The sequence below is a fragment of the Pongo pygmaeus genome, chromosome 6, assembly GCF_028885625.2.
Source record: "Pongo pygmaeus isolate AG05252 chromosome 6, NHGRI_mPonPyg2-v2.0_pri, whole genome shotgun sequence".
NCBI classification, from domain to species: domain Eukaryota; kingdom Metazoa; phylum Chordata; class Mammalia; order Primates; family Hominidae; genus Pongo; species Pongo pygmaeus.
This window is the reverse complement of record NC_072379.2, coordinates 80,844,457-80,988,635: the sequence shown is the minus strand read 5'-3', so window position 1 is coordinate 80,988,635 and position 144,179 is coordinate 80,844,457. Positions and strand designations below refer to the sequence as shown.

The following is a 144,179-nucleotide window of genomic DNA, read 5'->3' as shown; positions in this document are numbered from 1 at the left end:
AAGACCCATATGCAACTTTCAATAACTCCAGTTGAAATTATATCACAGAAACAGAGCTTAAAGTATGCAGAGGAAGGAAGAGTTAACATATCTTTTTCGATATCTGTTTTGTGAATTGGCTTTTAGGAGGTGCTGGACAACATGCATTCAAAGTTTTAACTTCCCAGTGAAGACCTGAAGTGGTGAAATTGAGATTTTGTCTGAGAAGCTTGTATGTGTGCCCTAAAAGGGAGCAGAGGTGACCTTCAGAGGTATCAATGTGTAGGGTCAAATGTCCTTCTGTCTCTATCTGGATATAGTGCAGCAAACACTCTAGGTATTTCCAGTAGAAAGAGATTTAATGCAGGAAACTAAGTGATTACACACTCAGCAGAAGAGCTGGAAAAGCCTAAGTCAGGGGATTGCAACATGTCTTTTGGCTTCAAGGTCTGCTGTGCACCAGATTTCAGAAAATTACTGCTACTGCTAATACTACTGCTGCCGTGAACATGGCTGCCTTCCACTCATGATGCTGCTGACTAGACCGAGAAACGTGGAGTCCAGACCTTGGTTGTCAGCTGCCACTGTTGCAGGAAGACAGCCTTCAACTTTCTTCCACTTTTCAAATCTCTTCCAAGTGCCTATCACAATATATCCAGAATCTTAGTTGCAAAGGAATCTGAGAAATGCAAATTTTATCTTTCCAGGCTTTCAGTACAGGGGAGGGAGAGAGAGAGCAAGATATAAATGGATGCCAAATGCCCAAAGACAGTATATAGCATACCCCTCCAAAGAGATTAAATTATGCTCATGTTTTTGGACAGATCTTCAATTGAGACCTTTAAGTTCTGTGTCACAGAATATGAAATATGTTATTTTGTCTAGAAAATGTTAAGTGCTATGTATTGTCACCTCTTCAGTTCCTGAATCAATCCTGCTAGAAGTGGAAAGTACTTGAGCTACTCCAGCCCTCACCATCTTTCTTCTTAAGAGAGAAGGAGGAAGATGACTGCAGTGAGTAAGGATGGGTCAGCGTAGTTCAGAATGAAGGATAGAACCCTTGGGAGTCTCTGTGGTTCCTGAGCTGACCTTGCTGTCTCCTTGGCCCAGAAGACAAGATCCCTGGAACCAGCAGACCCAGTTCCAGCCTCTCTTGTCAATTCTGTTGTGCTGCAAGGGAGTTGTGTCACGCTTTAGGGATGAATCTTAATATATAGAAACAATTACTTGAATGAATTCATTTAATTGCTTGGTGAATAATATTGGCTAAATAGTAATTTATTTTAATAGAGCCAATATTAAACTATTATTTTTTAGAATAAAGGCCAAAAAGTTAAAGCCATTCCTGAGATGGCATAGATCTGCATCCTATGTTTGTTATAGTAGAGAGGAATTATTTCTGAATTGAGTAAGTTTATTTAGATTTGTTTAAAGAAATCACCTGTAGGAGAGGAGCCAAGATGGCCGAATAGGAACAGCTCCGGTCTACAGCTCCCAGCGCGAGCGACGCAGAAGACGGGTGATTTCTGCATTTCCATCTGAGGTACCGTGTTCATCTCAGTAGGGAGTGCCAGACAGTGGGCGCAGGTCAGTGGGTGAGTGCACCGTGCGCCAGCCGAAGCAGGGGCGAGGCATTGCCTCACTCGGGAAGCGCAAGGGGTCAGGGAGTTCCCCTTCCAGGGGTGACAGACGGCACCTGGAAAATCGGGCCACTCCTACCCGAATACTGTGCTTTTCCGACGGGCTTAGGAAACGGTGCCCCAGGAGAGTATAGCCCGCACCTGGCTCAGAGGGTCCTACGCCCACGGAGTCTCGCTGATTGCTAGCACAGCAGTCTGAGATCAAACAGCAAGTCGGCAGCGAGGCTGGGGGAGGGGCGCCCGCCATTGCCCGGGCTCGCTTAGGTAAACAAAGCAGCCTGGAAGCTTGAACTGGGTGGAGCCCACCACAGCTCAAGGAGGCCTGCCTGCCTCTGTAGGCTCCACCTCTAGGGGCAGGGCACAGACAAACAAAAAGACAGCAGTAACCTCTGCAGACTTAAATGTCCCTGTCTGACAGCTTTGAGGAGAGCAGTGGTTCTCCCAGCACGCAGCTGGAGATCTGAGAACGGGCTGACTGCCTCCTCAAGTGGGTCCCTGACCCCTGACCCCCGAGCAGCCTAACTGGGAGGAACCCCACAGCAGGGGCAGACTGACACCTCACATGGCCGGCCAGGTACTCCAACAGACCTGCAGCTGAGGGTCCTGTCTGTTAGAAGGAAAACTAACAGAAAGGACATCCACACCAAAAACCCATCTGTACATCACCATCATCGAAGACCAAAAGTAGATAAAACCACAAAGATGGGGGAAAAAACAGAGCAGAAAAACTGGAAACTCTAAAAAGCAGAGTACCTCTCCTTCTCCAAAGGAACGCAGTTCCTCACCAGCAACGGAACAAAGCTGGACGGAGAATGACTTTGACGAGCTGAGAGAAGAAGGCTTCAGACAATCAAATTACTCCGAGCTACGGGAGGATATTCAAACCAAAGGCAAAGAAGTTGAAAACTTTGAAAAAAATTTAGAAGAATGTATAACTAGAATAACCAATACAGAGAAGTGCTTAAAGGAGCTGATGGTGCAGAAAACCAAGGCTTGAGAACTACGTGAAGAATGCAGAAGCCTCAGGAGCCGATGCGATCAAATGGAAGAAAGGGTATCAGCCCTGGAAGATGAAATGAATGAAATGAAGTGAGAAGGGAAGTTTAGAGAAAAAAGAATAAAAAGAAATGAGCAAAGCCTCCAAGAAATGTGGGACTATGTGAAAAGACCAAATCTACGTCTGATTGGTGTACCTGAAAGTGACGGGGAGAATGGAACCAAGTTGGAAAACACTCTGCAGGATATTATCCAGGAGAACTTCCCCAATCTAGCAAGGCAGGCCAACATTCAGATTCAGGAAATACAGAGAACACCACAAAGATACTCCTCGAGAAGAGCAACTCCAAGACACATAATTGTCAGATTCACCAAAGTTGAAATGAAGGAAAAAATGTTAAGGGCAGCCAGAGAGAAAGGTCGGGTTACCATCAAAGGGAAGCCCATCAGACTAACAGCGGATCTCTCGGCAGAAACCCTACAAGCCAGAAGAGAGTGGGGGCCAATATTCAACATTCTTAAAGAAAAGAATTTTCAACCCAGAATTTCATATCCAGCCAAACTAAGCTTCATAAGTGAAGGATAAATAAAATACTTTACAGACAAGCAAATGCTGAGAGATTTTGTCACCAGCAGGCCTGCCCTAAAAGAGCTCCTGAAGGAAGCACTAAACATGGAAAGGCACAACCGGTACCAGCCACTGCAAAATCATACCGAAATGTAAAGACCATCGAGACTAGGAAGAGACTGCATCAACTAACGAGCAAAATAACCAGCTAACATCATAATGACAGGATCAGATTCACACATAACAATATTAACTTTAAATGTAAATGGACTAAATGCTCCAATTAAAAGACACAGACTGGCAAATTGGATAAAGACTCAAGACCCATCAGTGTGCTGTATTCAGGAAACCCATCTCACGTGCAGAGACACACATAGGCTCAAAATAAAAGGATGGAGGAAGATCTACCAAGCAAATGGAAAACAAAAAAAGGCAGGGGTTGCAATCCTAGTCTCTGATAAAACAGACTTTAAACCAACAAAGATCAAAAGAGACAAGGCCATTACATAATGGTAAAGGGATTAATTCAACAAGAAGAGCTAACTATCCTAAATATATATGCACCCAATACAGGAGCACCCAGATTCATAAAGCAAGTCCTGAGTGACCTACAAAGAGACTTAGACTCCCACACAATAATAATGGGAGACTTTAACACCCCACTGTCAACATTAGACAGATCAACGAGACAGAAAGTCAACAAGGATACCCAGGAATTGAACTCAGCTCTGCACCAAGCGGACCTAATAAACATCTACAGAACTCTCCACCCCAAATCAACAGAATATACATTTTTTTCAGCACCACACCACACCTATTCCAAAATTGACCATATACTTGGAAGTAAAGCTCTCCTCAATAAATGTAAAAGAACAGAAATTATAACAAACTATCTCTCAGATCACAGTGCAATCAAGCTAGAACTCAGGATTAAGAATCTCACTCAAAACCGCTCAACTACATGGAAACTGAACAACCTGCTCCTGAATGACTACTGGGTACATAACGAAATGAAGGCAGAAATAAAGATGTTCTTTGAAACCAACGAGAACCAAGACACAACATACCAGAATCTCTGGGATGCATTCAAAGCAGTGTGTAGAGGGAAATTTATAGCACTAAATGCCCACAAGAGAAAGCAGGAAAGATCCAAAATTGACACCCTAACATCACAATTAAAAGAACTAGGAAAGCAAGAGCAAACACATTCAAAAGCTAGCAGAAGGCAAGAAATAACTAAAATCAGAGCAGAACTGAAGGAAATAGAGACACAAAAAACCCTTCAAAAAATCAATGAATCCAGGAGCTGGTTTTTTGAAAGGATCAACAAAATTGATAGACCGCTAGCAAGATTAATAAAGAAAAAAAGAGAGAAGAATCAAATAGATGCAATAAAAAATGATAAAGGGGATATCACCACCGATCCCACAGAAATACAAACTATCATCAGAGAATATTACAAACACCTCTACGCAAATAAACTAGAACATCTAGAAGAAATGGATAAATTCCTCACCACATACACCCTCCCAAGACTAAACCAGGAAGAAGTTGAATCTCTGAATAGACCAATAACAGGAGCTGAAATTGTGGCAATAATCAATAGCTTACCAACCAAAAAAAGTCCAGGACCAGATGGGTTCACAGCTGAATTCTACCAGAGGTACAAGGAGGAGCTGGTACCATTCCTTCTGAAACTATTCCAATCAATAGAAAAAGAGGGAATCCTCCCTAACTCATTTTATGAGGCCAGCATCATCCTGATACCAAAGCCTGGCAGAGACACAACAAAAAAAGAATTTTAGACCAATATCCTTGATGAACATTGATGCAAAAATCCTCAATAAAATACTGGCAAACCGAATCCAACAGCACATCAAAAAGCTTATCCACCATGATCAAGTGGGCTTCATCCCTGGGATGCAAGGCTGATTCAATATACGCAAATCAATAAATGTAATCCAGCATATAAACAGAACCAAAGACAAAAACCACATGATTATCTCAATAGATGCAGAAAAGGCCTTTGACAAAATTCAACAACCCTTCATGCTAAAAACTCTCAATAAATTAGGTATTGATGGGATGTATCTCAAAATCATAAGAGCTATTTATGACAAACCCACAGCCAATATCATACTGAATGGGCAAAAACTGGAAGCATTCCCTTTGAAAACTGGCACAAGACAGGGATGCCCTCTCTCACCACTTCTATTCAACATAGTGTTGGAAGTTCTGGCCAGGGCAATTAGGCAGGAGAAGGAAATCAAGGGTATTCAAGTAGGAAAAGAGGAAGTCAAATTGTCCCTGTTTGCAGATGACATGATAGTATATCTAGAAAACCCCATTGTCTCAGCCCAAAATCTCCTTAAGCTGATAAGCAACTTCAGCAAAGTCTCAGGATACAAAATCAATGTACAAAAATCACAAGCATTCTTATACATCAATAACAGACAAACAGAGAGCCAAATCATGAGTGAACTCCCATTCACAATTGCTTCAAAGAGAATAAAATACCTAGGAATCCAACTTACAAGGGATGTGAAGGACCTCTTCAAGGAGAACTACAAACCACTGCTCAAGGAAATAAAAGAGGATACAAACAAGTGGAAGAACATTCCATGCTCATGGGTAGGAAGAATCAATATCATGAAAATGGCCATCCTTCCCAAGGTAATTTACAGATTCAATGCCATCCCCATCAAGCTACCAATGACTTTCTTCACAGAATTGGAAAAAACTACTTTAAAGTTCATATGGAACCAAAAAAGAGCCCGCATCGCCAAGTCAATCCTAAGCCAAAAGAACAAAGCTGGAGGCATCACACTACCTGACTTCAAACTATACTACAAGGCTACAGTAACCAAAACAGCATGGTACTGGTACCAACACAGAGATATAGATCAATGGAACAGAACAGAGCCGTCAGAAATAATGCCACATATCTACAACTATCTGATCTTTGACAAACCTGACAAAAACAAGACATGGGGAAAGGATTCCCTATTTAATAAATGGTGCTGGGAAAACTGGCTAGCCATATGTAGAAAGCTGAAACTGGATCCCTTCCTTACACCTTATACAAAAATCAATTCAAGATGGATTAAAGACTTAAATGTTAGACCTAAAACCCTAAAAACCCTAGAAGAAAACCTAGGCATTACCACTCAGGACATAGGCATGGGGAAGGACTTCACGTCTAAAACACCAAAAGCAATGGCAACAAAAGCCAAAATTGACAAATGGGATCTAATTAAACTAAAGAGCTTCTGCACAGCAAAGGAAACTACCATCAGAGTGAACAGGCAACCTACAAAATGGGAGAAAATTTTTGCAACCTACTTATCTGACAAAGGGCTAATATCCAGAATCTACAATGAACTCCAACAAATTTACAAGAAAAAAACAAACAACCCCATCAAAAAGTGGGCGAAGGACATGAACAGACACTTCTCAAAAGAAGACATTTATGCAGCCAAAAAACACATGAAAAAATGCTCACCATCACTGGCCATCAGAGAAATGCAAATCAAAACCACAATGAGATACCATCTCACACCAGTTAGAATGGCAATCATTAAAAAGTCAGGAAACAACAGGTGCTGGAGAGGATGTGGAGAAATAGGAACACTTTTACACTGTTGGTGGGACTGTAAACTAGTTCAACCCTTGTGGAAGTCAGTGTGGCGATTCCTCAGGGATCTAGAACTAGAAATTCCATTTGACCCAGCCATCCCATTACTGGGTATATACCCAAAGGACTATAAATCATGCTGCTATAAAGACACATGCACACGTATGTTTATTGCAGCATTATTCACAATAGCAAAGACTTGGAACCAACCCAAATGTCCAACAATGATTGACTGGATTAAGAAAATGTGGCACATATACACCATGGAATACTATGCAGCCATAAAAAATGATGAGTTCATGTCCTTTGTAGGGACATGGATGAAATTGGAAATCATCATTCTCAGTAAACTATCGCAAGAACAAAAAACCAAACACTGCATATTCTCACTCATAGGTGGGAATTGAACAATGAGAACACATGGACACAGGAAGGGGAACATCACACTTCGGGGACTGTTGTGGGGTGGGGGGAGGGGAGAGGGATAGCATTGGGAGATATACCTAATGCTAGATGACGAGTTGGTGGGTGCAGCGCACCAGCATGGCACATGTATACATATGTAACTTACCTGCACGTTGCGCACATGTACCATAGAGCCTAAAGTATAATAATAATAATAATAATAAAAAGAAAAAAAAAAAAAAGAAATGACCTGTAGACCAAGCCTTCTTTTCCATTATATACAGTTGGTATTTGATTAGTCAGGGAGTCATTTTTGCCTCTTTGGTTCTGACAGTAGAATTTGAAAAAGGATTTGAAGATGATTTAATAGTTTAGACAGCTTGGACTCCATAATTGTTCCTGTCTATAATAAAATAGAATGCAAATCTATTCTGCATGATCTAAAACCACAAATGTAAACATCCACATCAGAGAGATGGCTGACAACACAAGGGTAAGCTTCATGTTGGCAAAAGTCAGATTTACCATGTTGATGAAAATCAGACTAGGCTTCAAATTGTTACTGACAAAAATGCTTCTTGGAAGAATTTGTCATTTTGAAAAGCAAGGAACAACTATGTTTTATTAATTTTATTTATTTCCTAATTTAACATGTTTAGGCTTTAGGAATACTTTCTCATCAAATAAAATGATTGCTAAGTTGTAAAAGTTATTAGTCACACTATTAGGTCTTTAGTGTAAGGTAACAAACACCTGTCTCTGTAAATAATCTCCAAAGTGGGATGTGCTAATCCCATGGAGTACTTTGGATTTCTTTTTCTTGTATTGTACTTTCCCAATTTATTTTCTGTGTCTCTTTTATAATGTATGTATAAATCTGACCATATATGTATATAACTTATAAATAAGTATGCATATATTAGTAGTTTGTGCTCAATTTTTTAATAATGGAGGTGCAAAGTCAATAATTTTGAAGATTACCATTGTATACAAATGTTGGCCTGCAAAGCCTGCAGTAATCCATCCTTTTCCCAAACTTCATTCAATCAAGAGCTCAGTAAGCATCTTTTCTTGAATTTTTAATATTTTAATGGATATTGGAAGGTGGTCCTTGAAGTCAGAGAATCAGAACCTTATTTCTGAAAGGGTACTAGAGATAATATTATCCAACTTTCTCATTTTTTTTCTGATGAGGAAAATGAAACCAGGGAAAGTTGACAATGTGACCTCCTTTTACCTATAGAGGAGGAAAACATGGTGCTTTTCCTGTAGCCATCAAATCTGCTTATGCTCATCCAAATCATAACATGAGTGCTGCTGATGTCAATGCCTGTAATCAGCCATGCATGTTATGGGCAGTGATATAGACTTCCATTCAACTGTTACTGCATGTGTCTGCTTCAGTCCATGGTAGTTGCATCATCACTGTCATTCTGTTAGTGCAGGAAAGGTCAAGTAATGCTTCTTGGGCTAACAGCACATAATTTTCATTCATCATTAACATTTTTATTCACTATTCTTTCAAACTGAAGTCTTTGAGCCTATACTCTCCGTCCCTAAATCTTACATTCATGCAAATTTACATAACTGCCTTTGCTGAATCTTGGAATGTGTTGATTTGTAGGATTAAAATACACAGATAAAAATCATAACACTAACTATGTGTGGTTAACTTTATATTATAAGGCCATTATGATTTCTCTTTTGGTTCCAACTTTTGTGCTCTTTATTTTGCTTAGTGGTGAAAGACTACTAACCTTACAGAATTGGGGGCTTTCTGTCTCGATTTTATAATGAGATGGCCATGTTTGCCAGCCCGTTTACCACATGATACCCCACTCTTCATGGCCGCCCATGCTAGTCTCAGCTTTATACTAGGGTAGCATTCTAAGCTCTTGTTCTCCCACTACCCCTGTTAGAGCCAATTCCTCCAGGACACCAACATAAACAATGTAGAACCTTTCTTTCAAGTATTCTCCCTGGCTGATCAGTACTTTCCCCATCGTTAGATACAATGGTCCTTCTCATGCTCGAGTTTTCTGAAGTTCTTGATAGCTGACCATCTGTTTTTTCCTTTGGATTCTCTTACAAAGCCTTCATCTGGTTCTCCTGTTTTATTTCTCATAAGCTGAACTATCTCCTTTCAGGGCTCCTGTCCTCTTTCCATCCCTTTGTGTGAGCATGCCACAAGGCTCCATCCTGTCTTCTCCTTTTAGTTGCAATCTCTTTCATTCACAGAACTTCAGCAATCACCACTCTATCCCCACACCTGCCTCTTTCATGCGTCTGCTGTAAAGCAACAGATTCCTGCTATACTTACCTGAAAAGTCCCATTGATATCCCAAGGTCAATATATTTCATCCCAAAATAAGTCCTCCTGCTTACTTCTCTCATCTTATTATAGGTAGCACCATTTCTATAATCTCTTAAGCTCAAAACCTTTCTACAGTCTTCTACTGCCATCTAATTAGTTACAGTATCCTAAGTTTTCATTTAAAATGCTCCTTACTTTCAGCTTTTTCTTTCCATTTTAGATGCTGACACCCCTCTTCAGACCTGCACTGCCCCATCATGGTCAACATCATAGAATGAAATATCTAAGAGCATGTCTGCTGCAAGACAGTAGAGGAAATGTCTAACAGAGAAAAAGGGCTGGATCAGTGGCTTGAAGTCAAACGTGTGAGAAAATGTGTTCCATCCAATCATGGTATCCTTGATTGGACCATACCAGGTTAAATTGTTAGGCAACTTCACCTCTAAACAGCCTAGAATAGCAGAGCCCAAAAGAAACTCATAAGTGGAAAATCTAATCCAAAGCCACATGGATTTACAAGAAGAAAGTCACAGTAGCTAGAGCCAAAGAATGGCTAGCTGAATTGATGCATATTGCTCTTGTCATGAAGGAAGACTTATAAAGGGCAGAAGTTCTATTCCACATTCAAAAGACAGCTCTTTGGAAATACATATCTGCCTTTTTTTTAATCTCCAATCATTATCCCAGAATGGCCTCTTAATCATTTTTCCTGACCTGGTTCTCTCTCCATCAGTCTCCCTTAACTATCTTCTCTGGACAACCAGAGAAATATTTTATGTTATTTCTTTGCCATTTTGATTCCCTAACAGATATTACTTTTACTTCCCCAGGAAATAGGGTTATCTCTAAGCCCTCTTCTATTCACTCTTGGCTCCTGAGCCAATAAACCTCCCCATTTGTTAAACTAGATCTTGAAAAATATCTCCTTTCCAAAATGCTGTTGATTTCTGTAACTTATTATATCACTTTTAAAAACTACCTTCAACAGCTACTGCAAAAAGCATCATTAAATAATCACTCAACTAATAATGTAGTTGCTAGCACATGTTCTCTGGTGTGACGAGACAATTCTAGTCTTGTTAATTTAGTTGGTTTGAGCAGGTTTTGATAAAAGCAAAATCTACAGATACTGATTTTAAGAAAAACCAGTAAATGTCAATGAGCTTTAAAGAATCAGCCAACCAACCAAGCCCAAATATGTAAGTATCCTCTGAAAAATGTATAACAAAATTACAAAGGAATTTTTACCCAACCTACAGGAAACCTATGGAAAAATTTTATTATGCAAAATGTTTCTAATGAGTGCCTCTTTAAAAACCTCTCAGGAAAAAAGCAGGTGTTGTATTTTATTTCTAAGAATTATTAACTATGACAGAATACTTATATATAATCTCTTTCACTCAAGAATAATTCTTTGGGGTCAGTGAATGTGCTCTTCATGTATTTAAATAAATGCAGTTAATAAACTCACATAATTAATGGACCTTATTGAAAAAGCTGACTCCAACACTTGCTAGCCCTGTTATCTTCAATTAGTTACTTGGTCCCTCTAGAACTTGCTTTCTTCATCAGTTAAATTAGAATGATAAAGTTCTTGAGAGGATTGAATAAAGTTTTGTATGTGAAATACCCAGCTCAGCATCTGGTCCATGATAAATATGTATTGAGTTCATTCTCTATGTCAATCTCTGTGTTTGGTGCTGAGGGTATAGCTATGAAATAGATGGTCATGTGGCCCCTTTTCTCAGGGAGCACAAGGTCTAGTGGGATTCATGCTCTGAAGGGCAAAGGACAAAGTGTTGCAGGACTGGTCAGGAGGTTTCCTAATGTGGACCTGTGGGTCTGGGCGGGCTTCAGAGACTGGAAGGATGAGAAAAACTAGGTTAGATGACGAATATGATATGAGTGTGTGTGAGTCTGTGGCTGTGTTGTGTGTAATCTGCTCTAGTTATACATGTAAAATTCAGGGCTGTTCACCAGAAAGGTTTAATTCCTCTGTGGATGGTAAATGTTTTATAACAACTTAAACATTCAAATGTGGCATAACTAAATACCCTTTCCCAAAGTGTTTTTCTAGTTTAGCTCCTCCCACATTTTCCAGGGCTCTTCTGACTCAAAAAAATTAATTTGACCAATCTGGAATTAGAAAATAGTACCTTATTTCAGTAAAGAACATATTGATCCCAGAAGTAAATGAATGTATTTATTATTAATTTACAATGAAATATGCTGACGGCCAACCCCTTTACCTCTAAAAGAAAAACATATTGCTCCGCAACCTGCCCCAGGCCTGTCCAACTTATAGAAATATCTGAAGTGATAATAATTGTTGCTGGTTTTAAGTTAGATAGCCCTAATGAGAGAGATTTTTATTATTTTATTAATATTTCATATGACAACCAATAAAGTTCCTTTTGATTTGGATTTAGCACAAAATATCTTAAAATGTCTGAACGCAAAGGCAAGTTGGAAATTCGCCAGTTGGGTGTGCTGGGGTTCCCCAACTAGCTGCAGCCCCCAATTCCCATCAGCACAGGTGGCTGGAGCCCACCATTGAGATAAAAAAAGTAAACATCAGCCACTGGCCTCTCCTCTGGTGACTGTCAGAACCCACTCTCCCACCCAAGGGCAACTTCCTGGCAGACCTTTGTTTTTCTGCCCCTCACAGTGACCTTGACACCTCTCAGAAATAAAATGTTATTTCTTCTCATAGGCTTTCAGCTTATCAAAAAACAAACAAAAAAAACCCCACATTTTATTGAGGCATAATCAACATATAAAAGGCTGTACATATTTAATATATACAACTTGCTGAGTTTGGAGACAAGTATATACTCCATGAAACTCTTACCACAATCTATGCCATAAACATATCCATCACTTCAAAAAGTTTCCTCCCACCCTCTTCATTTATTATCAGTAATTTTTTTGTGATAGAAACAGAATGTAGGATCGACCCTCTTAGCAAAATTTTAAGTACACAGTGCAATATTGTTAATTATAGGCATTATGCTGTACAGTAGATCTCCAGGACTTATTTATTTGTATAACTGAAACTTTGTACCATTTGACTAATACTTCCATTTCCTTCTCACCCCTGCACCTGGCAACCACTATTCTATTCTCTGTCTCTACGAGTTTGAATTTTTTAGATTCCTCACATACATGGTACATTAGCAGAATGAAGGATACAAATCACATGATTATCTCAATAGATTGGAGAAAAAGCATTTGACAAAATTCAACACCCTTTTATGGTAAAAACTCTCAACAAATTAGGTACAAAAGGAACTTACCTCAACATAATAAAAGCCAAGTAAATAAAAATAAAGCTCGGCCGGGCACAGTGGCTCATGTCTGTAATCCCAGCACTTTGGGAGGCTGAGGTGGGTGAATCACCTGAGGTCAGGAGTTCGAGACCAGCCTGACAAACATGGAGAAACCCGATCTCTACTAAAAATACAAAATTAGCAGGGCATGGTGGCTCATGCCTGTAATCCCAGCTACTCGGGAGGCTGAGGCAGGAGAATCACTTCAACCCAGGAGACAGAGGTTGCGGTGAGCCAAGATCGTGCCATTGCACTCCAGCCTGGGCAACGAGAGCAAAAGTCCATCTCAATACATATATACATACATACATACATACATACATACATACATACATACATACATCTCACAGCTAACATCACACTCAATGGTGAAAAACTGAAAACTTTTCCTTTAAGATCTGGAACACTGCAAGGATGCTCACTCTCACCCCTTCTATTCAACACAGGACTCTAAGTCTTAGCAATTAGGTAAGAAAAGGAAACAAAAGTCATCTAAATCAGAAAAGGGGAAGTAAAATGATCTCTGTTTGTAGATGACTTGATCTTACATGAAGAAAATCCTAAAGACACCACCAAAAAAACTTTTAGAACTAAAAAATGAATTCAGTCAAGTTGCAGAATACAAAATCAACATTAATAATCAGTTGTATTTTTGTACACTAATAACAAACAACCCGAAAATAAAGTAACAGAACAATCGCATTTACAACAGCATCAAAATAATAAAATACTTAGGAACAAACTTAACTAGGAGGTGAAAGACCTGTACACTGAACACTATAAAGCATTGATGAAAAGAACTTTTAGCTTCCCTTAAACTCATTATGTACAAGAGGAAGCCCTGAGAAGTTAGGAAACCGACTTCAGGTTATACAACTATAGTTAGTGGGGCAGTCAGGATTAAAACCCATGGTTCCTGAAGTCTGGTCCTGGGTGACTCTGTCATGTCACACTGCCTTCCACCCAGCTTGAGTCTACAAGGAGCAGCCCTGGTCAGCCCCAAAGGGGTCAGGCTTGGATAGTGGTTCCATGTAGGAATGCCTTCCTAGTATTTCTTGGGAAATTGTTGTGTTTTTCAAAATCCCAAGAAGAAAACTCCCAAGAAATTTTAAAGACTGGAAAAATCTTTAAAATTTGCCTGCAAGAATTAAAACATTGATTGCTAAAACACAGCAATCAATGTAGAGATGTTGCTGATTTGAAGGGCTCCACTGACATCAGGTGGAAAGCAACAGAAGGAAATCTGAACACACAAAGTGGAGGTTAAGGTTGACCAGCATGTCTAGGAATTGAGACAGGAGCACAGAAAAGAGAAGTGATCAATATATTATGGGTCAATCTTGTCTATAGCTGTTGCAATGTTATAAGTGAGCATTCATAGCCATAGCTGGTACTAACAGTAAGTCAAGCTTGCAAATAAAATAATTATTAGTATGTCTATACAAATAGAATATTTTAAACAAATCCTACGAGTGGTATTCCAAGAAATAAGAAGTTTTAGAAGCAATACAAGTTTTTTAATTGGCAATTTTGAGACATGATTCTGCATAGTGCCAAGAGATCTGAACTGTTGTATTAATCAAATACTACCCAATAATCTCTGCTGACATTTTACAGCATTTGAATATTTGCTATGGGAAAAAAATTATAAACACGAGTACAAGTAATATTTATTTGTTAAAAAATAAAACCCTTTTTAGATATCTATGGTTATGATTTCTTTTTTTTTGAGATGGAGTCTCGCTCTGTCACCCAGGCTGGAGTGCAGTGGCGCGATCTTGGCTCACTGCAAGCTCGGCCTCCCCGGTTCACGCCATTCTTCTGCCTCAGCCTCCGGAGTAGCTGGGACTACAGGCTCCCGCCACCACACATGGCTAATTTTTTGTATTTTTAGTACAGACGGGGTTTCACTGTGTTAGCCAGGATGGTCTCGATCTCCTGACCCTATGATCCGCCCGCCTCGGCCTCCTGAAGTGCTGGGATTACAAGGCATGAGCCACTGCACCTGGCCCAATCTGTGGCTATGATTTCAATGTTTGTTTTCTCTCAAACTTATGTTAAAATTTAGTTACCATTGTAATAGTATTAAGAGGTGAAACCTTGAAGAGGTGATTAAGCTCTACCTTCATGAATGAATTGATGCCGCCATTATACAGGATTGGGTTTCTTAAGAGAGAATTCCTATAAAAGGATGAGTTTGGCCCCCTCTTGCTTTCTCTCACCCTCTCTTTGCCCATAGAATGATGCAGCAAGAAAGTGCTCACCAGATGCTAGCCCCTTGAACATGGATTTCCCAAACTTCAGAATCATAAGCCAATAAATTTCTGTCCATTAAAAATTACCCAGTCTGTGGTATTCTGTAGCACAAAACAAACTAAGCCATACAAAATAATATTTAAAGAATATGAAAAGTGTTGGAAGTATTTTAAAGACAAAAACAGCTTATGATTTGAGAAATTATCGAGATTTCCTGGGAATATGGCTCTCTTACTTTCATATCCTATAGATTATGATCTGATAGAAATTTAGAAATACTGGGCTTAGGTCATGAGTGAGACATAGTCCCAACCAGCATGGATTATTGTTCTAATTTAGAAACTTTCATGAAGAGAAAAAAGTAAAAGTTTTTCGTGTATTAAGTGAAGTACTTAATACTGGTTTGAAATTTTGCATAAAATATTTTGAAGAACAAAAAGTAGAATTCACTAAGAATTCAACCAAATATTCTGCAGAAAAATAGCTGGTTAAGTATCACCTCCCCCCAAATCATTCCATGCATTTTCTCTCTGTTCATTGTGATAACTACCATTTTTGACACAAGTTTTATTGGAGGTTCTATTTCCAAAATGTTGTCGTAGAATATCAGCGTTTCCTCCAGGTTGAAAAAACAAAACTGCCTATCCTTGGTGGTTTCCTTTGGGACTTCAGATGTTGCTCAGACACAGTAGGCCTTCTATAATTCTAACCCAAATGTGAACGATGGGAAAGTTTAACTTTTTAAAGGTCAAAACATGCAATATATCCCTACCAATAACTATTCTTACTGAAATCACATTCAATCTGGTAATAATTTTATTTAACTGAACGATTGTTCACATCCAGAAAACAAAGAAGTAGGATGGAGGAGAATATTTATTACTTTAAACAAATTCATATGAATAACAAAAAGATTGAGATGAAATATTTCATTTGGATGAAAAGTAACAGAGAAAAATCTGCTATCTCAAAGCCTGATGGGGAAGATTGTGCCCTATAACCATCTCTTCTTATCTACAGAAAGGGCCCATTATTCTCCCTGGGTTATAGTACTACTTGGGTATGCATTCTTTTTTTTTTTTTTTTTTTTTTTTGAGACGGAGATTCGCTCTGTCTCCCAGGCTGGAGTGCAGTGGCGCGATCTCGGCTCACTGCAAGCTCCGCCTCCCAGGTTCACGCCATTCTCCTGCCTCAGCCTCTCAAATAGCTGGGACTACAGGCGCCTGCCACCACGCCCAGCTAATGTTGTTGTATTTTTAGTAGAGATGGGGCTTCACCGTGTTAGCCACAATGGTCTCCATCTCCTGACCTCATGATCCGCCCGCCTCGGCCTTCCAAAGTGCTGAGATTACAGGCGTGAGCCACCGCGCCCGGCCCTACTTGGGTATGCATTCTTAATCCAGAGCTGCAAATAAATGGTTCTTTCCAAACCTATTAATTATTTATCATAACAATTTGTTTCTTAAAAATCCAACAAACTCTGGAACTGTGAGAATATACCCTTGTCATGTAGACATTTATTTTTTAAAAAATATTTTTACATGATGCCACATGGTACCAAAAGCAGGTATAGGGGTAAAAATAAAGTCCTTTAGTTAGAAAAGGAGCAGAGTCACATTGCTTTTTGGTATTCTACATCCAGATCTTCAGTTTGATAAATCCTTTTTATGGCTCTCAATGTACACATTTTCAGAAGACTCAGAAGCCTTCAGAAAAAAACCAAAGCAACATTATATTTCATGAAAGTTCTCCTCTGCTAAACAAGAAATGGAAGAAGTGAAAAACAATAAACAAAAGGAAAAGTTAACATCTCATGAATATCTTTACTATATAGTGTGGTTAATATTTTTAATATATAATGAATTTTTACAAATCAATAAGAAAAAAATAACTCAAGTTTTTTAAATAAGGCAAAAACTGTATAGGCAATTCATGAAAGAAGAAACAAATGTACAACAAACACAAAGTCATGTTCAACACAACTAACAAGTCAATAAAAAAAAAAACCTAAAATAATGTGTTATTTTTTACATATCAGATTAGCAAAACTTATAAAGAATGGTAATACTTTATAAATAAAAAAGTATGGGTGGGGTGGGAGAGGCAATCCAAAGAGTGATACTATGTTTCTGGGCAAAAATTACCCAAAAATACCAAAGCCTTTTAAAGTTGCAATTTTTTGCTAGGATTTTAAAAAAATTTTTTTCTAAGGAAACAATTAGACAAGGAGACAAAGAAATAGTTACAGAACGTTTCTTGCAGCCTTGTTTATAATAGCAAAATATTAGAAACAGCCAAAGTATCTAATAATAATGAATTTTTTAAAATAAATCATGGTAATCCATATAACAAATTGGCTAAAAAGAAGTGTGCAAGCCACAGTACAATAAAGATATTCTGATTTCATTCCTGTAAACACATATGTGTGGATATGGGTATCTAGATGCAATGAAAGATGCAGGAAATAAAACCTATATACCAACAAATATTTCTTGAGTGAATGAGTCAATGAATATGGTAACAGTGATTATCTCCAGGTATCAGTATTATGGATGATTGTGTATGTTTTGCTGATTTACGTTTTCTTTCCTTCTTTCCTTCCTTCCTTCCTTCCTTTCCTCTCTTTCTTCCTTCCTTTCTTCCTTTTCTTTCTTTCTTTTCTTTTCTTTCTCTTTCTTTCTTTCTTTCTCTCTCTCTTTTCTCTCCTTTTTGATCCCATTCTTCCTTGTTTTCAACCTACACTGGCTTTCTCAGCCATGTATGAACTTCTCTCTCCCTTCACCTACATGGTAAAATGTAAAAAGCCTTATATTCTACTCAAAAGGAAGATATTGCTGACTTGAGTACAACTTTTTTGAAGCAATATAGATGCCTTGCATTCACCCTTAGGTTGTATGATAACAGGAAAACCAAACGAAGCCAAAAATCCAGAGCATGTGTTAAAAATCAGATTTCATCATTAACAAATATCATCATAACTAAAATCCAGATAACTAAAGGTTTCCACCACATGGCTAGAGCAAAGTTTATTCCATACCTATCACTGTGCAGAACCACAAAAAGCACTGAGAATACAGAAACGAACAAAAAACAGTTTCTAAACTCGAGAAAGTCACAATCCCAAGGGGTAATCAAATGTGCCAATGTTAGTCTTAATTTAAACAATGCTCCTCATGAGTAACCAGTTCTGCCTGAGGACACAGAAAAGGTAGGGAAGAACTTAAAGGTGGAATTTAGAAAGTGAGTATGCATTCCTCAGGTATAAAAAGACTGGAAGGGCATTTCAAGTAAACAGACTAGCCAGCAAAAAGATAAGGAAGCAGAAAAGTTCCTGCAATAGTAGGTGTGGCAAAAGTTCTAGCTCTGCAGAAGAATTTGGAAGTAAAGGTGGAAAGTGCATTTGGCCTGAATGACAATTAACAGTTACCTGGATAGTTCAGTTTGCATGTGGCTGAGTTTTACAGATTCAAAGACCCCTACATTTAAATGATAGTGTCTCAAACTATTAATAGGTCCTTGTTTAGCTATAGCAGCAGGCAATTGCCTTTGTTCATTAAAGTAGAATATTTTTGTTTCCCTTGCCAAGAAAGGAGGGATTTCACTTTTGTCTCTTTTCCCTTTCAGTTCTTCCCATTTATGTTTTTCAGACACAGAGACACACCCGTTAAGCCAGGGTTTCAATGAAAGAAAACTAGCCAATCCAGTTATGACATCGTCATTGGTGGTGTTAATATGGAGACAGTTGCCTTCTTGTTACTCAATAGGGTGAGACTTTGAAAAAGGCTTGGACATGTGCGTGGAGCCAGTGTGTCTGGCTTCAGTCACCTCCTTCTCTCGCATTGCCAAAGAAATAGAAGCAAAGAAACCATCTCTTTATTGTTCTCTTGCATAAATAGGCCAGCTGCCCATAGGGGGAGGGTAGCGTCTAGGCATTTTATGTGACCTGCTATGGAAGGGTGGGGTTACTGTCTCAAAATTCCTGCTCCTGAAAGTGGGGTAAAGGGCCACTTCCAACTAACTAAAGTAAAAGTACTGACCTGCAAGCCTGCTGACTTCTGTTAATAGGAAAGAATGCTAGAACATTTGCTGCTAGCAAGGACAACTGCGGAAAATGCAGTTCAGACCATCATAGGAGACTTGAAGATTGGCAGCTCCTCACCATGCTTTCAGCATCAAAAGGCCACTCTCTACCTTTTTTTTTTTCTTTTTTTTTTTTTTGACCAGATACACACAGTTGAGCCCTTCTGAATCTGGCATCACAGACGTTGAGACATACTTTTGCAGAGCAGTTTATGATGACATTTATGAGCTATGCCTCACAGTCATCTCTCAAGGTGAGTGAAGGCAATCCAACATACGGGGAAACTGAAGTGTTGGGAGCTCTGGTGCAGGCCCTGGCAAGTTGAAGCCTCAAGAGATGGAGTGACAAACCAACAAATTTAATTCTTGAATGGAGATTGTCTCTTTTTGAGTGGGAGAGGGGAAGTATAGTTAAGAAGACAAGCTGGAAAAAGATAAGTTTCAGGGGAATAAATACAGGGGGCAAATCTAAATTAAACCTATCTTTGGTATGCAAACAACTCAAAGCATGAATAAGGGGATCCTAGGAATATTACAAAGGAGCAATATCCTATTCCACTAAAAAGGAAACTGTTTCTCCCAAAACTGAAAGGCAAAAGTAATTTCAAAGATACTGGACACATAGACTAAATTCAATGTCAGCCAAAGAAACAGCAGAAGTTCAAGGTTAAATCATACCATGAAACAGCCAAATGTTTACCTGGGGGCTACATGGATGAGCTATACATTGTCCCGGTAGGTTTAAATGGCGGAATCTTTGTCAATGGCCTGACATCATGGAGTCTTCTGCATAACCCCTTGGCTCAGAAAGCATAGATACACAATTTACTCTCTTTAAAGTATCATATCTCATTACTACCATAGAAGATTCTAGGTAAAAATCTACTTTTCCATGAAAAACTTTTAAATATTTATTAAACTCCCCCAGTGAGGTGATTGTTTTTAAACAAATTATTTTCAGAGGCAGAATAAGCAAACCTCTGAAGCAAAGGTTAAGAGGCTTCATTTTACTTTTTTTATAAGGACATTTTTAACAGCAACTTTTTTTGTTTTTAAAAATCTTAGTTCAATCTTATTTGCCATCAGTGAGATATAAAAAGTTTGCACAGCATTGGGAAAAAAAAAAAAAAAAAAAAAAACATTGACTACCTTGTCAAAAATGAGGTCATATCTCACCATGCTAACTGCAGTCAAGATCTCATTTCAAGTGCTGGGATTCTACTTTTCGGATCTTAGCTCATGTTGTTTCTATTGTGAATGCAGCCTACTCAAAGCCATTTTCTTTCTGTTTAGCCTTATTAAGTTTCGCTTTTGTCCCGGGCATTGGAGGCATGGTCTGAGAAGTCGGGCTGACCTGAATTTGGATCCTAGCTCCCAAGTTACAAGCTGGAGAGCTGGAACTTTCCTCCTTTTCTCTCTTTGATCTCTCAGAGCTTTTCTATCTTTATTAAAAATGGCATAAGGGACCAGGCATGTTGGCTCATGCCTGTAATCCCAGTGCTTTGGGAGGCTGAGGTGAGAGAATCACTTGAGGCCAGTAGTTCGAGATTAGCCTGGGCAGCAAAGCAAGATCCTATCTCTACAAAAAATAAAAATTAAAAAATTACCTGGGCATGATGGCATGCCTGTAGTCCCAGCTACTCGGGAGGGTGAGGCAGGAGGATTGCTTGAGCCCAGGAGTTCGAGGCTACAATGAACTATGATCATGCCACTGCACTCCAGCTTGGTGACAGAGCAAGACCCTGCTCCTAAGTAGATAGACAGTTAGATAGATAGATGATAGATAGATAGATAGATAGATAGATAGATAGATAGATAGATAGATATCATAGATAAATAAATAAGGCATAAGGTTATTATAAGGCAAAACAAAGAACTATCTTAAAGCAAATAATAAATGATGAATTGCACCATGATTCATCCAGCTGCCAAAAAAGAAACTTGGATACCATCCTTGACTTCTCCTCCTTTCTCCTATACACAAACAACTGGTCATCAAGTCTCATCAACCCCTTCCTCTCTATTCTCATTTCCACTGCTTCATCTCAGATTATCAGGCTCCCATGTCTAGCCTCACCCTGTCCTAATGTGTTCCCTTTGCTGCCACCATATCATGCTTTCTCAGCCACAAATATGATGCTGTCATTGCCTGCTTTGACTCCAGTATCTTCTGCTGCATCTGGGGAAAAAGTCAAGGCAACTTATTACCTGGTTCCAGCACACCTGCCTCTCCAGTCTCATGTCTGGCTCCTCCCCCTACCCCGACCCCTTTCTATCCTTTCTCTAGCTCTCTCTGCCCAACCATACTACACTATTTTGCAGCAGTAAGTATGAGAATCAGAATTATTTAAGATTTAGTTTAAGTGCCACCTCTTCTTGGAAATTTTCATAGAGTCACCCTCTCATCCCACCTAGTCTGAGTTGAGAGCTTCTTCCATAGTCTCCCAAGCACTTTTCATCATAGCACATGTTTGTCTGGGTAGTAATTGTCTGTGGGCTCCTTAAGGATAAGGACTGTCTTTTCGGTCTTTGTAACCTCAGCAGCTAGCAGAGTACTTTGCATGAAGGATGTGCTTCATGACTGAATGAATAAATGAATGAACTCATACACCTAGGATAGTATTAGTTGCATTGGAGGCATTCCATAAGAGCTAGTTGGGTTTCCTTTCCTTCTTTCTCAGATCAAGTCCAGAATCAAGAGATTTCTGAAATGGGGCTGGGCACGGTGGCTGGGATTACACCTGTAATCCCAGCACTTTGGGAGGCTGATGCAGGTGGATCACTTGAGGCCAGGAGTTTGAGACCAGCCTAGCCAACATGGTGAAACACCCACCTCTACTAAAACTATAAAAAGTAGTCAGGCATGGTGGCAGGCGCCTGTACTCCCAGCTACTTGGGAAGCTGAGGGAGGAGAATCACTTGAACCCAGGAGGCAGAGGCTGCAGTGAGCTTAGATCGCTCCATTGTACTCCAGCCTGGGCGACAGAGTGAGACTCTCAAAAAAAAAAAAGAAAAAAAAAAGAGAGAGAGAGAGAGATTTCTGAACTGGTAATTGTTTTGCAAGGACTTCTGTGAGGTGTGAGGTGAAGTTTTATCTTTCTTCTCTACATCCCAGGACATAACTGACTACTTTCCATTCTTTTTTCTTCTCACCTCCCTACACACACACACACACACACACACACACACACACACACACACACACACACCCCACATTCCCCCCTACATTCCACAGAAGTATCACTAGCATCTCAGAGGGGTCCCTTGAACTAATCTGCCCTTCCATGGCACCTCTAGACATTTGAACCCTTGGATTTACGTAGAGTCACTTGGGAGATTTTTAAGACACAGATATCTGTGCCTCACCCCTATCACCTAGCGAATATAGGGTGGAACACAATGGTTATAGTTTTCAAAAGCAATCCCCAGAGTAATCCAGCAGATCTTCCAGGGTTGGGAACTACTGCTCACAGGTCAAACTTTAAGTTCCAAAGGACAAAAAGAAATACTATTCAATCTGTGACCCCTTCCCAAGAGCCAGCTCAACAGTAAACCAAGCATGCTGTTGTTGCCAGGGAGAGAAACAAAAAAGAAAGTTTGTATTTTTATTTATATACTTATTTATACCTGTGTTGCTCCATAACAGTTTAGGGTGCCCTAGGGCAATAGTATTCTCTCTGTCAACAAATGGAAAACTATGAAACCTCACAAAATTTATATCCATCAGATAACCAGTCCTTCCTAATTTAAAGAATTTGTTTCCTGTGATTTTGAAGGGGGTCCTTCTGTAATATTGAGTCTCCCTTTCCTGACATTCCTCAGGAAGCTGTGCAACTTTGGGGCTCATGATCCTCCAAGGAAACTTGGGCATTTCTCTTGCTGTCAGTTTGCATTTCCAATGATATCCCTTATACTGATACAATGCCAGTCAGGCAAAAGTACTGTGGCAAGAAGAGGGAAAGGTACTAGAACTAATAGTTTTTTTTTGTTGGCTTTAGGCAGGTTTTTTGTTTTTGTTTTTGTTTTTGTTTTGTTTTGTTTGGGTTTTTTTGTGTGTGGGTTTTTTTTTTTAATGTCAGTTAGATTTGGCACCTGTTCTTTTTAGCTTACAGCAGCTCAAAATAAATTAGTATTTATTTTTTAAAATAACTAAAACAGTTTGGAATTTCTCCCACTTGCAGTCTGAAAATCATCTCTAATTTTCTGCCTGAACACTCAAGAAAGGGTTAAGTTTCCAGTATTTTTCATTTCTCCATTTATTTCACTTCCAGGGTCTTTCTTCAAGGGAGTAAAGGGAGAATGTAGTTTTACTTCAGTTGTATTACATTCAGAAATCCCAAACAATGTTGGCTCCTGCCCCATTATTTCTTTATTTTCTCTGGAGGGAACAATTTGGAAAAGGAAAAGATGAGAAATCTCCAAGAAATTAAGCTTCTTAGTTCTATTTTCTTCCTTTTGATGCTACCAGCTTGAGTTTGCCACTGTGATTTTCACAGTTCAGTAGGAAGACCTCCACTTATACCATCCTACCCTTGACTGTTTCTTGGAATTCCCAAGTCCATGGGCTTTTGGATTGTTCTTCTTGCAGAGTAACCAGGAATCCTAATCACACCACTCGGGAAAGGAGTTCATTTCCTCCATCGCTGTATATTAATAGAGAAGCAGGAGCTACATGATGTAGACCCTGGAAAGGCCTTCCTTGGCTTGGAAATCCTTTATTGTAAGTGGGTTCAGGGCTCTTTTATTTTTTCCCCATTCTGACAGTGACCAACAGCAATATGCATGACCCAATGGGACTTTTCTCAGAGCACACTATTCTTGGTATAACAAAGCCCTAACAAGAAAAGTAATATACCAGTTATTGAATCTTCCCCACACCAGTTACATAGCTGGTGGACTGTTCGATCTAAATCCTTCCACTCCTAACAATAACACTGTAGCCCTAGGGGAGAATCCTTGTACAACTGCACAAATCAATCCCCCGCAGCCCTCCTTAAGACACAGCTACCAGAAGAAATTCTTGGAGCCACTACTCTGCTATTTTCCTATGAGGCCATTTTTCCTTGATATGCCAATAGTTCCCAAACTGACGTGAGTGTGTAGGGAAATATCCTCCCCTGACAGCATCACACCCTATTATTAGGCCACAAAACAGTGCTGGCCTGTAACTTGGTTTTTTATTAGCCCTACTATTTTTCCAGCCCTATCTCCTAGAACACTTGCCTTGGTCCAAAGCGGGAGGGGTCAGAAGCAATAATGGTGCCAGCTTCCTTTGCTGCACTTGTTTTAGACATTTCTCCCCAAGATGAGTTACTTTGTCATTTAGAACACTGTAGCGAGGCTTGAGGGTAACCCTTAGCCCCTAGCAATTTAAGACTGGGAGGCTGAGGATCAGCTAGGTAGCTCTACCCAGCCATTTCTCCTCCCCATGAAAGTGTTTTGGGTCTTAGGAAGACTACTTATGGGAATATATACAGTCACATGCCACATAACAATGTTTTGGTCAATAACAGGCTGATATATGATGGTGGTCCCATAGGACTATAATGGAGCTGAAAAATTCTTGTCGCCTAGGGACGCGGTAGCTGTCGTAATGTCTCAGCGCAATGCATTACATGCATGTTTGTGGTGATGCTGGTGTAAATAAACCTACTGTGCTGCCAGTCATAGCACATGCAGTTATGTACACTACATAATACTTGATAACGATAATGACTATGCTATTGGTTAATGTATTTACCACACTGCCCTTTTTATTGTTATTTTAGAGTGTACTTCCTCTACTTATTAAGAAAGAAATCAACAGTAAAGTAGCCTCAGGCAGGCCCTTCAGGAGGTATTCCAGAAGAAGGCATTGTTATCTTAGGGACTGACAGCTACATGCATGTTATTGCCCCTGAATTCCTTCCGGTGGGACAAGATGTGGAGGTAGAAGACAGTGATATTTATAATCCGGACTCTATGCAGGCCTAGGCTAATGTGTGTGTATGTGTGTCTTCATTTTCAACAAAAAAGTTTGGAAAGTAAAAAAAAAAAATTAAAAATTTTAAAAATAAAAAAGTTTATGGAATAAAGATATAAAAAAAATTTTTGCACAGTTGTACAGTGTGTGTTTTAATCTGTGTTATTACAAAAGAGTCAAATGCTTAAGAATTGTTAAAGTTTATAAAGTAAAAATGTTATAGTAAGCTAAGGTTAATTTATTATTGAAGAAAGAAAATTTTATAAATAAATTTAGTGTAGCTTAAGTGTACAGTATTTACAAAGTCTATAGTAATGTATAATAATGTCTTAGGCCTTCACATTCACTCACCACTCATTCACCGACTCACCCAGAGCAACTTCCGGCCTGCAAGCTTCATTCATAGTAAGTACCCATATGGGTGTACCATTTTTTGTCTTTTGTACTGTATTTTTACTGTGCCTTTTCTATGTTTGGATACGCAAATACTTACCATTGTGTTACAGTTGCTTACAGTATTCAGTATAGTGGCATGCTATATAGGTTTGTAGCCTAGGAGCAATAGACTATATACCATCTAGCCTAGGTTTGTAGTTGGCTACCCCATCTATGTTTGTGTAAGTACAATCTATGATGTTTGCATAGCAATGAACTCACCAAAGGATGCGTTTCTCAGAACGTATCCTGGTCAATAAACAACATATGGCTGTATCTGAATTTGTGGTAGGCATACAGCTCAGGTCTTCATCCTGTGGTTTCCTTCATTCTACTCCCCACTTCACCATTTACAACAAAAATAATAACTTCATTCATTCATTCATTCATTCAACAAATATTTTGTGAGTCCTTAGTGTATGTCAGCCGCTGTACTAGGTGCTGGGGCTGTGTCAGAGAACCAAACATTAAAAATCTTTGCCCTCATAGAGCTTCATCCTAGTGAAATAAACAATAAAAAAAAGTGCAAAAGTAAATGACATAGTAGTTTAGAATGCATAGACCTGTTTGAGGGGAACCGGAGTGAGGGCAGATGTGGGGAGCTGGGTGCAATTTAAATAAAATGGTCACAGTAGACTTACTAAGAAGGTGGCATTCCAGCAGCACTAGAATGAAGTGAGTGAGTTAGCCTATGGGAGAAGAGCAAAATACTTAAGCCAGTGAAAAATACTTAAGGAGGCATGTTCTATAAATGGAAATGAGGCCAATATGTATGGAGTAAGAGTGGGGAAGGCAAAGAGGGAACGGGAGCCAGATTAGATGGGGCATTGGATGCCATTACCAGGTCCAGGGCATTTGTTGTTTGCAAAATATACTCCCATCCTCTAATTGCCTCAACCTTGTAAAATGAATTCCATAGTAGAAATAATGGGCTCATAGATGATCCAGAACTCTTTTTTAGCCAATGGTGTCAATGAAAGCTATGTCCAAACAGTGATGTATAAATAATGCTGATAAAGGTAATTTGACATTTATCTCTTTTTCCATTCTAACCCTCCTTTCAGAACCCTAAATGGCCCACTGGCAGAATGTCCACTCCATAGAGCTAATGTTTCACTCTAGTTCTGGAGAATTGGCTGCAATTCTGAGGCCATGCTGAGATGAAATTTCATGGGACAATTTTGATCATTTAAAAAATAAAGTTTTACATGTGTAGCCTTTTAGTTTGCGATAGAAGAATAATGCCTTCAGAGAAACAGAAGACCCTAGCTAGCAGTAGCTATTAACAGCACTTGACAACTTGGAGAAGCCAAGGAGATATAAAGCCAGAGCCTACAGCCAATCCTTCCTCAAGTCCTATCAGCATTTCCCTCAAATATATCCCCAGTGTAACCACTTTGCCCCACCTCAACACTACTAATCAAGCCTTCAATTCTCACCTTGACTACTACCACAGCCTCCTCATGGGCATCTTTCCATGCTCCTCTCACTCCCTCCTACAGATGAGCTGAGCATGGTGGTAGAAAGATAGGCAGGGGCTAGATGATCTTGGGTATCCTTGAAAGCCACATGAGGAGTCTGGACTTTTTTTAGGTGGGATGGGAAACTGCCGTAAAGCTGTGATCTGGGAAATAATCTGATCTAAGTTTTTTGAGTTTGTTTTTTTAAAGCCCTCTGGTTGCTGCTTAGGGAGTTGACCATAGTAAGAGGCAAAGCAAGGAGATCAGTTAGGAAGCTGCTATGGCAATAGAGGTGAACAAAAACCTTGAGAATCTCTTCCCTTTCCTCAAAAATTCAAAGGTGCTTTTCTACCTGAAGAACTTTGATGTTACTCTAGCCTTGGTCTTGAACACTGATCTTCAAATGTCTGTCTCTCTCTATTTATTCTAGTCTTGATCTAAATACCACTTGCATGGAGGCTTTCCCCAGCTACTCTATCAGAGTGAGACAAATCCCCATCTTTACCATCCTCTATCCTCACTTTTTCTCTGATCATTTATTATTTCCTTATATTATATATCTCTTTTTTGTTGTTTAGTCTGTCTCTTTCACAAGGGTTTACATTGTATGGGAGGCAAAACCTTTTCTGGCATCTTTGTAGTTGTAGCTCTAGCGCCAGGAACTATGCCTGACACAGAATAAACATAAGAGGGACTCAGTAAATATTTGTTGCATGGATGAATGTATTTATCTGTTCATAGCATGGTCTAAGACAATTTAAATGATACCAAGTTCAATTTCTCAGAAAACACTTATATTTCCAGAAAAAGGAGACAATGTATTAGAAGCACCAAATACATCTGACAAAGGTCTAATATCCAGAGTCCACAAGGAACACAAATAAATTTACAAGAAAAAAACAAACAACCCCATTAAAAAGTGAGAAAAGGACATAAGCAGACATTTCTTAAAATAAGACATTTATGCAGCCAACAAATGTATGAGAAAAAGCTCAACATCATTGATCATTAGAGAAATGCAAATCAAACCCACAATGAGATACCATCTCATGCCAGTCAGAATTGCAACTATTAAGTCTAGAAACAACAGATGCTGACAAGGTTGCGGAGAAAAAGGAATGCTTTTACACTGTTGGTGGAAGTGTAAATTAGTTCAACCGTTGTGGAAGACAGTGTGGTGATTCCTCAAAGATCTAGAGGCAGAAATACCATTTGACTCAGCAATCCCATTACTGGGTATATACCCAAAGGAATATAAATCATTCTGTTATAAAGATACATGCACATGTATGTTCATTGTAGCACTATTCACAATAGCAAAGACATGGAGTCAACCCAAATGCCCATCAATGATAGACTGAATAAAGAAAATGTGGTACATATACACCTTGGAATACTAGGCAGCCATAAAAAGGAATGAGATCATGTCCTTTGCAGGGACATGGATGGAGCTGGAAGCCATTATCCTCAGCAAACTAACACAGGAACAGAAAACCAGACTTTGCATGTTCTCTCTTCAACTGGGAGCTGAACGATGAGAACACATGGACACATGATGGGGAACAACACACACTGGGGACTGTAGGAGGGGGAGGGGGAGGGAAAGCCTCAGGAAGAATAGCTAATGGATGTTGGGCTTAATACCTAGGTGGTGGGTTGATCTGTGCAGCAAACCAGCATGGCACACATTTACCTATGTAACAAACCTGCACATCCTACACATGTACCCCAGAACTAAAAATAAAAGTTGAAGGAAAAGGTTTTTTAAAAAGCACCAAATATTCCTGGTACCTAATAATCACTTATTTTTATTGAAGGTCCACTATATCCTAGACAGTATTATGAGTTTTTCTTATCTGAATCCATCAGCAACCCTAAGAAGTAGATATTACTATCCTGATTTTACAAGCGAGGAAACTGAAACTTGAATACCTACCCACTGCGAACTCTTAGGAACACTTGAAAGTTCATTGCCTTCTAACGCTGAGAAGCCCTTGAAAAGCTGGTTTCAGCCTTGAGAAAGAAAAAGTTGCTGATAGGCTTGTTTAAAAGCCAAGAAGTTGTTATAGTTTTAAAGCCTAAATTGGGCCTCATGTCAGCTGATCCAATGACCTTCCCTTTTTTATCCCTAGTAATCCGGTAATCTCCCGTTGATGAGCAAAGCATGTGTACTCTATTAAATACTGGGTGCAGTTTAGGCAACGCTGCCTCCAGCCTCAGGTGCCCAGCAGGAAGTTGTAATTGACAATACAGAGCTGAGTAGGGCAGCATGGTGGCAGCCCAGGTCACCTTCCCCATCCATCCCTCCTCATGGAGCTTGCTGCACTCATTTACTGCTCAGCTCCTCTTTGACCAATGGCTAAGGCCCTGGACTGGACATTGCCAAGTCCAATTCTGTTCCTAACACAGATGATTGCTGCAGTGAGCCATAAACACCTCACTGAATCTCACCTGAAAAGTTAAATGGAATGCCCTCTTCATTCTTGACTCCCAGGATGTGCTAATACCCCACAAATATGTGAAGTTCCTCAAAGGAAGGACATGTATATCATTCAAAGTGATATTGTGAGTTCCAAACTCAAAATTTAAAAAGGCACTGGGAGAAGTAAATATTTGCAGAGAAGCTATATCCCTAACAATATAATCAAAACATAATAAACTTAATTTTAATCAAAACTATTTTTTGTTTCCAAGCATAGAGACAAGAAAGATGGGCCAGGCCTGGTGGCTCATGCCTGTAATCCCAGCACGTTGGGATGCCGAGGCGGGTAGATCACAAGGTCAGGAGTTCAAGACCAGCCTAGCCAACATGGTGAAACCCCATCTCTACTAAAAATACAAAAAAATTAGCTGGGTGTGGTATCACGCACCTATAATCCCAGCTACCCAGGAGGCTGAGACAGAGAATTGCTTGAACCAGGGAGGCAGAGGTTGCAGTGAGCTGAGATGGCGCCACTGCACTCCAGACTGGGCAACAGAGCGAGACTGTCTCAAAAAAAAAAAAAAAAGAAGGAAAAAAAAAAGAAAGACGGCCTTCCTGAAATATTGACTATACATAGCTATATTTTAGATTTTTCACAGTTGGAATTTGGTGTTTATGTTTATCCTTTTAAATATCAATGAGAAAGTTTATATTTGTGTCTACTGCCATGATAACATTAGCATGTCCCCTTTTTTGTGAGTGAGAAAGATCAGATGATTTACCTCTTCTCATCTTTAGGGCTTATTTTCTAAACATTTTATCATGAAGGAGTTATTTTTTGTAAAGATTTGACATGTCTTTTATTTTATTTTTGCTTTTCTTTATTTAGGAAAAAGCAAAACAACAATGGATTCTTTTCTGAGATGCACATTGACTTATAGGAAGGAAGTCTGAGAAGCAATTTGTCCACGAACAGAGATTGTGGTCTGTGCAGAAAAATGTACCAAGATATCTTTCCAGGGTAAGCTGTGGAGGATATGTGGGCCTGATCCTGCACAGTCGAATGGGCACAAGGCTTTCTTTTACATCAGAGCCTGAGGCTGTTTACAAATAAACACAGACCAACGTGACATTCTGCCCAAGATAGGCACCATGAGGGGAACTACGGAATCTTTCCATTAATGACCTATCTGAAATAATACACCACCCTTGATTCAGGGGAAGAAATTCCGCTGATGCAATGCCGAGTTGGGTGGGCCAGCACTGAGTACTATGATGAAAGCCCTTCACAATGGTTTCCAAAGAATGGGAGCCAGAAACACTAAAACAAAGTCATACTTTCACAGAGCAGCAAGAGAAAGGACTTCCAGCGATGAGCCCCTGTGGAAAAATCTGCCCTGGCTTCAAGGCCCCAAGCACAGCCCTGGGAACCATTAAAGAGAGGCTCTGGCAGATCTCAACTGACACATAGGCGAATGGCAGGAGGCAAGGGAAGGAAGCTGGGGCCCACCCCAAGTCAGACTTCAGAGATGCAAGATCATCACACACATACGTGCGCACACACAGATATTCACTGTCTTAGGAAGGCATATTTTACGTTTTAATGATAAGCAAACCTTGTAACAGTAAATTGCCTCCTCTTCTTCTAGAGATGGGAAAGATGAAAACTCTTTGGAAGGAACGAAGAATAGAGACCTGGATTCCCAGGTCTGAAGGTGCTCTGTGAATGATCAGGTGATGGCCACAGCTAGCTTTCCCAGCTTTAGGTTTCACTATATTTGTTGTGCTTCAAGAAGCTCTGAGCATGTTACTTAGCCTGCCTCTACAGGAAAAGGTATATCAGTACCTTAAAAATCACCCCTTCTCTACCCTACTCCCATCCCCACACACCCCCACCATCCCCTCAGCATCAGTCATCCTGGGTGGTCTCCTGCAACTCTCTGTCTGCTCAGTCACCTGTGGCTTCATTACATTTGCCCCTCACATGCCTGGTTTTCTATGTAACAGTACTCTTTCCCTGAATGCCTTTACGGCTGGATCTTTCCTGTCATCCAATAGGAGCTAAAATGTCACCTTCTAATAGAGACTCTTCCTGGCCACACTGTCTAAAGTATTGCTTGCCTCTCTTTTGTAGTCTGTACATTTTTTATTTCCCTCATTGCCCTTTTCCTAATCTGTAACTCTTTTTAATTGTCTAGTGTCTCTCTCCCTCATGTGAACACAAGCTTTTTTAGATTAGAAACCATATCTTCTTTATTACTATACTCCACTCAGCTCAATGACCAGTATATAGAAGGTAGTTGATAAATATTTGTTGAATGAATGAAAAACTTAGCTGAAGTTCACCTTTTCCATTTCAGTCCACAGTGATCTTTGCCTTTCTGGCTTGATAAAGCACTTGAAGTAAGTTCTACATTCACATGGCACAGCACTCTATTGTGTGGCCTTGATGCCTTCAGTCAGGTCATGCCATCTTAATTCATTAATATGCTACTAAAATTAGGGGTCAGATTTTCTACTCATTGTTTTATCCAAACTCTCAGCATAGATCTGGATTCACTTGTCTTAAAGCCAGTGTAACAGAAATATTAGCTTTGGGGAGAAGAGTCATTTTCCCCAGAGTGGTCTTTTCCCCATAAGCCCTCTACAAAGCTATAGACCTACTGTCGCGATTCTGTTCTTAGAACATGACATGAAATCCGGGGTCTTAGTTTCTGAGTGTTGGGAGCAAGCCATCACCTTCAGGAGAGCAGATTTGCTTGTAGAAGTCTTGAACGTCATATAAACATCGTTCATTTCAGGCATACTGTCAAAAATCTAAACAGTCCTAAATTAGGAGCTTATTATAAGTTATTACAGATTTCCTCCTGTTGCTTCCAGATTATTTGTTTAAAAGGACCTGGTAAATACCAGATCTTTAGTATGATGACTAATGTCCTGCCAAAATAAGAGGGGAAAAACCCCTTTCAAAGTTATTCTGGAAACGCAGGTGGCTCTGTCCAGTAGCACAGATCTGCAGCCCCCCACCACCCCACCCCCGCCCTTACCCCTCTTAGACAGCTTGTTACTTCCAAGCCTTGGATAGAGCTCTTTTAGATTGGGAGTTACTTTCACAATAGACTAAGAAGACAAAGCCTGTTGTCTTGCTAACATTTGCTCTGTGTGGTCAATCTTTGGTGGTCAGCAAAATGACTCCCAAATGCCAGAATTCAAATGAATAATTCAGGCACTGAACTTTAAAATAGATGCTTAATTCTTCAAGATAGGAACTCTTAACACCTGTCAGATGCTTGGAATGGGATGAGGCAGAAAGTAGACGGCAGTGTACAAAATGCAAGAAAAAAAAAATTGCATTTCGCTGAACATGGACTCCACATTTCCATTTCAGCCAAAATGGACACTCACAGTCTTGACTCAATTTTAATTAGTGGAAAAATAGTGAAAGAAAACAAAAGAAGCATTAGTTTTTTTAAAAGAGCCTTAATTATGCAAGATGTCTTAACGTTTTGATTCTAATCAGCGTTTTCCAGACTTAAGCTACTTCTATTTGCAGTGTGCTCTCTGGATAACATTCCCTCTCTCCACATACACACCACTACCACATGTCTCTAGGGATTAAATTAATATCACCCTCCACAAGGATCTCCGCTCAATACCTAAGCTACTTTTGCTCCGGAGATTCCCTCAAGGAATCTCAATTGAGCTTAACTTTGAAAACATTTACAAGGTTTTATATCCACATAAGATAAAGCAGTGTACTGAGTGGATATGCAATACAATGAAATAACTTTTAAATTTACTGTTTTTGAGCGTCATTATCTTCTGAATTTTGTCCCCCTCCTCCCTCAAATTCATATGTTGAAGCCCTAAACCCAAATGTGACTTGTATTTGGAGAGAGGGTCTGTAAGAAGGTAATAAAGATTAAGAGAGGTCATAAGGGTAGAGCCTTTATCCAACAGGATGGTGTCCTTATAAGAAGAAGAAGAGACACTGGAGAGCTCGCTCTCTCTCCAGGCGCACAGAGAGGAAAGGCCATGCGAGAACACAACAAGAAGACAGCCATCTTCAAGCCAGGAGGAGAAGCCTTGCCAGAAACCCACCCCAACAGCACCTTGATCTTGGACTTCTAGTCTCCAGAATGGTGATAAAATTACATTCTGTTATTTAAGCCACCCAGTCTGTGATATTCTGTTATTATGATAGCCCAAGCAGACTGATAAGTGCTTACTATTGCTTGCTGATCCCCAAGTGCTTCGTATACATTATCTCATTTAATCTTCACAACAACCCTATGAGGTAGACACTATTATTATTCGCATTTTAAATATGAGTAAACTGAGGCTTAGAAAGGATGAACAACTTTCTGAGAGTCACACACAGTGTCAGAGCCCTCTGATTCCAGATGGATACTATATTATGTAAATTAAAATAAGTTAAAATATCTTTAAGGTATGTCAAGGCTTAAAATTGTGGCTGGTGTGTGTCATTTATTCTTCCCATTCATATTCCTGAATTTTTGTTGCCAGTAGTACCAAATTAAACCTAACTTGAGTTAATCCCAATCTAAGTTAACTGATGTAATGAAACCATAATGCTCACATTTGATCAATATACACCAGGGAATGGTTACCTTATCATTTTTCTCATACTATTTGCCTTTAAAGGTTGGCATAATCTGTTCTTGAGTATAAAGTTGTAGGTGGATTTGAATCTTTTTATTAAGCAATGCTGTCAAGTACTGCAGTTGAAGCTGCAAATCATGGTTCATCTGGTGGGAAACATACTCTGGAATCTAAGAAGCCTGCTCCTTCCTCAGTGCATATAATTTAATGGGAGGAACAAGACAATCAAGAAAAATGTCTTGAAATATCTATTTTTATTTAGTGCACCATTTATTTGCCAAGAGCACTAATGGGATATGTAGAAGGTATATATGGACAGCCTATGGAAAATAGAAACTTTGAGGGTGTAAATCCATTGCCAGGACACTGAAATGATGGCAAATACACACCTGGAGTTAAACAAATACTGGTTTCATTCACAGCACTGCCACTTATTTCTGCTGCAGTCTAGACAAGTTACTCAACCCTGCTCTACCTCAGGTTCAATATGTATAAAATAGGAATAACATATCAACCTCCAAAGGTTATGGAAATTAAATGAAATTATGTCTATAGAAAGCTCAGCATCTTGTCTGGTGTATTAGTCATGGATCTTCAGAGAAACAGAACCAATAAGATGTATGTAAAGAGAGAGGGAGACAGAAATATTTATTATGCAGAATTGGCTCACATGACTATGGAGGCTGGGAAGTCCTATCTGCCGTCTGCAAGCTGGAGACCCAAGAAAGCAGGTGGTGGTGTTTGTGGTATAATTCAGTCCGAATCTGAAGGTCTGGGAGCTGGGGGAGCCTATGGTATAAGTCTCAGTCCAAGCGGAGGAGCAGCTCAAACAGTAAGGCAGGGTGGAAAGGAGCACATTCCTCCTTTTTCCATTTTTTGTTCTATTCCAATCCTCAGTCCATTGGATGATGTCCACCTACATGGGTGATGGCAATCTACTATACTGAGTCCACTGATTTAAATACTAATCTTATCCAGGAACACCCTCATGGACACATTCAGAAATAATGTTTAATCTGGGCACTTTGTGTCCCATTCAAATTGACACACATTCAATTTATTAGCCATTGTTATTGACATCTTCCACAGAGGTGAGTTTTTCTTCCATAACATATTTATCTAGCCACTCAACATCCTGGCAAAACTCCTTTTTGGCTCGTTGGTATCATCAAAGCAGACGCTTTAGGCACATTCAAGGTACCTTCCAGCCCTCAGAAGATATAATATGAAAGAAGAAGAAACAGAGCTCAAAGTAGAAAAAAAATCATTTTTCAAAATGAGGAACTGTTATTTTCCAGCTCCCAGGAGACTTTCCAACAATAAACAGCAAACAGTAGAAGATGATTATGCTTTACAGAAGAGAGAGCTATTTATAAAAGATTTTAAACAATGTACAACAAACACCACTGGGCCCACCAGCACAACACAGACAGGGATACAAGCCAGTGTGGAGTTGGTGGCAATGCCCTAGGAATTCCGCAGAATCACTGGAGTGAGTTTGAATCCCAGTTACATAGACCTAGGCATTAAATTAGCATCAGCTAAAGGCCTAAGAAAAGTCAGACTTAAACAACAGAAATTGATCAAGGAGCAAACACATGCACACCGTGACACTCAGTGTGGCTACTGTTGTTCAACAGAGCCCAGGTTTCTCTGACATCAAATCCTTGCCTTGATGACCTCAGTACGAGAGGACAGGACAAGTTAAAACCTCTAAAGGATAAGATCAGAAAAGCCTAACTATGACTTAGGCTATCAGGCAGTGACAGTTAACAGTTCCCAAAACTGTTTCCTGTTTATGGCACAAAGTTGGGTAAAGTAAGCTGTTCAGCCAGGACTGTAATTTCTAAGCCCCCCTGCACTTTAGCAATGCTGTAAACCTGAGTTCTAGCCAATGGGATAGGAGAAGTGATGGGTGCCACATCCAGACTCAGCTCATAGAACTTCCCAAATTTTCTTCACTACTCTATCCTCCTCCAGCCACCAAACAGAGATAATCATAGTGACCTTGGAAGCTAAATGCTGAAGACTGCAGAGACTCCACCAGCCTGCATCCCTGAATGGCTGGTACATCCCCTCCTTCCCACGCCCCCTTAAATGACTCAAGACATTTTACAGGTAAGAAATAAACATGGGCTGGGCGCGGTGGCTCATGCCAGTAATCCTAACACTTTGGGAGGCTGAGGCAGGCGGATCACAAGGTCAGAAGATCAAGACCATCCTGGCTAACACGGTGAAACTCCGTCTCTACTAAAAATACAAAATATTAGCTGGGTGTGGTGGCACGCACCTGTAGTCCCAGCTACTTGGAACACTGAAGCAGGAGAATCGCTTGAACCCGGGAGGCAGACGTTGCAGTGAGCCGAGATCGCACCACTGCACTCCAGCCTGGTGACAGAGAGAGACTCTGTCTCAAAAAAAAAAGAAAAAAAAAGAAAAAAAAGAAAGAAACTTATATTGTGTGTAAGGCCTTATGCGTTTTAGTACCTACTTAGAACAGTTAGCATTGCCCTCACTAATACAACTAGCATTATCCTAACTAGTAAAGTTATAAATATTCATCACATGAATATTGCTAGAGAAAGAGGGCCCAGGAACTTGAAGCATGTTTTCTGTTCTGTTTTCTTTTTCTACTTTTTCCTACTCTGATGTGTACTGGGCATATATCAGAAATGGTTTTTGAGTGCTGGATGAATGAATACCTGACCTGACTGACCTATGACAAATAATCTAACTTCTTTTTGCCTTCAGTACCTAAAGCCATAATTAACATCACAATGTTTGCCACTTTATTGAAATGTAATGAGGATTAATAAAATATCTGACATGCCATTCTGAGTTCCTTTGGGTAAGAAATACAATAAATTAAGTACAGAATAAGTACAATCAGTATAGGAAATTAAGTATAAATTAAGTACAGGATAAGTACAATGTGTACCCATTAAACACAAATCCAGTAGAAGTCAGGTTATATAAAATGTAAAGTTCTCTAAAATCCAATAATCTCAAATCACTACAATAATATATACAAGTGAGAGTGAGTAGTATTATCTAGTGTATTAATCAGGTAAAATAACTTCACTCCTCCTTAAAAGATGCCTTAATAACTAAGAAGAGTCATTAACTAATTACTCACAAATAATTTCTTTTATAGAAATGTGAACCTCTGGTTTTATTGTTAGCTGGACATACATAAATTGATGTGATCTTTCTGTTAAAGGTGGTGGCACCTAACAAGTACTGTTATGGGTGTTAGTCTGAGATGGATAGGAAATTCAGTCACCGATAGATTTAAAAGACTCACCTAAAAGGAGGTACCACTGATAGGGTCTCCAGCTTTCTGTGCTGATTGTGAAAATGAGAAATATATTTCTAAACATACTTTTTTTCTTTACTTTTTATTTAAGATATGGGGTCTCACTATGTCACCCAGACTGAGTGCAGTGGCTATTCACAGGCATAATTCCACATTTTATTAACATGGGAGTTTTGACCTGCTCTGTTTCCAACCTGGGCTGCTTCACCCCTCTTTAGGAAACTTATAGTCCTCTGTTCCAGGGAAGTCATCATATTGATGCCATACTTAGTGTGGATACCCTATTGGCATAGTGCAGTACAGCCCAGAACTCCTGGGCTCAAACAACACTCCCACCTCAGCCTCCAGAGTGGCTGGGGCCGCAGGCATGTGCCACCACACCCAGGTGAAAATAATTTTGACTAATTTGATTTTACATTAATATCTGTTAAGGGTGACCTTACATTACATATGATCCAGGTCCCATAAAGGAAGACAAACACATGATGGCTGTCTGAAGGCTTAAGTTAGCCAGAATTGGTGGGTGAATTATTTTTCACCTGATGATCTGGACTGAAGGAAATGCCCACCACTGGAACTTTGGTTAAGTTTAACACCATGTTATTCAAGATGCATCCCTCCCATGTCTACGATCTCTTCACAATACTATCATTCATTCATTCATTCACAAAATACCTACTGAGCACCTGGGCTAGAAGCTGGGGATTCGAAAATGCCTAAGATACAGTCCTTGTTTTCACACAGCCACAGCCTAATTTAAAAAACCACACAATATATGTAATACAGCTGTATTAGATATCTAAATGCATTCTAAGCTCCATCTTTGTGTCATAGACTGTTATGGAATAGGAACTAAAAAGAAATATTCCATGTTTCACCATCTATGCTGCAAATATAATCTAAGTTTCTAAGGTTTATGGGTTCACCTCAACTATTTATTGTTCTGTTTCAACCTAGCCAGCCAGCATAACACCACAGGCTTTTTTTGTGATGCAGAAATTTTAGATGCCCAAATTAAGAGGATTCCATCTTGAGTTGACCAAAATTGTTATCATTCTCATAAATGAAAAACCTTATTTACATGACTTTTAGCCTTTGATTTGCCCACTCTACTACAGTGTTAGAAGCCCAATGTCTCCTTCTAGTTTTCCTTTACATATTCCTGCTTGGGCCAGAAAACATTAGTAGGGATATAGAGGTGATGTAGTAAGTGGTAGCCATTTGGCCAGGAAAACTTTGAAACAAAAATCTTATAGTACAGCCTTCTTTGAATAACACCTGTGCCCCCAGGGAAAATGGGGTATTATTATGAGCAGAAAAAAAAAATGCCATCCTACCACTTGGGAGTAATTGTTAGCAGGCAAGTGATCATGTAATACACAGCAATTGTGGATTGTAAGGGCAAGATTCCAGACCATGATAAAAGCCCACTTGTCTGCCCAGGGTTAATGGGGTAATATCCTTGCTTACTCCAGCTCAGAGTCAAATTAACTTTATAAACTCTGAGAATAGGTTCTGTCTTTTGTCTGTAGAAGTTAAGATTTAATATTCTGAAGGGGACCAGATGATTTAGTGTTTCATGGAGTGTTTGTCCCTCTTTTCAACAGACTGCAAACACATCCCCTTTTCCAAGACGCCCTTCTGAAAAAAGACCCAGACAGGTGAGATTCTTTGCCAACTGCCTTTTTTACTTTGTTTGGGAAATCTGTCAGACATTGTGTGAAGAGAATACATGGACTGGTTACAGCTCTGCTTCACTGAGGACTACTGTGCATCATCCGATTTAAATTTTCGCTGAAGCTCTCTCTACAAACTGCCAAAATGGTTTCCAGTACTGTAAGAGGAAAGCCGTTTAAATGAGTTTGGTTTTATAGGGTAGGGAGGAAGAAGAATCCATCATGTATCAAAGGAGTGAATTGATTGATTGCATTTTTACTTTTCAGTTAATCGTTTTGGCAGCCTGAAAGAGAAGGTCAGAAGATCTGTCCCCAGTTGAATGCTATTGTTGTCAGAGTGAAGCGTGCCACTTTCAGTGACTGCTATGCTGTATTTAACATCTGGTTGTTTGGAAGCACAATGATTATTTCCTGGGAGTAGCAATTTTCAACTACTACTTTTGTATGATATTTACATAATATCCCTTGCTCTGTGGAGTTACTCACTGAAACAACAGTGGCACTCCAGGGTAAGTCTTAGGCAGAAGCAGCTCCAGAGAAGCAAGTGCACTGACAGATTGCCACTGCCCTGGGATTCAGAAATGTTCCATGCTCATCTTCTCAGATCACTGCCTTCAGGTTTACTGGTGAAAGCACCTGCTGCTGAAAAATGCTAAGTCAGCAGCCCAAAGTTGTGGGAAGCTTTTACCTATTTCACACACTTACCAAACACACTTCTAGGCCAGGCTCTCAACACCTGCAATCCTAACACTTTGGAAGGCCTAAGTGGGAAGTTTTCTTGAGCCCAGGAGAACCCCATCTCTACAGAAAAATAAAAAATAAAATATCTGGGCATGGTAGCTTGCGCCTGTAGTCCTAGCTACTCAGGAGGCTGAGGTGGAAGGATGGCTTGAGCCCAGGAGGTTGAGGCAGCAGTGAGCCATGATTACACACTGCACTCCAGCCTGGGTGACAGAGCAAGACCCTCTCTAAAAACTAGAATAGAATAAAATAAAATAAAATAAGCACTTCTAGTATGAGATATGTTAGCACTGTAACATGAAATGTAAATCAAAAGATAGCCTGAGGAACCGAGCACTTGAACAGCTATTGGTACAAGATTTGCCATCCACAGATGGTAAATATCAGATTTTGATATTATAAGAAAATCTGCTAAATCACTGGTGTGTGCCATTCTCCCTGCTAGAGAGCTCAGAGGCTAGTCATGAAGGCAGATGTGTAGTACACACATGATTTTGCCACTGTCTGCCAAAAGTTAGTAATGCCACCTGGGCATGGTGAACTTGTTTGAGGACGCTTTCATTTTGGCTGCACATCCTTGAAGATCTGTCTAAACAACCTTAAACTCAGGAGCAATATTTCGTCAATCCAGGATGAAATTCAGTTGTGATGATGGCTGCATAACTCTATAAACTTACTTTCAAAATACTGAATCATACACTTACAATGGAAGAAGCTTATTGCAAGTAAAATATGCCCCATAAACATTAACAATGTTTGCAATAAGCAATAAATATTGTTAAATAAAGAAAATATAAATAAATAGCCAATGTAATTTCTTCAGATATTTTGACAACTGCTTTGAATTAACTTCATGCCCAACACATAATATATTTATATTATGAATATATATGCCATTAATGTGGCTTCTCAACTTGTCATAAGAAATGATTTGTCAATATCCAATTTGGGCCAGGCACGGTAGCTCACACCTGTAATCCCAGCACTTTGGAAGTCTGAGCCAGGCAGATCACTCGAGGTCAGGAGTTCGAGACCAGCCGGGCCAACATGGTGAAACCCCGTCTCTACTAAAAATACAAAAATTAGCCGGGCATGGTGGTGGATGACTGCAATCCCAGCTACTCGAGAGGCTGAGACAGGAGAATCACTTGAACCCAGGAGGCAGAGGTTGCAGTGAGCCAAGATCACTCCACTGCACTCTAGCCTGGGTGACAGAGCCAGAATCCATCTCAAAAAAAAAATATATATATATATATAGATAGATAGATAGACAGATAGATGATAGATAGATAGATAGATGATAGATAGATAGATAGATAGATATAGATACCCTCAGCTATTTTGACATATATATATACACACATATATATCCTTTTTTTTACGTATAATTAACTATTTTTAAATCAAGATAAACATTTGTTTGCTCTTATGTCCAGCTAAACACAGAATACATTTTAAAACCAAAAATACATTTTAGATCTAGACAGTATATCAATAAGGATGAGTATTTCCTGACCAATCATTGGGAAAGAATGAAAATAAGAATAACTTTATAAATGATCACAGAAAGAATGTCATAACCATGCCCTTAAGAATAATTGTCTGATATTCTGATAAAATTATATACACAAGTTTCTCTCATAGGAAGATAGTACTTAATACTTTAAGAATTAAATTCTTCATATATTATATGGCTATTTTCCTATCGTTGGTGCCTTACTTACAGTGGAGGAAAAAGCCTTGATTCATTTTAGCATAACTACTAAATTTTTCACTGAAAGATAACTATCCTTCTTTCTTTAATGTAACTTCTATTTTCACTGGTTTGAATAATGACCATAAAACTTTAAATAGCGGGATACCTTACAAAAGCCAGTTATCATTCTTTCAAGCTCTATGATCCTTGCCAGTGTATCTAAAACTGGTTCAGACTCAAAAGTAACTTCCCATAGAAAATTGCTGCTTTTCTTGAGGTTTAGGGAATGAATCTACTCTTAAATACTGTTTAATCTGTAATGTAAGGAAGCCACTGTATTTCTAGGGAATTAAAGGGAGACAAATGGTGAACATCTAGAACCGTCCATTTGTATCTAATTATTCTTTTTATTAAAAGTTCGAGAGAAATGCTTTCAAAGGCTTGAGACGACAAAATCATTTATTCCTACTATTTGGTATTGTTCTTATATACTTAATTTTATGCACAATGGTCCCATAATTATTCTGAGGGGGGAGGATAACTGCTAATTTCCATAATTTCCAATTTTTATTTGATCCTCACAGTAATTCTTTAAGCCAGGTATATTATTATTATTAATTATTAGAGACAGAGTCTCTATCACCCAGGCTGGAGTGCAGTGGTGTGATCATAGCTCCATTGTACCTCCTGGGTACAAACTATCCTCCTGCCTCAGCCTTCCAACTAGCTAGGACTGCAGACATGTGCCACTACACCCAGCTAAATTTTTTTTCTAAAGACAAGGTCTCACTATGTTGCCCAGGCCTGGTCCTGAACTCCTTGGCCTCAAGCAATCCTCCCTCCTTGGACTACCAAAGTGCTGGGATTACAGGTATGAGCCACCACACCCAGCCTTAAGCAGGGCATACTATTATATCCTTTCAATAGTTTGAGAAACTGAATCTTAATGAGGTTAAATATCTTGGCCAAGTTTATTAGGCCAGTGAGTAGCAGGGACAGAATTCAAACCCAGGACTGATTCTAAAGTCAGAGTTAACTGCTTGCCAATCGAGCAAGAAAAGCTGAAAACCAAAGAATCTGACGCAAAACTCTGGTCTGGGGAAGATTTCCAAAGGACAAAATCAGACCAACCCCAAGTTTGTGTTGACTCTGAAGAATTGAGTTACCCTGAGGCCTACATGTAAATATTATGCCAGAAGATACTGGCTCATGGGAAAGCTGCCCCAAGGACTTACTGGAAGGAGTACTCTCCAGGGAGAAGACGTGGGTTTGCGAATTTCAGCCTAAAACAGAATCTGGTTATGGCTAACAAAAGTTGTGACCTGTCACTTATGGAAAATTATAAATTGACATTTGCTTCTAACCACTTTAGCTGGGTTACTTTAATAAGACCATTATGATGCTCACAGATGGCCAGTTGCCTCACTGATCATCTCAAATGCAAAGAGTGGCTCATACAATTTGGAAAGGACAAAGACCAAGCTGAACAGTAAGTTTTGGCTGGAAACGCCCTAACCATTTTCTAGGAGTGCTTTCTCCCTGCTGGCAGAAGAAAACAAATCTACTTGGTTATTATAAGATGTTTCATTTTCTTCTTTTTGCCCCCAAAGAAAAATATGCTTTCCTGAGAAATCTGAAATTATAAGGTGCTCTTTTAGATATTGCCACATAATTTACACTTCTGGCAAAGATTCTCCCCACAGCCACTTGGGATGCATTCTCATTCAGCACACTGGCACTCTTATGTACTTTTGATAAAGGTCTTATTCACTGGGATGGCCATGGTAACCCACTGTCCTTCGATTGTCCCCACTGGACTATTTGTTGGGTGGCTTGAATTGCTAAGTGATTGGATGACCCTGTTCCCCACAAAGCCCATTAGGTGGAGATGAAGCACAGATGAGTCCATTTTAGGGCTCATCAAGCTCTGGCAACACTGGAGCTGGGTAGCTCTCCTTGCCTTGGCCAGGACCTCCAAAGCTTTCTGTTACTGAAACTTGGCCAATCTTGTCAGCTCAGTGACAATGAAAAAAAAAATGAAACTTGGTTAATAGGATTATAGGAGTTGGGGAGTAGAATGTTGTTACAGATGATTTGTTTTGAAAGCTGATTTCGCTCTAGCGAAAACAAGCTCAACCCATTACACCAGAGACTGTGGTGCCAAACACAATCATTTCCAGTTTGAAAGATGTGATTGCTTTTTAATGTGGAAATTTCACAAGGTTACAAAAAGGAAAAAATTAAACTCCTTTCATATAACAAAGTCACTTTGGAATATGGGTTGCAATGCACTGACAATGTCCAGACACCCTTACCACCTCTTACCACATCACAAGTCAGAAAGGTGGATCAGTTTGATTTACACCATTTCTTGGTTGTGTTTTTCTCATGCCTTTGAAATAGCCTAATAGTTTTTCACCAAAATAAATAGTAATATATGTTCAATACTGGAAGTATGCATGGTCAGGCAAGGACAGGAGAGATAGAGGAGATAATCCAGGTAAAGAAACCTCCTCTGTAGGCTTGTGCTTGCATGTGTGTGTATGTGTATGTGTTTGAATTGTCCTCCACCAAAATGACCTCATTTGCTTTCTCAGGTTTGACCAGACCAGTAGCCTGTTTTTTTAGTTGGTTCCAGTTTATACAACCTGGGTTCACTAGGTTCTGTACCACCTTCTTCCTCCCCAATCCCATACCTTTGAGAGATTTGATAGAAGTAAAGACCCATCAAAACAATTTTTAAAGTGATCATAGAATATGGCTGAGATTATCAAAATGATGACAGTTAGGTTTTGATTCTGCCGTATTTCATCAGATCTTAAAACTCTTTGCTAGTCTGTAATCCAGAGTGAAATTCTTAGAAAAGAATCAGTGGCAGAAAGTGTTTCTACTGGTAAAACTCACCAAATTGAGAAAGATCAAAAATCTAAACTGTTTTGAAGAGAATTGGATATTTTTCATTTCTGCATCCTTAAATTACGCCTTCATCCCTAGCTGTGGATGATGATGCTTGGGGGTTGAGGGGGGAAATACGGCAATGACAGTGTAGCAGCATTTTTCAGAACCTGGGATAAAAATGACACGTACACCATGAAACCTTTTTGTCCTTCCAGTAATTGTTTTGTGTTGTTTTGTTTTTTTGCCTATGCATTTTGAATACATGTCGTCCTGTTCTCTTGTGACTCACAGGAAGAAAGCAGGTGAAGAAACTCTGTGATTGCAGGGCTCCTTGCAGAAGCTTGGCTGACAAAATTATTATTGCATCTGCTGGACCCAGCACCAAAGGACAGAAGTCCAAGTAAAATTAAAGGAACCAGGAAACTGGAAAGGAAAAGTGCTTGCCTTTTTTAAGTTGAAATTTGAGCGAAATGAGTTGAGAATCAGAAAAATAAGCAAAATGAGATTAGAACATCCAGTTTTCAGTTTAAGCCATTTCTAGTTAGCTCCTGGGTGTTTACACTTACTCCACCATTCATTGAGCACTCAGACCAACCCAGAACTCCTAGATCACCCAAGTCAAATGTAGTGAGTATACATTTTCTTTCACTTTCCTTTTTAGATTATTCCTTTTCTGTTCATTGTCACTTCAGTTATCATATTGGAATATTGACCCTGATTATTATACTTCTTAGCATCAATTCACAAAAGAGGAAGACAGGCACTATAAAATAGAATTTGGGATCATATAGATCGATGTCACTGGTGCCTAGAGAAAAGGCAACATTTATTGAGTGGCTATATTGTTCCAAACATTGCATCTACTTATCTCATTTAATCCTCACAAAAACTTGAGACAGACATTATTATCACACTTTGTGTTGGGAGGAAATTGAGATACAGAAATTTTAATAGCCCACAGATTCATCTGATTTAAAGCCCCTGCTCATCCCATTAGGCCGTTCTGCCTCCCAACTTCACTTGAAGTAGCAAAAGCCTATTGATTCTTCTAGCTGAGGGATGGGCTTATTTAATGATATGAGCCTAGTTATTTTGCCTTTTAAGATTTCAGGGCCATTGATTATGTGACTTTGAGAGAAGAGTTTGGAGATCTGTAGATGAAAGGAAAGTGAAACATTACATTCAGTAGTCAGTTAGATAATGATAAACTGCTATTGGCAATGTAGGTTGGTCCAGCAAGTAAGGCTTTGAGACCAATAATAATAAAAATATCATCTTACATTTATATTATGTGCACAGGTCTTTGTGCTCTTTCATATGTATCTTCACATTTAATCCTCCAACAACCGTGTAACCAATCAAGACAGAGATTATTATCCCATTTGATAGGAGAAGAAACTATGAGTTAGAGTGGTTAAGCAATTTGTCTGTGATCACATGGATAAGCAAAAAAGAGTCTAAACCCAGCTCCACTTTTCTATCTCTTAAGCCAGTTCTCATTCCTCTATGGTAGAATGTGAGCTTCATATCCAACTTAGCACTGGTGTCCTAAGGAAACTTTGCCACCTCTATCATCCTTCTATTGTGCTGCTTATCATACTGTATTTAAGTTATTGGGTCACTCACCTTCATATCCATCAACTTCAAGCTCCTTGAAATGAGGGACTTTTTTTCTTTCTTATTGAAAAAAAAAAAACATTTTATTTAAGCTTCTAAATTGACCAGAGTGCAAATTCTTAAATCCTACCATTCAAAACTGACAGTTGCCAACAGTTTGATATTTTTTTCTGTCTTTCATCTCTGTATTCTTAGTACCTAGCATAATGCCTGGCATAGAGTGGATGTCTAATGAATGTTGGTTAAATTTAACTGTGGGATCTATAATTATGGGAATGAATTAGAAAATTGGTTACCTAATACAGAAATAATATTTGCTATTTATTTCTTTTATTCCTAAAGTTGTCATATCTGAGATGTTTCTGAAACATTTATCCATATTTTACTATTTTATGGTAAGATGACAATGGTACTCATAAGAAGGTTTTGGAAAATGACATCTCTTGCTATGTGTTTCTTTAAAAAAGGCGAACTATACATGCCCCTATGACAATATCCCCACAATGAATGCCATACTAGGTATGGATTGATGGTTTCTTCAGTTTTGTTTTGTTTTGTTTTTAATGATTCCTTCTTGAATTTCAGTGGTTGCTAAGACTGCACATCTACACAGGAATAGAAAACTACATGAAACCAGACTCTAAGCTCAGAGGGCAAGCATGCACACGCACCAGAAATCATGCTATTCCAATCCAAATGAACTAAATCCTTCTGTAATATGTGGTCAAGGAGTTAAGTTCTAAAGGAAAATGCAAATAGCCTAAAGTGGAAACCATATACGTCTGCCTCCTTCAGTCTCTAAGCCTATGACAGAACTCTGTGGAGAAAGGTGGCAGCAAAGCATCTTAATGTTTTCTTAATACTTCACCAAGTAATGATAGTCTCACCAAGTGCTTCGAAGGAACTAGACAGTAAGGGCCAAAGTTTGGGTTTGGAAAAGAGAGGAAGCAAACTGACTCTGTGGTTTGTTATGAGATCCTGGGAGGAGCTTTGAGTGTTACAAAGAATCTTTCCTCTTCTAACCTATCCAGCCTCCTCCTACTCCCTCATGGGTTTCCTTCTTTTTTCATAGAAGCTTGGCAGGCTGGTTAAGAAAGGATAACGGGAGAAAATGACCCCTCGGCTCAGGTATCCTTTGGCCTATGACTATGGGCCCAATAGTAGATTGTGAGACTAGAAGGTCTTTTTCATTGAGTCTGTCTTACTGAGAGGAAAAACTGCTTTGTGTGATGACTTTATGGCAAATTCTGGCAACAGCTCTGCCCTGCATACTGAAAGAGAGACATTTCTGACCGCAGCTCATGAACCACACTTGTTTACTCTGGCACATGCCCACTATTTGTTCATAGGCTTTCTGTCTCTACTAAATGCGTTCCAATTTTGGAGGCTAAATCATTGCCAGTAGTTTCCAGGACATTCCGCTAGGCTAAGCAAAATTGCCCTAAGCGGTAGTCAGAAACCACTGGAGTAGTATTGTAAATACAGACTATTTGCTGAAAATGAAAGATACTGAACATCTTATCTTTTTTTGTGCTGCAGAAATCCATGAGTTGTATTTTGCAAAAAGCCATGCAAGGCACTAGCAAGAAACAAGAGGAGGGTATGAGGACTTTCATCCCCACTAGAGCTCAGAAATTGTGCTCGAAACCACTTTGAAAGTTGGGCACAGCCTAAAACAGTTATAAGTGCATACTATGGCCATGTTCAGGAGGCATGCTAGAGATTAGGTACAGCCTAACCAGTAGTAGCTTTTTGCTTAGCATGGATTTTTAAATGATCTGAAAACAGTGGAGCAATAAGAAGAAGAAAATAAATGGTGGTCCTCGTGGGCATCTTTATAACCATTTCTGTATTCAGTGACAGCCGTCCCCTCCCAATGTCAGTCATCACCTTGGACCTAAATGATGGCTTAATGGGTCATGTTGAACCATGCCGAGTCTGAGATCTAGGATAATTGAGAAATTCTCCATTTGTAATAAAACCTCCCAGCACTATTGAGCTGTGTATTCCGTATCTTGCCTCAGGCAGGGACTAAGAAAAGGCGATATTACATGATATTGCTTTCCTGTACATAGCTCTTTCACATGTTTCCTATTAAATTTGTTTCTAACCAAGCAGAGATTTTATTTACACATTGGCTTTAATAATAAATAAGTGTGTGCATTATAAATTCAGCAACTTTGATATCTACTCACCAATATGATCATGTTTGTGTTTGGAAAAGGGAAGGAAGTTCACTCTGAAAGCAAATGATCTATCAAAAGGAATAATTTTCTTTGGAGGTGGCTAAGCAGATTCTTGCAAGTACTTACATATTGCATAATACCTCTTGAGACTTATTGAAATAAATCTTCTTCATCCTAAGGGCAAAGCAAAATTAAGTTGAAATAAACCACAATTAAAACTCCATGCATTGGGTTAGGAGGGAGAAGGAAGCCTTATACATATCTCTATCCATGTGTATTCTGTTAACATTTAAGACATTTTAACTTTGGGTAGTGGACAGCATGAATGGGGACTAGGTAGGAACAAGGCCACCACATCAAACTGATAGTGGGGTAGACGAAACATTTGACACCTCCCGCCTTCTCTGCCCTCTGTCTGTGTTTAATTTTGCTAAATCATTCCCATCTGGAGATTGTATATTTTAATCTGCCTCTCCAAGCAACACAGAGGTACGGTGTCAGGAAGCCTGATCTCAGAGGCAGGCAAAGAGATGCAAAAGCTATAAAGACCCCAAGGCCCAAGAAAGACAGAAAAGGAACAGGGCGGGTTGTGCCTAAAATGGCATTAGCCTAAAATTGGCATATGGAATAACTGGGAAGATGGCACTGGGAGATGTAACATTCTCTCATGGTAAATTTATGACTTTATGTGTGTTTGTGTTTTTAAAAGTTAATATCCCTTTGAAAGTTCTAAAGATGACTTCCTGGGAAATATAAACTACCCTGAAATTTTACTGGAGAAGACATTCCATAGCAACCAACTTCAAAGTGAGCTAGATTTGTCCATCAGAGATACAAAGGTAATAGAAAAGGGGGAAAACTGAAATGTGACAAAAACTAAAATGTGTGTTGCTTGTATGACCATGCATTGAAACATTATGACACAATGGCCCATATCAATAGTCAGTTTAAGAGTAAAAAATATTGCCCTGTCTACATATCCTAACACAGCTCCCAAATAAGTCACTTAGATCTGTTTGGGGACAACTTTGAATTCACATGTTCTAGGTATTGGCTTTTACGCATACATGTTTCAAAAAATATATATATATATATATACACACACACATAGAAAATGGACATGATAATAGTTTCTACCTATAGAGTAAATATGAGGCCCAAATGAGAACAAAGCAAATAACGTGCTAAGCATGGTACTTGGAACAGACTAGCTACTCAAAAATTGTAACAATTATTATCTAGAAATCTTACATGATGTGAGAATTTCTTTAATGTGGTATGATAATGATAACTAATAGCTTCCTCCCCAGAAAAGAACAGCCTTGACCCTAATTTATAATTATCTTGTTTATTTCTCATATATATTTTCCCCTGCTCAGGTTTATTGAGAACTCTATGAATTTAGCCTCATTGCAGCATTGCTCACCACTGTAATAATCCTCTAACAGTATTAGCATTGTGGTTTTCATGAAAAGAAACAGCAAAGATGGTGGGGGCTCACACACAGATCTGCATTGCAACTCTGAATGGGGGAAAAAAATCCTTCTGAATGGCATTTCTTGATGTTTTAGTCAATATGACCATTTAAAAAGATGATTAAACTATCTATTTATGCTTTTTGCCAATAAAGCAGATGCTGATTATAACAGTTCTGTAACCTCATCACTTTCCTACAAAAATCCTTGCTTAGTTGTATGTGTCTAGTAGCAATGCCATTCTTCCTTAAAACTTAACAATTATGACTCTAGGTTGTTTTGTTTAAGCATCTTTCCATATTAACTATTATTTAGTAGTTATAGGAGCAGTAGAGTAGTTAGCTCAAATGAGAGAACAATTAGTAAATGAAGACCAGAGATTTGTGCGGTGGGTGTGTGTATGTGCATGTGTGCACATGTGCATGCTTAGATGGCACTGGAAATTTTATGCCCTGTGTGCATTTATGCATGTGAAAGACATACATTTACATACAAAAACCACATAATTATTAAGAATCAACAATGGTGCTCTTGATTCTCACTAGAAATCCTGTAAGTCACATGGGAAGTTTTCCTAAGAGTTTAAGGTTAAATCAGAGTCCTGTCTAGTCAATAACTCAATGAATATGTTCTGGCTAGGCTATGAAGATATTCAGAAAATATTTGATTAGTAGAACAAAAATGAAACATAAACAGTATCAAATCAAAACTGCTGTGGGCATTTTTAAAAAGTTCTTTGGCTTGAGTCGTTATGTAATCAGAAATAAAGCATTGTTGCTGTTTTCTAAGGGATAGTCGGAGAGCAGAGTGCAGACTGCATCAGCAACACATCAACACTTAAAAGAAAACAGGCAGGGATGAATCAGTTGCACATACTTCTGAATCATTTGCCTTTCTGATCTCTTAGGAATAAGCTGTAGTCAAACCATGGGCTGAGGCCAGGAGTGCCTGGGTGAGGGTACATATACACTATATATATATATACACTATGCACCCTCACCCAGGCACTCCTGGCCTCAGCCCATGGCGCCAACCCCCAGGGAGGAGAAAGGTATGTACAGTCCCTAGTCTTCCTGTTGACGGAGCAGTCAGGCACATTCTCAGGCTGTCTTGCTCCTTGACAGCACCTCCTCTGTCAGCTGCGATGACACCTGGCTATGTAAAACAGATACTCCGACTCTCCCAAACTCCACAGTTGGGCCTTCCTTACCCAGAACAGGTAGTTGTCTATGTGCATGATTTTGAGGGTGCTTTAAAAATGTTCTTGCCCCCAAAATATTACTCCCACCGATTTGAAACATAAGTCCTGGAATTTCACCACTGAAAAATTCACAACTTTGAGTTAAAATACTCATGTTGTAGAAGCCACTCGTGAAGTATAAAGCCCCTACCCTCCACCCCTGCATTAGGAGGAACAATGTATTAAATTGTTTTTACCTTTTCTGCTCTTGTTCTAATTAGATTATCAAATCACTTTCTTTTCGCTTGGAAGGCAGAAATAAATATCCAATGGGAATAGGGCATGATACAGGTAGAATCTGATAAGAAATTTGGTGAACATGAGAAGTGGACAAGGTCCACAGCATATCAGCTCAGGTAAGGGCCACAACAAAGGGACTCTGGATAACCAGATTACAAAATTACACCTCTGGGTTGGGTAAGTAAGTGGGGAAAGGGGAGGAGTGGGAGAAGGAGGAGGAGAGAGGAAGAACACTTCCAAAATAGGTAAATGTTGCCAAAGAGCCACTTCCCAGCATTTCCTAAGGCTGGCCCTGCTAGGGGGTAAACCTTCCAGCAAAATACATCCTAAAAAATGTCACCTTTCCCCAGTGAACACATATCCCACCCCCACTCTCTCCTCTGCCTAGTTCCCATACAGAAAGCTTACAGTTGCTGTGGCAGCCTCTAAGTTTTTCCATGAACCACTCATGGAACAAAAGTACTTACGGAACCTAGAGTTCTTCAACCAAATAATCATATGACAGATTTCCCAATTCTGACACCTAAGCCCTGGCCTTGTCACATCAATAAATCCCTGTTATGTTGTTAGCTGGAAGACAGTGAGTAAGTCTCCTGAGAATTACAGAGACGTGCACAGGCTACTCAGAGTACCCCTGCCAAAAGAAGATGCAGTGCATTATGGGTAGTTCTTGTCCCGTAGTTGGGAATGGGTCATTATTTTTAATCAGGGAATACATTTTTCTATCTTATGAAATCTTCACCTTCTTTTGGCAGGCCTTTAGTTGTTTAACAAAGCTGCATATATTTTTAATATATAATATATATGACCTATTAAGATGATCCCAGTACAATTGGTTTCCTGGAAGACTAGAAGCCTGGTCTATCACTCCACCCTCTCCAACCACCTGATACCATTACTTCCAAGTCATGGAACTTCCCTGTGCACTCAAGAACTGCAGGGTTCTTTGGGCAATTTCTCAGACTGTGTCTCATAAACAGGCCCAGAAACTCCTGGAAATGGAGCTGTCTCAATTCATATGAAAGAAGCCTCTCCAGAGTTTGTTATACATCTCCTAGGAGAGGCAGGGGAGGTAGGGTGAAGGGAGTGGAGTTGATGCCTAAGATAGGAAAAGACATAATTATTAGGAGAAATTTCCTTTAGCTATTCAACCCAGTTCCCTAGGTTAAGAAGGGATTTAGGAGTGCAGTTTTCCTGATACCTTCTTAGTATTAATAAAAGCATGGAATTTGTTTAAATGAACACTAAAGGAGTATCATTGATATTTCAGCATCTGTTAGTGTCTTATAATGAAGCTATGTATACCAATAATAATTTTTAATGTACTTTCATTTTAACTAGAGGAGGAGGAGAAAGAGGGAGAAGAAGAAAAACACACTGAAGCTACTCTGTTTCATTCAATTTAATTTTTCAAGCAAGCTACAAACAAGGATGAAGTCATTATGCATCTATTATCTCAAACATTCATAATGTTTTACTAAGCATATTATTTATTCTCACAGCAACTGTTTCAGGAATGCAAAAACCAGCAGAATTATCTATAGTTCACAGATGAGTTACAAAATAATTAGATAAAAACAATTTAGTTTCCTCACTAGTTGTTTTGTCTTCATAATTCCACAGTATTTAAAAGACTTTTTTTTTTTTTACATTGAGTTGACTGGGTGCTTCAGTACAATAAGGACACGGCCTTAGATGAAAAAATAGTGGTCAATTTTCTAAAATTAAATAACGAAAAAATGGTGGTACTGCTACTACCATCAGCCAAGAATATAGTTGTAGAAATATCGTATCAGAAATGTCATTCTACTCATCAACTCAAGAAAGCCTTTCCTTGTGAACCATAGAGATTAAATAGTTTTAACAGAGATTATGTCTAAGAAGGCCACCCAAACTCACCTTTCAATTACTCACTCCCTTGTAGCAACTTTAGAGACATTAAGTATCTTAGGCCGCAAATAAATATGTTACATTGAAATTGAGTACATTTGAGTTTTCTATCCTCTGGGCTAAAATTAGTAGTCAATCACAGACTCTTTCTTCAAGATAATGTTACCAAGGAGAAAATGTCTCTTCAAGATTCTTGTGGATTAGATAGATGAAATTCTCCCTATACAAGGCTAGTGCCTCTGAACAATTTTGATCCTGACCCAGCAAAAACAATCTCTACATTTGGTCTTTGGAATATGAGGAGGAAAACTAAAACAAGTGTTCATTACTGAAGGGGGTTTCAATAATTACTTTAATGGGACAGAGTGATTTTATGTGAAGGTCTTTGTGACAACTCAGAAAGAAACAATCAAAAGAAGAACTGTTTTCACAGCTTGTGACAAACCAATACCAATAAATAAGAATGACACCTTGATTGTTTATCCCAGGGACTCTAATACTTAGGTTGACCATATAATTTATCGTCCAAACCAAGATTCATCAAATAGTGAACAGGGTTGCAATTAACAATTATGCTGGAACAACAGGTGTAAACCAGGACAGTTCAGGCATGCAGGGCTTACAGTTACCTTAGTAATACTGGAAAGGGGGATTGATTATGGAAGAACACTGAGATAGGGCAGGTTTCTAATTCATGTTGAATATGAAGGGGACATCCATAAGGATTTTAATACATGCTCATTTTAACAATAGCAGTTGGTGACATCCCAGCTATGCCCTCTTTTTACTGATGATGAAATTGACGAGCTTTATCTTGTCAAATGGTAGATTATCTTATATCTCAGGCATATTGGAAGGGACATGGGTTCTTTTTTTTAACCCTGGAGATCACTTATTAGCATATAATCATGCCCTTATGACCTGAACATGAATGCCCATTCCTTAGAGAATAACCTACTTACCTGGAAGAAACGAGTTTCAATCAATCTTTCAGAACTTACAATGTCTTAAAGGTGATGTTCATCACAGATTATTTTGGGGGAATAAGAGACCATTGTTAGGATGGAGCTTGGCACACAGTAGGTACACAATAAATGTGTTAGATTTTTAAAAATGACAGAGACTCAGCAGAATAAATAATTTTTTTAAAGAAATCATGTATTTGTTTTTATTCAACTTCTCCTAAACAGTTGAATATAAGAGAGAAAATACACATTAGAGTCAACAAATTGCCTGTCTGTAGAAATCACAGCAAACTGCTATACAGAACTTACAGAAGAGATAGTATCTCTCCGTAGAACTACAAGCTTAAAAGATGAAACAGCCTTTCTTTTCTTTTGATTTATTTGTTATTATGAAAAATAGGATTAAGCATATTTAATTGAAGTATCTATCCCTTCCTTGATAGGACCATCATCTTGGAGAAGGAATTTGATGTTGGTGTTGAATAAAGTTCACCAATGATTTGGCCACGAAATAAGAGATGGAGGAGTTCCTGAAAGCCTGTGTAGAAAGACTTACAGAAGAAATAAGAAACTGAAGTAAAGGAAACAGGAAATAATAAAAAGAAAGGATAGGGAAGATGTTACATTTAGGGGTAGCTGGGTGAAGAGTAGAAGAAACTTCTATATACCCTTTTTGCAAATACTTGTGAGTCTACTATTATTTCAAAATAAAAAGTTAAAACAAATGTTTTTAAAAGACATGAGAAAATTGAGATGGAGAAATAAACTGTCTTAAGAGCAATTCCATATAATTTGAATAGGCTAAAGGAAGCTTTAGTGAACTTCTCATCATTCTTTATTCAATATTCAGGGAATATTTTTTTGAGCACTTTCTTTGTAACCGTCATTCTTCTAAATGTTAAAGATGTAGTAAACAAAAAATTTCTGTTCTTATAGGTCTTATATTCCAGTGCATATTTATAATATACAACTAATAGATATATAATGTGTCAGATGATGATAAAAATAAAGCAGGGTAAGGGGTACAGTGAAATGGGTGAGTGCTGTTCTAGATAGGATATTCATGGAAGGTTTCTGATAAGGTGACATTTGGGCTGAATGAAGGGAGAGAACTGAGCCACATGAATACTTGAGAAAAGAGTATTCCACACCTATAGCAAGTATAAAGGCCCTGAGGTAGGAGCATGCCTGGCATGTTCAAAAAACAGCAAGGAAGTCAAGGTGGCATGAAAACAGCGAGGAAGAGAGAATAGGGGGTGACCAGAGAGACATAGAGTGAATACAGGGAGCATGTAGGCCTTGAAGGCTATGGTAAAGACTTTGGATGTCACTCTGAGTAAGACGGGAGCCATTGGAGGATTTTGAGTAAAAGAATGGCATAAACTGATTTGTATTTTTTAAAGAACCACTTTGGCTGCCATCAGTGAACAGATTTTAGGGGGAAAAGATGGAAGCAAGGGAGCTGATAAGAGGCTATTGCACTAATCTAGGTGAGTGATAATAAGGCTTAGACCAGGGCTTTAGTGGTGGAGGTAGTGAAAGCAGTTAGAACAAAGTAGAGCTTCAATTAAGTTGTCATTTAGCAAATATGAAAGAGTAGTACAGGCAGGTGGGTCCCCTTGTTTTGGACATGTTAAGTTTAGATGCCTGTTAGAAAGCTAAATAGTGGTGTCAAGAAGACATCAAGTCCACTTTTGGAGGCCGAGGGGGGCAGATCACCTGAGGTTCAAGACCAGCCTGGCCAACACGGTGAAACCCCATCTGTACTAAAAATACAAAAATTAGCCAGGCGTGGAGGCAGGTGCCTATAACCCCAGCTACTCGGGAGGCTGAGACAGGAGAATCGCTTGAACCCGGGAGGCGGAGGTTGCAGTGAGCCAAGATCATGCCACTGCACTCTAGCCTGGGCAACAAAGAGCGAAACTGTCTCAGAAAAAAAAAAAAAAAAAACAGAAGAAGAAGACACCAAGTGCATAGTTTAGGTACAAGCTGGAGTTGGGACATAAAAAAACTTGGAAGACACCAGCATGGAGATGGTATTCAAAGCCAAAGGTTAGATGAGTTCACTGAGAGAATGGGTTTGAATAAAGAAGGCAGGTGGCTCAAGAACTGAGCCATGAGCAGTCCCCACTTTTCAAGGTGAAGAGGATAAAGAAGAAACTCAGGAGCAGTCTGTGAGGCAGAAGAAGATCCAAGAAAGAGAGGTGTCCAGAAGACCAAAAAAAAGTATTGCAGGGAGAAAGTGATTGGCTGTGACCAACAAGTTGGGAGGTAAAGATGGGGACTGAAAACTGGCCACTGGATTTAGCAAGTAAGTACCATAAATGACCTCAACACAAGAGTTCAGGGACAGCGGTTAGGGCTGAAAGCCTAAGAGGAATAGGTTTAAAGATGAATGGGAGGGGAGAAAGTATCTTTACAAAAGTAAAGTCAACGTTGCCAAGGGGAATTGCTGTAAAGGAAAACAGAGAAATGGTGTGGTACGTGAAGGGGATGTGGAGTTGAGGAAGTTCTCTTGGATTTTGTTCTTTGAGACTGGAAATACAATATATTTGTAGATAGGAATCATCCAAAAGCAAATAAATCTTCCTGAAATAGGTAGGGAGTTTTATTTAACCAAGTTGAAGTATGTAAAGTAGGAATCAGGAGGATTTTAGTTGCATTATTCTTGATTAATTAAAAAGGAAAGTGGCTGAGAGAGGAACTACCAGTAGTATTACCATGATTTCCATGGTCATGACCTTAGCTGGGCCCTATTGATAAAGGTGAATTCATGAGAGTAAAAATAAAGGAATAGAAACTTCACAAAGCTTCAAAGAAAGGTCAAAGAAGAGATCTGAACTGAATCCATGAGATATAGCAAACAGCAAAATAAAGCTAGCCAGAAATGCTGGAGAATTTTGTTGATAGGTGTGCAGAAATCAAATGCAATTATTTGGGTTTGAGATGTATGAGTTATTTATTATAAATTACTATGTGCCTTGTGTAAAACAAAATCAGACAATATAGAAGTACATAGGATAAAAAACGGAAAGTATGTGCACGCACATGCATGTGCACACACACACACACACACACACACACACACTCACACTTTCTTTTTCCCTAGGGGGAACCACTGATAACAACTTGGTGCATCTCCTTATAGATGTGTATATGTGTGTGTATATCCATGCATATATGTGTGTATGTATAATTACATTACAAAAATAATATCATATACTATTTACGCTATTCTGCACCTTGCTTTTTATACCTAACAATATGTCTTTTGTATTTTTCCATCTCAGTAAAGATAGCTCTACTTTATTCTTTATTAAAAAAATGAATAGGCAATACATGAACACGATATGCTATATAAAAGGGACAACAGAGATAGTCTTCCAATTTCTGAGTCAGTCAGTTTCTCCCCAGAGACAACCACTATTATTAGTTCCTTAAATGTCCTTCCTCAGTTAGGCAATGCATAGAAACATATATGTATGTATTTATACAAATGGTAGCACACCATACACATTGTTCTGTGCTTTGCTTTTTAAATTTTAACTGTATATCGTGTATACCATTCCATAGATAAAGCTGCCTCATTCTTTTAAATGGCAATATAATACTGCACTCTATTGTCTTTATTTAATTAAATCCTGTATCTGAATGTTTCTAATTTTTCACAATGAGCTCAATGCAACCATACTGAGCAATAATGAAGAATTTATTCAACAAGAAGAAAGAAAAAAAACAAAATTAAAAAAAAAAGACCAAAAGAAATCATTTGAGACTGTAAAGAATTGTAAAGAATCAAATGAGGCCAGGCACGATGGCTCACACCTGTAATCCCAGCACTTTGGGAGGCCGAGGTAGGCGAATCACTTGAGGTCAGGAGTTCGAGTCTGGCCAACATGGTGAAACTCCATCTCTACTAAAAATACAAAAATTAGCCAGGAGTGGTGGCAGGAACCTGTAATCCCAGCTATTTGGGAAGCTGAGGCAACAGAATCGCTTGAACCAGGGAGGCGAAGTTTGCAGTGAACGGAGATCACACCACTGCACTCCAACCTGGGTGACAAACTGAGACTATCTCAAAGGAAAAAAAAAAACAACTAATGTCACTAAAATGATCCATTTACCGGGAAAACTCCAAAACAAAAAACAATAGTGAAATTTTCCTTCTATATAAAATACATTATTAACTGAATTGGCTAGAAAGACAATATCTTGTGGCGGCTAGTCTTAGGCATGGAAGATGTCAGCTTGGTGACTACTAGGTAGGTGAGTAAAATTGAATCATTCAATTCTCTTTGCTTCACTTCCCCATTTGGAAGAGGAATAATTGTGTTCAATGTATCTACCTGCTCTGAAGACATGCAGGAAAAAACAGAAACATGAACCTGCACATAGCAGAAAATTCTCAAATAAGATCCTCTCGGGTAATAATGTTAGAATGACTCTGGCCAAGTTGTCTTAAAAAGAGCAGCTGAATTTAGAGGCAGAGATATGTGTGTATCAGAATCAACTGGGAAGAGTTTTCAAACTACTCCTTGTCTTGCTCCCTCCCCACATCCCAGTTGAGAACCATAATGACTGAAGAAAACTTCTGGTGGCTGGTGCCATAAGTGATAGGACATAAGCATTTGGGTTCAAAAGGGGGAGATGCACACAGTGGTGATGAAGGTCATGAGTTTCAGTTTCAGGGATGCCTGGGTTTGAGCATTGGCTTTACTCCTTATTGACTATATGATCTTGAACTATTTATTTAAACTTTGGAAAATCTTCATTTCCTCATCTGTGAAGCACCTGCCACATAGTTAATACTCAATAGTTACGGCATTAGTTCCTTGTTAACTCTGACCTTAACTGTCCCCTTTGAACTTCAGATTTAAGGAAATATCTGCTCTCATATGGGTTTATCAATTAATTCTCCCATAAAAGTTTAATAGATGTAGGATCTGTACAAACATATATGCATAAATACATAATTTAAAACTGGACGTGGCTCTTTAATCATAAAGTTTACCCTCAATAACCCCTCATTTTATGAATGTAGAAACTGAGGCTCTGAAAGGCATGAGACTTGTCCAAGGTGACAGAGCTGATAGGCATGAGTCAGGACTAGAGCTGTATCTTCCATCTTCTAGTCTAGCATCTTCTTGTCACTTCTTGCCTCTCTAAAACCACACATTTAATAAAATAAAATATACTTGCTTTAAAAAGCTAATGATGTGAATATTATTTCCTTTCTATTTCAGGGGTCAGTGACATCATTATATAGGACAAGAAAAATCCTGTGAGGTGATCCTCATCCAGCTAATAAAATTAACTACACAAGAAGGTATAGAAAAGCTCTCCCTATCATTGCAGAGGTGGCATCCAAAGACCCAAGAAAGGAGTCAGCAATAGCCTAGGATCCAGGACTCAGAGAGAGACCCATATCAGGAAAATGTGCTGAATAAGGAGTAGAGTTTTTATATTCCTTACCCAGCCCCAAATTAACTTCCCCAGGCTAGTCCTCTGTTTCAAGCTTCTATGCCTCCCTTGAGGAGTCACAAGATTTCCAAAGCTCCATGTTTTTTTCACATGGCTGTTTCTTCCTCGGATTCTTTATTCCTGCCCACCTGACTAATATGGACATTAGTGTATCTGCAATAAATTTATATTAAAATTCTGCCATCCTAGGCAAACATGGAGGTGACCAGACCCACAATGAATTCAGGAAGCGGAATGTGGTTAGTGACTAACACCAAGGAATCATAAATGCAATTCAACTGATAACAGCTAGGTCTGCGCCTCTAAAAACAGGACCAAAGGATCTTCTGGGCTCCCTCAACAAAGCTGGGCGCCAGCACTGACTGAATAGCTATCCTTGGGTCTGACTCACCCGACCCAGTGGAGTGGAGGGGAAGGTCACAGAACTGGAAGCACATCCAGTCCAGTTCTGGACACCTGCCTGTCTGCCCACGAATGACCACTGTGGAATCTAAGGCAAGCAGACAGCTCCCAAAAACTCAGCCTGGAGTCTGCCTCCGTGCATGGCCCAGCAACCACAGCAGTCTCCACTCCATCCCTGGCCACCATCAGAAAGGCATCTGTTACCTCCTGCCTGGCCTTCAGTTCTGTGGTTGCTAGTATAACCCAATGGCCATAAATTTCAAACTCTGCTAAATGTTGACCTACTTCTAACTCTGACTGCAACACTTCCCCTTTGGGAAAACGGTCTTACTCCTGAGTACTCTCTGCTAAATGAGTGCCACCTTGTCTCTTTCCTCTGCATCATTATAATTAATAAGCAACAATATCATCCCTCATGGTTATGTTCTTATTAGATGTTAACTGGCCTTAGCATCATTATCTCATTAAACCTTTCCACCTAAATTACTTTATCAGCTTCCCTCCGAAGGAGGTTTGGTACTGTCTGTCTGAATGGAATCTCCTACACAAACACAAGAAATGAAAAAGGATGATCACTGGTATTTAGTCCTGCTCCAAATACTAATATTTTTTAAAAATTAATGTTATTTCTACTACTAACAATAACTCTATGTTGCTATAAATCTTCTTATCCAAAGTGTTTAAAGCTATACCCATAGGTTTTTTAGCTTCCTCTCATTTTTATGGGGAAAAAATGTAAAAGAATGCATTCTAAAATATTTCTAACTGTTAAAACTTCCTCCCTTATCATTACCCATTTCTATTTGGAAAAACTATTTCCAGTTCTTTCATTAAGATGATGAATTTCAAAATTTTATAGAAAAGGCTGTAAAACAGGTTTGCTGGTTTACTTCAGTTGTTCTAGGTGCAATCTTTTCTTCAACTTTCCTGATAGTGCTTAGCTTTTCTTTCCTTTAATAGCATTCATTTTATACATTAACCTTTTATTAAAAAGTAGATGAAAACTATTCTGTTCATAAATGAAGAATGTAGACTAGTACATTTCTCTAGAAATGCTTTGATTCCTGAGGACTAATGACATTTATTGCTTCCTCTGTTTTCCTCACAATTTCATGTTAACCATGAACTCTTTTAATCTTTTCCTTATTTATTACTAAGTTCTGCACATTCTCCAAAGTTTGGGAAGATATGCCATCGAGAGTCCAAACTTGCTCTTTTATAGCCATTAATCATGTTTTGTTTCCCACCCCAGTCACCTCTTCCCTTCTTTGCCATCCGAAATCCCTTAACCATCTACCATCATTCATCCTCACTTTCCCAAGTAATTTGCTATTTTTAAATATCTTATTATCTCATATTCCTCATTACCCACTTATCCTTCAAACTCTATTGTTCATTTAATTTTCTCAGAAATTGAACAATCTTATTTGGCTTGCAGCATCTTTCTCCCCATTCTTGCACACCTACCTCACCTTCCCACTTTCCAACTTCCTCTTTGTTTCCAAAGGTGCAGATCATGATTTGAAATGATGGAAATAAATCTTAATCTCCTTCCACTTACTTAATTTTAAAAATCCAATGATCATTCCCAGAGGGAAACCTAGGTTTGTAATTCTCAAGCCTTGCCACAGAAGCAATCAAATACACTAGGTCTCTTTTTATTTAATCATGGATAATACAAGGAAACGCTTTCTAAAATGAAATATTGCACAGTTGGTTGGTGTTAATCTGAGATGCGCCAACCATTCTTTTTCTCTTTTGGGTGTGAAGCCTAGTATGGTCAGCCAAGGACACATTTGTGTCTTATGAATCTATGTCACATAAGCCTTTTTTCTTAGGGATTTAAATAAACCCTAAATACAAATCCTGCTGTCATCAAGCTTTCTGTTAGTGTCCAGCCTCTTTTCTTAGAAGAGCATAATTTTACCTTTAAAAATTTTTTGTTTATATTTTGTTTATCAACCTTCACAGGCTTTGAGGCTGTTTTCCCTTTCTCTTGATCTTTCTTTCCTCCTCCTGAAATCTCAGGCGAATTAATTTTAGCAAATACTGCAGGCATGCAGTCTTCCCTTTATTTTCTCTACTTCAGGATCCTTCCTCACCTAATCCTTTTCCAGTCCTTTCCTTCCTATTTCAAGTGCAGGACAGGGATGAACTCCCATCTTTGGACAGCCCCATCTTTATATCATCCTTCACTTTCCTCTCATCATTTCATTTCACTCCATACACACACTACTTTCGTTCCTGACCATGTTTGGCCACTTCTGTGGCTGCTGAAGTTCTGGCAGCCTGCCTTCCTGGCCACGAGTACAGCTACTTGTTTCCTTCAGTGCCCCTCAGGTGCTGCCAAGGCAAAGGCATCATGATCATTGACTTTATCAGTGATAACACCAAGGCAATGGAAGTAAACATACATAGGGACAGCCTCATTTCATGCTTAAAGGAAGAACTGGGGCAATTTCCCCAACTCAACTATCTCCCATTGAACTTCTCTGAAGAATAGTGTTCCTTTTCAAAGCTTATTGATTTTCCCATTCTATTACAGGCATATAAAGGCCTTATATGGGAATGAGGTTAGTAAATTGTAACTACTGAAACCTAGCATGCATCTCCATATGATTATGACCTTACTCTCATTCTACACTGGCCAAAGGTATAGATGCTTGTGAGTGGGAAATCCTGCCCATTGAATGACTATGAGTACGTTTCTTTGAAAAGAATAGAGTTTTCCTGAGTTAATCCCTTTTTTAATAATCCAAATTATCTACTCTTTTTTCTAAAATGTGACCCCTTTCCCCTTTTGTATTCTATTACGATTCACCACGATTTCTCCTGAGGGTACAATAGAGTCTAATTTTCTTCATTATTCAATTTGGATCCTGTTAAGAGAGACAGACATTCACTGACGAGAAGAACATTTAAATTTTGGCAAATAAGTTCATTAGTATTCAGAAAGCTTTGCATCCCTCATATTTAATAAACCTTTCCATTACAGAGTAAGAAATCCTGCAAAATAGTCAAACAAATTAGCAATGGGGCCACCAAGAGAGTACATTCAACCTGGATTCAAAGATGTCTCAGTTTATTAGTTTTCTGTCAATCATTAAAACAAGAAAGATGAAACATGCAATTAGATACAAGGAGACAGAACTCCTAATTCTTTCATCCTAGCTGAAGCAGAAGAGTTTTAACTGCTTGGAAAAATAAGATTTTTGTTTTCTCTCAAGAGGGAAGAGGAAGCAAATATAAATTGCCTTAGAGTCAATGGCTGGAGGTACAATGCTCCAAACCATGCAAATGAGAGGTGGAAAGACAAGTCCATCATCTGTATGTTTTGTCTTTACAGTGGCCAATATCCAGATATTTAGAAATGTGAGATAATTGACAGAATATTCCTCTTTCATTAGAATGTTTAGAGTCACATAGATTTACTGATTGTCTTCTTCTTAATGAAAGTGACACTGCACTAAAATACTTGAATATGTTGTCAATTATTCCAGAGCCAATTTTCCATTTATGTGGTTATCAATGCCCTTTGTTTCTCTTCTAAGTCCTACCAGCCACTCTATCTTAGGAGCCTTACACTGTTTATAACATATTTACCAGAGGGAAAGTAAGGACAAGGAGAGGAAATAAAATACTAATCAATGCATTTAGTAATGATGTACATCTACAAAACTGAAGACGAGAAAATTAAAACTCTTGGCCATGGAGACGTATAGACGTTAACTGGAGGTGTCTGCCTGTTCCTTGACCTCAACTCAGAAGTAAAATTAAGAGTTAAGAGTAATTAATTCTACCATTTAAGCCAGAAATTGAAATCCCTAATACTATTTCCTGGGATAAAATTCTGAAACCAAATAGTGTGTATCAGCAATTCTGAATTTGAAATTCCATATATTGATTTTTCTATAAAATATTTTCTGCACTCAGAGATATATATCAAATAGATCTGCTAATGTTGGAAAAAACAAAGATACAAATTTGCTTATATAGGATTCACAATAGGGTAAGAATTACTAGCAACATCTTTTTGTTTGATTAGGCTTTTTTCTTTCCTTTTTAAAGAGGTCACCAGCCATAGGGATGTATCAATCACAGTATATATGAAAACGTCTATTTGCTGAGAGGTACTTTGTAAGACTGGAAAGTAGTCCTTCCTACCAGGGAAGGGATGGCTTACAAAGTATAAAGTAGTCAGTGGCCTTCACTGTCTGGAGGTCCTTCTACAGATTTATCCTAAGAAATAAAAAATTGTTTCTTCCTTATATCTGAAGATAGATCTTTTCACAATGACTCTAGGGCTGAATGATTATCTTTTTTTTTTTTTTTTTTTTTTTTTCCAAGATAGGGTCTCCCTATGTCACCCAGGCTGGAGTGCAATGGCATGATCTCGGCTCACTGCAGCCTCGACCTCACAGGCTCAAGCAATCCTCCCACCTCAGCCTCCTGAGTAGCTTGTACTACAGTCATGGGCCACCACACGCAGCTAATTTGTGTATTTTTTTTGTAGAGCTGGGGTTTTGCCATGTTCCCTAGGCTATGCTTGAATTCCTGGGCTCAAGCAATCTGCTGCCTCGGCCTCCCAAAGTGCTGTGATTACAAGTGTGCAGCACCATGCCCGGCCCTGCATAATTATCTGATGTGTATCTCAAGGCACTCTAAAAGTTGTTTGAGTAGAATGGGGCATCTGTCTGTAGTTGGTTACCCTGGGACATGGGCACATTCCCCTGGGATATCGTTGATTCTTTCCAAAGAGAAAGCCAGCAGATGACAGAAATTAGGGTTTTGTCTCCTGGAGTCTGGGAAAGTCTCAGGTTTACCTTGTATCTCCAAATCTAGCACACACCTGGTACACGGCAATGACATATGCTCAATAGAAATGTGAGGAAGGGAAGGAGAGGGAGAAAGGTAGGGGGGTAAAAAGGAGGGGATAAAGCTCCCATATGCTCTACAGTGTATATTCCTACAACCTTCCTAACTCCAAAGGGCAGAAGCAGACTCACTGTATCCTAAAACATTGATAAAACATCCACTTCAGAAAAAAGTAATAACAATCAAGTAACTATTGAAGATCTATTTGACCTAACAGCATAGAAACAGGAGAATTACACACTGGCCAGCTGTAGCGTAGGGCCTGATATTAATGTTTTAGAGCTGGAGAGGCCTGGAGTCACTCAAGAGGCATCCAAGTGGAATGTGAAGTGACTTACCCACGGTCACATAGCTTGTTAGTATTAGAACACAAACTAAAACCCAGGTCTCAAAATTCCCAGCCCAGAATTTTTCACGCTGCAGTTTCCTATATAGAACAGAAGCAACAGCTGTTCTTCAATCCTATCCCTTCCTGTTTCCTAACCCAAGTCACTACATATGTCCTTCCCCAGAGGCCCTGCTAACCTTAAGCCCTTTCTCTGGTACCACAGAACTTTGTACAACTTGCTGGGGGGAAACAGCCCATGCTCATAGGCCATTTATAGAATGCAGGCTTATAGAACATGGTCAATAGGCATGATTAAGGAAATAGGAATTACCCTAATGATTGGAACACTGGCTCAATGATATCTTTGTGGCCATTTGTTAGTTGTAGCCACTGTTCTTCATACCTAAGGGAAAGCTACAGTGTAAGCTCCATGGGGGCAGGAACCATGTCTGTCTTGTCCCTAAGTCTCTACAGTGTCCAGTAGGTACTTAACTATTAGTTGTATTTTTAAACATGACCACCAGTTCCATATTTCATGATTCCAAGCAGGTTCCATCATGGCTTTATCTACAAATAACCAGCAATGTCATCCTTTAGCCAAATATTTTTGAAGCGTTCAGCTCTACCTTGTGTCTCCAATAATCCAATGAACTCAACACAGAGTCTGACCACCAGGCCCATAGGCAAAGAGTTCAAGTTCCATTTGACTTGAACTACTCTGTGAGCAATGACCCTCACCCCCAAGTGAATGAAGACTCCCTAAGGGCTCACATTATAGAAATGGAAGACAGATAGTCTGCCAGTGTCTTTATTATCAAAGCCCTAGAGTGCAGAGAAGAGACATGTAGGGTAATGAATTGGTGTCTCCCTCAGACCACTACTTGTTCAATCTTTATTAGAGGAAAGGCTGAGCTCTGTATGGGCAAGAACCAAGCAGGAAGACCATGGGAGTGCTCAGCCTGCCCTCTGTGGTCATAAACAATCTAGCTAGAGCTCCTGTTTTATATATCCTAGTAAGAAAAACAGAAACCCTGAAGTCAAACAGCATATTCCTCTGTATTCTGATTATGCCCTACTTTCTACCCCTAAGGAATTTAACAAACCATTCCTTCCAACCCCACACAGAATCCTGAGAGAAGGGCTGGTAAATATATTTTCCATGGATGTGTTAGCATACTACTGACATGTTAGTGCCCTTATAGTTTAGTCCTCCAAGCAATTGTCCAGTTGTTTTGTCTTTAATCTGACCCTGCTGACAGTCATTACTCAAAATGAAGAAGGCAATCTAGACAGAAACTGTAGCTGATGCTCCTCTTCTCTCAGTGGGTGGATAGCCCATCCATAAAGTCTTCTTGATGATGGTGTCCAGAAGCCAAGGTCCAAGGAGCTCCACAACAGCAGTGGGAAGCAATACAGGAAAAGGTCATGCTCCTCCAAGGGAGTGGGTTTTCCTTTGTCTCAGCAACTGTAAAATTATAAACAAAAGATTAAAAAGCTAAATCACTGCTCAAGTAAGGATCTTGGTAAATGCATGGTTTACTCAAAGCCTGATGACGGATTCATTGGCATCTAAATGAAGTCTGTGGTTTTCCAGACAATGGGGCAGAGACTATAGGAACACACAAATTGTGCCTAAGGATTCTCTGTTCCTTCATTAATTTTGTTGTACCAAAGAAAAAGGAAAAACTATCATTGCAACTAAATACAAGTAAATGCAAGTAAATCTGCATGCATAAAGCATGTAGAATACATGGGCTAGGAAGGGATATACTAGGGGAAAAGGAGAGACAGCACAGAGAATCGAGAGCAAAGTAGTTGCTTCTTCCCCCACGATATTGCACAGCACTGACCTGAATGGAACAGCAATTATGCGACCTAAGTGAGAGTTCAATAAATAACAATATCTGAGGGCAAACTGAGAGTTAAGCTCCCATGAAAAGTTAGAAGCATAGTAACCAAAGCCTTGCCCAGTCCCTGGGCAATCAATATGATTGATACTCAGAGTCTTTAACAAAATCAGATAGGATGATAATAATCTCACCCAAAGGTGGTTTAAATGAAGCATCACTAGTTTAGGGAATTTCTACCAAAAACACCAAAAGTGATGGTGATAGCGCCATTATCAGAGTACTGGCAAAACCACCAAATCAATGGCTGTCTTCGGCTGCCACCCCTACCTAGGTGGGTCCCTGTGTCCCCTTCCTCAGGAACCAGGAGCCCAGCATCCATGTGCCATTATCCACCCACTCTAATTTCTTTGATGCAACAGATAGCAGTTAAACAGAAAGTCTTCCAACGGCCAGAATTGAGTATTTCATACTAGGGTACAAATAACTGGTTAATTTGACTTTATCAGCACCATAAGACAGTGCAAAAAAAAAGAAAAGGAAAGAAAAAAATAACAATTGGTGACTTTCACACTCCCATGAGGTATCTGCAATTTATAAATGGAGCTTGTATACATAAAACTCTTAATTACTGTAATATGAAAAAAAAAGAGAGAGAGAGAAGGAAGGGACAAGTGAATAAGGAAAGAGCAGGGCCTTCCCATGCTTCTTGTTTAATGTCACCACCATCCCACACCAACCATCAAACCTCCAAACATGGGCCTAGGCATCTTGGCCTCCGATGATACTAAATAGCTGCTAACCCCAGTCTTAGAAGACAATTCTGTCCTCAGAGCACACAGAAGAGCTGGGTCCTTTAGAACCAATGCCCGGATTTATAGAGAAGCCTCCTACAGATATGAGTGATCATGTCTGCATTGCTGGTGTCTACCCTAGTCCAAATCTTTCACTTTACAAAGAAGCAAAGTGAAAGGTGAGTGGCTTGCACAGTGTCCTGTAGAGACTAACTAAAGGGTAGGACCAGGACTGAGCCCAGGTCTCCCAAGACCCAGTCCACAGCCCTATCCAGGTAAATCCCCATGAGCATAACACACTGTGCTCCAGACACAGGCAGAAGATCATATTCCTCAAACACTAGAGTAGTATTTGGGTAGTAGCTGGGTAGCAATTTCCCCTTCCTGGACAGCAATTTGATTCAGTGGGTCCGGGTTGAGGCACAGGTATCTACATGTTAACAAGCTCCATGGGGTCTTCCAGGTATAGAAACCACCCCTACACTTGGTCACCCCTCTACCTACCAGCACCGCACAGAGGGCTGAGAGGTCCCTATGAAGGGACTGCTCTGGGGACATCCTCTGGAACCCAAACATCAAAGGGCTCCTGACCACTGGGTCACAAGTCAGAGCCCTGAAAACAAACACCAGCCTTGAAATCTCAAACAAAGAATGCTTAGAATGGGACAGAAAGGTCTCCTCTTAGACCTGTTGACCTTAGTGGCTTTGGTCCTGGCAATATCCAAGTGATGCCTTCAAGCCTCTTGTGTAACCAATCTCCCAATATGTGCCGAGCCCCTACTTTGTATAAGACTGTGCAGGGGGGCTAAGATGGGCAAAGAAAAGTAAGCCCTAGTTGCAAAAACTCTACCAAGAAGATCAGACACGTACACTGAAAAAGAACCCACATTACAGAGCAGTGTTGTTGAGGATGAAACAACACAGATCCATATCTGTGTCATATAAGCTTGCCCGATGTAACTCAACAATTTCCAAATCCACTTCCTGGCAGAACCATCTTTCCTGGTTCCTCAACCCCCACCCTGGGGATTCTGATTCAGTAAGCCTGAGGAAGAGCTCAGAATGTGTCTTTTTCGCCAGCTGTGAGGTAAATCTAAGGTAGGCAGTCCACAGGTGGACATTTGAGATTCTCACAGCGTGTTGCGGGTCAGGCTGCAAAGAATTTAAGGGAATCTAGCTTAGTTGCTTCTTTATATTAATGGTTTGCTGCTCCTCAAAATTCTTAACTTACTCACATTGGCCCCTAGAATCTCAGTCTGTTTGGTTTTGTTCCTCTTAGGTCAGTCATGGCCTATGCTGTCTTCCTACTTGAAACTTCCTACTTAGGGCCTCCTTCATGTTCCCAGCAGAAATCTGTTTTCTGGAAAAGGGTGCAGCTTTACTCCTCAGGAAAACACACAGGAAAAAAAAAAAAGCCCATGTCCAGCCATGTATCATATGATTCAATTTATACCATTTATATGGAATGTCTAGAATAGGCAAATTCATACAGATAGAAAATAGATTAGTGGTTGTAGAGGACTGAGGGAAAGTGGAATGGGGAACGACTGCTAATGGGTATGGAGTTTCCTTTTGGAGGTGATGAAGACATTCTGGAATTAGCGGTAATGACTGCACAACTTTCTGACTATACTGAAAAACCACTGGATTGTAGGCTTTAAGAGGGTGAATTTTATGGTATATGAATTATATCTCAATTTTTGAAAAGCCCATGCATAGGTAACACATAAAACATACAGGTGGGTCACCTGGCTCCCTGGGCCCTCACAACTACTGGGTGATAACCCCTGGGCAAGAGGCAGGGCAGCCAATGACAATAGCTACCATGCACTTGTACTTATTATGTGGCAGACAGACATCCATTACACACAGTACATGGTTGGCTCAGTACATGGTTATCTCAGATGAGACATCATTACCAAAGATGTGGATATTATTATGATGATATTGTTATCACTAACATTTTAAAATATGACAACACGAAGCCATAGTGAAGTTAAATAACTTGTCCAGTCCACAGCTAGTAAGTGGCAAAACTGATAGCTAGGGAGATGTGGCTTAACAGGCACCAAAAGACCCCTGCCCCAAACCTTGCCCCAAACCATGTCCCTCATGGATCTGTCATTCTTATCATTAAATTTGCGGAAAGTAGAATAATAATAATGGTGGCAATAATGTAGCTGAGATGTACTGAGCATTTTCCATAAATCATCCTCGATTTATAGATGTGAAAACTAAGGCGGAGAATGTTTAAGTAAATTGCCCCAAACCACACAGCTAATAAGTGATGGAGCCAGAAGTTAAATACAGACCCTAGTGCTAAGCCGCTCAGTCAGAGACCCAACTCAGATGTCTGCAGGAGCAGGACAATGATAGTGTCAAGTGGGCCCCATATAGCGTACCTTGAAATACAAAGCAGTATTGACTCATCTTTGATTCATCTATAGACATGTGGTACAATTTTCTCCTAATACTAGGGGATAAAACAAAGCACAAGATCAGTGATAAATGGCAAATGATGCTTTGCCTCAATGTTGAGGATGCAAACACGAGTGCAGAAACTATGGTAAATTGGAGAGAGAGCCACTTCACCCAACAGGGCTTCCCCATTCCACTGTAACCCTCCACCGCTGGGTGGGTGTGCAGTACAGTGTTGCCATATTTTCTGAGATAAAGCCAGAAAGACAGATCTTTACAGAAAATCTTTTTCGTTTTTAAAAGATAGTAAAGAATTCTGCAGACTACATTGGTCTGTAGCAGAACACTCTTGACTTCAACACATAGTAAATTGCCTCCTTAAGCAGTTCTATGTGACTGGGATTTAGAATTTGGGGTGAAAAGTGACAGGGTGAGTCAGGAACAGTGAGGAGGAGCCAGGGTCTGAAGACTCTTGACGCACACCTAAGGAAGCAGAACTTTATTTTCTAGGCTAGGGAAAGCCAGATCTTTGCTGTTCTGTTTTAAGAAGGGAAAGGGGCCAGATCACAAAGACATCTCTGACGACGATGTGAAGGTAGAATAACCAGGAAAGATAGCCAAGGCAGTGAAACCAACTGGGAGGTAACTGTAATTGTCAGCCCCAAACTAAGGTAGTAGCAATGGAGGCAAGAGCATGTACTCAAGTCAACAACTAATAGCAAAGATTTTCCCTGATAGATGATAGATGTGATCGTATCAAAAGGGGGGACACATATACTCTATTAGATAGCTATACTGGTAGTCCCTTGATTTAAAAAAAAAAAAACACTATCATAAGGAAGAGGGAGACATTAGCAAATGGAGGAAGAGCACTATGAGAGAAATGGAGAAGGGTTACAGGATACAACTTGTTAGAGGCTGGGTTTGGCATGTGAAAGGGAAAGAAAATGTTCTTGGCTGGAGAAGAGACAGCTCTAAAACTGCCTAGGAAAACAAAAGTGAATGAGGGAAATAAAGAAAACATATAAAGAGTTCAGGTATTAAGAAATTAAGAAGAAATATGGAAAGCCGGCAGGGAAAAAAAATAATCAACCAATGAAGAACAGTGAAGGTCCCTAATGTCCAGATTTAATGCAGATGACAGAAACCAGTGAAGGCATTTTAAAAAGATGTTGTAATGAAGGCACTAAGAAGATTGCTTTAACAGAGACTGAACTCAAGAATAGAGACCACAATGGAGGCATTTATAAGGAGTAGAAGAAAAAGAAGACCAAAATATGGGAAAGGATTTTAGTGATTGGAAACTCACAGGCAAAGATGAGTCTTAGAGATGTCAGAAAGGAAAATATGACAGGATTCTGGAATATTCTCAGAGTGAAAATAAGGTCTAATCTGTAAAATATACAAAGTTCTCTCTCCACAAGTGCTTAAGAAGCAGCCCTGAGGAGTGCCAAAGATAACACCAAAGCTGCATTCCGAGGGCATGAGGAAGAGAAAGCAGTTACCAGCAAGTCCCTGAAGGGAAGGGAGCAAGGATTTTAGCCCTCACCAGGCTTGGTTTTCATTGCTTGTAACATCATCCAAATCGGAATAAAGCATTCAACAGAATGGACTTTTCCAGAAGTAACCTTGTGATGGCTCAGAGCATTCTGGGAGAGCTGCAGTAGTAAAGAAGACTGAAGCAAAAAGGAAAAGCCTCTGCCACACACAGTGCAGAGATAGAGGACCAACAATAACGGTAACAAAATATCCTATTGAAAAGCATTAAGTTGTACATTAAAAGGGAAGAAATATAAGGAGGTAGGAGGAGGTAACATCATTGACAACAATGTGAAAGGGCTGTCATTTAGAAGTATGTCATGTTATGTCTGGTATCTTACATACAGTATTCCATCTAAGCCTCACATTAGATATGCGAAGTTACTCTGTTTTGCAGAAAAAAAAAATGTAGAGGCTATGTAAAGTTGGTTATTTGCTAAAAGTCACTTAGTAAGTTTTAGATGCAAGGCTTGTTGGAGTCTCAAACTTATGCATTTTTCTACTATACCACACTGTTGGACTATGGACCATCTTCCAATCGGATTACTGCAAAAGCCTTCCTAACTGATATTTCACCCTTTACAATTCTCCTTTCACTATGTAACTCAAGTAATCTTTCTAAAATGCAAATTTTATCATGGTGCTTCCCTGCTCAAATCCAGTCAAAAAATTCCTTTTGATCTTAAGATGGAGTCCAAACCACTTAGCATTCCCTACAAGGCCCTTCAGGATCTGTCCCTACTCACCTTCCTAGCCTTATCGCAAGCTCTTCTCATTGCAGGTGACAATGCAATGACTCTTAATATATTAAAGTCCCTGGAATGCACCCTGCTCATTCTCACCTCCAGGTCTTTGCACACTTTGTCTCTTTTGCCTGAAGCACTCTTCCTGACCTCCTAAACTCTCCCCTCAGTCAGTCAATGCAACAGCTTCTCTTCTCTCATAAAATTTAACACACTTTACTGAAATCCTCTCCACCAGTTCTGAGGTCCCCACACCTCCTAACTGGGAACTACATGAGGACAGATCCTGTTTCTATCTTGTTCACATTCATACCCAACTAGTAGTGCCCTGACATATCATAGGTGTTAAACACATATCTTTTGAAATGGATTAATAAATTGGATGGGGTGGGGCTGTCACCGGTTACTAAGTTAAACTATGGGTAGAGGCAAAGGCCATAACACCAAAGCCTCTACTTTAACGTCTGCAATTTACTGTCTATAGCTGAAGATTCTTTTCTTAGACATCTTGAAAAATTCAACAACATTTAGGCTGGGCCTCCTCTGGCTCACACCTGCAATGCCAGCACTTTGGGAGGCCAAGGCAGGCAGATAACTTGAAGCCAGGAGTTCGAGACCAGCCTGGCTAACATAGCAAAACCTTGTATCTACTAAAAATACAAAAATTAGCCGGGCATGGTGGTGTACACCTGTAATCCCAGCTATTCGGAAGGCTGAGGCATGAGAATCACTTTAACCTAGGAGGCAGAGGTTGCAGTGAGCAGAGATCATGCCACTGTACTCCAGCCAGGTGAAACAGCAAGACTCTGTCTCAAAAAAAAAAAAAAAAAAAAAAAAAAAAATCTACATTTAACAGAACATATACTCTATGCATTTCCTGTGCTCAGAGCTATGAGTAATTCTAGGGGCAAGACTCAGTTCTTGCCCTAAACAAGCTTGTAGTCTAGTGGAGTAGCCTTCATTTTCCAGTGTGTTACAATTCACATTCTCTTTAAACCTTTTTAGAATTTAGTTGACAAGGGATCCTTGACAGTCTGTTAAGCATTGGGTAACTGCCAATTGACTGATCACCAGCTCCAACAAGACTACAACGGGCTTGAGATTCAAGACTGAATCTTCTTCATTATCATCCCAGTGCCCAGCATAGTGGCTGGTATATAAAAACAGGTTTAAAATAATCAACTGAATGAATGAAAGAATAGACAAATGAACAAGCAAACAAGCCAAGTCTTGGAATAAAGCTTTGGGATCTGGGTCAGAGTCTCAGCAGGAATTATTCTCCATCATTAAACAGATAAATGACTCTGCAACAAATACTCTAGGGAAAATCAGCCCATTTGATATAAACACACACAGAGACACACAGACACATACGCACACACACAAACACACAGATACACACACGGAGACACACACACACAGACACACACACAAACACACAGATACACACACGGAGACACACACACACAGACACACACACAAACACACAGATACACACACGGAGACACACACACACAGACACACACAAACACACAGACACACACACACACAGACACACACGGAGACACACACACAGACACACACACAAACACACAGATACACACACGGAGACACACACAGACACACACACAAACACACAGACACACACACGGAGACACACACACACAGACACACACACCAACACAGATACACACACGGAGACACACACACACAGACACACACACAAACACACAGACACACACACGGAGACACACACACACAGACACACACAAATACACAGATACACACACGGAGACACACACACAGACACACAAACATACAGACACACACACGGAGACACACACACGGAGACACACACACAAACACACAGATACACACACGGAGACACACACACACAGACACACACACACAAACACACAGATACACACACGGAGACACACACACACAGACACACACACAAACATACAGACACACACACGGAGACACACACAGAGACACACACACAAACACACAGATACACACACGGAGACACACACACACAGACACACACACACAAACACACAGATACACACACAGAGACACACACAAACAGACACACACACAAACACACAGACACACACACAAACACACAGACACACACACGGAGACACACACACAGATACACACACGGAGACACACACACATACACACACGGAGACACACACACAGACACACACACAAACATACAGACACACACACGGAGACACACACACAGACACACACACAGACACACAGATACACACACGGAGACACACACACACAGACACACACACGAACACACAGACACACACAGACACACACACAAACACACAGACACACACACGGAGACACACACACACAAACAGACACACACACGGAGACACACACACACACAGACACACACACGGAGACACACACACAGACACACACACTGCAGAGCCAGAGGAGTACGGGAGCAGGACAAAAGAGGGTCAGGGTAGGATTTTGGATGGATTTCCAGAGCCAGCTCAGGTTCCTCCTGTGACTTTAGGTTCAGAAGGGAGACACCATGGGGCAGGCACACACACATAGAGCAGTGACATGGCTTCACCTGACCCCTACAAACTCAAATCTGCTTATTGAGACACACCATAGAGATAAAGCAATGGAAAAACAGGTAGATACATCAATATAGTGCTCATCACGTTTCCAAAACTTAGTAAGAAAACCTTAATTTGACATGGTATTTAAAATGTATGTTAATAATCACCAACACAAATAAATACCCAACTGAAATATCTGAATAGTTTCTATATCTTTCAAAATTAAAACCAAATATCAGAACAAAAATAGCTATCTAAATAGCATCCTTTTCACACATACACACACACTTCTGAAATTTACCTGCTGCCAATTTGTTATTTAAATAAACATTTCTGCTACACGCTTTACCACCAAATAGTACCTTGTAGTCAGTTTTAAAAACCTTTATCAAAGTAAGAGTATGGTATAATTTTGACACCAGACAGTCCTTTGCTTTTGTGTGGAATCACTGTGTTGCCTGAACAGTGTATGATTTCGCTTTTGTGCAGACAATCAGCAGGTCATTAGTGTACCATACAAATCGCCCTGGACTCAGGATGGAGCCCTGGGGAACTGAAGCTGTAATAGACTGGAGGGAAGATATGGTGTTGCTGACAGTTACCTCTGATGGCAGTTAAAAGGTATGATTGCAACCACATGACAGCTTAATACAACAGATCCCTGAGTTGTTCACATGGCAAATTCTGATTAATGGTGTCAATAATCATTATAAATTTTTAAAGTTTTTTTTTTCAGCACAACTATTCTTTAATATCAAATATCCTGTTATTGGATCCTGTATCCAATACTGGATCCTGTTATCTCTAAATATCCATTAATTTTATATATTTTTGCTTGCTTGAATCAGGATCCAAATAAAATCCCACTTTATGATGGCTTGTCTTTTAACTTTTTTTGATCTACAGGCTTCTCCTTTCATCTCTTTTTTTCTCCCTTGCAATTTGTTTATTAAAGAAACCAGGTTGTTTTCCTATATTTTGGATTTTGCTAAATACATCCTCATTATGCCGTGTCTCAGAGTTTGGATTTTTCTGACTGTATGCTCATGAAGTTCTTTAACTTTTTCCTCATTTTCTTCTGTTCTCTGTATTTACTATAAATTAATAGTTTGATCCAAAGATTTGATCAGATTCAGGTTGGATTTGAAGAGCAGGGCAAAAAATTGTGCTAGGCTCTTCCATCAGAAGAAACGTAATGTCTAACTATCTTCTTTTGGTAATGTTAGCATCCATTGATCAATTATGAATAGAAAAATAATGGTATTATTATATCATTCCTTCTTCATTTATTAGCTGTCATACTGTAGATACTGCTTTTTATAAATTATTGTTTTACCCAGTTGTACAATTTATATAGAAAAGGCCAGATAGTTGTTGAATTTTTCTTTTCAATATTTTTTTTCAAAATGATGGCTTGTCTCATTTATATCCTTCAATCGTGACGACTTTTATTTTTAAGAATTATTATGAATGCAGAAATTTAAGCATATTTGACATATTTTCATCCATTGCAATTATTACCCCTATCAATGTATAAAATATCCTATCTTTGGTCAGAATGCGTCCCTTTAAATTGCCTCTTGAGACTTGTTGATATCATTCTAACAGTCTTTGATAGAGTCCTTGCCATCTAGAATGACAATGTGTTCTAGGCTTATCTTACGCATTTCTGGCGCAGACCTGAAATCAGCAATTTCTCCAAGAAGTTTTGGGGATTATTTAGTGGTAGATGGTATTTGGAGACCACAATCTTGGTGCTAGGGATAAATATTATAATTTTAAAACTTTAAAAAAATTAACAGCTTTATTAAGGTATAATTTATATACCATAAAATTTGTAGAGGACTCCATTACATCCTGCTATCAGAATACAAGACCAACCAGGTCCCTTATGAAATAACCACGTTTTATCATTATTTTACTGCCATTGGTTTTACATGTTGATGAACGTGAATTTATTCACATATGGAAGGTGGTGGGGGGCAGGGTTCTACTGCATATTTATACGATTCATGAAGAAATTTTTGCGTAAGGAAGTGAGTGTAAGATAAATTGAAACTCAGTATATGAACCAAAATTTGCCACTTTCACACACACACACATATGCATGCATACACACAGAGATACACAAACAGGATAAGGTCAATTTCACCGTATCCACATCTGGCAATGATGTGGGCATAGTGAAAAGATTTCAGGTTCCCTCCAGAAAGCCCTTAGGTTACAAGAAAAATCATCCTACATCTAATAAACCCATCTTAGATATATCTCCCATATGGTAAAGCCCTGTTTTGCTTTATTCCAACAAATTTGTCCTTGGATTCCTCTCACAGCTGTTGCTGCTATTGTTTATGATGTATTGAGCCCTGGCAGTGGAGTGTTGCACTGTGTACAACAGAGTCAAGATTCCCACATCACTGGGCTGTGTGAGCATTAAATAATCTCACCTGTGAAGAGTCCAGAGCACCCAGTATATTTGGGGGCCTGACACGTAATAACTGCTCAACAAATGGTGGCAAAAAAATTTTTTTAATTAAAATATTCTAGGCGCTTAGTCTCAAGAAGAAAAAACAGAGTAGGTTTCTAAACCAGATTACCACCAAGGTAATAAGGATGCTAAAACAAACAAACAAATAAATAATCCTGCCTCACAATTTCCCCCTCACTATTTTCCACCACAGTTTGGTTTGACTTGAGAAACACTGGAGCCTGTATGTGCCCAGCACTGGGCTAGCACTGGAGGCATGGAGATGACTATGGCCACCCCCCAGCTGTGGGTGGCTACCCCTCTGCTGGAGACATGAAACACCTGAAATTCTTTCAAAGCTGAGTCTTTTGCCATCACAACACCATTTAGAAAATTTATTATACAAATTCATATAAACGATATAATCCTATAAAGGAAGATATTTGCTCCTGTAACACTTACTATTTAGGTCAGTTGACTTTTTCATATTCTGGTAGACTCCTCCTTAATGTATAGCTGCCATACATACAGGAATCATCTTTTTATTGCACAATGGGTTACCTAGCATAAGTGAATGATTCAAATGTGCTAAAAATAAGTAGACTAAATTAATGCTACTTAAAAGAGCCTATGATAGCAAGCCTATAGATATAATTCTTGTCTATAAAATATATCATAGCTATTACCAAAGAAATTAATCTAAAACTTAAAATTACCAATACTAGCTAGATGTCAATAAATATTACTAATATCAACAGATAATTCTAATCCTTTTGGTCTATCTGCATGGGTGATCTTCAGGCATGTAGCCTGCAGATTTCCTCAATACTTTGAGTTGTTCAATATCATTACTAACATTTGGAGGTTCCCCACTCCAAGGATTTCCCTTCCATTTCTATCAAGTTTCAGCAGATCCTTCTCTGAAGTTTAAGTAAGACAAGAGGCTTGCCTGTTCCGTATCAATTTGACTTGGAATTTAGAAGCTAACCCTTCCCCCTCTTCCTCTTCTCCATTTTCCTTACTTTACTAGCCTCATCTCCCTTGTTTTACTTTCTTCTGAAGTTCTTTTTTTCCATGCTTTAAGTATTAATTTAAAAGCTCCCCTTTCCTATGCCCTAAGAAAAAAGAATAGCAGAAGGAACAGAAGACAGGTTTAGAAGGGTGATCAAACATGAAGAAACAAGAATTTTGAAGCTCCTACGCCTTTAAAGCTCAGCTTCTCTTTCTGCAATGGCCAAAAACAGATGGACATTCTAGAAAGACTAAAAGAAAGAAGATGCTAGGTAGGAGGAGACAGAATGTTGAAGGGAAGAACTCATCTCAAGTTCTTCCTTCTTCCTCTAATCTCTTCTTTCCACAACTCATATGCAGTGGACTTTATGCTCCTAGTGGAATTGAACCCATTGAAAGTTCAGTATAAGGCTGGGTGCGGTGGCTCATGCTTATAATCCCAGCACTTTGGAAGGCCAAGGCAGGTGGATCACTTGAGGTCAGGAGTTCAAGACCACCCTGGCCAACGTGGCGAAGCCCCGTCTCCACTAAAAATACAAAAATTAGCCAGGCATGGTGGTGCATGCTTGTAATCCCAGCTACTTGGGAGGTTGAGGCAGGAGAATCACTTGAACCCAGGAGGCAGAGGTTGTAGTGAGCCAAGATCACGCCAGTTGCAGCCTGGGCAATAGAGCAAGACTCTGTCTGAAAGAAAAGAAAAAGAAAAAGAAGAGTTCAGCGTAGGTAAAAGGACAAATGGCATGAAGTAAAATTCCACCCACAAAAAAAAAAAAAATTCCCCAGGGTGCCTCTAGATAAATTGCTCAAGTGTTGTTCTCCACCCCTCTCCCAGGCCAACACACAACACTAGGCCACCTCACACCTGAACTTCTGGTTGAGCCAGAAGAGCACTAGAAGTCTGAGGGCAGGGCCAGGAGCCCAGCAGAGCCCCAGGCAGTGGGCCCAGCCATCCCCTCTGCAGGGCTGGGACTACATTTGCCCCCCAAACAACCCTCAGAAAGTTGGGTAGGAGGAGCAGTGGGGAAGGTCAAAGGCAACTTGGGTTGGCACCAACGAGGCCTCACCCACCTTCCACCAGGCTCCAACCCTGGCTATCTCAGACGGTGCAAGAGTCTTCTAACCCTGTCTTCCAACTTCCAGTTAAACCAGAAGCTGGACATTCAAGGGAGGGGCCAGGAATGTGGCCAGCCAGGTACAGGGACATTACTGCCACACTTCCCATCATGGCCCACAAGTGAGATCCAGGCCACACAGGTGTACTTGTTGGACAGAAACATTCTGAGATTCTATTTTAAAAGTCTTCTATTCCAGATATTAAACAATCATGACTGCCATTTGTTGGCCGCTTACTATATATGGCCTGGACTCACCACAAAATAGGTCATTTAATTCTAACAACAACCCTATACAGTAGATACAGTAATTACCTCCCCTTTAGATACTAGAAAACTGGAGCCTAGAAGGACAAAAGAAAGTCAATTCCAACTAATAAAGGACAGATTCAGAATTCCATTCCAGATAAAACTGACTACAAAACCCACATTTTTTTTTTAAGATGTTTCTTTTTTTTTTTTTTTTAATACTTTAAGTTTTAGGGTACATGTGCACAATGTGCAGGTTAGTTACATATGTATACATGTGCCATGCTGGTGTGCTGCACCCATTAACTCGTCATTTAGCATTAGGTATATCTCCTAATGTTATCCCTCCCCCCTCCCCCCACCCCACAACAGTCCCCAGAGTGTGATGTTCCCCTTCCTGTGTCCATGTGTTCTCATTGTTCAATTCCCATCTATGAGTGAGAACATGCGGTGTTTGGTTTTTTGTTCTTGTGATAGTTTACTGAGAATGATGATTTCCAATTTCATCCATGTCCCTGCAAAGGACATGAACTCATGATTTTTTATGGCTGCATAGTATTCCGTGGTGTATATGTGCCACAAAGACACATGCAAAACCCACATTTTTAACCATCATATGTAGAAAACCAACCTTCTACACTTTTCAGAGTACTCCTCCTGGATGGGCCTTCAAAGCACTTTGACCTTGTTTTGTTACAGGAACAGAATTCAGTAGCAAGATGGCAAATAGTTTTCCTCTATTTGTCAATGTGCCTGAGGCCAGAAGTAGATTCTAGAAATCAGATAAACAAGTGGCAGAGATAGCCGGGTGCGGTAGCTCACACCTGTAATCCCAGCACTTTGGGAGGCTGAGGCGGGTGGATCACCTGAGGTCGTGAGTTCAAGACCAGCCTGACCAATATGGTGAAACCCCATCTCTACGAAATACAAAAAATTAGCCGGGTGTGGTGGTGCATGCCTGTAAACCCAGCTACTCAGGAGGCTGAGGCAGAAGAATCGCTTGAACCCAGGAGGCAGAGGTTGCAGTGAGCCAAGATTGCACCATTGCACTCCTGAACAACAAGAGTGAAACTCCATCTCAAAAAAAAAAAAAAAACAAAAACAAAACAAGTGGCAGAGATAATCCATTTACAAAACAGAATTTGAGGGAGTTAGTATGTGGGAGCGTACGTTCTGGGCTCAGTCTAGCTCAGAGCTGGTTTGTCTCAAGGTTAAAGTATTTCCTTTGCCTTTTAGGGGAAACCAATACATGAAAATATATCAACCATGAACTTTAGTCACAGCTGTAAATAAACAGACAACATACAAACATGTGTTCAAGAGGTCCTAAAGCATAAGCACTTTGTCCACTAAGTTCTTTATTTTCCAAGTCTCATTTTTCCAAAAGATACTGACTGCCCCAAAGGAGAGGTATAATAAAGTATTGGAAACATTCTGGGCACTTACTGAAAAAAACAATAGATGCAACAAATAAAGACAAAGTCAATACTGTCTTTATGTCCAATGGCCCCTAGCTCTTAAAATAAGCATACCCTTATGATTTTACAGCAGTCGCAATGATAAATGGAATTAATAATTTAACATATTTATAAAATAAACATGCTGCACAGTTTTTCCCCTTCCACAGAGGCCTTAAGAATCCTCATGATTATGACTTTGGGGGCATTAGGACTATTTATAAGAGATTCTAGTCAGCCCAATCTGTGATTATGATTTCCCCTCCCAGCCCCTCTGGACTCTGAAGAGTCCCCTATTTGTAGTTATCAAGGGAACTCCCACTTCCGGCGGAGAGAGAATGACAGTAGGATGTTATCACTTAGCTTCCCCATTCTCTCAAAGTCCCCCAGCCGAATTTTCAGGATTGCTCTTCCTTTCATGTACTATGAGACAATAGCAGGTGTTCCCCCCTTCACCCCTTTCTATTCTACAGACTCCTCCAAGGAAGATGGATGCTCCTCTAGAACAATGACCACAAGAAAACAACAGAAGCAAGAAAAGTCAAAGATTACACCTACCCAAATCTCCATCAAAAACAAGACTCAGGAGCCTGCAATCATATAAATAGGCCTACGAGGTGACTCAGCTTCCTAAGTAATATGATTTAGGGAGAATCAAAGGATATACATATACATATATTCCATTACTTCTATGTATTCATTTTTAATCAGCATTTATTGAGCACTTACTGTGTGGGAGTTACTAGAAGATGAAGATAAAATCGTCATGGGGTTGTCAGATTTAACAAATAAAAATCCCATATTTTATCTGGCAATTCTAAATTGTCAGCAAGAGACCATGCTTGCCACAAGGAACTCACAATCTAGTGCCCTGTGCATTCCCTAAAATTTTGAAATCTCATTAACACCTTAGCAAAACTGATTTATCTGATTAGCTTCAAAGTCCATAAACTGAGGCTGGGCTCTGTGGCTCACGCCTATAATCTCAGCACTTTGGGAGGCAGAGGAGGGTGGATCATGAGGTCAGGAGATGGAGACCAGCCTGGCTAATATGGTGAAACCCCGTCTCTACTAGAAATACAAAAACCAGCCAGGCGCGGTAGCATGCACCTGTAGCCCCAGCTACTCAGGAGGCTGAGGCAGGAGAATCGCTTGAAGCCAGGAGGCAGAGGTTGCAGTGAGCCGAGATCACACCACTGCACTCCAGCCTGTGCGACAGAGTGAGACTCCGTCTCAAAAAAAAAAAAAAAAAAGAAAAGAAAAAAAAGTCCATAACCTGGGAGAATGATACACAGAAGACATAAGTTTTGAGGGAAAGAAAAGAGTTAGAAAGATCCAAGGCAAGCATCAGCAGAATGTCACAGAAGGAGTAACAATGATTGACTGAGGACAACAAAATGGCCCCATGTCCATAGTTGGGTGGTGGGGCTAGGGTAAAGAAATCAAAATGAGGCAACTATTGCTGAGAAACTCAGCTTGTTTCACCTGCATTCCAAATAGGTGACAAGTTCACAAAAAATGTTGTCAAGGTTGGTAAACATTTCAATTAGACCTGAGCAGAACGTCTAGTGAGATCTCATGCCAACTTATGGTTTGGGGTGGAAACCATACAAAATGTGGTGGTTTTATAGGGTTTGAACCTGAAAGCAAGCAAAATGTGGTGGTTTGGGCTGTGTTTTTCTTGGAGTTTTTTACATACTCAGGCATAAAAATTCACAGTCAAGCTTGGGAGGTCCAATCTGAAACAATAAAGTTTTCACACTATCCTTTCAGTAACCACAAGGTATAGGCTTCCAAAAGAAGTTGTAGACTCTTGTTTGAATATCTTTTAACTATGGTTGATAGATGGACTAGTTAGGCCATGTTTATGTGACAAAAACTAATTTTGATATTTGGAAAGAGGAAAGAGGTTGTCTTTTCCTGGACCAACATCACCTACATAGGAAAAAGACAGCAAGACTTTTTTATGCATGCTCTTTGTGTTAATAATAAAACCAGTTAATGATTAGGTCCACTGGCAGAAATTTCTTGGTTAGCCTGCTGTGAGCAACTCCATAGCTTGAATCTAAAGTGAGAGTGGGCTGAGGAAAATATTTGTTTTGTCTTGTATGTCAGTTATTAAAGCCACTTCAAATCCTTCATGGAAATATATGGGGCATAAATAAATGAGAAGTGCCACAAAAGAAGTGCAGAGATGGAAAAAGACATTCACATAGCAAACTTTACTATAGCCCATGCTAGTAATTTACCATTTCCTAATCTTAGGATTCCAAATCCCAAATTGTATTTTGCCCAGTGCAAGATACAATTTCTGCCCCTCAACTCCTTCCCTTTCTTTGATCTCCTTTGTCTGAGCAGGCAACTAAAATCTTCATGAAAACATTTGAGTGTGAGGTTAGCACTGTCTTGGATGTCAAGCAGTACAGGTTCTATAATGGCTTCAGAGTGCCTTGGATGGGTACAAGAAAACAGACTTGCATGACCCTCCGCAAGTTCTTTTTATAACTTTCTGTGAGGTTCATTCTCTGAATCTGCAACCAAATCAAAATATTTACTGTGTTCTTTAGTTTGAAAACCTGAATATCCCTCCATCATTAATAGAAATTCTAATGTTCTCACAATGGTGTAAAATTTCATTTTTTCTTTTGTAATTTTGTAGTGCTTAATTTAATTTTCAAGGGGGCAAGGGAAAAGGTTATAAACATAAATTATGGTTTACATGAGCAGAACAGCAGGAATCATTATTATTATCACTTACCTCATATATTTATTAAGTTATTCCAGGAAAACCTAGTTAATTTACACCTTGTGCCTTTGAAACATTTGATAACTCCAAGTTGGGGAATTGGCTTAACTTTTCCTTTGGTAGAAGAGAGTTTACAGATCTAATTAAATTAGCTTTGCAGGGGGTGATTAATCTCCTTAAGGAAATAGACTGCTTTCAAACACTCCAGTAACAACTGTTTCTAATGATTAATGAAATAAATACAAAGAATTCTGGCCTACTAATTAAAGCAGATCCAATTATGAGTCTTGGCCCCAGAATATTAATCCCTGGCTTATGTAAATATGTTATATATAATAGATTACACTATTTTATAATTCTGACATATCATAGTTTATACTGGTCTTCCCTAAAATTAGCCTAAGACAGTGAGGGCTTCATTATATTTCTGTTCAACAGTTGTAGGCGCCCAAGATGCCAGCGAAATACATCTAAATAGCTTTTTGAAATGTTTGTGATGCCTCCAATCCCTGGTAACTATAATATGTGATGACATAATTGGATTCATTGGAAGCCCACTTGGCTAGGACATTGTGGTAGTTGGAATCTATTAGCACTCAAGTAAATAATCCAAATCACCATCCAACGAATATGCATAAACCATATATTGAATAGTACAATCGAATGTCTAAGGATTGGACAGGTAACCCAACATGTTTATAAGTTCTTCAATTAAGATAGAAACTCACCAAAAATAGTTTGTCCTGAAAATGTCAAGAATTCATTACGGAGCCCACAATCAAATCTCTTCATAAAGTTACTCAGGGAGAATAACAGGTTCCTTTTAGCACTCCTTCCTTTTTTTTTTTTTCTTTTTTTTTTTTTTTTCCTGCTTTTTTTGAGGTGGGGATCTTGCTCTGTCACCCAGGCTGGAGTGCACTACAGTCTCAAACTTCTGAGCTTAAGAGATCCTCTCAAGTAGCTAGGACTACAGATGCACACCTCTATGCTTGGATAATTCTTTTTTTATTTTATTTTTTTGTAGAGACAGGAGTTTTACTTTGTTGTCCGGGCTGGACTCAAACTCCTGGCTTCAAGCAACCCTCCCACCTTAACCTCCCAAAGTTTAGCACTCTTCTTGAGAAATACTAACTAGAGAAAACTAAGGACAGAAGAATCCATCCAATTACTACTTATTTATAAATGTAAACAAAACAGAAAGAAAAAATTGAATATGTATTCTTTCAGTGTACATATACTGAGTATTTACTATCCATCAGGCTCAGTTGTGAGTTGAGAAATGTAAATATTATGTTGTGCTTGCTACAACTTATAGTTTAAAAAAAGGAGACAGATAAATAAAGCAACAATCACAATAAAACTTGCAAAATGCTGTAAAAGAAATAAGCAGTGGATACTACGGAGGCATAAAAACAGGCACCTAATTCCAAGCATTGGAGATTTCCCCAGGGCTAGTGTCACTTGAGCTGAGCTGGAGAGGTGAGAAGTCAGCCAGGTGGGCAATGAACAAGGGAGGGCTTTCCAGAATAAGGGGATAGCATATGCAGAAGTAGAAACTAAAAGGACTTGTTAAACATTACATTAACGCTAATGTTAAGCATTAACTAGTATTCTTTGAACATTTACTTTTCACAAAGCATCTTGGTAAGCATTTTACAGGCATTTGTCTCATTTAATTCTACCATTACCATTTAAACCAGTTCTATTATTATTCCAATTGTACTGAAAGAAACTGAGGTTTAGAGAAGTAAAATAACTTATTGAAGATTTTTCAACAGTCTGACTCTAAAGCCCCCCACCGCCACTAGACTCTAACTGCCTCCCCAGCTATGCCACAGTGGTGCCTGTCTGTCCTCTGTAGGCAATGAAAAGCCACACAAAAAATTTTAGGTGAATCTCCTAAAAGTAAGCATAACATTTTTTTAATGTGAAAATGACTCCCTTTTTTTGATCATTTTAAAAATCCTTTGGTTCAATACCTTGATTATGTCCTTGTTAAATTTGATTTCTATCTTGTTCAGAATAGGAATCACGACTTAAGAAGGACCTATTGTGCATGTGAACCACAACCCCCATAATGAGGAGAGAAGTGAAAATGATGCTGTTTCCAATAAGCAGGGATGGGAAGTGTCATGTGTCACTCTGATATGTGATACAGAAGTCAACATGGGTTGTCACACCATGCATACAGGGTAGGATTTATCATTTATACCTACTCTTATGGAGGCAGGGTCAGATTTCTAAATCTAAATACTTTAAATTCAGAATACTTCTCCAGCAATCTTTGCTTTTAATTGATGGTCTTTAAACGGCAAGATTTGCTTAGAACCATGTTTAAGAGAGAAGAGTGGAACTATAGTGATCTAAAATGATCTAATTTTCTAGAAAATTACTACTTTCTCCAAGCTGTATAAACTTTAATTAAGAAGACAAGGAGGTCTATTCTCTCTCCTTACACACATACCACATACCAGGCTCTTGGGATACTAATAAAAGGAAGACAGTGGACTGAAAAGATTAAAATTTTTAACAAAACTCTAAATATAATTAAGATGGAATGTTTACTGCCATCTTTAAGGACCAAAAAGTAACCAACATTTGTTGCTCCTCTGGAAAGAAAATATCTTTCACTTCAAAATATGGGTAAAGTCAGCTTATAAAGTAATCTGTAGAAAGAAATTAAGTCACAAGTAAGACAAAACAAAAATCAGCTCATATGAGCACAATACATTTTTCAGCTAAATATCACCAAAATAAGCATTCCTAGGACACTTAACGCAATGCTTTGTGCATCTGCATCCAATAACATGTTCTCAACATCTCCTAAAGGGATATTTTGGTAGCTTCCACTACATATTCTCTAGAACCTGACTTTAATGGTAGCAGATTTAGAAGAACAGATTAAAAAAACGAAGGCCACTAAGGTGAGAGCACACATTGAATATGAAAATATCCTCCACAATTCACAGTACATAATCTATGGCCACAAAAGGTTTCTCTTCCCCTACTTCCTATTCATGTGGTTCTCTTTCACCTGCTTTCTCTCCTTGCCCGCTTTCTCCCTAAACTTTCTTTTCCCACTTGAGTTCTCCTACTAAACCAGGTCTAAAATCACTTCAAAAGAACATATTTGAAGCAAAGAAGTTTAATGTACTTTGTCCTACATGTAAAAGCATTTGGGTAGCCTTGGTGTCAGTGTGATTTCGGCTGTCAAGACTGGCCCATTGAGGTTAAATGAAAATCAACTTCAATAGGAATAATTTGAAAGAGAATAGCATTTTTAACAAATTCAGATATCTTCATGTGTTCCTCCCAAACTACAAATTTTGAAGAAAGCTGGGTGGCAGCTACAACTTCATAAGTAGCCTCCTGTGATATGTTGATGCTACCACAGCAAATTGGGAAATGAGGGGAAGGATGTGTGTTTAGCACAAATGCTTATGATCATGCACACATCACTTGTGTTGAGAATGTAGCTCAGCTATATTAACCATACTAACTGATTAACTATATTTATATATATGGGATATGGGCTGAAAAGCACTATAAAATTTATCTGCATGTGTATATGCAAGCAGAGAGAAATGCTGTATTATGTGTATAAATATCAGGTAGCATAAAATAAAATACCCCTGTAGTTGTTTGTTTAGGGACACATTTGGATTGAGTGAGCATTATAACAATCATTTCTTTCAGAGCCACAAAAACATCACACTTTTTAGTTTTAATAAAGTCTAGTTTTTGGCAGTTCTTTTATCACACCTGTCATCCCCTAAGCTTTGCTTAGCCAAAGCACTCAGACTTGAATTTTTGAAATTGTCAATATAGGCCTTTTAATCTTTAAGTCTTAAATTATCTAAGCAGATTAACTACCATTATTCTATGCTTACAGGACTCCAGGGTAAAAGACAGCAGAGAAAATACAACTTTTTTTTTTTTTTTTAGGCAATTAAGTCCCTGTGGAGGTTGTGTTTGGGGCATGTATTTGGAATATGGTCCAATGTGTTTATGTAAATAACCAAATAGACATGGTGAGTACATTAATTCCAGTATCTGGATTTATAAGACAGCTCTAAGAAGCTTAATTGTCCCACTTTTAAATTACAAGTTATCTTAGTTCATATCGGCAATTCTCCAGTTTGCAAGCAATGAATGTCCTGAAGCCAAGGGAGATATCTTGAAGGAAAAAAATAAATAAAAAGAAAAAAAGAAAGCTCATGTTCACAGCAGCACCTAGCTCTGTGGTGACCCGATTTCTGCTATGATCTCCTTTCTGAGATCAAAGCAGGATTAATGTGATTCTTTACTGTTTGCATTGCACATCTCAAAGCTCTGGAGACTTAAGAAATAAGTACAAATGCAGCCCTTGAACAGAGGGGAAACTGAACTTGAGTGGGGTGGGTTAATAGCACGAGGGACAGCTAACTATGAAAAGTTATTTGGGATTTGGAAGGCAATACAGAATTTAGAGTATTTTGTAAGCACTGTTGCTTTCTCTTTTCTCATTTTCTGGGGCAGGCTTTCGGTTGGTTGATGAGGCCAGCACTGAATGTCATCTTATTAATAGTCTCCATAATGACCTTTTAGCTCATTTGGAATGTTTTGCAGCTGCTAGTATGCATGAAAAGGGAAAGGAACCCTGCTGCATGTTTTCACAAGAAAGCACTTTCACATTGCTACAACCAGGCATTTATAAGGAGGATTTAAAAGAGGGGGAAATCTTTTAAAATATCAAAATGTTGAGCTTTTGTGTTTCCACTGCATGTTACATTCCTGGATACTGGAACCCCTAAAGGGTGAGTGTTTCGGCAGCCTTTCAGAATTGCTTGCTCTTTTGTTGAAGAAAAGGCAAGTCCCGTATTCCTGGGATCTCAGAAGGTGAAAAGAAAATCGCTTTTATTTTTAATGCTTAGTGTACACACTACTTGGGAAGGGAGAAGCTCCTCTCCTCCAAAAACGTGACTGTGATTTTACCTGCATTACCTAGAAGAGGGCGCGCCACAGTGTAGCCCAATTTGCAATTTTATTTGGACTCAGTACTCTATGGGAGAACAAGATTGCGGGGCTGGGGGTGAAGGTTTTCTCAGCCTGGAATGTGACCCCACGGTTTCCACTCTCGGCTTATACAATTCTACCCAAAGCTCAACTTTTCCACAACTCTGCAAGCCTAGCCACACAAAGACATCCATACAAGAAGAAGTCCCAACACCTGCAGCCCATTCAACCAGCTGAGCCCTGCTTTTTCACAGGGTACAGAATTTCTCGGACAACTTCCTCATGTTTCCTCTTCCAAGTTCTTTTAGGTTAGCACTCGCCCTGTCTTTTCTCTCACCATTTCCTCCCGCTTCCTTTCCTGCCCTGGCTGGAGGCCACACTCTAAACCTGTCCTCGCTACTCGGCCAAAGCCCAGGAGGTGACCTGAGATGAAGGTAGTGCAGGGTAGAACAGGGAGAGAGTTCTCTACACGACCGCATGCCAGGGGACCGGGGATCCTTGCTGCGTAACCCCTGCCTTGGCACCCAAGGAAATTCCACCTACTATTTCTTAACGTCCCTTATACCAGTCCCGCGTGGAGCTGGAAGATGCGGGGAGCTTGGAGTCAGGCTCTTTCTAGGGAGTTGGGAAGGGGGTCCCACGTGCTGGAGCGCCGGCAGCCGCAACCCAGCACCTACACCTTCGCCTCTGCGATCCTGGCGGCGCCGGATTCCCACTGCCCACCCCAAGCTCCTACCTGAAGGGGAAATTCACCCGAAGAACCTTGTGAGTTGCCTCAACTGGAAAAGGAGTTGGGTGGTGAAGCTTTTGGTCCAGAACACAATTCCCAGGGCCAAGAATAAAGGAGACAGAATCTCAGTACCTAAATATTCTTTGCTCGCCCCCTAACTGTTTTCACCACAACAAACAAGCAAATTGGACTTTCTTGGGCCGTTTCCTTGCATTATTTAGCTTCATCTGACGGTGTCAACTGTTTTCTCATTATTATCCTGAATTTCTTAACAAGGAAATTTTCAGCTGAACTAAGATTGTTTGGAATCCATAACAAGGATTGTTCGGAATCTGTAACTAGGAATTGTGGCTGCCTGGAAGAAGTCGCCTGAACATTCTATCGGAAAAGTTCGGAACATCAATAACAACTCACCCTCTGCCTTTCTCTTTCTAATTTTATACTATTATTGTCTGTGCAGCCCTGGTTTGCCCAGCGGTGTCCTATCACGGGGAAACAGTCATGTAGCTAAAATCATAGTAGTGAGGGACCCATGATTCGTTTAAAAAATGTGAAGTTTTAAAATGTCGGATTTTTTTGAAGCTTAAACTACTATCTGAAATCTTGAATACCATTAGTCGTTGCGTCTTAAAGGCCTTTATATCATTGAAAATTTCCTAAAGGCCTTTATATCATTGAAAATTTCCTAACAGCCTGTATAACTTTGGAACAAAACGTTAGTGTTATAATTCAATAAAAGTTATTTAATTATTAAAACACAGTGAGGGCCCCATAAGTTTTATAGCTTCTGTCAAGACATTGCTAATGTGTGTGTGTATGTGTCTGTGTGTGTACACATATACATGTACACACACACACACACATATATATACATATACATATATATGTCAAGGAAGAAGCAAACCCAGATTTTAGGGTTGGATCTTTATTAATATGTAATATCTATGAGGTATCCAAGTCCAGAAATCAACTCACCAGTTCCGTACAGGATTCTGTATGGAGATCAAATCTGGGATTTCTAAAGTTAAGAATTCAGGCCTTGGAAGTGGATTAGATTAGATCTACCTGAGCTTATTTTAAAAAGAAAGAGAGGGAGGGAGAGAGAGAGACAGGGAGAGAAAAGAGAGAGAGACAGACAGACAGAATATACATATACATATATATAGAGAGAGAGACAGAGAAATAGAGTGTGTGTGTTATAGGCTGTTTTTTTTAAGATCTCATTTTTAAATGTCCTGTTTTGGATGTGATCCCTTGAGTTCAATACATGATCTTTTTCAACTGGCAAAGAATCTAAGTTTTGAGGAAGGGAAACACAGGCTTCAGCCTCTATTTCATATTTTTAAGGTCACAACATACCAACTCTTGTATTTCCTAACTTAGAAACAAAACTTAAAAGGTAAATTTGGAAAATTAACTTAAAAGAGACACATAATAGAGGATAACTTAACTATATCTATCTGTATATCTATATATCTTTAAAGAGATGAATGTTTTTAAATTAGTAAAGATGTAAGGGTAATTAAATTATATAGTATCCTGAAATACATAACATGGGACGAGGGCCTTAAAATTATTCCATCTAGCAATACTTGTATGTACACAACTAGTAATAAGTCCATAACTATCAATAGCCAGCAGTGCTTGCAAATTATATTGAATTGAAACGCTACTGAAAGAGTTTATCTTTCATTGTAGTTTGGAATTGAGTGAAGGTATGTTATGTACGTGATCTATGTATATATAATTCTTATACTTTATATATATTTAGACATGCACTTCTTTTTAAATGTTTATGTGGTTAGTCACTTTAAGAGCATCAAAATAAATTGTGCGTTGGCTTACACTATCTCCCAGATATTCACAAACACTGATGAACAAAAATCTTTATATAGGAAATGAAGAGCTACCCATTTAAAGAAAAGAATGGAAAGGGGAACTCGATTTATTCTCATTTGTTTATCGCTAGATTCCCCCCACCCCACCCCCCTGCAAATTCATTTGAATAGCTTTCAAGCCGGAAAATGGAAATGTGGCTCCTGCCCTCTATTTCTGCGGCAGCAGCAGCGTCCTGGCAACAGCGCAATTTTCTATCATCAAGGATAAATGGCATCGAACAGAACATTCTGATAAAAAAAAAAAAAAAAGAAAGGAAAAGAAAGAAAGAAAGAAAAAAAGCTTCAGCCCAAGGAGCCCATGATTGCTGGCCTTCCTGTCTGTCATCCCTTTACAAAATCCTCTCCGCAAACCTGAGCGGCATGCTGTCAGAGCTAATAACGTCTTCTGAAGGGGCTGGGGGGCGGGGGGAGCACAGTCTTCCCTGCACAATGTTCCCATTTATTAAATCGAGTGCTTATTTTAAAATTGCAAATATCTTTGTTTGGTTCACTGAAAATTAAAACCAAGATGTAGGAAGCTACATGATGTGACAATTATTCGTGTCATATCAGAGAATCAAACCCCTATCTCTCCCTTCTCTTGGTTAAGGTTGGATGAGGGGGAAGGGGGAGTTTGGGGGTATCCGGGACAGGAGGTTTCTGCTGGAAAAATACAAATCGGTTCGCCCTGCAGATAAGCTGAGAGTAATTGAAAGCCGGAGCAGCGATGCCTGTTTCTGCCAGGAAGAAAGAGCTAACTGTGATTCCAGGAGCGCGTGTGGGCGCGGTCCTCGCCGCGACGCCGCGCGCGGGTCAGGCTCAACTACGAACCTTGCCACGAAGCTTTCCCGCGGGAGGCTTCGAACATAACCGTGCCTATTTCTCGCCTACTGAGATTTCTTTCCAGAAAAGGACATTCTCCTGCTCCGAGGAGATGGATCCCTGAGGTCCCCATGCCCGCACAGGGGGTCTTGGAGGAGGTTAGAGGACACTCCTGGAGCCCTTCCCTGTGTAGCACTCTTCTTCCCGAGGTGGGCACTGAGAATCGAAGAGCAGCGCCCTCCACACTGGGGTTGGGGGTGGTCGAGGGGCTACAGATGCCCGCATTGGGCTTCTTAGCAGCCCAGGCTGATGCCTGGAGGTAGGGGGGATTGGGTTTGGCCGGCGACTAGCTTTAGTGCCCGTCGAGTTCCTGGGACACCTAAGTTCAGCACTTCAGCATGAAACCGAAACGGCCAGGGAGGGGCGGAGTGGGCCGAGGCTGAGGGACCGGCGGTGTTGACGCCCTCTTCCCACCCAGGATCGACCGATCGGTAGGGAATTTTTTATCTTTGGGAAGGAGAGGTGAGGAAGCGGACCTAAAACGAGGGGAAAATTCGAATTTAATATCCTGTATAGGAGGTCAAAAGAAAAAAAATGATGGCGAGGAATACAGAGGGCCCTAAATGGACCCTAAGATGAAGTAGTGGTGGTGGCTGGAGAGCTGGGACTGGGAGGTGGGGCTGGGGGAGACGGGTAAGCAGCTTGCTTTGGTGAGGAGCTCCCACGCTGAGAACGGTGGGAGGAGGGAATGATGGGGAAACCTTTGTTTAATGAGGAAACCTAATTATTGCGCATCTGGAAGTCTTAGTCCCTACTACCAGACGAAGGCGGGTACCTGAGGGATGCAGTGCGCATGCCCGAGCCGTCGGATTTGCATGATAAGGCTCGCACGTGAGCCGACTCCGGCGCAGCCTAGGCTGTGCCGCGGCCGCCAATGGAATCTCGCTCCTACTGCGCCTCCAGGTCACATTGACATCTCGGTTTCCCCACAATAGGCCTTTAAAACCCACTTTAAAAATAAAAAAGAGTGTTTTAGTATTGATTCTCGCCTAGACACGGAAGATTTCTGTAGGAAATTGACACGGTTTAGAACTACAACTACATTACTACAAACAAGGGTTAAACTATTCAGAATTTAAGAAAAAGTTAGAAGGCCGGAGAGAGGGGGCTGTTTAAAGAGCTCTGGCGGGAAGTCAAGGAATCCTGGGACTGCTGCCTTCGGAGCCCTGAGGCTAGGGCCAAAGCTGAATCTCTCCCAGCCTTACCTGTCACATGAAAATCACACCTACTTCATTAACCAAAGGAGCCTCAAAAGCAGAAACATTACCGGTGCAGGCCTGGCTTGAGAAAGCAACCCAGACTGAGAAAGCAACCCAAACCCACCCTTTCTCCACCTCATCCCCAGCCACACGTGGTGGCCAGGGAGATGGAAACTAGAACACCTGTGTTTCATCTCTCTCCCTTTCCCAGACACCAAAGTGGTCTATGGGGTGAGGGCCATGTGTTAGCTCCCTCCTCTGTGAAATGCTGCTAATTTTAGAAAGGCAGAAAAGAGAAAGGTAGAGAAGTGGCATGAATCACCACCATGGCTAGGCCTCTTGTCTCCACCCATGCTCTGAGGCTAGAAAGATGAGATTCTCTGGGGCTATAGAAAGGGTGGGCCAGCTGGGAACTATTACCCATCCTGCCCCTTCTGCACACCAAGGCGGCTCCCTGCCCTTCCCGAAGCACCATTCTGACCGTTACCAACCAACCACCTTGTATTCTTCTCACTATATATTCCTGCCAGAATTGCTGCCTACACATGGGCCTCCAGCGTCCCTAAGAGTGCTCACACCCTGTAACAAGAAAACCATTTGTTCTTACTGAAATAAAACATGTGGGGATTTTCATTTGCAGTTCCTCTCCCCTTTTGTGCAATTCACAAGTCTCTGATGTAGGATTAGGCTTCAAATGCATTTGGTCAAGTACATACATTTTAGTACTCAGCTTAAACAATGTCATGCTTAAAAGCACCTCAGCAATGCCTCTGTTTGTCTCTAGGTCTTTGTCACCCTCCAGGCCTATGATTATAACATGGCTTTTTGTTTCTTTTTTGAGAATGTGAACCAGAGCCCCACCCCAGCCCTCCAAAATGCAAGACACTAAAAAGTGACCTCAAGGTCTTACCTGCTCATCTAAAATCAATATTATTTGACCAATGAATATTATGTCACATATCATGTAAGCATATAGCTTCCAATAGCCATGTCTATTTTCAAATAAGGAGATACCTACCGAACCTGCAGAAATGCCAGCTGGTAGTTTCTGTATAGAACAACAAACTTTCTCACAATAGTGTTTTGGGATTGTCTTTGAAAAAGGTAAGCTTTCTCTAAACTGGCCCAATAAAATCAAAAGAGTGTTGACTTCAATCATATAAGGCTGCAAAATGAGATAGCCATGTTGTCTAAAATACTTCTTGAACACTTTGGATTTTAGAACACTTTTTCTTATAATAGACTTCTCTTTGTGCTTTAAGGAATAGGATAATAATGGTGTGTTTGAAAGGAAATATAGACCATAAAAAAAGGTCCATTAGCCAATCAATAATTGTCACAATCCTCAATTAAAGCAAAATTATCTTTCCTTGTCCTATAAGTGGCTGGAATAAACGAAGAAATTTTTCTTCTTGAGCATTTTAGGTAAAATTGAACGAACATAAGTCTCAAATTCATGTCCTGGTCTCTTTCTAAGGCAGGTTTCAGATCATCCATAAGGCTAACTTTGATGACAACTCTCTGTCATCTCTGAAGAAGGAAAGATCAGCAGGCTGGGGGGTCTAGAGAGGGACACTGCAGTGTGAGCTCTGGACAGTGACCAGGAACCCATCATTGGCCACAACTTCAGGCTCTGGAGCTGCTGTTCACAGGCATCTTCAACTCCCACCTAGACTGCCCTGCAAAGTCTCTTTGTCTCACATTTGTGCTGACCTCCCATTGGCTCCTTCTCATTCCCCACTGTCATGGCTGGCCGTTAGCACCCTATGCCAGCAAGGCTAGTTGATTAAAAAACTATATATATATATATTCACACACTGAGCTGGGAGCATTTCCTTCCCATGTAGCAAAGCCCCTCTGATTTAAGACTGGTCAAATTAATAGGAAACAGCAAAGGAGGTTAAAGAGGGAAATTATTGAGGACAATGACTGCAGACATGCAGTCTACAGTGCAGAGTCTGCCTTTTCCTGAGGATTCAGAGCTGTGCCCACAAATCAGATGGGCGGAACAATCCCCATCCCACCCCCCATGTTTTGGGTCATTAGGATTGGAGGTAGCTTCAGGGGATTCCCTTTCCTCTAGCATGGGTCAGCCAGGAGGCAAGAAGGAGGCTAGGAGGCTAGGGACCCTCATCAGTCCCACTGAGCCTCCAGGAGGTATCTTTTCCATCTGCCCCTACCTGCTCCCCCAGTGGGTCCCGTGTGCCTAGCCCCCACACCCCCGCCTTGCGGGAGTTATTTTAAGGACACTAAATGTGCTCCAGGAAGCTTTCTCCTCTCTCTCTCTCTCTCTCTCTCTCTCTCTGTCTGTCTCCTCTCTGTCTCTCTTCCTCTCCCACTGTCTCCCTCTCTCTCCTGGGAGCTAACCCAAGCCTGTGCACTGGAGGGCAGCTGACAGCTGAGCGTGGCGGGAGCGGGGTTGGGGGTGGGGAGGTGGCGGTTGTTCCAAGCGCAGGATTCTGGAGTCCACCGGCGCTTGGGCAGGTAGCATGCAGAGCTAGCTGCACGTTGCCCCGGACGGCGTTTTCAAACAACTTGAATTACAGCCTACATCTTGAATATGAATTAGCCTTCCGCACTGGTGTGAATTCGCTTTGAAACTCAACTTGTCAAGTATGGTTTTAATTAAATATCTTCCGGCCTCGAAAGATCACATGTTTTGTAAAATATATTCTAGCATGAAATTTACTTCCACGATCTGAAATTAGTTTTTTTGTAAATGTTTTCATAAAAAAGAAATACGAGGTGTGTGTGTGTGTGTGTGAGAGAGAGAGAGAGAGAGAGAGTGAGAAAGAGAGAAGAGAAGGGGGGAATGAAGTAGTTTATATTCACTGCCTTCCTTTAAAACGTCCTACCAGCTGGACCTGGAGCCTGACAGGTGCTGGGTCCCGGGTCCCGGGTCCGGGTCCCAGGTCCCAGGCAGCCCCGGCCGGGGCAGGGCCAAGACCGCGCGCCCAGGACAAGTAAGTAACTCAAACCCGCCCCGGCAAGCGTGGCCCAAGCTGCTTTTGCAGTTGGGGACAATTGAGCGGACACACAAGTTAATCCCGCACTGATTTGTTTCGGATCCATCTGCAGGATGCCTGATGCCTCCCCCTTGGCTGCTGCAGCCGACACCTGCCTCCCTCCCCATCCCAGACTGCTCTGCTTGTCCCATGAAAGCAGAGAAAAGAAACCATAGGGTGCAGAACGGACCTCAGTAGTATTCAAGACAACACTTCACCGTGAAATGTGAAGTACTCCTTTAAGAATTCCTGCCTAATATTGAGAACAACAGCCATATCAATTGATAGCCGCTCTAACAGACAGTCCGAACTGCTCCAAACCAATCTAAAAGCTTGCCTTGATGGAGAAGGGGCCTCTGGGGCCTATCTATCACCTGCCTGGGGGCCTCTATTTCCCAAGTAGCCCTCAAAGAAAAAAGACCCTATGCTCCTGCGTAGGGGTAGGAAAAGTGCCTGCCATGATGGGTCTTTCTATTCAATACAGAATTAAGAGTTGGGTCCCTGTAGAATTCTCTTCCTAACTACTCTCTGAGGAACCAGCCAATTCTGACGGGATTTGCTGGATTCGAGTAAAACTTGGCGCACATGGGGTGGGGTGTGATGGGGAGCAGGAGGGAGGGGGGCGCATCTCCTTTCTTCCAGATAATTGGGACCCAGCAAAGAAGGAGCGGTGGAGCGGTAGGGAGAGTTATTTGCCGTCCTCAACTGAAATAGGCAAAACCAATAACGCACCTCGCTTTTCGCCCTGTTTACTCCATCCCCATTCAGTGATTGGCAAAGCAGGCCCTGAAGGCAAAGGCAATAATTGCTCCGTGCTCTCCTTACTAGGGAAATGTGTAGGCATTTGAAGTGTACTAAAAATAAACGAAGGAGCGAGAAAATGAAAAGGGGACAGAGTGACAATTTGCGGCAATTAAAGCGTCTGCGCGCTGTTGCCGGAGGAACAGGGACCCACAGCGGTTTTTGTTTTCCCAGGCTTGATGATGTGACTAACTCGTTAGAGAATTTGCGTCCTAGGTTGTGTGTGTGTGTGTGTGTGTGTGTGTGCGCGCGCGCGCGTGTGCATTCAGCAACCCAGGAGCCCACAGCAATGGCCGGATCCGTCGGGGAGGAAAGAGCCTAAAACCCTAAAAATCCCTTTGGCCTCGAGAAAGACCCCGGTGCAGCTCTCTACCCTAACCCCTAAGCCCCTCTCAAGTGAGAGTCTCTCAGTTAGGACTCAGTTGCCACGTCTCGCAGGAACTTTGGAGCAAGTTTTCAGCTCCCAGCTCTCTAACCTTTAAAAGGAAAAGCATAATAATACTAACTTTTATTTCACGACCACGCGAAACGCAAAGGATGTGGAGTGGGGAGGGGAGGGAAAAAAAGGGGCGGCCAGCCAAATCAAAGCTTGGGAGACATTTTGACAGTGCGCTTGAAATGATGCTCTTAATTTTTGGAATGTTTTCAAGAAGGGGGTGGGGGGCACGTGGGAGAACCACAACTTTCTCCTGTCTGTCACTCAAGCGGCCAGAGAGGGCTCCAACCTCCAGCTCCCGCGGCAACACACAGTGGGAAATTGCTTCAAGATACAGTAGGGCTCTATTCTTTCTCTACGCACCCCCCCCCCCACCACCCGCCTTTCCCGAGCAGTGAACTTCACAGAGAGCGTAGTAAGGGAGGGTAATCCTGGGTGTCAAAAATCTGTGCATAGCCTGAGCTCAGAAGAGTTAACCCCAGGCCCTAGACCCAGCCCAGCGGCCAAACTGGCACCCCGTGCTGATCAGCCCCCGCATCCCCATATCTACCTCCCCAGTCAGGGGTGGTGAGGTTTGGGGGAGGGGGATGACACTACCATATGCATCCACCACCTAAGTCCAGCCCAGGCTGGCTTCAATGAAAGCTGGCAAATCCGGCGAATCTCGCAGAAATTTTCTTCGACTTTAATTCAATTTTAAAGCGGATTTTTATTATTAAAAACGCTGCCGAGCAACACATTGAATTAATCTGACTGTACGGTTTTAATTACAGTGAGGGTTTCTCTACAAATCTGTACAAGACAGCGGCTGGCTCTCGGAGGATCTCTGCCTCCTGAATTCCATTATAGGGCCCCTGGTTCCCCACAGACGGCAGCGCGTGGGAGCCAGCTGCGGCGCGAGCGTTCAGTCGCCCTCTGCTTCTGCCGGGCCTCTCGGCTCCTGTCCCTCCTCCCTTCCTTCATCCCAGCCCCATGGAGAGCCCAGGATTCCTGCCTGTCATTTGAGACTGCTGAACTGATATCCTGAAACGCTACCCTTGCTTTTTAAACTCTTGGGCCCCAGACTTTTGAGCCCCTTGAGCATCGTTCTTATAGTGGCTCGTTTTGTCTGGGGAGGGTGACCTCTTGTGTAGTATTTTTTGAAGGGTTCTCCTGCTTCGACTTAGCAGCTGTTAGGGTCGGCAGCGTGATGCCCAGGCTGTTTGAGGGGAAAGCAGGTTAGGAAACAGGGAGGAGAAGTGGGTAGAAGACTAGTGGATGAAGAGCTTGGTTTGGGGGGGGTCTAGGCCCCCCACCTTCAGCCCTACCCCCACCCCCATCTCCACCTAATGGCCCTGGAGGAAATGTACATGGCATAGATCTGCAGGTAACAGGGCTGCTTTTATCAGCTCTAGTTTTGTTCATTTGTTGTGCAATTAGCATTGTAGGGCAATGGTACCTAGCAAACAGGACCAGGTAGAAAACTTAAACACAAAAGGAAGCCGACTCATACTCATACACTTTTGTCCACTCTCATATTTTTTCTAATTCTCTTTCTTTCTATGTCCCCTGCTTTTGTCCCATTCTCTCCTTCCCTCCTCACAAAGTATGCGAGTAAAGACAGTGAATCCAAATATGAACCAGCAAAATGGATGCAACCTCTCAATGTGTATTTAAAGAATTGGAGGCTTTGAGCTCTGTGGGGGAAGGGCCCCACTCGACAGAGTGCAAGGGATGAGGAGCATTTTGGCTCTCTGCACAAAATTTGTAAAACCTACCAGGAAAAAAAAAAAGTAATTATTCCATTCCCAGGGTAGTGGGAAGGCGGCTCTCTTTCTCCTAGATATGTGTGTGTGTGTGTGTGCGTGTGTGTGTGTGTGCATGCGCGCGTGCGTGCTTTAAAGGGGTCTCTTTTCTGAACAAGAAAAAAGAGAGAAAGAAAGAGAGAGAGAATGAATGGGCACAGTTGGGAGAATGGAATGTGAAAAAACAAAAACAAATAACCTTAGCTTCTAAGGGCATTCAAATTTGTTGCCCTCTAAAACAGTTTTGCTAAAAAACTAATAAATTACATTTCCATTTATTGGGATGTTCCCAAATAAAGGAGATAAGGAGTATTTATGAACAGGTATGAGTATAAAAGCCACCAGTTCATATATATCACAAGAGTAGTCAGATACAGAACAAACTCACCCTCTCTCTTTCTCATGAAAAACGGTTTTCATTTATTTTTCTGTTATAACAAGAGGACCAACATGATAGCCAGGGGATGTTTTCATCCCAGGTTTTTCTGAGGAGTTGTCCCAAGCAGGGCTCTCCTTTAATGTTAGGCATTTTCTGTGACCTTGCTATTGTTACTGCTGATGAAGGGATGAAGGAATTAAACAGAAGATGCTTGGAGGCATTTAGGAAGACAGCTATATTAACTCCTTATTATGCCTAAAAATAGTCTACTGTTTCCTGTTGATACTTGTTCCCTACCACTATAGGGCTGTATTTATCCTCCAATGGTCAGGGGTCCTGCTTTCCAAAGACTGGCTTGCTTAAAGCTGACTTCTAACACCCCCTCCCTTCTCCCTTTGCCCTGATATATTTCCCATCAGGGCAAATATGGAGAGCTCAACCTTAGCACAGCCTACAGATTGAAAAGACAGACATCAGCATTTAACTTGTTTTATTCTAAGTGTTTAAACATTGTTGAGTCCTTTTTTTCCTGGGCTTAGAGAAAGAGGAGTGTTTTTGTATTAGGAGTGGGGTCCTATGCTTGTTAAAAGAGAAAAAAAGAGAGAGGATTTGAGGAGAGAGGGCAGACAAGCAGGTCGACTTCTGTATACAATCCTAAACTTAGGGAACGTAGAAACATGTGCTGTTTTTCCCCTGAATCAATTCTGGGCCCAGCACATCAGCTGCCTCTATTAAGAAAGCCTTGGGTGCTCACACACTTGGGAATGGAGTCATGGAGAAGGCAAATGATGTTTAGTTTGAGAAGCTGGTCAGCTTTGTTTTCATAACTCCACTGGACTCCAGGTTTGAAAATGCCTGGAGAAGGAGCCTGTAGGTTGGGACATGCATAGTTAACATTCTCCAAATTGGACAGTCTTGAAAAACTCTGTGAAGCCCCCTGTGGGAGCCAGTGTCATGTCAGAGTTTCCTAGCTGGCTATTCTTGGGACCTATGACTAGAGAGATGAGGAAAATGTTATCCCCAAACTTAAGTGAGACTCTTTCTAAACATGGGGTAAACTGAGGCCACTTTTTAACTGGATTTGGGGGAGTCTAAGAGAGAAGGGTGTTAATATGGACAATACAGCTTATCACCAGAGACAAGAACACCAAACTCACTGTTTCCTTGTGTAGACTGATACTTTTGCAACTCCTGAAGATGCCATCACTGGCAAGAGGCAGCTCCCATGTGCCCCAGAGCTTTCACTGTTGTATGTGTGTTGGGGGAGGGGAGAAAGTTGTGCGGGTTACCAGGATATCAGGCACCCTTTCCTTACATACATACACAAACAGAGTTTTACAGTATATTGAATGAGGAAAAGACTACCAAGTTGTTTTTTTTTTTTTTCAGCAATGTCTCCCGTTGAGAAGGGGCTATGTAAGTCAATACTGAGTTATTTCTTTGAATTCAAAGGCTATTTATCCAGGTCTAATTTCTTTAGAATTAAAGTGATAACTGAGCTCAACTTAGCAACCAAACCCATCCAGGTCCTGCCTGGTTTGAATGTACTTCTACAGCCCGTGAGGCTGCAAAACCACTTCGGGCACCCCAAAGCATTTCCAGGCCTACATGAGTGAACAAACACCGGTCCAGACCAGGAACAGCAGGAGATTCTTTGACCCAAGAGCCCATTCCTCCAACAGTGGCCTCCGGCGGACCCGGGAGGTCTTGTGTTGGCAATACACAAGCATTTCTCTGTAAATAACATTGACACTCGCAATACAAATTCCAACATCTCAACACCTTAAAAAGCAAAAAGCAGCTTAGGCCTCAAATCCTGCCTAGTGAATATGACCCTCACTTACTACAAGCCCTAAAAGAGCCTTAGGCCTCCTACTCCAGATTGCAGGGTTTACTTTTATTTTGAATGATAAAGACTTCGAGGGCCTTGCCCGCCTTCCTCCTCCCACCCGCAAGGGTTGGCCCGCGTTCCCCTGCGGGCGAGACAAAGAAGCAGGAGCCAGGACCCGGCTGGCGCCTAACCCGGCGCCGGGGCCTTGAGCCCCTGAGGTGTGCGTCTTCCTGCAAGGCCCCAAAGAACCCGAGTTTTTGCCCCTTGGTGAAGGGTTGGAAGTGCGGGCTGGACTAGTGCAAACAAGAGTGACTCCAACCGCCTTACTTCAGCTCATTACCGTCACCCACGAAACCGGAATAAAGGACTGGGAAGCCAATCTGCCGCGTTCAATTGGAGAGAAATGACTGTCGGTAGAGGCCCTGCGATAAATAGCCTCTGAGCCGCGAACTCTATGCGCCGTGGCCGGTGGCAGAGGCCACACCTGGCAGCCACTCGTGGCGCGCCACCTTGGCATGTTGTATGCAGGTCACACTATCTCCAGTTTTCCATTCTCGATACTGGCAGGAAAGTCTGATAGTCAGGCCTGAAGTTTAGATTCCATCCCGCAAGCGCAGAGATATCACACCAAGTGGGACCCCTCGCTCGTTCCACTTCCCAGCCCCTGACTGCCTCTGAGCCCAGACTGGGTCGCCCAGCAGGTTTCAGCAGCACCTTTACCATGCACCACAACTACCATCTCAGTGCAGCTGCTTCACTGGAACAGAGTGCAAGGATTTTAGCCACTAACTATTAGGGGAAGGTTGAGAGCCCTGAAGCTACAACCCGGACAATCCCAGCCTTCCCGGCTTCCTCAGCAATCAAACAAATGAGAAAAAAAAATCCCCTTGCAAGTAGAGGCTGCTGCACTCTGGATACAGTGCTCAATTGCAGGGACCTTCCGAGGCCCTGCCACGACATACTCTTCTTGGGGTGCAGCCAGAGTTGCAGGAAGCTGGCGAGGAAAGCGGTGCACCTGCGAGCATAAAGCGAAAAACATAGACAAGCACAGGGTGGGGGTGTAGGGGGTGAAACGCCTTCACGGTGTTAACAACAAGCTGCAGGGTATAAAGCAATAAAACTGCCACGTCTACCTGCTGAGGACATTACAAACAGTCTCGGCGCGCAGCCCGCGTGTACCGAGAGCGCACTAGGGTTGGGAGTGGGAAGGAGGGGTGGGAAATCTTCTCTTTTCCTGACATTCCCTTCTGTCCCCCACCCCCCACATTTCCCCCTTACTTGGCCCACCTTTCTTTTTCCATGAAGCTTTTTTGTTGTTGTTTTAATTCATTGCCGATTTGTAAACGTGTAGATCGGGTTACTGGTTCGCGTGTTAAAGTGCACCTCTTGTTAAAAGGTGGGGAACAGGGCACGCCACTTAAAAATGAATTCAGAGTTACTGAACCGGCTCCCCAGACTCAAGAACTTAAGCGCAACGGGCTGGGAAAAGGAGGGGGAGAGGAGCGCAAACGCCGCTGACCTGGGAACTCGGAGGAAACTCGCGGGCAGCGAGCTTCAGGTCTTCTGATACATTGAAGGAAAGAAAGAAAGACAGAAAAAGAAAAAAACAAACTGTCCTGGAGATAGCTAGACACCCAGGGCTGGGAGCTGGGAAAATCAATTCGCATAAGCCGCTGCCGGCGGGCTTCTCGCAATGTAAAAATAAAGTCCAAGCTGCTCCATCTGCAGCCACCCTTTTCTGGAGTTAAAGGGGCAAGCGGCACCTTTTCTCTATTTCTGTTTCCTTCGGTCCTGTAACTTATGGAGTCCAGGAGAAGTAGGATATAAAGAAGTCCTCAGTAGTTTTCCCAAAGGGAGACATAGTCTCCTTCCCGCAGCCTCCAGACACGGCAGTACAGGGTTGTTAGATATTAGATAGTACGTTTCTCCGTGTGGGCAAAGGCTCGCGGCTTAGGTCTCTAAGCAGACCGAAAGTCGGGGTCCAGACCGAGAGGATCTTCAGGTCTCGTCCACCCAATCTCAATCCTCTAGAAGCGCGGGCTGCCGGCGACCTCCTCGAGTCCCGGGACCCGGAACCCGGGACCCTGGACGCCGGTGCGGGCGGGCCTGCCCTCCTCTGTGCCTGGCCCCCAGACCGGCCCTCCTACCTGTTGACCAGGCATGAACCACGCGCCGGGGCTCCGCTGTCTCTGCTTGGTTGCCTGAACCTGCGTGGGTCTGGAGACCGGAGGGAGAAAGGCTAGATCCGCAGCCTTGGGCTGCTCCGAACTTAATGTCTTTCCCCAGTCCATCTTTGAAAGAGAAGTGGTTCTACCACCTGGATGTGCGGATATAAATCCCCTTGCAAATAATAAATGGATTAATAATAACAAGGTATGAAGTTCTTTTTATAGAAAAAAAGGAGAGAATTGAAACTAAATGCGGCTGTTAGACAACCATTTTGATAAGAGGATAATTGAGGCGACACTGGTGTATAATTAGAGGATAATTTATGCTATATCCACTTTTATTCCACCTCCCAAAATAAACCCAGTCCATAATCATTACAGGCAAATTGTTCTGAATTTTATAGCAGCAATTTGAACAAAGTACTGCAGTTAATCATGGGAGATTTTTGTGTATTCCTGATTAGAACTCTAATTGCCTCCTTCCAGAAAGTAAAAATAACTGTAAAACGACTCTATTTTTATCATTAACAATGTTGACAATAAAATAAAATCAATTGGAATTGTAATCGAGAGACAAATTTAGGACGAAGGCACTTTTACTTGGGTAGTTTATATTGTAATCAAGATTTGCCAAACCACTAACCGCATGTATCATTTGCATATATTTGAAAGCATTACAGTAGCTTCTGTTTTCAATAGGAAAAAATGCATTACTGTCAGTCCTCCAACGATTCGTTTTCAGAACACGCTGCTGCGTTCTGAAAAGAAAAAAAAGACGCCCCCCCACCCAACCTTTTGTACAATATATAAGAAATACGGCCTGAAACGGCAGGGACCGAGCCAGAACAGGGTCTGATTTTTCTTTTTCTTTACCACCCCCAGTGGGGTGGAGCCCAGGTGTGAGAGTTCGTCTTCCTTCTGTGGTTTCAGTAAAATACGTCTAGAAAAATCCACGGTGACAAGGAGCTCCCACAAGAGTGTAGTAGGACCAGAGTGGAAGGGAGGTCAAGAAAGGGGGGGCCTGGATTTAAATGCGGGGGTGGGGGCACTGCTTCTAAGCACAGGCAGCCTACAAGGGTGCAAGGGGATTGAAAGACAGCAGCCCCTAGTTGGCTGTTTCAAGGCTGAGATATTGGCAACTGGGGCTCCGGGATTTGGGGCACGAGCTGCGGCGGGAAGCATCGGCGGCAGGCCGGGCAGAGGCGCCTCCCTCCCCAGCGGCCCCAGGCGCCGCACAGCGCGGCCCCCGGCTGCAGCTCCGGCTGGGATTGGAATTGCGGAAGGTAGGCGAAGAACTCTGCAAGCCGCGCACACGCCAGTAGAAGCCGTGCGCCTGTGACGTCAGGGGGCGACTGACCAATGGGGAGGCACTGCCCTTTGGAGACAAACCATTCGACTCGTGGCGTCTGCATCAAGTCTGAAAGCAGACGCGCAACTTTCGCAGAATCCACCTTAAAATCTCTGCCTTAAACTGCACCAGCCCCCAAAAAATCCAAGGGGGGAAAGCAGGCGGGGGGAGAGCAGATTCCCCCCTCCCCCTCTCCTCTCCCATCCCTCCTCCTTCCTCCTCCCTTTGAGTTAACAAGGCCCCGCTCACTATATCTCTTTATATTAAATATATATATATTAGAGAAGAGCGAGGGAGAGGGAGAACCACCTCCACCCCCTCTTTAAATTTTTTTTTTTTTATTTTTTTGCAAGGATCCAAAGAGCTAAGGTGGCTGCAGAGGGGAGAGCGGCGCGAGCCAAGTGGGGGAGGGTGGAGGAAACCCGGGAGAAGGCTTTCTCCAGCCCCCAAAGTTTTGATGATGACCATGACTACGATGGCTGACGGCTTGGAAGGCCAGGACTCGTCCAAATCCGCCTTCATGGAGTTCGGGCAGCAGCAGCAGCAGCAGCAACAGCAGCAGCAGCAGCAGCAGCAGCAGCAACAGCAACAGCCGCCGCCGCCGCCGCCGCCGCAGCCGCACTCGCAGCAGAGCTCCCCGGCCATGGCAGGCGCGCACTACCCTCTGCACTGCCTGCACTCGGCGGCGGCGGCGGCAGCGGCCGGCTCGCACCACCACCACCACCACCAGCACCACCACCACGGCTCGCCCTACGCGTCGGGCGGAGGGAACTCCTACAACCACCGCTCGCTCGCCGCCTACCCCTACATGAGCCACTCGCAGCACAGCCCTTACCTCCAGTCCTACCACAACAGCAGCGCAGCCGCCCAGACGCGAGGGGACGACACAGGTGAGAGGCCGCTGGGGCAGCTCGCTTCTCCCGCCTCCCGACTGCCCCCTACCCCGCCCGCCCCGCTCACTTCCTCGACGCCCGGGCCTCCGCCGGCCCCCTCCCCCAGGCGGCCCCGCGCGCCCTTGGCCGGGCCCCGTGTGCGCCCGCTCGCCTGGCGCCTGCCTGCCGGCCTCTCCCAGCCGGGCCCCTTCCCGCCGCCGCGGACCCTCAGCTTCCTTGCGGCGCGGCGCGGCCCGCCTCGCTCTCCTGCCTCCGACGCACAGTTCGGGCTGAGTCCCCCGCCCGGCGCAGGCTTCGCTCGACGAGTTGGTCCACACTGCGCTCTCCAGCCTACTGGGTCTGTGCGCCCTTTTCTTTGCTCCTTCCCTCCAGCCTGTAACCCACGTTTGACCCGGCTGGGGACATTTCTCGGCCGGAACTGGGGAGCGTGTTTTGCTTCCCAGCCCACGCTGGGCAGGCAGTGGCCTACTTTGCGTGGGGCGCCCCGTGCGCCTCAGTGACTCGGAGGGAAGCTGGCGTGGCCTTCGCTCTGGTTAAACTAGTAACAGTCAGGCTCTTTCCAGTGGGCTTTAAAGTGTTCCTCACCTTCATCCCTGACCGGGCCCCCTATCTAAATTTTCGCTACAGTGTTGGCTGCTCCTTTGTTCGTGGAGGCGAAGCAAAGAACCTCGGGCTGATGGTTCTCAGCACCCGAGGGGGACAAAGTTGCCGTGAGAGGCACAGCCTGCTTGTGGGCTGGTCTGAGCTGTTGGTTGTGTTTTGTTTGAGGATTTGGTCCTCAGGAGAGTCATTTCAAAACATGCCGAGGATGCTTGATGCACTGAGCTTGGAGCTGGTGACATCAAGTCAACTGGCCGCGTAAACACCTGGGTGGCTCAAGCACAGCTTCAGGTACTGTTAAGCCGGGCACAGGGGCCCCGCTCCGCCCGGACAGCTGCCGCCTTGCTGCGCTGCGCACCCCAGAGAGCCTCCGGCACCGCCTCCGCTGCGGCAAAGCGGGCTGTTTGTCTGAGGGCCTCTGGCGCTCCCTTGGCCCAGACGCTGCACATTGTTAGGGCCAGGGACTGGGTCAAGGAGATTACGCAGACGCTGGGAGCACACGGGCAGAGTGGACCAAGAGAGGTCGGGGCATCATAGGGATTTTTCGAGGTAACCCTTATTGGGCTTTGGGGAGACTCGTTGCATGCCAGACCAGGAGCAGGGAGATGGCAGCAGTAGCCTCCTGGGTGACCGCTCCTGTGTATTATTTGCTTGCAGATCAACAAAAAACTACAGTGATTGAAAACGGGGAAATCAGGTTCAATGGAAAAGGGAAAAAGATTCGGAAGCCTCGGACCATTTATTCCAGCCTGCAGCTCCAGGCTTTAAACCATCGCTTTCAGCAGACACAGTATCTGGCCCTTCCAGAGAGAGCCGAACTGGCAGCTTCCTTAGGACTGACACAAACACAGGTAATTCCCGAGAAGCCCAAGTATCCCTGAAATGCTGGTACCGCTTGCAGATCGGGCAGGGACCACATCAGGAGGAATTGTTGGCCTAGTCAACCAAGGATGGAAGGAGCTTAATGACAAATGCCTTTTGCTCCAGTTATGCACTTTCCTGGGACAACACAGTTTGGAATGAATGACCTGGTATTGAATACTGGATTGGATTTACACATCCTCCCAACCCTCGGCGACCCCACCCCAGCCTAGAATCCTTTTGTGACCAAACTCATAATTCAATTGAGTGTTATTCCAGAGCAGAACAACATGAAAGAGAACAAACATTTAGGAGAAAAAGGTGTACAAGCCAGGAGGCAGAATAAGGTTCAACTTTTTTAAGGATCCTTTTGTAGGCCCTGGGAACTAATAAGGTTTTCAACTCATTGACACAGAAAGAAAACTTGTGAAATGAACTAAGAAAAAACAAAGTAGGCATAGGTTCCAATGAGGTTTAGTGAAGGCTCCAAAGTGCAATCTATTTATCCTAGGAGTGTCAAGGAGGGTTTTTCTGAAGATTTCCTTAAGCACAGTGGTTAAGTCATCTGGGTGACAGGCTGATGTGGTCTGAGCTGCCTCCCTGGAGCACAGGACTTGGGTGTAGTGGCAGAGTTGGAGATCAAAGAGAAATGTTACCAAAATTGTAACAGGTGAAGCCACAGTTAAGTACGGTTACTGAAGTTCTCCCATCCTACTAATTTGAAAGCCATAGAAGGCATTTCAGATTTCACAAGAAGGAGCTTAGGTGAGTATATTAGGACCCTGGCCAAAAAGCCAGGCTGCAATCACCTGCAGTTTTTGTTGATTAATTTATCTACATGGAGTAAGTAGGCCTCATCTGATGTAGGTAATCTTCAGCAAGGGGACCTCAGGTTTTATGAGACTGTTGCTGCAGACTGATTGTGTGTTGACTTAAGACAGTTGTTCCTTAAGCTCTTTTTCAATTTAGCCTGTTTTCTCTTTCCATATTGCTATTTATAATATTTGGGGTTTGATATGAAGGGATTCCGGCTATTCAGTGACTTGTATGCCTCTTGAAAAAGTAGATTCTTATGGCTAGGGAATTTTAAAGTTAAAGGAAGCTGCACCATAAAATTTCCTTTTTCAAATAAAGTAGATCTGAAATGTTGGCCTAGATATGCTCCCATCCCAGATTCCCGATTCATGTTTAATTTTCAGAAGCCCTTTGACTTTTAGTTACTATACTAACAATCATGTGATGATCCTTGACCACAGTTTGACTAGGCAACATACAAAATAGAGAATGAAGGAGCTGCAGTCCTTAATCCCTTCAAGGTTATGGGGATATATTTCTGTCTGGAGAAAGATGCTTCATGTATAATCTATGGCATATGCAATATATGCATAGATATATTCAAGGCATTTAGTTATAAATGTACAGGCTTTAATTCCTTCAGTCATTTGCTCCTTGTACCTGTATAGAGATAACAGCTTTTGGGTATCTCTACGCATGTACAGGGAGAAAATGACTATGTAAAATAGGCATTTTACATAGACTAAATTTACATTACTAAATTTTATGTAAAATGACAAGACTTTCAGAGGAGGTGCATTCAATTGAATGGCTTTGATTTGAAAGGGCTCCTTTTAAAAATCCTTCTTTAGGCTTTGGACCTGGTCATCTCATTCAGTTTTTTCTTATTTATACTGTTGTTTTAAACCTACGCTAGCATGCAATTCTAGAATTACAATAACTTTAGGTATCCAGGCAAGATACCTAGTAGGTTAGAGGAAGTGGGAGTGTAAGAGGCTAGAAAGAGGTGGAAGGAGGCGGGGACTTGGCTTGTAGGCGTTGGCGGTGGTTGTTTTTTGTTTTTTTGCTTTTTTGGTATTGCTTCCAAATCCCCAAGTGATGCTAGAGGCACTGGTTTGATGTTTATGGGCCTAATGATTGCTGCATTTCTTGCAGGTGAAGATATGGTTTCAGAACAAACGCTCTAAGTTTAAGAAACTGCTGAAGCAGGGCAGTAATCCTCATGAGAGCGACCCCCTCCAGGGCTCGGCGGCCCTGTCCCCACGCTCGCCAGCGCTGCCTCCAGTCTGGGACGTTTCTGCCTCGGCCAAGGGTGTCAGTATGCCCCCCAACAGCTACATGCCTGGCTATTCTCACTGGTACTCCTCTCCACACCAGGACACGATGCAGAGACCACAGATGATGTGAGTTGTCCAAGGGAACACCCTAGGGAAACGTCTGAACAAGGAAAAGAGGATCCGGGACCTGCTTGTATCTGCGAAAAGGAGCCGAAGGAGCAGGCTTAGGAGAGAGCTCATAAGTGTGGCGAGAAGCCGACTAGGCTCATTCTCTCTCCCTCTCTTTTCTTTTCACTTCTTCCTTTCCTCCATTCCTTCTTTCTTTCCTTTTCCTTTCTACCTTTCTTTTCTTTTTGCCTTTTCACCTTTTTTCTCATTTACCTTCTCTCTTGAGCAACGTCAGTAATTGATCTTGCATCTCAGAGAGAGAGAAAGAGCATGTGTGAGAGAGAAACTGGTTTCTATGCCAGCACTCCTGAAACCCCTTACTGTAAGGATATTTTCTCTTACCCCTTGGGATCCAGGCTCTGAGTCTCTTCTTCTCTTTGGGAGTATCCATCAAAATGACTTTTTTTAAAAACAGATTTTCCCCCAACCAGAAGAATCTGCACAAACATGGCAGCGTTTTTACTTGTTTAATGAGTTTAAGACATTACATGGTGAAAGAGAAGCATTTTGGACTCTTGCATTTTTATTTACCATTCCCAGACTGACAAGAAAAAGAAAAATCCTCACATAACAGCCCTTCTCTAAAGAAAAAGGAAAAAGTGGCTGTAAGATTAGAACATTGCTACAAAGGGAATGCTGCATGTTTTATCAAAATGCAATGACCAGGAATGATGGTTGATTAAAAAAAAAACAACAACAAAAACCACTCTTTCCCCACCCCAACCCCCCAAACCCTGAACTGGAATCAGGAAAGACGGAGGAAACAATCAAAATCGCCATTCTATTGCTTTGACACCTTTACTAGGTGAATTGGTGGCATTCACAAAGCTAATAGGGACGTTTATATCAAGAAACATTTCTGTATATATTGTTCAATTTTAGTTGTACATATACTTTGTATGTTTTTGTCTTCTTTCATATATGGAGTAAAAGCCACAAAACGCTAAGAGTGTCTTGTATATTTCTCTCTCTGTGTGTCTCTGTCCCTCTCTTTGCTCCCTCCTCCCTCACTTCCCTTCCCCCCATTAAATTTTCTATCACCCTTAAAAAATTCCTGTTTCCTAATATGGGAAGTCATATATATATATGAACATCAAGTGCCTGCAAAGATGTCAGTTTGCACTGCTAGCCTTTGTCTTAGGTACTTTAACATTATCCATGGATGTTCTTTCAGCTTTCTTTACATATTATGTTTTTATTGTAATTTCTACACATTTATCTACGTTTTAAACATTAAAATGACCTATCCTCAAGTTAACTTCTAGACATCACAGTAGTTTCTAGTGCTGAAACTGAGTATTCTCCTTTCCCTTTTCCCAGCCAAAATAATACAGCCATATTTGTCTTTGGATGCAGTTTTTTAAAATATAGGAAAGAAAAAAATAGAGAGTAGAGTGCACAATTATGCCTACTTAATGTTTAAAACCCATTGCTAGCTAGCTAGGTAGGAAAATGCACCATCCTGGATGAAATACATCCTTCCGATCTTGGGGAAAGCACAGAAATAATGAAAATGAAAAGTCCTTTCGTCATATAAGCAGGAAGCCCCATACTGCGAGAATTAATGGCTACAGACCTGGGCATCCTTCAAATTATGAACCTTGAAACCACTGAGCCATTTATCAGAAGTCAATAGAGATACTCAGAGTGCTCCATATAATGACAGCGACATACAGTCGTGCAAAAGGACAGTCACTATAATTAGACACAAAGCAAAGACTACTTACCAATATACCCGTTCCTTTTTTTGTTGAGCAACTTCCACGCTCAGTCAGTCTTCAGAATGGTTTAAAACCGATCAGTCTTGTCATTTTCTAGCATTCGCATTGTTACATTAGGAAAAATGTTTTCTTTTCTTTTTTCCCCCTTCCTACTGTGAAACTTTGGGTTCGTAGCTCCCCAGGATCAATTCTGAACAAAGCCTCCAGCTGCAGTGCCATCCAATTTGAAGCAGACATTGGGGACAATTTAAGGTTTTTATCCACAAGAAGGTTTTTTTCCATTCTCTTAAATGCAGCCATAATTAGAGTAATTTTTCATGTAGCCCGCTGATTACAGCGTTTTTACCGTCAAAGATAATTACCTGTAATTTTCTTCCACTTTTAATACTAAAAAGCCATCTTTATTTAGATTCAGGAACAGGAAAGGCGAAACAAAAGAGGGAAATTATTCTGTTATTCATACACAAATTGCAGAGACGTAGGACCTAAAATTGAAAATTAACCAAAATTATAATGCTGAAAAGAATGGAAGAGGCTGCAGAAGTACAGCTGGTAGTGGGGCTTTGCTGAATTATTCAAATTATGTTAGGGAGAATGCTACCATACATCGAAACCAACACTAATTTTTCTTAAAAAAAAATTCACCAGATACATGCCAAACCACTATGAGTGCATAACATTCTGAAACCCGGCAAATGCATGTTGACATATTCGAGGTGTTGTCATGATGCATTTGTATCTATTTCTTTATCTCTTAACAGGAGTTTAATTAAACAAGAAATTCTGCCAAGTAGTCCCCCCTCAGACTGCCCTTGGAACTGGGCTTTCTCTGGATCCTCTGAACCTTAAGGGTTAATGTTTTCACTCTTTAGAATGTATTGACCCTGTGGTAAGTGGATTCCCGAGGGAGGGATTGGTAGGAGGGGCGTGGGCGAAAGGCATCGCCCAGTGGTGGTGCCTACTACGCCTCCCCACGTTCGAACTTCTCCAGAGGTTGCAGAGTTCGAGTTGTGGAGCCTAGTTCTGACCGTATTTCCTATTTAAAAAGAGATAAAGTGGGGGAGAGAGAGAACAATAGCTGGGGGTGGGGTAGAGGAGGGAGGGGATGAAGGGAACGATTTCTCTTTGGCACCAATAAACATCTCATTATCTTTTGACACAACTTAGTCAAAAGGTTTCTGCCGCCGGAGAAAGGCCTTTTCGCACTGGGATGGAAAGCCAAAGATTTCTTAGGCACTTAACATCTCTAGTTGCTTACAATGTCTACAGGGTCAGGAAACAGAGTCATCTATAGAACAGTACCGCTTCTTGCTGGAGACTTCCTTGGTGCGTCCCTAAATCTGGGTTTTCTAGCTCCCTAGCTCGGTTCTGCGTCTCAGCCAATCATGCCCCTCCAACCCCAAGGTCGCAGCGTTTGTGCTCGGGGGGCAGTAACTCCAAGATCCGCATAGCCTCCCCCCACCCCCACCGCCCCAACACACCAGCTTGAGGCAAAGACCCTGAAAAGCAGCCTTGAAGGGGTTCAGAGGCCAGTTATTCCGGAAACCTTCCCCCAAGTGGAGGAAAGATGTCGAAGGGGCTACACCGTCCAGAGATTCATCAGACTACACCTGCCTTTGCAAATGTCCGCATACCTGTGGTTCTAAAGGAGCCCCGTCGCGAGCTCCGTTTGATATCTTGTCGCCTCAAAATCTAAAATCATGGCCACGTGTAAAGACCTCTCTGGATTTACCCAGGATTAGCTGTGAATAATAATTTTCAAATAGATTTTAGCTTGGAATCTCCAGCCGAGTATCTCCACACTTTATAGAAACATGGTACTTTTCGCAGGCTCCAGTCACAAGCTGCACCAAATGCATCAACAACATAGAAAACAAGAAAGACAAATCGAATACTTAAGGAACCCATTCTCACTCGAATCCTTTCACTCAACAGAACAACAACCCTTTTTACTGTTAAAGGGGATAAAAGGTCAGCATAGAGAAATCTATAAAGCAAAGTTGTAGCCCATGATAAATTACAATGGCAACATGTATCTTGGAAAGTGTGAGAAGAGAAATAATAACTGTTCCTTGAAGTATGCAAGAAATAAAAACTTACCCTCAGTGAATATCTCTTAAGCAATGATCAGGGTCTAGAAATCTATACTGAACCGAAGCACAGGAGAATATTTTTCTGAGTCTCAGGGCAGAAGCTCTTTCTCTATATTCTTGGTTGAGTGAGCACATCCAGGTGTGAAATTGTTTGCACACCCCAGCACCTCTTATATTGCCAGCAAAATTAGCTGTTATTACTGTCACTGTTTAGTGATGGTTAGCGTGGTACAAAAAAAAAAAAAAAAAAAAAAAACTGCTGTAATCAAGACCTGGCGCATCTTTGCAAATTACAGATAATTGTAAACGTCCAGATTATGATAATAGCATCCTAATCCAGCCTGCAATATAATTATTACAGAGTGTTACATCTGAAACTGTCCAGTAGGGCTAATTCAGCCATTATTTAGACCCTATTTTTGCACTGCAAATGGGTTGCTGAGCTGAAAATGTACGATTGTAATTTCACAGGGCACTCAATGAGTAATGGTATAGGAAGAGGAAAATACAAAAGTGAAATGTGAACAGTAGCGATCAAATCAAACCCTGAAGGACAAAAGACTGTTTGATTCATATGGAAAAAGAAGAGCGAGAATTAAGAAAATAGCAAATCAGTGGTCTGAAGCATATCATGTCCAAATCTTCAATAGTGCAGGGCTGATGTGTTTGCAAGGGCTGCTGCATCTGCTGCTTGTCTGGAGTCTAAAATAATTTTTCTTTTTCTTTTTTTTTTCCAACCCCCTGTCTTTTTTCCCCCTTCTCTCTCCAGAACATTTTCCTATTTTAAAAAGGTGTCCCTCCCCCAAAGCAAAGAACATTTGTCAGTTTCACCATTGTTTCCACAAAATCGCCTCAGAGTGTGCCTGTCACTTGTTTATGAACATTTTCTTAAATGAATTTGCTGTCTCTCTTGTTATCCAAGCAAAATGCCCTTGGGCACTTGTGTTTCTGCCCTCCGACTTCATTCTCTTTCAGCAGGAACTAAGTCATAGAATCCTAAAGGATGTTAGCAGAAAATGTATTAATTGCTGCTAATTAAATATAGCCAGCTGGGAAGCTGTCTTCTCCAGTTGGCTTGGCTGGCTATTGGTTTTAATCCTATCATTAACTTTTATTAATTAACACTCCCCCCCCCCCCCACACACATATAAACCAGTCCAGCTGCTTCTTTTGCTACCTGTCGCCAATGTGCTAAAATTAGCAAGGTCAATCTTATTAAAATATAGGAGGACCAAAGAAGGAGGGAGTTAGAGCAAGAGAGGGAGAGTTAGAGCAAGAGAGGCTGGAGAGAGGCTGGGGGATTATGCTGGTCCAAGAGTCAAAGAGCTCTAGGGGTTCAAGCTGTTTCTTCCAGGAGGATGAACCCTGCCCTGGTGGAGGGTTCTGGAGTCTAGTTCTGGTTCCTGGTGGGGACCTCCTAGTCAAAGATACCTAAAGCCCATTTATCCCCAGGAGCTCAATTTTCCCACCATGAATACAGAGAATTTCCTAGGCATCTTTTCTAGCCTCTGGGCCAATGTGTGTCGACTCTCCCTCCTCCCACCACTTCACAGACCCGGGAGCTGCCCAACCAGGGCCACCCTGCAGGGTGGCAAGCAGGCTTCCTAGCTCTTGTGAATTTAAGGGCAATAATGAAATGTCCCCTGTTTAGTGACCCCTGTTTATAGATGAAAGTTGAGTCCATATCCTGCTCTTCCTCCGCCCCTCTTCCCTGACCTTGCAAATGGCAAGTGGCGGAAATAGTCCTGGATGACAATAAGCTTCCATTGGCAGGTTTCTGTCTTCTTGGTTAGTGGAAAAAAAAAAAAAAAAAAAAAGCCTTTAAAATAAATCATAGCTTGGGAACTGTTTACCACCCTTCACCCTCACCCACTTCTTAAAAAAAAAAAACAAAAACAAAAAAAACACTAGACTGTACGGTGAAGATCCTGCAGAGAATCCTTACCAAAGCTAGGAGAGAGGGAGGGTATGTGTGTAGAATGATGTTATAAAGCCGTTTTTTTTCCTTCCTGTGGTGAAAGGTCGTAATGTGTGGTATTTCACGGTTTTATATAAATCTTGGTTTAGGATGTGGAACAGACTCAATAATACATGTACTTTTGGCAAAGAGACTCCTTCGGATCCCATAAATCAGAAGTAAATAAGAAGTCCAAGTGAACAAAAGAGCAGGAACATTTAATTGATGCAAAACAGGACTCTCATCTGCTTTAAAGAGAGGTTCATGTAAATTCTCTCAGTTCCTATCTTTACGGTTAGAGCCCGACCTATAAAACAGGTTATTACATTACAGCCGGCAGCCTCGGATGATTGAAAGGAAAGGCTCCCCACCCCCAACACACACACACACACACACACACACACACACACACACACACACACACACACACGCAATAGATACAATGTATACTTTCTGCCCTGAGGAATCTAAAGCCTGTCAGACGCAACAGAAAACGCTGGGGGTGGAGGGGGGGGAAGAGACAGGGCTGCGTAGAAAATATTTAACCAGTCCCACATGTGTCACCGCTATTTGGGCTATTTTTAAGGCCCAGAGTTCGCTGCGACTGGGCTGAGGTTGAAAAAAAACCAAGCACTGTGTGCAAAGACCGCGGGCAACCTGGGAGCGCGAGCCGAGGCCGAGAGCAAGCCGCAGCGCCCCCTCCCCAAGCTCTGGAGCGGCGGGAGCCTCCAGCGGCTACTGTGGGAGGGGGTGCTTAAGGGTGGAGGAGCTGGGTGACCGCAGGCGGATCCGCCGGCGTGGCGAGCTTCCCAGAGGTGCCCTAGGGCGTCTGCCCTCTGGGTGTGCCTCCGGGAGGGCTAGAGAGCTCTAGGTTGGCAAGATCCCAGTGACCAGTGGGAGGCGCGCGATCCAAGGGGTTGCAGGGATGGGGCGGAGAGGAGGGGCGGTTGGGTAGCCTAAAGGTCCCTCTCCCAGAATACAAGGAAGCGCTAAGAAGGAGGATGTGGGGGCAGTGTTCCAGCAGGCATCCCAGGCTCTTCGGGCTGGAGAGCTCAGGAGACTGAGCGGTGTCAAGGCTGGAGTGAGCTACAGGGTGCGCTGGGAGGAGGTGAGCGCAGCCTGGCTTTGGCGCGCTGTGGGTGACTCCCAGGACGGCGCGGCCAGGACGCCGCGAGCCGTGGGGCGTCCGGTGGGATCAAAGGAACCAGAGAAGGCCAGCCGACGCGTCTGGGATTGTGGGATAAGGGGCGGGAGAGAGGAGATTGACATGGGCGGGGAGATCCTGGCCTGGCCGGTGTCACCGGAGGGGGTTGTGTGCGCTTGTGTCTTTGTGCGGATCAACGCTCTCCGGCCTGAGGCCGTGCCCTGGGTGGATCCGAGTGTGAGTGGACAGGCTCCCGGGTGGGTGCCCCGACGGGAGGGAGAGCGAGCGAGCGAGATCAAGGGCAGCGAGGTCTGCGGGTTCCTCTGTGTGTGTGTCTCAGGCCCTGTGGCTCAGCACTGGAGCCGCCTGGCACCCACAGGAATGCGGCTTCTCTCGGATCCCCAGGCCGCCCCTTGTCCCACAAGGAGGTGGCCGCCAGGAAAAAGGGGGGGAAAAGGGCAGAAATCCGCCTAGCTCAACCCGAGCCTCAAACAAAGGCCAATTTATCTGATCTCTTACGGGAGGGCCCAGGAGGTGGTCTGGGCACCGAGGAATCGCGCTGGCCCTGACCGCATGCCCCAGCTTTCCTGGGGTTTGTGAGGAGCTCTGAAGGTGGGGGTGAGGTGTTGTAAGTAAGGGGTGGGGAGTATGAAGACGCCCACTGAAAAGAGCATTAATCTTAGAAAGGACTTGATTCGTCTTGGGAGCACTAGACTGAGAGCTAGGCAAGTGGAAACCAGAAGGGGCAGGCAGAGGGGTCACCCAGTGCGATGTGAAGAGTGGGGCCGGCTGGTCCGGGAATATGCTGGGGAGTGGAGCACGTTTATATTCGACGTAGGAAAAACAATGGAGAGGAAGAGAAGGTGGAAGGGAGGGCGAGGGAGAGAAACATCACATAGATATTTTTAGACTTTGCTGAAGATCTGTTATTTTTACATCCTTGGGCGCGGGACTGCAGGGAGTTAAATTCCCCTGAGAGAATCCCCATGGTGCCAGGGAAAGCCCGCTGCAGACTGGTTTACCAGAATATTTTTGTCCACGGCTCCCAGACCAAGCTAAAAAATAAAAACCGCACGAGAGAAGAGGCCTTTGCGAGTGGAAGAAGTGAGGTTAGCACAAGGGAAGGAATCTTGAAACCAAGTCTGTGTCCGCGCGGCGTTGGTCTGGGCCACCTCGCAATGGGGCTTTAGTGATCTTAACGACAAGTAGCCTCAAAGCTAGGGTGGAGGAGTGGTCATTTAAAAAGAGCTTCCCTCTTTCTCTAGAAGAATCTGAACCCTCCCTTCCCTCAGCTCGGCAGCGCCCGGTGAATAGGGATGAGGAAGGGATCCCCCTTCTTTTCCACCAGTAATGGGGCTGGGGAGATGATAAGGACAGCTGGAAAAATATCTGCCCTCTTTGTGTGCACAAAGGAAAACAGTATGTTCCAAGCACATTCTTGCCACTCACAGGCAGCCAGTAGGTGAGAAATATCGGAGGTGTGCAGTGGGTGCGCCCTTACCCCCAACCTTCCCAAACACGCACCCCTTGGCAGGGATAGGCGTCCGCGCAGGGGAAAGCCAGGCGCTGGCACACCGCGGGCGCGAGTTTCTCCCAGTCGGAGTCGCCAGAAATAAAGCGCTAGCTCTCGGTGTAATGGAAACTCCCGAAATCCTTACAAGCAAAGAAAGAAAAGCAGGAAGTGGATATCTTCATCTCTTCCCGAATCCCCCTATTCTGTGTGAACGCAGAAAACAAAATGGGGCACCCTTTGGCTTCCCGCCCCCCCGGCCCCCGCAAACCTTCCTATTGCCCCCTCTTCCCTGAACCCAGTGCTCATTCCGAGAAAGTACGGCTGGAGCGGATTGGGGAGACGGAAATATTGAGTCGCGGCCGCTGGGGGTGCGGGAGGAGGGGTCCACAGGCCAGGCTGCCGGGCGTAGTTCTGCCTCGGAGCCAGGCTGCGGGGTATGTCTAAAGAGCGGTCAAAATACTGATTCCTCCAAGAAGCAAGCTGTTCCACACTGGCGGGCCTGGTAACTCTTCTAGAAAAAAAGGAAAGGAGAAAAGAACGAAAAAAATAAAACAGGTGGAAGGAAGGTAGGGAGAGAAGAGGAGGAGGAGGCAGGCAGAGAGACAGAGAGAAAATGTGAGAGAGAGAGAGAGAGAGAGGAGAGAGAGAGAGAAACATGCAGGTAAGGTAAATTCCCCTCAGGGCACATAGCGTGCCTTTTCAGGTCTAGTCTCCCAACCCTGGAAGAGCCTTCTGAGAAATCCTCAGTGACAGGATATAATTTTTTATGCTCTCATCTACCCCCACTTTAAGAAGGCTCTTTTGTCACATTTATTGCTGCTGACTTCCTAGCTGTAAAATATTTCGCATGCATCTTGTAATTTCCAACGCCGCATTTTCCTTCGTATCCTAAGGAAATAGAGTCCGGCCCACTGAAGGACGGCCAGACAGAAAGACACCTACAATTCAGGCCTGGGTCTTTAGACGCAGTGCGTAGCTCTCTGGTCATGCTGTTGATATCTACATGCAGGAGTGCAAGAAGAAGGAAGGGACACAGGGCACAGCTGCAAAGTCCTTCCTCTCTGTCCCAAAGAAGGCTTCCCAAAGGAGAAAACCCTCTTAAACAGATTCTATTTTGCATCATTTAGAACCTGTTTTGCCACTGTTTTATGTAAAAGCAAAACAGAGGAAGCTCCTTCCTGAAAAAAGGAAGGAGGGAAGGGAAATATTAAGAGTATTATCTCACACAAAATGAAATCAATACGGCGCCACAATGCTTTCATTCCTTCCTTTCCCCAACCCTGAAGTTCCCTCTTCACAATATCTGCAATGTTTTCATCTCTCGAAAAGAGCTGATACATTTATAATCATACTCCAAAGAGTCCAAGGTTCTATCACTTGCCATGCTCCAAACATTTTAGATTTTTTAAAAATGTAATAGGTGTGAGGAGAGATTTCTTTTTCTTTTCATTTTCTCATCTCTGGAAACTCCCTTTGAAGGGTAATTTGTCTAATTGCTCTGGCACTACACAGAGGCTGATGGGTGGGGGCGCTTCTCCAAGATAATTGCTTTGAGCTTAGAATTCAGAGGAGTTATTGAGGGATTTCTGTTGCCTTCTAACTCACATACAGGGTGAGAGGGATGTATTTTTATTTCAGCATTACTTTCTACCTGAAACAATTACATGAGATATGGCAGTACTATATACACGCCATATATATATTATATATATATATATATGCACACACACACACAAAGTATAGCATTGAACATATATACATATACAGTCTGCATGCATGCAGCCCCGACTTCTGTTTTCTTTTTTGCTTTGTTGGATCTCTGCAGAGCTTGTCTTTCTTTAGTTGCCTTCAATAAAACTTCACTAGCCAGTTATCAGAGGGGCAGAATGAAGTATTTTTCAGAAACATTCCGCTTTTCATGGTCGAAATAATTTTATTTATCCAGAATATACAGTTTAATTCCTCTATCTACACTTATTTACATGGCTAAAATAACATTGAAAAAAGTCTTTTGAAAAGTTGAGGTCATAGATTTCAAGGCACCATTGAAAGTGTCCACAGTTGCGCAAAAAAAGTCCTCTGTAAAAAAAGGGGGGGGGGTCTTTTGAAATGCAATAACTTACATGCAAAAAAAAAAAAAGCTTTACACATGAATCTTTTTGTTTCAGTTTTCCGAACTTCCCCATATGAATTCCTTTATGATTTTCTGGAACAGCAAAACACAGTAGTCCCAAAAAAGAGAGTAAGAGAGAGCAGCCCATCTAATAGAGTGTCCCGGAGGCCAGCGCCAGCGGGTGCTGTAAGGAGCCGGGCGGCGGCAGGTGGGAATTGATTGAGCTGGCTGCACTTGTGTACCAGGATGCAGAGTTCTCCAGGTAGCTGGACGCTGGGGACTGGTTGGAGGTCGGAGGGTGGGCATGAGGGTGGTGGCTGAGCGAGCGGGACGAGCCCTGGGGCTCCCATACCGCTGGAGACTGGGGCGAGTTACACGCCATTGGGTCGCTGGAGCTGGGACTGTGCTCCGGGGGCATCTCCCCGTTTTTCATGATCTTCTTGATCTTGGATCTTTTGTTCTGAAACCAGATTTTCACCTGAGTTGGGGAACAAAGGCACACGTTACCGGGACACTCAGAGGTCGCCCGCGCCTTCCCCGGGGCGGCGACTGGAGGCATCTTCGGGCCTCTGGGCGGCCCAGCCCTGCCTGGCGTCTCCCCGCCGCTTGCGGCCTACCGCCAAGAAGCTATGCCTGAGGCAAACCATGGAGCTCTGGCCCCAGAGGGCGCCCTGGCCGGCTCGGTGCGCCCCGGCCCAGCGAGGCCACGACCCCAAGGCTTGTCTTTTGTTTGGCCTGGGGGTGGGGGACGCGAGCGCGGCGGGTGTGCGCCCGATCGTCCGCGGCGGCGGCGCCCCCCGTGTAAGCCTGTGCAGGACGCGCGGAACGAGGCGAAGGTCTCCAAAACAATCGCGGGAGCCTGGCAGGGAAGGGGCGTAGGGCGGGCTACGCGCGCCCGTGGTGAGAAAAAGGAGCGAGCTCCCAACCTCCCGTCCTACTCCCTTGACTCCCTCTGCAGCTCAGAGAGGCCAGAATCTGACTGCAGCTCTTGGCGGCGACTCGAACATTCTTTATGCTTCCGTAGGCCCCAGCTGGGTTGGAGGAGTAAAGGGAATGGGACAATCCAGGAAGACTTCCCACGTACAATAGCGCCCCCCACCTCGCGACCCTCCGGCGGCCGTGGCCTGAAGCTCCCGTAGGCTCAGGGCACGACCCTTCAGTTTCTCCGCTCCAGGCGACGTTCTCAGCCTTTTCTTAGCCTGAGACCACCGCGAGGACACCAGGCCCTGCTCACCCCGAGGAGGCTCTCCATTGTTAAGAAAACCAGATAGCTTCTCTAGACTGCCAAGGCCGCCCTAGAAATAACCCTCCGCTTGCTTTCAACCCGCGAAATTGGCCCCAGAGGTCCGGAGGCCCGCTGCGGGGTGGGGGCGGGGGGCGCGGTTAGTGCGAGGTATCTCCAGACCGCTGATGAATCCCATTCCCACCGTCTCAAGGCCTGACTCACCGAGGGAAAAGCATAGGGGCTGGTGTCTTTGGGTCTGTTAGTTTCTCACGGGTACTGTCGAAACAGCTCCAGTCCCATCACGACTGAACCGCGCGACCCAACCAGACGTGCAGCTCAGGCAGGTCTAGTGCATGGCAGCGGCGTATTTACCTGTGTTTGTGTCAATCCCAGCGAGGCGGCCAGCTCGGCGCGTTCCGGCAAGGCGAGGTACTGAGTCTTCTGAAACCTTCTCTGTAATGCGGCCAGCTGAAAGCTGGAATAAATAGTCCTGGGTTTACGAACTTTCTTTGGTTTGCCATTCACCATTCTCACCTCGGGCTCGGCCACTTCTTTCTCTAAATAATCAAAACAGACTCAGTTAAAGCTTGTCACCAGACAATGCCCCTTTTGCGGAAGGGCCTCAAATAGAGTCCTAGAGTTTCTTACCACTTAGTCTTCATTCTTTGCCCATATCACCACCACCTTTGCTTTTCAAGACCGCGATAAATATGCTCCTCCCCCAAATATGGAAAAGCAGGATAGCCTCTGATTAATTCCTACTCTGTTCATTCAGATAGTTTGTGCAAAGCCCTTCCTACAACACAGCTTTCTCCTTGGCATCTGGGATTCAGCTCTTGCGGTGGTTCCTTCTCCTGGACTTGTTTTTATGCCCACCCTGTGCTCCCCCGCGTTTCCGCCCCTCCCCAGGCTTCAAGAACACCAGCCCCTCCCCAGGCTTCAAGGAGGTGGCCCTGGGCCGTGACCCCGCTTCTGTCGGCGTCTGTTCGGGCGCCCGCAGAAGCCAGACGCTTGGGCAGGGAAGACGCTAACCGAGGTCTCCAAAGTTCAAAGACCCACAAGCAAACTATGCTCCTTCACTTCAGCAGCAAGCGGTCGAGGCCGCCGCAGACAGAGGGTCGATTATGCAGCCCCCATAATCTCGCTGCAGATCTGCGAGGGCACAGATGTGTCTGGTTTCTTTTACAAATAGACTTAATGTGTTCTTGGCAAAAAAAAAAAAAAAATCTTCCACTTATGCACGAAATACAGAGAGAGCGAAAGAAACGAAGACACCTCAACCCGGGGCTCTCTTTTAAAGTTCAGCAAGAGTCACACATTGAGAAGGAACCGGTGGTGGGATGTTTTCGTAGGAAAGGGGCGGCAGGTCAGGACGAGATTCTCACTGTCATGAGTATGGGTTTGGGCGGGAGGGGGAGGGATTGCCAAACGCGTGTTGTACAAACGTGCCCTGGGGCTATAACTCCCCTTCCTCAAAACTACCACCCCTCTGGAACTGACGGAGAACCTCTCCAGGGTGTGTGTGTGTGTGTGTGTGTGTCAAGTTCCAGGGAGAAGTGTGGAGGATGAGGGCTGTGGTCTCAATTCTACCAGAGTAGGGGATGCTAATATTAGCAGGATTATTAATGTGCTGGTGGGAGGAGATCAAACCTCACCAATAAAACCTCTCCGCCGAGCCTCATGCCCCTCTCTTACCGCCCAAGCTCACTAACCCTCTTAAACTCTCTAAGTAAGTTTCAAAGTGGACGAAAAAGGAGGACGGAAAGACAAATTGTGGGCGCCTATGGAGACAGAAAAAAAAAATCTATCCTACAACGTGACCCCTCAGCAACCCTCCTCCACCTTTAAATGGCTTTTTGTTTTTGGAAATGCCTGGATAAACCGCAAAACTCTCGGCGCGCTCTTCTCTGGCTGGCTACAACTCCTTAACCCCCCACCCCCACCCAGCGTGCTCAGGGCACCCGCACCGTGCTAGCTTGTGGCGGCTCTCAAACTAATCCTGACTGAGTCTTTGAGGCAGCTTTCTATTCCCACTCGCACCAACCCAGCACGCTTACCAAAATTCCCAACAACTAACCTCCTCTTTATTACGCAAACGCCAGGAGCTGCTTGATTCTTTCTTCTCTCCACCCCTATCCCCTTTCCAGCCTAGCCGGCTTCCTGGCCGGGCAAGCTGGGAATTCAGCGACTGAAGGGCCTTGGAAGGTGCCGGAGGGGAGAGACGCTAGTTCGAACCTCCACAGGGCTCTCCTACTAAAAATCCCCAAAATGCTGGCCCGAGAAACTCTCTTTGTCGGAGAGTCTGAGTCCTACTCCCTTAAAGCCGCGTGCGCCCCCACTGCCGTGAACCGCTGTGGCCCCCAATCTACCACCCCATCTCGCGCCCCCAGCGTCCTAGTCGCCCTGTATCTGCCATGTACCTGGCTGGTTGGTGGCGCTTGGCACGCGGTTGTAGGCGCCGCCGTACTGGTGGTAGGAGCTAGCGTAGCTATAGTCGGCATAAGCTTTGGCTGGGTAGCTCCCGGCGGAGCCGTTCACGCTGTGATACTGATACTGGTAGGGGTTGAGCGCTTTGCCATAGGAAGCCGAGGTAGGAGAGCAGTAGCCGTGCGGGGCTCCCCCCGTAGGGCTGTAGTAGTCAGAATCGGTAGCTGAAGACTCGGGCAAAGTTGGCGATTCCTGAGACGGATGGTGCATAGCTGCGGACGTCTGGAACGGAGCTTGGAAGTCGCCGGATCGGATGCTGGGGACCCTTCTGTCAAACACTCCTGTCATCGCTCACGGGCGGCGGCAGCGGCTGTCCTTGCTGTTGTGGCGGCGGCAGCTGCCCGAGTTGGCTGTGGGGCTGCTCTGGTCTAAGCAGACATGGCTGTGGGAGCGAGGGAGGAGGAGGAAGAGGAGGAGGAGAGAAGGAGGAGGCGGCGGCCGCGGCGAGGAGGAGGCTGGGAGTCGTGAAGTCTCTGTCTCCGGCCGGCTGACTGCTGGCTGAGGCGCAGCACAGCCTTGGTTAAATCCTTAATTGCGCGCTTACGCACAGCGGGGTGGATCTGGTTCTATTGGCCAGGGCCTCGGGAGCAGCAGTAACACCCTAACTCGTCCAACTAGTTTTAGCACAACAAAGCATTGCTTAAAAAGGGGGTGGGGGGTACGGAGGGGGTGTGTGTGTTTGTGTGTGTGCGCGCCCGCGTGCTTGTATGTGTTTTTGCTTGTTGTGGAGTGGGGAGGGGGTCTTAGTCTATCTGTTTTTAGTAAATTCCAAAGACATCGCAGAAGCCACAGCACAAGGCTCTGTGATGTCTGGGGACAATGTGTTCCAATCAGAAGCCTCAAAAGTGCACATGTTTTGGGAATGAGGTGGGCGACCATCTTTCCTTGCTCCCCACTACCCCGCCCCCGTGGGCTGCACCAAAGGCGAGTGTAGAATTAAACACTGATACTGAAATAGAAAGTCAAGGTGCAGGGAATGGGGAGCGGGGGGATGTAGGATGGAGGCAAGAAGGAAGGGAAACAGCCTTTTTTTTTTTTTTTTTAGTGGAGTGTTGGGAAGCAAGTTGTAACTTACATGTTTTGAAAATTTGCTCTTTGGGGAAAGAGGCAACTTCCTTTGCAGGAGATGAGTATCTCCCGGACGCGGGCTGGATAGGAATGCCCAAGAACGCACAATGTCCATTAAGCCGGTGCATGGCAGGGAGAGTTCCTGCAGCCCAAAGTCCTTACAATGACTTTTAAAAATTACTGTCTTAAACAAATATAACTTAAGGAAGCCCAAATCCTCGTTGCTGGCTTGCAAAAAGAGCCAAACAGCTCCACTTCTGTTTAATATTTTTATCTATTTTCGAGCCATTGGAATAAAGCCTCTTTAACTATGTTCAGTGGCCAAAGACTCCCGCAAAGGTGAATGGATCCATGTATAACCTGCCATGCCTCCAGGAAACAATGGGAAAGTCTCGGAAGTGGGGAAGGAGACAAGGATCAAAGCCTTTGCAAAGTCAGATGATGCTCATTGATTTCCCCCTCCTGGCTCCATGAATGTGGCACTCGAGGCCCAGTGTCTCCATTTCCCAGACCCGGATTTCTGTACCCTCTCCCCTTTATTTCCTGCTGCAAAGACATCCTACTTAGCTCGTATGCAAGGGAAGAAAGGATTCAAGAATCATTCAGTTGATACACGAGGTCTAAACTTTGCCCTTCAGGAGGTGCTATCCTTGTTCTAGTCGTGATTCAGCTGGGAGTTTAGAAATTCAACATAAAAGTCTCTCCCAATTCCCGTTGTTACTCCCCTCAAATAGGCAACTCCGGGGACTGGATCCTGATTTGGGGCCTTCCTACATCTTCCTTTACAGGGTCCAAGACCGGCAATCTGGGAGTTCCACAGGCTATCTAGGGTTATCTGGCCTCCCCTCTGTTTACCCTCCTACCTAAGAAGAAAGCGTTTGTGTTAGTTGTGTCTAGTATTAGTTCAGCCTTACTTGGAGTGTGGAGCCACTCGGCCCAAAACAGGCCGACAGGTAGAGGTAGGGTGTCTGGAACTCAGAGCAAGATACAGCCCCGCTCAGGAACTCCAAAGCAGAGCTGCGACGCGTGCACCAACTCCCTGCCTTTGCGGTCTGGACTGCACCAAAAAAAACACAGCTATTGTCGCACTTCCTTTCGGGGGAAACTTCAGCACCGGGAGACTGGCGCCCAGCAGCGTTGTCCTTCTCCCACTGGCCACGGCTTTGGGCCTGGGCTGCCAAAGTCACGAGCTTTGGGCCTGGGCTGCCGCGGGCTTCTCTGAGATAGACTTCGGGGTAAACAGAGCTGCAGCTGCCAGCCAGCCCTGACTCGGCGCTGTCGATTACCGACAGGCTGTTAACCGTCTAGATGTAGGCTGTGAGGAGCTAAAGAACAGCAGGGAAACATGGGTCTGCGGTCCTGGGCTCTGCTCTGGAGAAGTTATCGGCGCCCATCGAGTCACCTGATACACACCCTGCCATTTAATTACAGGAATCGCTTCCCCAGATCAATGCCAAGGACAGTTCAAAGCACCTCCCGGCAAAGACAAGTGGGCAGGGAGCCAGTCCTCCCTTCCTTTGGTCCCCTATCTTCGACACTTTTGGTTAAATAGAGATTTGAGTTACCACATGGTTATACTGAATAGGGTGTTCCTAGCAATGCCCTTACACCTTGCTGAGATGGCAGATTCTAACCAGGATGGGATTGGAAGCTGCAGAATTGGGGCAAAATTTAGAAGTTCGGGATCCGATGGAAAATAATGTTACAATGTCAAATTAGTTCTAGACCTTGCTAAATTTCACCCCCCAAAACCCCGCAGTCAAAATGGACACTCTTTCCCACATTTCATGAAAGACAAAAAGGAGTGGGGCGGGAGGGAAGAATTTAACTTCGTTTCGGTTCCTAAAGCGTTAGAAAGTTGGCTCTCACGCAGACTTGAGCCATTCTGCTTCTGGATGAGACCAAATCTGGATGTGTTTCTACAGGTCCAGAGCCTCAACTTTCTTGATTTTGTTCCTCTTTTCTAGGTTGACCCCACTCCCCACTCCACCCCTTCCTTAAAGGCAGCCGGGAGGGAGAGGAAGCACTAAGTTAAAAGCAGCGGAGAGTCTGTTCACAATACAGTTTTATTTAATTTCACAAGATAGGCGTTGTAGCTCTGTGCACTGCCGGCTGTTCTGTGGGCCTGTCTGCGGCTTCGGACGCACGCTCAGGACATACACCGGCCGGTATCCCGGCTCTCGGAGCAGCAAACTTTTGCTGGTGTTGTGAGGGAGTTCTCACACTAGGGCCTCCAGCTTTGTCCTAAGGCCAGCGGGCTGGACTGTATTGCCTCTCAAAATCCACCGACAAATCCAGCCGTGGAGAAACAGCCCCACGGCATCAAACTCTTCCAGCAGTGCGCTTCCCGCTGAGACACGTAGGAAGAATGTAAGTAATTTCATCTTTTAGTAGCTGAAATCTGCAAAGAGAGGGAAGGGGGGAAAACCCTAAGATAAGGGCAAGTCTTTACCACGAGCGCCACCCAGTGTCCTCGAGCAACATTGCGCAAATGGCAAACCCCAAGCTCAGTCACTGGCCGGACACCAACCGGTCCTTAGCGTTAGAGTTCACTCCCAGGTGGCTTTCTTTCTATGTACTTCCAATACACCTTTCTCTCAATTCCCGTGCCCTTTCCTTTCCTTCTTGTACATTCATACTTTTCCTTCCTCCTCCCACCGGCTCACCTTTTTCTGGGTCACCTTTTTCTTGGTGCCCCCTGCCCTATCCTTCAATTCTTGGGTGTCAGGCGCTCCTTAAGTGTCCCCACCTGGGGTGACTGGAAGACATCAAGGATGACTCTCCTTTCCTAGCCTATTATTATTATTATTATTATTATTAGGACAGAGTCTTGCTTTGTTGCTCAGGCTGGAGTGCAGTGGCATGATCTTGGCCCACTGCAACCTCTGCCTCCGGGTTCAAGCGATTCTCTTGCCTCAGCCTCCTGAGTAGCTGGGATTACAGGCATCCGCCACCACGCCCGGCTAATTTTTGTACTTTTAGTAGAGGCAGGGTTTCGCCATGTTGGTCAGGCTGGTCTCGAACTCCTGACGTCAAGGGATCCACACAACTTGGCCTCCCAGAGGGCTAGGATTACAGACGTGAGCCACTGCCCCCGGCCGCCTTTCCTAGACATTTGTGAAGAAGCAGGCCCTCCTTTAGTTAGATGAGGTGCTTGGGAAGCTTTCGGTCATTCACTACTATGGGCTGAAAAGAGTGCCACTGAGTTTGCAGGGAGAGAGCCGCGGAAGGGGGTGGGGTAGCAGAAAATCTTAATAACAGCACTTACTCAACTTTTTCCATGTAGCCTATCTGGAAATCTGTTTACTCATAGAAGTGCCAACAGTAGAACACCTTTTCTTTTGGACTTGAAACTCAGAAAATTGAGTGCAGTTGAAAATATTTAATTTACGAACTTAAGATATTTTTAATATGGAAACTTTCATTTATATAAAACATTGTACACATCAATTGGATGTGCATAATTCAGGTAAATAAAGGACCCCTTAATATGATGCTAGCATTGTATAGGCACACTTGGTATAAAAAGCACTTTTTGACTTTATCAGTAGAATACTCATTCTTTAAAAGTCCAGTTTTGGGGGTGAGGTTTATTTTTCTTTTTATTTGCACTGCTTTATCCATTATCTTTCTTTATCTGTCCAGTGAAAAATGCTCTGAGCAATTCACTCTTTTCATGATCCATTTAGAGTACTTTTCATCCCAGAAATCTCAAACACAACAAAACTGGTTAAGTCAAACATTTTGTGGAGGTAGACCTGAGTAATCATTTTATTACAATGGAGCTGCAGTTATCTTTGAGCTGGGGCACTAAGGCCGTTTAATAACTTAAGGTAACAGCTCTGAAATATTCAATTTGATATTTGTATAGAAAAAGCACATTTCTTTGCACTAGGGTGGGATGAAAAGATAGGAGTTATGATTGCAAAAGTAGCAAAGGCTTTCAAAAATAGCAGAAGTTGTTGGTCACTGGCTTTGGCAATGCAACTGAATGGCCTTTGTCTCCCAATAGAGGGCTAGGCACACTGACTTGGATCTAGCATTCAGAGGTGGTTCATCTGAGTTAGGAAAACTATTTAATTCCCCATGTAGGTTCAAACTTCTTCCCATGCGTTTATGAGGTTGAACTAACTAGGCCCAAGCTAAAATGTTTAGGAGCCCATTTAAATCAACAGTGAGCTTATCTAGGGAGGGAGAAGAGGGAAAGTGGGTGTGAAGGGTAACAGGATAAATAGAAAAAAGGTTTCCTCCCATGCTGAAATTAATTATAATATCCCCTTGCCCTCAAGAAAAATGTGTTTAGAGTTAAAGAGCATCCCCAACAAAGTAAATCTCAAAGGATTCACTAGTAGGCAATTATATAAATATTCTGAATAAATTAAAAATCCCCAGAAGGAAAAACTGTTTTCCACTTAATTCCAACCTAATAAGATTTTTGGTTTATTTCCAAATGATAGGGCAGATCATAGACTTCTACACGTTTTGTTTTTATAATTAAGAACATTAAAATATGTTTATTCATTTAACTTAAACATAACTAGCTAGGAAAAGGCCTTAAGTATCCACTCAAATCTATTCTCTATGAGACAAATTTAATATACCACAGCTGAAAACACTTCAAGTTCATCTAAATAGGAAGTAAATGGGATTATATTATTATATGTCTTTGCAAACTGAAATTGAGGCATATTCTTCATCCTAAATTCGGATTTCATCTTCTTGAAAGGAAGGTTTGGCTGTGGTACTATTTACAAAACCTTTATTCTTCTTAAAGATATATAAATATTCCAAATTCTAAAAATGCCCCTTGTGGAGTTAAAAGAAAAGTAATTGACAGACAGGAATTCAGAGCAATGATCCAGCTCTTGCAAGGAAATAGCAAGAGTGAAACTTCAGTCATCTTTAATAACATCCTAATTCCAAGATCTATTTAGAATTTTAAAGTTCATTGATCCTAAGCCACTGTATTTTATGATCTGATAATATTGTATGCAGAGATGCAGAAAACCAATTCTGAAGCCAAAGCCAGATTATTCAAACACTGTGAGCTGCGTAAAACTTGGCCCACAACATACATGCACAAGGGCAGATAGTATAATTTTATAGGCATTTTTACCATCTGCCCTAATTATATCATTTTAATAGATTAAAACAAACAGTAAGAAAATACAAAACCTTTCTCTACAGCTGTGTTTACTACCTTTACCTTTTATAAAGAAAAAAATTCTTAAACAGGCAACCCCAGCCTGAGATAAGAGGTTTCCCTGCTGTGTTACACAGCACAATCAGTCGAAGCTGCAGTGCCCACCTGGACTTGCATCCCTCTGTGCTCCTGCAGAATACAATTAAGGCAACAGAAAGGAAAAGTCAATAGCTTTCCAAGTGAAGTGTAGCTGACAGCAATGGAGTCACTTTTAAAAATTGTGGGCAGAAAAGATACGTTATTTGCGGCGAGAAGCTTAGTAATACTCAATGTATATAGCCCATCGGCAGTTAAGCAAAATTTTACTTTTTCAACATTAAGTCTTCAGTTTTATTTTATTTTACTGTTTCAACATAGCAGGCTCTTGGATGGTATATGTGGCAAAGTATAATAAACATATACCTTAGTATAATTTATTGCTGCATCCTGATTTATAATTTTGGGCATAAAACTGCATGTGTCCAGTGGTTTGTGTGCATTCCCCCCTGTTGATGCATGCGTTTCAGTTGGTTACTTAGCGAATCAAGGAACACTGTAGTTGTTGCTCCAACTTTTCGACAGACCTCACTTTGCAGACAACCTACTATGAGTCTGCATGCACCACTATTAGTCTAAAATGTGGTTTAGGGATGTCTGGAATTTTTCTTACAAGTTCCAGGAATCCTTGGAGTTAGAGAGGGAAAAGATACTTCTTATGACACTCGGGATGTTAGCAAGGTATATACCAGCATTGCATTAAACAATTTCTTAGAATAAAAAAAGCAAAATTGGAAATCAACAAATCGGGTAAACAAAAACTATAGGCAAGAAAAACTGTATTCATACATGAAAAAATTCAGAATGTACCATTATTCCCTACAGTTCTCTGTTGCCTTCTTTGTTATTTGAGTCTCTAGGTGCTTCATGGGTACACTGTTACAGCCTTTTTACACATGCCATTCAAGAGATTCAGACACATTTAGGGTTACGTTGTAGAGTAACTGTGCTAGGTTGCTAGCAGTTAAACTGCATAGCAAACTTGGAGAGGATAGGAAGAATGTTTTAGCATCAGGATAAATAGATGAACCAAAGAGGATATCATATTTGCTAAAGTGATAATACTTTTAATGGAATTATTCCTGAAGCCTGTTAATTTGGCACAAAAATAGGGGGGACAGTATCTAATAATTAAAATTGCCTGGTAAGTCTTCCTAACTTATAAGAATAATGGAAGAGATTAGAAGAGAAATAGGCCAAAGAACAGAAAGCAAAAGGATAGAAATAGATCTACTTTGCACTCCCTGAATTAAAATAATCACTGGGGAACATTCAGGAAAAAGTACTTGTCCACCCGAGGACTGTCTTTTAGGGAACACTTCTCAGAGAAGTTGGAATGAAAGTCACTTCTTTGTGACTCCCTTTTACTAGGGTCATTAAAATTCAACATGGCCTTAAAAATCACAGTTTAGGAAAAATGTTCTGTAAATGTTTCGAGTACGTTATTGGGCTCCATTCCTCTTCAGAGTCTTATGGCAAGTATTTGGCATGTCTTGCACATTTTATAGACCTTTAAATGGTTTTTCCCAAAGGGATTTCACATATAATTCACTTATACTTTCACAGTGCCTTGAGAAGCAGCTATGTCTGCCTGTTTTGGGTGGTCCTCAACTTTTATATATTTGCCTTTCATTTAACTTGAACTTGCTCATATTCCATATTGGCATTCCTACCTCACCCTTTATTGGTGGGTTTGAGTGGTGATGTGGTGGCACTACCTGCCAGCTACTGCTGTTGGGAGTAAAGTGCCTGCCTGGCCTTTGAACAGTGCCAAGTTTGTATTCCCTCTGTCTCACACTATGCCTAGGAATATCTGGGCATGGACTTTCCAGCTCAATGCGGGGCTGCCATCTCCCCCTGTCTTGCCTAATCCCTCCCATCACCATCCTTGCAATTGTCACTTTCTCCATGGGCGTGGAGGCTAACCACTCGGCTTGCCTAGCCTTCTGCTCCAGTCCCTGCAGATCAGCGTGCTCCTGAAAATGAGAGATGCCTGGCTCAGCTCTTCCATGTCTATGAAAGACAAATGGCCACCTCATCTGCTCTCCAGGGATTGGGCCAGAGGAGATAACACTGATAAAAATTGCAGTTAGGAATTTTATATTTGGTTAGCGCTTTGATAATGGATATCCACTTTCAAATACATTTGTTTTGAATAAAAGGTATTCCTTGAATACCTAATTGACAGATTAATATACTGAAGCCCAAATAATCCACTTTTATAATAATAATTCATTACATTTGCTTAGAGTTTTAAACTTTTTTTTAATTCCGGAAAGTTCTCATATAATTGATTGTTTACTCTCATAATATTCTTGAGAGGCAAGTAAGGCAGGAAGAAACCTGATTTCCCAACTTTCTGTTTGACATACGCTATGTAAATTGTGTTGTTACCTAAGAGTAGTTAAAATTTCCCATGGTCAAAATGCTCTTTGTATGCACACACAAAAAGAGTTGGTCATGGACTGAAGTAAACTTGTTACTGTTTTAATATTAAACAACAACAACAACAGCAATTCAGGCCAGGCAAGGTGGGGAATGCCTGTAATCCTAGCACTTTGGAAGGCCAAAGTGGGAAGATCACTTGAGCTCAAGAGTTTGAGACCAGCCTGGGCAATGTAGTGACACCTCTACAAAAAATTAAAAATTTACCCAAACATGGTGACATGTACCTGTGGTCCCAGCTACTTGGGAGGCTGAGGTGGGAGGTTCACTTGAGCCCAGGAGGTTGAGGCTGCAGTGAGCCATGATCATGCCACTGCACTCCAGCCTGGGTGACAAAGTGAGACCTTGTCTCAAAAAAAAAAAAAAAATCTCAAAGCCAATGATAGGCGTTTACTGTATGCTAAATGCTTTGTGTGTATTATTTCACTTAATCTTTATAGCAGCCTGTAAGGAGGTGCCATTATTATCCATTTTATATAGATGAATGTGAGGCAGACAGATTAAGAAAGAAATTTAAGGCCAGGCGCAGTGGCTCATGCCTGTAATCCCAACACTTTGGGAGGCCGAGGCAGGAAGATCACGAGGTCAGGAGATCGAGACCATCCTGGCTAACATGGTGAAACCCCATCTCTACTAAAAATACAAAAAAAAAAAAAATTAAAAAAATTAGCTAGGCGTGGTGGCAGGCGCCTGTAGTCCCAGCTACTTGGGAGGCTGAGGCAGGAGAGTGGCGTGAACCCGGGAGGCAGAGGTTGCAGTTAGCCAAGATCGCACCACTACACTCCAGCCTGGGCAACAGAGCAAGACTCTGTCTCTAAAAAAAAAAAAAAAGAAAAGAAAAAAAAATAAATGTAAATATTATCCTGTGGCTAATAAGTTTATTGCATAGGAGTTCTCTAAAAACCAGAAATCCTATACCCTGTGGAAAACAAAACACAGAATTGAGGCTTTAAATACCAGAATAACATTTCTGTTGCTACTCTCCTTTTTTTGTGTGTTCTTACACCTAAAGACACACACAATAAGCTATGGCTGTTTTAGTTGTAGTAGTTTGGTTTTGTTTTGAGAGGTGACAGCGTGCTGGCAGCCCTCACAGCCCTCGCTCGCTCTCGGTGCCTACTCAGCCTTGATGCCCATTCTGGCCATGCTTGAGAAGCCCTTCAGCCCGCCGCTGCACCGTGGGAGCCCTTCTCTGGGCTGGCCGAGGCTGGAGCCAGCTCCCTCGGCTTGCAGGGAGGTGTGGAGGGAGAGGTATGGGTGGGAACCGGGTCTGCACGCGGCACTTGGGGGCCAGCTAGAGTTCCAGGTGAGCGTGGGATCCGCGGCCCCACACTCAGAGTGGCCGGGGGGCCCTGCTGGCCCACAGCAGTGTGGGGCTTAGCACCCAGGCCAGCAGCTGTGGAGGGTGCACTGGGTCCCCCAGCAGTGCTGGCCCACCAGCCCTGCGCTGGATTTCTCGCAGGGCCTTAGCTGCCTCCCCGCGGGGCAGGGCTCGGGACCTGCAGCCCGCCATGCCTGATTCTCCCCTCCCCCAGGACCCTGGGGTCCTGCATGGCCTGAGCCTCCCCAATGAGTGCAGCCCCCTGCTCCATGGTGCCGGGTCCCATCCACCGCCCAAGGGCTGAGGAGTGCGGGCGCACCACACAGGACTGGTGGGCAGCTCCACCTGCGGCCCCAGTGAGAGATCCACTGGGTGAGGCCAGCTGGGCTCCTGAGTCTAGTGGGGATTTGGAGAACCTTTGTGTCTAGCTAAGGGATTGTGAGTGCACCAATCAGCACTCTGTGTCTATCTCAAGGTTTGTGAACACACCAATCAGCACCCTGTGTCTAGCTCAGGGTTTGTGGATGCACCAATCGGCACTCTGTATCTAGCTAATCTGGTGGGGACTTGCAGAATCTTTATGTCTAGCTAAGGGATTGTGAATACACCAATCAGCACTCTGTATCTAGCTCAAGGTTTGTAAACACACCAATCAGCACCCTGTGTCTAGCTCGGAGTTTGTGGATGCACCAATCAGCACTCTGTATCTAGCTAATCTGGTGGGGACTTGGAGAATCTTTATGTCTAGCTAAGGGATTGTGAATGCACCAATCAGCACTCTGTGTCTAGCTCAAGGTTTGTAAATGCACCAATCAGTGCTCTGTGTCTAGCTAATCTGGTGGGGACTTGGAGAATCTTTATGTCTAGCTAAGGGATTGTGAATGCACCAATCGGCACTCTGTATCTAGCTCAAGGTTTGTAAAGGCACCAGTCAGCACTCTGTGTCTAGCTCAGGCTTTGTAAATACACCAATTGACCCTCTGTATCTAGCTAATCTAGTGGGGGGTGGAGAACTTTTGTGTCTAGCTCAGGGATTGTAAACACACCAATCAGCACCCTGTCAAAATAGACCAATCAACTCTCTGTAAAACAGACCAATCGGCTCTCTGTAAAATGGACCAATCAGCAGGATGTGGGTGGGGCCAGATAAGAGAATAAAAGCAGGCTGCCTGAGCCAGCAGTGGCAGCCGCTGGGGTCCCCTTCCACGTTGCAGAGCTATGTTCTTCACTCTGCAATAAATCTTGCTGCTGTTCACTCTTTGGGTCCACACTGCCTTTATGAGCTGTAACACTCACCACGAAGGTCTGCAGCTTCACTCGTGAGCCAGCAAGATCATGAACCCACCAGAAGGAAGAAACTCTGAACACATCCGAACGTCAGAAGGAACAAACTCTGGACATGCTGCCTTGAAGAACTATAACACTCACCGGGAGGGTCCACGGCTTCATTCTTGAAGTCAGTGAGACCAAGAACCCAATTCTGGACACAGTTTGTTTGTGTGTGTGTGTTTGTTTTTTTGGGTTTTTTTTTTTTTTTTTTTGAGGTGGAGTGTCACTCTGTCACCCAGGCTGGAGTGCAGTGGCGTGATCTTGGTTGACTGCAACCTCTGCCTCCTGAGTTCACGCCATTCTCCCACCTCGGCCTTCCAAGTAGCTGGGACTACAGGTGCCCACCACCACGCCCAGCTAATTTTGTTTTTGTATATTTAGTAAAGACGGGGTTTCACCGTGTTAGCCAGGATGGTCTCTATCTCCTGACCTCATGATCCGCCTGCCTTGGCCTCCCAAAGTGCTGGGATTACAGGTGTGAGCCACCATGCCCGGCCGTAATAGTTTGTTTATATCAACAGTTTCGTTTCCCTTTAATCAGTTTCACTTTTCTTTAGAATCCAGTTGTTGGGTATTAGTATACACATCTGAGGAAATTGAATGGAAATATACAGTAAATCTGATGTAGGGCATTTTTTAGTGTTGGAACAAGGAAAATTCAGGGAAAAGTTTCTCTCAATAGAAAGCTTAGTTTTATAACTGGTGTTAAATGTCGATGAGCAATTGGTCCCTGGAAATAACTGATGACAAACACACATGAAACTAAGCAGCAGATCTTGTCCCACCATTTGCCCCCATTCTTTATTTTCCTTTGTTTTTCACGTATGTGTCTCACACATCTATCTACAGACTATTCTGACAAAATGTTCACACTGTTTCTTTAACAAAGTTATGTATAGAATGACCATATAACTTATCCAAACTGGGACTTTTTTGTTTATTTTGAGACGGGGTTTCGCTCTTGTTGCCCAAGCTGGAGTACAATGGCAGGATCTCGGCTCCCTGCAACTTCCGCCTCCTGGGTTCAAGTGATTCTCTTGCCTCAGCCTCCCAAGTAGCTGGGATTACAGGCATGCGCCACCACACCTGGCTAATTTTGTACTTTTAGTAGAGATGGGGTTTCTCCATGTTGGTCAGGCTGATCTCAAACTCCCGACTGCAGGTGATCCGACCGCCTTGGCCCCCGAAGTGCTGGGATTACAGGCATGAGCCACCACACCTGGCCCAAACTGGGACATTTTTGAAAGTGAAAAGGGGTTGATAATTACTAGGACAACAGGAGTAAATTGGAATAGTCCTGGCTAAACCTTGTTTATGTGGCATATTTCTCATACACTCCAAAGTCCTTCAGGAGGCCAGCTTGGAAAGTCCTGTCTAGTAGCCTAGCATCATGGAAACTTGCCTGGTTAGCAAAGCTTAGGTTTTTTTAGTTGCCTTGGGGTTGACTTACATAGCCTATGCTCAGTAGGTTAGGGATGGTCAGGACCGCCACCTGTACATATGCAGGTTGTGCAATACATAAGTGTGCAATGGTGAAGGGGAGTGGGAGGTGGAATCCAGCCCACACTATACTTGCCCAGCCAAATGCCCAAGTGAGGGACTGCATCTGCCCTGAGAAAGGAGCATCTATTTCCAACCCACACAAAAGTTCCCCATGGAATGGTAGACTCTGAGTACAACAAAGTTCACTTCCTTATCTAACATTTTCCTAATTGTTCATTGTATATCCTTTACTTCATTTTGATTATTATCTTTTTAATAGTTTTGGCAGAAATTGTGCCTCTATATTTTTTAAAACACTTAATCTGAATGCCTCACATAATAGAAAACTTTAGAGAATTGAAACCTGAGGCTTCCAAATGCACAAAAGTATAAGTATACTAGAAGATTTTTTTTCTTTTCTTTTCTTCTTTTTTTTTTTGAGACAGAGTTCTGCCATGTTGCCCAGGCTGGTCTGGAATTCCTGGGGGTCAAAGGGTCCACCTGCCTTGGCCTCCCAAAGTGTTGGATTACAGGTGTGAGCCACTGTGCCTGACCTGTTTCCTTTTCATCTCAGAACTTCCTAAGGCTTTTTGAAATCTTGTATATAGAGAAGATAAATGCTTATGCCTACAGTGACCATGCATTAACACACTGTATTTCTTTTCTTACATGAGGTGTGCCATGTATAACAAAGATTTCCCTTACTGCCTAGGTTTCCTCAAAGAGTGAAACTTTGAGGACTATACTTTTCACAAAACTTTTTAAATGTACTCCTGCCCTTGCAAGAGAAATGACTATCTGGTACAATTAACGTTGGACCATAGACCCAAAGAACAATGAATATTTCAAACACAAATTGCTTTTGAGAATCATAGTCCTATTCTGGGCTTGAAGACATTCATGTAGGAAATTAACAGAAAATTTTAATAAAGACTCTTTGGATAAAGAAAATTAGATGAGGAATGCCAGTTTGTCTTTTAAGTTGCTTGAGCAGATCTGTCATAACAGACATTGCCCCAGATTGTGGAACCCTTTCCTTCTTACATCTTTTAATGGTAGTAGAACTTACAATACCATAATTTCCTTTCATTTTTGACAGTGTTATACTATCTTTTTAGATTTACACTGACAGCATTTCATCTTGACATCATTAGATCATCTCACCTGACTTTTGCATGGTGCACATCATTACATTATGATGGTGCTATACAATTACCAGTGAAATGAATAGGGTATTAACATGATTACTGAAAAAATGTTAGCACATACAGATATAGCATTCTGCAATTTAAAGCATATTATAGCTATTAATTGGTCTGCCCAACACTCCTGGGATCCAGTGAAACTTCCTTTTTTTTTTTTTTTTTTTTTTTTTTAACCAAGCTGGATAATGAAAGGGAGTGATTTAGACAATATTATGGAACCAGGCAGTGTCTGAACTTTTCTTAACTTCCTTGATGTTTTTAAGCCTAAGAAAGTTGGGTGTGAAGATTTATAGTAACTAATCACTGTCTTGAAAGGGCAGACAAGTGAGAAAATTCCACAAGAATACCACTTTTTCTAGTTTCCATTTCAGGACTATCATGGCAATTATTGAGAATCAATTCTTCTAGGTTTTGTGAAGGTTTTGGGAGACAAGTAATCTGGAATTATTTAAAGTGTCCATCTTAAATGGAATTGATTTGGTCTGAGAAAAATCACATAACTTTTAATCATTAATCAGGAAATGTTGTGATCAAAGGATGATACAGAAACAACCTTAGAACTATAGAAATCTTGATTATTGAAAAGCCTCTATACTTTCTTCATATATTTTTCTAAAATATCTCTCAAAGATAATGCCTTACCAATGACATCCTAGATTTGAGAGACTCAGCGTTGTCTTCGAGGAGAGGATGAAGTGACTCCTTTTTCTAAATCATCTAACTCACCCTGAGTTCCAATTTTAAGGTGATGAAATAAATTAATTGTATGAATTAGTTAAAATTTTGCAAACTTTTTGAGCTTCACTTTGTTTTCTCATTTCTTCTCATTTGTATGAAGTGAATATGTGTCATAAAGATTATCATGAGGGTAAAATGAGATAACAGATATAAAACTCTCAGCTTAATGCTTGGGCACAGTAGACACTCAATAAAGTGGAGCAGTTCCTATAATTCAAGAGACCTTGACTGGTCTGGGAACTAGAGCAGAAACTTTGGTAGCTTGAAAGTGGTAGTTCTTAGGGGACATTTCTTCACTCTTGGCCCTTCTTCTGCTACATTTACACTGCCTGGAGAAGTCACAGGGATCATGATTTTCCTTGGATGTTTTCTGCCATGACTCAGCAGTAAAACAGCAGTATCAGTGGATGGATCTGGTAGATGGATCAGAACCAGCTTATCTGACTTTAACTAATATTGTTTTAACAAATTTTCCCCCACCCACCTGCAAAAGGAAGAAACCAAATGAGAGGAATACAAATTTTCACTGTAATTGAATCAAATCATAACACCTGGAATTACGCATATGTCTATCTTGATTGGCCTATTTACAGCCATATATATTTTGTGGCAAACTAGTATGTTTAAGAAATGGGCTTTTGAGGTCAGAAATATTGCATCATTTATATTTTAGGCACAATTTTCAGTCTTTCCTTAGACCTTGGAATTCACTCTTTTCTCTTCACTCCCAGCCTGACTACCACTCAGTTCATCTCATCCCCCATATTGCAATAGCCTCCAACTGGTCTTTGCACATTCAGGCTCTCCAAGCTCCACTCCAGTCACCTACCACAATGATCGCTATTCCCTATAGGTCAAGTCTAAACTTCACATCGTGGCACAAAAGGCTTCCAGAATCTGCTCCAACCCTAACAATCTAGTATATCTCCATCTTTTTTAGCTTCCAAACCAATCTCATTTCTTCAGCCAAGTTGATTTTCTCCCTGTCGCCTGATCATACCGAACACTTTTCCAGGTCTACCTCATTGACTGTTCATTCTCTTACCTATCTCTGAGTTCAGTGTCGAAAGCAGAAGTCATTCTAAATGTTTTAGGCAGCAAGGAATTGAATGCCAGGGACTGGGTGCTTACAAAGTGTCAGAAGGACTGGAGGAAGGGTCTAAGCTGGGCCTCTAGGGACAACTCCTGGAGCACCAGGAAGGGTGCTACCAGAAAGACTGAATTCAGAACCCACTGCTATAGCAATAACCCCAGGATCAGAAGCTGCTGCCATTACTGCTGCTGTAATTGCCTCCCAACGAAAGGAGCTGGAGGAAAATGAAAAACAAAAAAACACTAGAATGTGATTGGGGAGAAAACACAAAAATTTTTATTTCCATACCCTGTCACTATCAATAAAAGCAAAAAGGTGTGTGAAAATGGCCTCTCACTTCTGTTTTCTACATTGGATACAAAGCCATTTACTCTGCATTGCAAAATCCTAGTTGCAAAGAAGTCTTGGTGTACATGAAGGCAACTAGAAGTGAGGTGGATGAACTTTAAGAGAGCCTTCTTCCTTCTCCTCTGCTACCAAAATCTTGTATATCCATTTCAAGGATCAGTTCAAATATTGTATCCTCCAGGAAACAGCAAGCAATGTCAATGGTAGATCTTTATGCTTCCTAATCACCCTTAACCCACATTGCAGAGATGGTCAATATGCAGTTTACTTAGCCATACCCTGCCTTCCTACACCTCTAATGGTCATCCCACTTGAATTGCAAGATTAAAACACAAGATTTACTCAGCCTGGAATTGGCCTCAGAATCCTTCTTACCATAGTACTCAAGTCAGCCTTAATCAACTGATGGGAGATAATGCTTCAGATAAACCCTGTTTGCAAGCCCTGAAGTCTATTCTTCAGGCATCTAGACAGCTTTTGATTAAATATATTAGATAACAATTCTGACTTGATCGTTCCCTAACCTCAAAGCATGATGGTCTGAAATAAGGATACTGGTGGATTTGTGTGTTGTGGGGGGTGGGAAGTAAGTAGTCCTGAATCATAGATTTTAGATCTGGAAATGGCTTCAAGAAATACCTTGGTACAGCTCTTTGTCTGTAGGCAGGAAAGCTTTTATATCTGAGTTTAAAAATGAATAAACTGAGGGCCAGAGAAATTAAGTAACTTTCTGAGTTTACACAGATATGTTTTGTTACCTGATAACAGCATATTACACTTCAAGATGGAATTACAAATGAATCTACTTCTCTCATCTTTTGTGCTTCTTTATTATTGATAATTCATCACAGTCTATAAAATATAAATTTAGTAACTGAGTTTTTCTCCTTTTCATTATCTTTGTTTCTACCAGGAAATAATCACAAATGGCAACAAAACAAAACAAAAAAATACCTAGCATAAGAGTACAGGTTGTAGAGTACTGTTTATTACCATGCTCAACCTTGAGAAAAATTGCAAAATAGGTGAAATTTATCTAAATTGACTTCTGTCTTTAAGTATGTCTTTTTTCCTTCCTGTAGGTTCCTAAGACTTTTATGAATATTTAAGGTTTCCCACAGGCTCTTTATCCCTGGAGAATTGTCTTATACACTAGAGCTTTTTCATTTACATATTTTCTATTCATCAGGGCACTCATCACTTTTATGAGCTACTAACCTAAAACTGATGAAGTAACAAGAGTTTTGTGTACCTTTGCCTTGCCATAATCTATATCTTACTGACTTCTCCTGATAACAAATTGCCACCAACTTAGTGCCATAAAATAACACAATTTATTATCTTACAGTTCTGTAGGTCACAAGTCTGGTATGGGCCTCACCAGCCCAAAATCAAGGTGCTGGCAGGCTGTGTTCCTTCTGGAGGCTTTAAGGGAGAATTATTTCCTGCTTGTGGGGTTGTTGATAAAATTTGATTCCTTGTAGTTGTAGAGCTGAGGTCCTGGTTTTCTGGCTGTCTGTCAGCTGAATGCTGATCCCAGGTTCGACAAGCTGCTGTGTTCCCTAGCTCATGGTTCACTTCCTCCACCTTTAAAGTCTGCAATGGTGAATGGAGACCTTCTCACATCACAGTTCTCTGAGCTACTCTTCTGCTTTTAAGAGCTCATATGATGAGATTAATCCAACTCAAATAATTCAGGATAATCATCTCACCTCCAGGTTGTAACCTTACTTATTCACCTCTGCACAGTCCCTTTTGCCATATTCGGTAACTTCATTTACAGAACTAGGACATTGACACCTTTGGGAGGCCGTATTCTGCCTACCACACCTGGCTTCCATAGCATAATCACATATTGATCCAGTTTCCCTCTCTATTTCTTGCTTTCCTCCCTTCTTTCCTTTTATCCTTCTTAACACACTATTGAGCATCTACTATAATGATAAGTGCTTACATAAGTGTGATGAATACAAAGATGACAACAGCATGACCCCTTTGTCATCTTTGTTACTCAAGTTACTGTCTGGTTGCTCTTCTCTTACTCTTCTGATTGCTTCTTTTTTGTATATCTTTCTTCTACCCCAGGGCAGAATTTGGAACCTGTCACATGGAGCTTGTCAGTGTCCTATCCTGAATAACTCATTTAGTGCTGAGATTGCCTGCATATGAATCTATTTATGCACATATCTCAGATTCTACTTCTCTTTTTTCAGACCTCTCCTGAATTCCACTTATACACCTTCAGGTGGACATTTAAATTTACTCTGTAATCACCTCCAACTCAGTTAGGATGGAACTTATCATTATGCTTCAGACTTTCTTCTTTCTTTAAGAAGCTCAAAAATTCTCCTAGTCACAAAGGTAGAAAACTTTTCAATCAGTCTTAACTGCCCCTTCGTCTTATTTCTGTAACAGGGATGCTATTTGGGAGAGGGGGATATTAAACTTATATATTTATCTTTGGTAATACCTAATTACTAGTTGTCCCACAGCTCTCATATCCAGAGCCAAGTCGGGTCAACTTCTGTCATAGAGTTTTCGCCATAGAACAAGAAAGATTTACCTTCTGCCTCTGATGGGGAGGCTGTGGAAATCTGCCCTAGAGTAGAAGAGAGATAAGACGTGGCAGAGTTCAAGTTGAGACAAAGGTCAAAGGAAGACGCAATTCCTTCTGGGAGTATGAGGAAGAGAAGGAGCAAATCAGTAGCAGGAAGGCAAGTGGTCAGATTCTCCTTTGCCTAAAGTTCTGAAGTAGAAATTAGGAACAATGGGGAAACTACAAACAGAGTGTTTTGCCCTTGAGTCAGAGCTGGCTAGAAGCTCACCAAACTTGCTTTTTCCTGAAAGACACCCAGACTACATTTCTTAGATTCTCTTGCAGTCAGTTGGCAGCCACATGACTAAGTTCCAGCCAATAGAATGTGGCAAAACTGATGGACTCATTACTTTCATCTGGGTCATTAAAACCCTCTATGTGATCCTCCTGAATCTTTCCAAGCCAATGGAAAACCCTCAGGTCCTCCGGCAAGGGCTCTTCACCTTTTTGAATCATTATGAATCCTTGCAGCAGTCTGGTGGAGACTATGAACTCTTTTTTAGAACAGTGTTTTTAAATGTATGAAATAAAAGCCAAAAGATTACAATGAAAACAGATTATTTTGAAACACAGTTAACAAAGTATCTTAAAACGCAAATCTGTGATACAGTAATGTGTGTTCTTCTTTATTAATGCATTAAATTACAAGATCTAGTGGCAAGTATAATAACTACCATGTTTCCAACATGCTGATGATATAAAGAAATAGCCTTGATACCTGTAGTGTGAAAAAAAATCTGTGATTTATTTCAATGACAAAGTTGCAGGCTTAGCAGACATCTTTCAGTTAACAAAGGGCACAGGACTTGCCCAGCCACCTTTGTGGCTTAGACTAGTATGTGAATCAGAGACCCTATCTCCTTTATTGCCCTTAGATCACATAAATCCTCCCCAGCCTTGCCCCGTATTCACAGATGTTAT

At 42.0% G+C, this 144,179-nt stretch overlaps 2 protein-coding genes and 1 long non-coding RNA gene across 6 annotated transcripts; 1 reads left to right on the top strand and 2 right to left on the bottom strand.

Annotated features, from left to right (window-relative positions):
* Window positions 1-62,883: 62,883 nt before the first annotated feature.
* On the bottom strand, window positions 62,884-114,103 carry LOC129041315 (uncharacterized). 4 transcript variants are annotated; one of them, XR_010126943.1, is made up of 3 exons: window positions 113,963-114,103; window positions 78,000-79,232; window positions 62,884-66,594 (listed from the first exon to the last, which is right to left on the bottom strand). It is a non-coding gene; the product is annotated as an uncharacterized LOC129041315 (long non-coding RNA). The 4 variants fall into 4 exon arrangements; XR_008503832.2 differs by lacking the exon at window positions 113,963-114,103 and adding an exon at window positions 111,869-112,021; XR_008503833.2 differs by lacking the exon at window positions 113,963-114,103 and adding an exon at window positions 103,551-104,308.
* Window positions 105,590-111,086, top strand: DLX6 (distal-less homeobox 6). The gene is made up of 3 exons (XM_054496793.1): window positions 105,590-106,437; window positions 107,698-107,891; window positions 109,852-111,086. Exons 1-3 carry the CDS (start codon window positions 106,005-106,007, stop codon window positions 110,101-110,103), a joined length of 879 nt encoding a protein of 292 aa, XP_054352768.1. The 5' UTR covers window positions 105,590-106,004; the 3' UTR covers window positions 110,104-111,086.
* Window positions 114,104-120,356: 6,253 nt separating the features above from the next.
* DLX5 (distal-less homeobox 5) lies at window positions 120,357-124,890 on the bottom strand. The gene is made up of 3 exons (XM_054496926.2): window positions 124,328-124,890; window positions 122,280-122,464; window positions 120,357-121,160 (listed from the first exon to the last, which is right to left on the bottom strand). The coding sequence occupies exons 1-3, from the start codon at window positions 124,680-124,682 to the stop codon at window positions 120,831-120,833; spliced, it is 870 nt and encodes a 289-aa protein (XP_054352901.1). The 5' UTR covers window positions 124,683-124,890; the 3' UTR covers window positions 120,357-120,830.
* Window positions 124,891-144,179: the final 19,289 nt, after the last annotated feature.

Bases quoted from the DNA above. Each gene is read 5' to 3' on its own strand.
- DLX6 (XM_054496793.1), top strand. From the start codon at position 106,005: ATGATGACCATGACTACGATGGCTGACGGCTTGGAAGGCCAGGACTCG. The intron at 106,438-107,697 runs GTGAGAGGCCGC...ATTTGCTTGCAG, and splicing joins GACGCGAGGGGACGACACAG to ATCAACAAAAAACTACAGTG. The intron at 107,892-109,851 runs GTAATTCCCGAG...CATTTCTTGCAG, and splicing joins TAGGACTGACACAAACACAG to GTGAAGATATGGTTTCAGAA.
- DLX5 (XM_054496926.2), bottom strand. From the start codon at position 124,682: ATGACAGGAGTGTTTGACAGAAGGGTCCCCAGCATCCGATCCGGCGAC. The intron at 122,465-124,327 runs GTACATGGCAGA...TTGATTATTTAG, and splicing joins AAGCGCCACCAACCAGCCAG to AGAAAGAAGTGGCCGAGCCC. The intron at 121,161-122,279 runs GTAAATACGCCG...TCCCCAACTCAG, and splicing joins TGGGATTGACACAAACACAG to GTGAAAATCTGGTTTCAGAA.